Source organism: Moschus berezovskii, chromosome 18, assembly GCF_049115385.1.
Source record: "Moschus berezovskii isolate FMDL1 chromosome 18, NW_MosBer_1.0, whole genome shotgun sequence".
Lineage (NCBI taxonomy): Eukaryota > Metazoa > Chordata > Mammalia > Artiodactyla > Moschidae > Moschus > Moschus berezovskii.
Window position 1 is genome coordinate 14,218,356 of NC_142477.1, and position 134,610 is coordinate 14,352,965.

The 134,610-nt window shown below is 46.8% G+C and overlaps 3 protein-coding genes and 1 pseudogene across 4 annotated transcripts; 1 reads left to right on the forward strand and 3 right to left on the reverse strand.

The window, feature by feature from the left end:
- Nucleotides 1–40,942: 40,942 nt before the first annotated feature.
- ATPSCKMT (ATP synthase c subunit lysine N-methyltransferase) lies at nucleotides 40,943–61,271 on the reverse strand. Its single transcript, XM_055422269.2, has 5 exons — nucleotides 60,991–61,271; nucleotides 53,977–54,266; nucleotides 53,156–53,293; nucleotides 51,136–51,186; nucleotides 40,943–42,949 (listed from the first exon to the last, which is right to left on the reverse strand). The coding sequence occupies exons 1-5, from the start codon at nucleotides 61,049–61,051 to the stop codon at nucleotides 42,779–42,781; spliced, it is 711 nt and encodes a 236-aa protein (XP_055278244.2). The 5' UTR covers nucleotides 61,052–61,271; the 3' UTR covers nucleotides 40,943–42,778.
- LOC129553429 (U2 spliceosomal RNA) lies at nucleotides 48,492–48,611 on the reverse strand (annotated as a pseudogene).
- A 104-nt stretch (nucleotides 61,272–61,375) lies between the features above and the next one.
- On the forward strand, nucleotides 61,376–74,282 carry CCT5 (chaperonin containing TCP1 subunit 5). The gene is made up of 11 exons (XM_055422267.2): nucleotides 61,376–61,545; nucleotides 65,474–65,534; nucleotides 66,356–66,520; nucleotides 67,829–68,027; nucleotides 69,642–69,834; nucleotides 69,915–70,064; nucleotides 70,268–70,387; nucleotides 70,962–71,147; nucleotides 71,762–71,899; nucleotides 72,298–72,478; nucleotides 73,731–74,282. Exons 1-11 carry the CDS (start codon nucleotides 61,441–61,443, stop codon nucleotides 73,856–73,858), a joined length of 1,626 nt encoding a protein of 541 aa, XP_055278242.1. The 5' UTR covers nucleotides 61,376–61,440; the 3' UTR covers nucleotides 73,859–74,282.
- A 5,868-nt stretch (nucleotides 74,283–80,150) lies between these two features.
- CMBL (carboxymethylenebutenolidase homolog) lies at nucleotides 80,151–103,316 on the reverse strand. Of its 2 annotated transcripts, none has more exons than XM_055422265.2 (6): nucleotides 103,126–103,316; nucleotides 91,771–92,004; nucleotides 88,377–88,484; nucleotides 84,619–84,761; nucleotides 81,752–81,843; nucleotides 80,151–80,908 (listed from the first exon to the last, which is right to left on the reverse strand). In XM_055422265.2, the coding sequence occupies exons 2-6, from the start codon at nucleotides 91,983–91,985 to the stop codon at nucleotides 80,729–80,731; spliced, it is 738 nt and encodes a 245-aa protein (XP_055278240.2). In that variant the 5' UTR covers nucleotides 91,986–92,004; nucleotides 103,126–103,316; the 3' UTR covers nucleotides 80,151–80,728. The 2 variants fall into 2 exon arrangements, with proteins under 2 accessions (XP_055278240.2, XP_055278241.2); XM_055422266.2 differs by lacking the exon at nucleotides 103,126–103,316 and adding an exon at nucleotides 99,300–99,484.
- Nucleotides 103,317–134,610: the final 31,294 nt, after the last annotated feature.

The window sequence follows — 134,610 nt, forward strand, 5'->3', positions numbered from 1 at the left end:
AAGGGAACCCTCTTACACTGTTGGTGGGAATGCAAACTAGTACAGCCACTATGGAGAACAGTGTGGAGATTCCTCAAAAAACTGGAAAGAGAACTGCCATATGATCCAGCAATCACACTCCTGGGCATACACACCGAGGAAACCAGAATTGAAAGAGACACAGGTACTCCAATGTTCATTGCAGCACTGTTTATAATAGCCAGGACATGGAAGCAACCTAGATGTCCATCTGCAGACGAATGGATAAGAAAGCTTTGGTACATATACACAATGGAGTATTTTTCAGCCATCAAAAAGAATGCATTTGAATCAATTCTAATGAGGTGGATGAAATTGGAGCCTATTATACAGAGTGAAGTAAGCCAGAAAGAAAAACATCAATACAGTATACTAACGCATATATATGAAATTTAGAAAGATGGTAACTTTAACCCTGTATACGAGACTGCAAAAGAGACATAGGTATATAGAACAGTCTTTGGGACTCTGGGAGAGGGTGAAGGTGGGATGATTGGGGAGAACGACATTGTAGCATGTATATTATCATATGTGAAATGAATCACCAGTCCAGGTTCAATGCATGACACGGGATGCTTGGGGCTGGTGCACGGGGATGACCTGGAGGGAGGATATGGGGAAGAGGGAGGTGGGAGGGGGGTTCAAGAGGGGGAACACATGTACACCCGGGGCGGATTCGTGTCAATGTATGGCAAAACCAACCAATATATCAATGTAAGGTAATTTGCATCCAATAAAATAAATTTAAAAAAAAAAAAAGAAAGTTCAACATTCAGAAAACTAAGATCATGGCATCTGGTCCCATCACTTCATGGTACATAGGTGGGGAAACAATGGAAACGGTGAGAGACTTTGTTTTTTCTTAATTTATTTATTTTAATTGGAGGCTAATTACTTTACAATATTATAGTGGTTTTTGCCATACATTGACATGAACCAGCCATGGGTGTACATGTGTCCCCCATCCTGAACCCACCTCCTACCTCCCTCCCAATCCCATCCCTCAGGGTCATCCCAGTGCACCAGACCTGAGCGCCCTGAGAGACTTTATTTTTGGGGGGGCTCCAAAATCACTGCAGATGGTGACTGCAGGCAAGAAATTAAAAGCACTTGCTCCTTGGAAGAGAAGTTATGGCCAATCTAGACAGCATATTAAAAACCAGAGACATTACTTTACCAACAAAGGTCCATCAAGTCAAAGCTATGGTTTTTCCGTAGTCATGAATGAATGTGAGAGTTGGATTATAAAGAAAACTGAGCGCCAAAGAATTGATGCTTTTGAACTGTGGTGTTGGAAAAGACTCTTGAGTGTCCCTTGGACTGCAAGGAAATCCAACCAGTCCATCCTAAAGGAGAACAACCCTGAATATTCATTGGAAGGACTAATGCTAAAGCTGAAACTCTAATCCTTTGGCCACCTGATGCAAAGAACTGACTCATTTGAAAAGACCCTGATGCTGGGAAAGACTGAGGGCAGGAGGAGAAGGTGACAACAGAGGATGAGATGATTGGATGGCATCACTGACTCGACGGACATGAGTTTGAGCAAGCTCTAGGATTTGGTGATGAACAGGGAAGCCTGGCATGCTTCAGTCTATGGGATTACAAAGAGTTGGACACAACTGAGTGACTGAACTAAACTGACTGATTCAGATTCTGGGATATAATTGCAAAGCAACTGAAACTTATTTAATACCTCATATCTTATTAATATCTCTCATTTTCCCTTTCAAACCGCTAATGGACAAGTTCTTCTACTCCTGGATAAAAACTCAGTCTGCTGAACTTTCTGGCCACTGTTAAAATAAAAGCTTTAAAAAGACCTTAATCACAAAGTAAAAGTTCAGTTCCGCATTGTAAATATCCAATCCCACATAAGCATCAAAATTCAAACCTTGATTCCAAGTTCAGGTTTCTCTTCCTTCTCCAGGTCAGGTTGTTGTAGTCAGGAGGGGAGCTGCCCTTTTTCTTTTTTCAGCTTGTGTGTCTTCTCCTGCTCATAAACCCAGCTCTGAGTCCTCTGCGTCAGGAGAGAAAGAAGAGGCAAGAAGACCAGGAAAGCGCTTCCTGCAAGTATGAGAGGTGAGCTGGCATCAGCACTCTCGGGACCCAGCAGTATCCACATCTGACTCTTTATCTCATGATGCACTATGGGCTGAATGCCGATGGCTCCCTAAAAATTCATATGTCGAAATCCTAACCCCCAAGGGATGGTGTTGGGAGGCGGGGTTCTTTGGTAGATGATTTCCTCTTGAGGGTGGAGCCCTCCTGAATGGGATTAGTGCCCTTATAAGAAGAGACACAAGAGCTTTCTCACTCTACCTGCCATATGAGGATATACTAGAGAGACAGTCATGAGATTGCAGGAAGTAAGATGTAAAATTCCAGTAGTGGGACAAGGACATCCTAGGAAAAGTGGGGGCACCAAAGCAAGATCCACAGACACTGACATTTGGAGGCTCCCCATGAACTGGCTATGTCCCCCACATAGTCACCGTAAAGTCTCCAAGCCCCATCCAAGCACACAGGGTCTCAGGTCCCTTTTCAGTGCTTCATTCTTTGGGGGGTGGGGCAAGAAAATTGCTTTATCTATTTTTTTAAGTTATGAAAGCATGACAACACATTTACAGGAGACTTGGAAAATAAAGAACAAAGTTACACACAGTTCCACTTTATATGACCATTATTTTTAAGTAGATAAATGAAGATTTTTAGCTGGAGTTTCAATATCCAACCTTCAAAAAGTAACAGAATGAATATACAGAAAAGTAAAAGAATATAGGAGACCTGAAAAGCACTATGAACCAATTCGACATAATTAAGATTTATACAACTTTCACACAACAGTAGGATACAAGTTCTATTCAGGTTCCCATAGACTATAAACCAGAAGACACTGGAGCATATTCACAGACATGAAACAAGGTGCACGAACTTCACGGTCTAAAGGTATTAAAATCACACAGAGTATGTTCTCTCATCTTCAGTCCTGCATTCATAAAACTGAGCCACCAGCCAGCGATCTCGAGACACGTGAGGAAAGCCTCTTTATCACTCAGGTATTGCTATAATAATCCCACATGGAAAATAACCGCAAAATCTAGACTGACAATTAGGTAAGAAAAAGAAATAAAATCCATTCCAATCAGCAAGGGAAAAGTAAAATTGTCTCTATTTTCAGATTGCATGATCTTACACAGAGACAAGCCTAAAGACCACCAAAAAGCTGTTAGGATTAATAAATTCAAGTACAGTTGCAGGATACAAAATGAACAAATCAGTAATCAGTTGCAGTTCTATACACTGACAACAAAAATCTGAGAAAGAATAAACAAAACAACAGTATTTATGATAGCATCAAAAACAACAAAACCATCAGGAATAAACTAATACCAAGAAGGTGTACACTGAAAAGTACAAGACTTAATGAAAGAAATTAAAGGAGACAGAAATAAATAGAAATATATCCTGTGTTCATGGATTAGAAGAACACTGTTAAAATAGCCACACTACCCAAAACAATCTATAGATTCAATGCAATCAAAATTCCAATGACATTTTTTACAGAAATAGGAAAAAAATTATATGGAACAACGGAAGACCCTGAATAGTGAGAGAAATCTTGAAAAACTGGAAGTTTCACACTTCTTGGTTTTTCAAACTTCATTACAAAGCCATAGTAATCAAAACTGGACATTGCTGGCACAAAAATACACACACAGACCATGGAACAGAATCAAGAGCCCAGAAACAAACCCATAGGTAAACAGTCAACTAATATCCGACATGGGAGCCAAGAACACTGATGAGGAAAGGATAGTTTCTTCAATAAATGGTGTTGGGAAAACTGGATAATCCCAAGCAGAAGAAAGAAATTGAACCCCTATCTTTTTCCATTTACAAAAATTAACTCAAAATGCATTTTAAAGATTTAAATGTAGAGCTGAAACTGTAAGACTCCTAGAAGAGTGCTGGCAAGGGTGTAGAAATGGAAGCCCTGTGCACTGCTGGGGATGTAAGCTGGCACATTATGTAAAACAGTAGGCAGATTCTTCAAAAATTAAAGCTCAAATTATCATACGATCCAGCGATTCTAATTCTGGGTATAAATACACAGAAAATGGAACCGATATCCTTTTTTGGAAAATAACAGTTTTCAAACTGTATTTTCAAAGCTCACAGTTTTTGGGATCCCAGTTCCCTGACCAGTGAAAGTGCCAAATACTAACCATTGAACCACCAGGAAATTCCCAAAATCTGTATTTTGATGAGATATCTGCACCCCCGTTTTCACAAAAGCATTATTGACAATGGCCAAGATATGGAAACAACCTAAAAGTCCGTCTATGGATGAAAAGATAAAGTCGTGAGAGACACACACACACACAATGGACTGTTAATCACCTATTAAAAAAAGAAAAAATCCTGCCTTTTGCAACAAAATTAATGGATGGATGGATGGATGGAACTTCATGGCATTATGCTAAACGAAATAAGTCAGCCCAAGAAAGACAAATATTGTCTGATCTCACTTACACGTGGAATCTAAAAAAGCAGAACTCACAGAAGCAGAGAGAAGGACGGCGGCTGAGCAGGGCTGGCTGGGGTGGGGGAGATGAGGAGAGGTTGGTCAAAGGCTACAAACTTCCAATTATGAGTGAGTCCTGGGGCCTAATGTACAGTGTGATGACTACAGTCAACTACACTTGACAGTTCCATTCAGTTCAGTCGCTCAGTCGTGTCAGACCCTTTGTGACCCCATGAATCACAGCACGCCAGTATATACATGAAATTTGCTAAGAACGTAGATCTTAAACATTCTTGCCGTTTCTGGGGTGGGAGGTTCAAGAGGGAGGGGACATACACATACCTGTGGCTGATTCATGTTGATGCATGGCAGAAACCAACACAGTATTATAAAGCAATTATCCTCCAATTAAGAATAAATAAAATTCTTAAGTGGCAATTATGTGAGGTGATTGAGGTATTAATGAACCTCTCGTGGGCATCATTTTGCACATGTAAGTGTATCAAATCATCATGTCGTGTCCCTTATACTCACACAATGTGACATGTGAACTGCAACTCAATGAACCGGGGGTAGAAAAACCATAACATCTCGGTGGCTTATCCAAACAAATATCTGAGAAGTTGTCTGAGAGGTTTGACCTTACGGAAAACTGTAATAAAAGCTGGGGGAAAAAAACCGGTTGAGAGTGTGAAAAGATAAGATCAGAGAGAAAGAGAGATGAAGAAACATAGAAAAGAGAGAAGGAGACGATTTCCAGGAGGAGGAGCTGAAAAAATGTACAGGAAATGAAATATCATCACTGAGATATAATGTGTCTCACTTGTAAACAAGACTTACACAGCTAAAATGATGACAACACTGGATCTCTAAACCCACCCATCCCTGAATGTGGAGAAAAAGAGAATTACACGCACACACACACAAAATGTGTTCAGCATTTTAAGGCGAGATATGAGAAAGGGAAGCACGTTCATGTGAGGATTGTATGATCAAGTAACACCGCTAAGTCCTGCATTTTCATAATATAAATTCAACAGTAATAAAACTGTAATCTACGCTGAAAGTGAAGAAACAGCAGTAAAAGCATCCTACTTAGAGTTACGAAGGGAAATACACCAGAAAACAACAAAAAGGGGTGGAAAGCGTTTGCAGACAGAAGCGTGGGGGCTGGGAGGAAGAGAGGGCGGCCTTTTCCAGCATAGCCTGTGATGGTTGGTTTTGTGTGTTCACCTGACCTGGCTAAGGGATACCCACGGAGCCAGGAAAATACTGTTTCTGACGTGTCTGTGAGGGCGTCTCCAGAAAAGAGTCACTTTGGAACCAGTATACGGAGTAAAGAAGATGGTCCTCACCATGGCAAGTGGGCTTCATCTGAGATCCTGAACAAAACAAAAAGGTAAAGGAAAGGTGGATTCTGTCTCTCTCTGCTTGAGCTGAGGCACCCGACTTCTCCGACCCTTGGACAAAGGCTCTCCTGGTGCTCGGGCTCTCAGACTCAGATTGGGCCTGACCTTGTCCCACCATCATCACCCCCGCCCCGGTCTCAGGCCTTGGGACTCAGCCTGAAATACACCATCTGCTTCCCTGGTTTTCGAGTTTGCAGAGACAGTGTGGTTTTTCAGCCGCCGTAACCACGGGGGCCAATTCCTCTGATAAATTTCCGCTTCTATATCAATGTACATCCTATTGGTTCTATTTCTTCGGAGAACCCTGACTGATACAGCAGAGCACAACAGTCTCCCATTTTCTGCTTCCCAATGGGCAAAGCAAGTCACGTGGTCAAGCCCAGCTTCAGAGTGGGAGGAGTCTAAAATGTTAGGGGTGAGGCGGGCTCATTCATTGGTCCATTCATGTGATCAGCGCACCCCACTACCTTACTTTCTGCGGTTGTTACAAGAAGTAAATGAAGAAATATCATGACAAGACTGGAAAAATAGATACTCAAGACCTGAAGAATCTATAGGGGTGTCCAAGCTGAAATATCCTAGTTCAGCAGTCCCCAGACTTTTTGGCACCAGGAACCAGTTCTGTGAAGACAAGTTTTTCCCTGGACCTGGGGAGGGGAGGGTTTCTGGATGATGTAAGCACATCACATTTTATTGTGAACTGAAGGCCTCCCTGGTGGCTCAGAAGGTAAAGCATATGCCCGCAGTGCAGGAGACCTGGGTTTGATTCCTGGGTCGGGAAGATCCCCTGGAGAAGGAAATGGCAACCCACGCCAGTACTCTTGCCTGGAAAATTCCATGGATGGAGGAACCTGGTAGGCTACAGTCCATGGGGTCACAAAGAGTCGGACATGACTGAACAACTTCACTTTTACTTTATTTTTATTATTACATCAGTGTCACCTCAGATCATCAGGCCTTAAATCCCAGAGGTTGGAAAACCCAGTCCTGGGACACCTCTGGCCTCTTCTCTCAAATTCTTTTGTTCGGCTAAACAGTGCCCTTGAACTATTTTAATATTCTGCAGTACCTTTCACTATAGAGAATATTTCAGTCTTCCTGTAATTTTTGTGCTCTGAGGAATGCTTAGGTATCTAAGTAAGCTTAGGTTTTGACACTGGAAGGACCATACATGAATCTAAGCCAGGAACTTATGAGTTTTTCTCCCTAGGATCCTAGAGGTGGGAGGGCAGGTGGGATGCAGCAGTGGAGCCATTTCTGCTTCAACAAGCATGAGTTTGTTTTATGTTTTATCTCCTGAGCTTCTACAAATGATTTAACATGAACCAGATCAAAACCCCACTCACCTAAGTGCTGTCGTTGGTGCCAGGCTATCAGGAGAAACAGGATCCGCCTGGAAATTCTCCCCGTGTTAATGGACAGGTCCCATACATCACAAGATACGAAGAGCCCCAAGGAGACAGGCTCACAGAATCTCGGAGGATAAACAACTGCGAGTTTGGGGCAAAGGTCCTAGTTGCGAGCTTCGTTCTCCCATCTCTCTCAATAACAGCTCTGCTACTTTAATTACAGGTTGTGGATGGTTACAGCAGGGCAGAGAGTAGAAAGGTTTCAGAGTTGCCTGTAGAGAGAGGCGGGCAACAGCCCACATAATACCTTAGCAGACTGGCTCCCTGCACCTGGGAGAATGCAGGACATCACTGGAGGTCAATAAAGTATTCCATCCCAGGTTTCTGCAAGGCCCCCTCACCACGTCATGTCAGGCAGGAACATTTATGTCATTTGCAGGACCCAGTGCAGAAAGAAAATGCAAGGTGGGACTTCCCTGGTGGTCCAGCGGTTAAGAATCTGCCTTTCATTGTAGGGGATACGGGCTTGATCCCGGGTCCGGGAACTAAGATCCCACATGCTGCCAGGGCATCTAAGCCTGAGTGCTCACATCTACTGAGCCAGGGCACCAAAACCAGAGAGAAGCCCGCACACTGCAACGACAGACCTCGCGCCCCACAAGGAAGACGCGGTGCAACCAAAAATAAATAAACATGAGTAAAAGGAAACGCAAGGCTCCTTATGCAAAACCTTTAAGACAGCGACAGTGTTAAACCAAGCCCAGCGTCCTTCTGAGCGGGGGACCCTGTACCACCCCCTAGGGGGGTGGTGCCCCAGTAGCCAGCCCTGGTTTCCAGACCTCGGGAAGCCCGCTGCTGGTGAAAGGGAGGGTCAGAGTTTGCCGAGAAAGGGCTGAGAGACTCCCTTTCACAGAAACGCGGTCAATCCTATAACTTTGGTTTTCTTATCAAATAATTGCACAAAAATAGCGAGTGGATGTGAAAGCTAAACACTGCTTTAAAAGTGTTCACCTTTTCTCCTCCTGTGTTCCAGAAAAAAATAATCAAACCTCTGCTTCGTGTGCCCTGCAGAGGACGTGAAGGGCACAGAAGGACACACAGCCATCTAGCTTTCAGAACAAAACTTATCTCTTACAAAAGCCCTGTCTCCTCTGAAGGAAAGATTGGCATTTGTGAGAAGCTGGGACAAGCAATTCGGAAAGAAGGGGATGACTGCCCCAAAGAAGTTCCTAAAACCTATGGAGGCATTGACTTGCTCAGACTGGAATGTATGTCAGCAATTCCATTCTCATACACCCCAAAATCTAGGTACATTTTTAATTATAATGGAGCACTTCATACATGTCCATGAATCATAACCAAGAGCGGAGAGAAACATTAGCTGACCTTGAGTCACAGACATAACTTCAGAGCAGTTAAGAGCTCAGCTCTGGACTCAGAGACAGGCTTCTCAAGTTCAATCTCTGTGATGTTGAGGGAGTTAAGCCTCAGTTTCCCAACCTGTCTCGATCCCACTCTCACCTTTCCCAGTGGTAGCAGAATTGTATGTGCGTTCGGTTGCTCAGTCGTGTCCGACTCCTTGCAACCTCAAAGACTATATCCCGCCAGGCTCCTCTGTCCATGGGATTCTCCGGGCAGGAATAATGGAGCGGGTTGCCATTTCCTCCTCCAGGGGATCTTCCCGCCCCAGGGATGGAACCCCTGTCTCTTGCATCTCCTGCATTGGCAGGAGGTTTCTTTACCACGGTGCCACCTGGGAAGCCTAGCAGGTGAGGATGCAAGGAGATGGTGAATGGAGAGCCCACCCACACCCTGGCACAGCAGAAACACCACACCAAATACATCAAGTCTCATTATTGAGCCACGGACCCCACAAGGACGCGCGGTCTTATGCGAAGTGCTCAGGGGCTGAGTCAGGAGCAGAAACAGAACCCCAGGTCTGCAGCCTCCCCCACCCCAGGATGCTGCACTCTTGACTCCAGGGATGCACCTGAGAGTCCTGGTTTGAAACGTGCCCCTTGTCTGCAAGCAGCTCCTCTGTCTCAGCCCTGACGAAGAAGCCCCGAGTCGGTGGCTCAGCCTGGCGCGGAGGGCACGTCCACTCAGGCTCCCTTGCTGTGTCATCTGCCCTCCCCTCAATGCTCTACCCGGCCAGACTTCCCAAAACACAGTGACTGCAGCTGTCTGTTCACAGCCCCATTCCTTCACCTGGGGCTGACACTGAGGAGCATCCTTCTGGTGGACCCATCTGCTTCCTTCTCACATTGCCAGCCCCATCCTCGGCCAGTCTCACTCCCAGCTGTGACTGTGAGGAGCTCACTTCTGCCTCCAGCTCTGAACCAACCCCAAAAAAGTCTCTCCCTGTCCTCTGCCTGCACTACCCATCCTGGGGCTGCTCAAGCCGGCTGGTGGGATGTCTGCAATTCACAACTTCTACAAAGAAGACAGCTTAATCTAGAACTCTCTGCTTTCCTTTTTCCATGTGGAAAATATTAAGTTAGATCCCTGTGACACTTGTTGTACCAAAATAAATCACAAGTGGGTCAAACATTTACATTTTTTTTTAAATTCATAAATATTGCTGAAGAAAATTCAGGCAAAGTCCCTTATGTTCTCAGAGTAGGGGAGGACTTTTATGGATGATGCAAAATCCAAAAGCTATAAATAGGAGGGTTTTTTAAATCTGGATAAAGAACATAAAAATTTTATGCACAGCAAAAAAGAAACCAGGACTGGTATATGTTTGTAGCACCATGACAAAAGGCTCCTATAAATCAGTAAGAAAAAGTGCAACAGCATAATTCAAAGATGGGCAAAGGATGCGAATAAACTCGTCGCAGGGGGAAAAAGTGTGTTAGTCGCTCAGTCGTGTCCGACTCTTTGCGACCCCATGGACTGTAGCCCACCAGGCTCCTCTGTCCGTGGAATTCTCCAGGCAAGAATACTGGAGTGGGTTGCCATTTCCTTTCCCAGGGGATCTTCCCAATCCAGGGAAGAAAAAGTGGGTTTTAAAACTATGAAAAATAATCTCATCATTTAAAAATACAAACTAGAAACTACAGTAGAATTTTATTTTCTATTATCAACGTAGCAAAGTTAAAGCCGTTTTTAGAATCTGTTGTGTTGGCAAGAGTGTAAGGAAAGAGGCATTCTTATAAATACTCTTTTTATACTCTGGGCCGGAGATGTAAATGGGTACAGCCTCCCTGAGCAGCAATTAGGCAGTCGTGATTAAAGTTTTTAAGTTTACATACCCATCAACCCAGCACTTCCTTGCACATAGCTTGCCCCGGATGGTCTGTTGTCAACTCTTCATCACCACCTTCTAAAGTCTTTGAATCAGAAAAGAAAAGGGAGGGGCTACATCCCCCAGAAGCCCCTCCCAGGTTCTGAGTCACTCCTCCAATGAGAAACCCTTACGGATAAGCGAAGGGGCGGGGCCAGCACTGCTTTGCATTCAGAGGTGGAGCCAGGCTGGGAGACAGGGGTCCCGAGGCTTGCTCCTGGCGCCTCTTGAGAACCACCATCTTGCACTATAGTGTGAAATCCCTGTTGAGGGTTTCTGGGAGCTTACAGCAGGTTCACAGTGAGCTTGGAAGGACCACCCACTCAGGGGCTTCAACCTGAGATTGCTTTTGGCATCCTCTCTAACCTTAGCTCCCCGGTGGCTCAGAGAGTAAAGAATATGCCTGCAGTGCAGGAGAGCCGGGTTCGATCCTTGGGTCGGGAAGATCCCCTGGAGGAAGGGAATGGCAACCCATTCCAGTATTCTTGCTGGAGAATTCCATAGCCTGGCGGGCTAGCGTCCACGGGGTCTCAAAGAGTAGAATATGACTGAGACTCGTTCGGTTCAGTTCAGTCTCTCAGTCGTGTCCGACTCTTTGCGACCCCATGAACCACAGCACGCCAGGCCTCCCTGTCCATCACCAACTCCCGGAGTTCACTCAAACTCATGTCCATCGAGTCGGTGATGCCATCCAGCCATCTCATTCTCTGTCGTCCCCGTCTCCTCCTACTCCCAATCCCTCCCAGCGTCAGAGTCTTTTCCAGTGAGTCAACTCGTCGCACGAGGTGGCCAAAGTATTGGAGTTTCAGCTTTAGCATCAGTCCTTCCAATGAACACCCACTAACATTTACTTAATCTTCGCTGACCTGAGTGTGCCAAGGATGTGTAAGCCCTCACTCTCTTTACTAAAATCTTTAACACCAGAACTACATGGACTGGCTTCTGTTTTCCTACTGACCCTGGTCTGACAATTTATCTTGAGAATGTATCCTACAGGCATACTCATAAATGTACACACACAAAAAATCATTATTTCTAATAAAAAAAGACCTAAATATATATATATATATATATAAATAGTGGACAATTAAAAATATCATGATGCATCTATATGATAGAGTACCATTTCCACTTTGAGGGGGGAAGCACAGTGCTTCATGGATCCATGTGTGCCAATCTGCAATGAAAAGAATTTCAAATTAGTTTATCTTGTGTGCTACCATTCATGTAGTAAATACAAAGAAGATTGCCAGGTATAGGTTTACATAAGAAGCCAGTCACCAAGTGTCCCATTAAGGAAAAATTAAAGAATCAGGAGTGGGAGATAGAGCTATATTACCCCAAAGACCTTTTCACTCTTGAATATTCTATCATATGCACATATTTTGAAACAGAAACTAATTAATCAGATGATATAATGACCATGAAAGGCCAGTGAGGCATCAACAAACTGGACAGCATACTTTCTTCCCTTTTCCTCTCTTTCTGTTTTGCATTTTTCTTGAAATTTAAAATGAATTGGAGATGAGGACTTTGACCTTCCTGTTAGAGCATTTTAGAATAATGTCCGTTCGCTCTTTTGAGAATAATTTTCTACATCCCTTCTCACTGTCTTAACACTCTCTCCTTATACCCCAGAGATGAGGTAGAAACTACATGGAGACCTACATGCTCCCCGTTCCACTCCAACATGGGATTAGTACTCAAATTTCGAATCCATGCTCTGTATCTTGCTGAGCTGAAGTTCCTACTGTCCTTTGGTTGATAAATTCAAGAGATTGATTTTACTGTTCTCATATCTTACCTCCAATGAAAAAAGAATGAAAAAAAAGGGGTACCTTGACTAGTTGGGAATAGAATCCACATTCTTTAAATTTTGTCACCATTCTCATCCTTGTCTAGAGACTGGACTACTGATGGATGCCCTCCATGGAATGGTGATAATTTGAATTCCAGTAACACTGAAACTGGGTTTCAAATCACGAGCCCTGAAAAATTCCAGCTTCAAGTCACTCTTTACAACCCCAGACCTGTGATAAATATCTAATGCAATTCATCAGACAAATAATAGCTAGTATTTTAACTCTTCATGAAACCTTTTCTATTTCAGCAAAAACCTTTCTTTTTTTTAGACCCTTGTAATATTATGTATAATTGAAGTAATCATTGTCGTGTCATATTTAGTTTAAAAAATGGCCATTCAATAATGTATTCAAATATACATTTTTAAATGATTATTATTGCTATTACTCATTTCTAGACATAATAAGATATTTCCTAGCTCTTTTTGATATTTCCGCATAACAGAGCACTGGCTATGGTTTACTCTGCTTTATACACAGTGTCCCCTGTCTTCCCAGCTGCACGTGTCAGTAATCCCACCTCTCTTTTTCTTTACTTAAGCAGTTTTGAGCCGGGCTTCTCTCTCTTCCGAAGGCAAGAGTCCCAGCTCTAACCCTGTCTGCCCTCCTCTGCAGGGCCAAGAGATAGACAGACTTTGAGTCATTCTGTTGATTCAGCTGATATCTGATCACACATGCCCTCTGGACACAGATGGGGGGTGTTCTATATCTCATGTCAGCGCTTCTTCCCCTACACCTGCTCTGCCTCCAGGCCCCAAAGGTCTGCCTCAGATCCCCCTCCCTGCGAACCCAGGTGACACTGCAAGAGACAGCAATCACCTCCAGGAAGCCTAAGGAAAAAGATGCCTACAAGGTGTTATGGGTTGAATTATGTCTCCCCCGCCCCAACCAGAAGATGTGTTCAAGTCTGAACCCCAGCACCTGTAAATGAACCTTATTTGGAAATAGGGTCTTGGTGGACGTGGATCAAGTCAAGGTGAGGTCATTAGAGTGGCCCTCCTCCGGTATGACTGGTGTCCCTATAAGGAGAGGAGAAGGGACTTCTCTGTGGTCCAGTGGTTAAGATTCTGCCTTCCCCAATGCAGGGGGTGAGGGTTCGGTCCCTGGTTGGGGAGCTGATGTCACACATGTCTCGGGGGCAAAAAAAAAAAACGTAAAACAGAAGCCATATTGTAATAAATTCAATAAAGACTTTAAAAATGGTCCACATCAAAAAAAAATCTTTAAAAATAAATAAATGAGAAGAGACAGTCGGACAGGGAGACAGAAGGCAGCGTGAAGGGACACAGAGAGCATGCACGTAACAGCAAAGGAAGAGACTGGCGAGATGCAGCCCCACGCCAGGGACTGCCAGGGACAGCCGCCCATCCCCTGGAGCCAGGAGAGGGGCCTGAACTGAGTCCCTCCCTTAGATACCTTGAAACGCGCCAACCCTGCCCACACCTTGGCCTTGGGCTTCTGGCCTCCAGAACTCTGAAAGGCTACATTTCTATTATTTTAAACCACTTAGTCTATGGGCTTCCCTCATAGCTCAGTTGGTAAAGAATCCACCTGCAATGCAGGAGACCCCAGTTCAATTCCTGGGTCGGGAAGATCCGCTGGAGAAGGGATAGGCTACCCGCTCCAGTATTCTTGGGCTTCCCTCGTGGCTCAGCTGGTAAAGAATCCGCCTGCAATGCGGTTCAATCCCTGGGTTGGGGAAGATCCCCTGGAGAAGAGAAAGGCTACCCACTACAGTATTCTGGTCTGGAGAATTCCATGGGCTGTATAGTCCATGGGGTCACAAAAAGTCAGACACGACTGAGCAACTTTCACTTTCAGTTTGTGGTCGTTTGTTACAGCAGCCGCAGGAAACTCATACATGAGGACGCTGGGTCGTCCTTGAGTTCATCAAGGACAGGACCAGGGGAAGCCAGCCCCTGGGACCCTCCCTGGCCTCCAGCCCTTCCCCTCTCCAGCTCGCTTTCTTCTTCCTTCTCTCACCACAGGCCTTCCAGAGGGGCAAGACCGCACGGTCAGCTCAACTCCAAGCTTCATCTCTCATGACTTCTGCCTCAAGAGAGACTCTAGGCTCTTTGGGTCAAGATCCCCCTTGGACAGTTAGCTGTGGGCAGAGGCGAGAGGGCCACACTGCACAGAAGGACTGTTGAGAAAAACGTGGCCAAAGACAGCTTCCAGGAGACAAGGACAGTGCTTTGACTGAAGACTACAATTCCACCTTCTAACCTCATCTGCCTGCATCCATGCTTATCACTCAGTCGTGTCCGACTCTTTGTGATTCTATGGACTGTAACCCGCCAGGGTCCCCCGTCCATGGGAATTCCCAGGCAAGAATACTGAAGTGGGTTGCCATTTCCTTCTCCAACTTCATATACAATCTTTCTCCAAAGTTTCCTTCTTCCAGATTCTTCTCTCTGTCTGTCTCTCTCTCACACCACACACACACAACCAGACACACACACACACCCCCTTGAAGTTTTCTGCTTTCTGAAGCATTGTTAGAGAGAAAACAACCTACCATCCAACAGACAACCGTGCATTCTACTCCACAGAATGTGTTCAGCTAGTCTTAACTCCTATTATAACAACCCTCTACATTCTAAGAGTTTTATTGATGACTTATTGGCAATGCACATGGTAAAACTTCCTTGCAAGCTCATTATTGACACAGATATCCACAGGTCACTATACTTTGACCTTGCAAATGTCTGAAATCTGTAGGTGGTCATACCTTGCCCCATGCTCCTGGCTTCTGGTTCATGTTTAAGCTAAACAGGACCTGAGGATTCCCTGGCGACTCTGCCTTGTTGCTGTCAACTGGTGGTGCCTATTTATTGCAGCACAAAATGAATGGAACTGACATGGTGGATTTGAGGCCCCGACTGACTCCGATGACATATAACCCTTGCCTTCCTAGAGGTAGCTGAGTGGAGAAAAGTGAATGGTTATAAGAGAATCCATTACCACTACTGACAAATTAACCTAAAACATGTTCTTTCTATAGTCATTCAGCAGCATCACCTTTGAAGACAGAGGACAGTGATGGATGGGCATCCTCCAACATCAGCTCTACTTCTTTATCTAATGAAGGACAAGCTCTGATATATTGAATTAATCATATGACACAATCAAAGTTTCTATGAGAATTTTGGAGATATTTCCTACCCATATTATTGATTACATCAATCGAGATAGACTAGGTTATGCCACAGTAATAAACACTCCCCGAAATCTCAATGACCGTAAACACCATTTCTCACCCTGCTCGTGACTATTATGGATTGGCTGGGACCCTGCTCCATGTCGTCAGTATTCAGGGACACAGGTTGGCAGACACTCTACCATCTGGAACATCACAGATGCTGTGGCAGAGGGAAAGGGGGTCGGCACTTCACGCATTAGCTTTTAAGGGACTCTGCCTAGACAAACGCCAGGTCACGTCTGCTCACATCTGTTTGGCCAAGGGAGCCACGTGACCATGCCAGTCTTCAAGGGGTCGTGGAAGTACCATCTTAATGGCTGAAGAGTTCTAATGGTAATCTGCCTCTCTGGTAGCAAGTCAGCTCTGTTTTCTTCCTTTAGACAAAATTCGCTGATTCCCTCCCCAAGAAGGACAACATAAAAATCCATCCAGTCACTGATCCAGCACCTCTGGGTAATATACGCTTGTCGCTTCATCCAAAGGTATATTAGGCTCTTCCGGCTGGTGTGACAAAATATCGCCGACTTGGGACTTAAACAATAGAAGTTTATTTCACACAGCTCTGGAGAACTGTGGTATAAGCAGGGTTAGCAGTCCCTGAGACCAATCATATCAACTTAGGACCTCACCTTATAACCTCACTCAACCTTGATTCCCTCTTTTAAAGTTCCTATCTTGGGTGTTAAGGCTGCAACATTTGATTTGGAGGGACACAGTGACAGCAGGTGGTACACAGCAACTAAAGTGGTCCTGGATACGGCTTTTCTCATTCTGGAGACTTACAAAATAAAAAGACGCAGACACCCGATTTACAAAGAGGGAACAAGAAACAGAAAACGCCAACAAACATTTCTCTTTGGAAAGAGGGAGAAAAGGAGATATATAACAGACAGTGGTCTTCACCGGTCCTGAAATCCCCTGGACAATTATTGGGTTGGCCAAAAGTTTTTTTTTGCCAACCCAGAGTTCCACGCTGGGGGTGGGGGACATTAGTCCCTGAATATGCTCCCTGCAAGAAGCCTCATTATCCCTCATTTTCCACAGGCCTTGGCTTCACACTCAGGTCTTTGACCTGTCCAAAGTAAGCATCAGGGGACATGCTCTGCTTGGAGGCTGTGTGGCTTACTCAGCCCACTTCCCAACCTAAACATTTAGGATCCAAGGGTCCTAAACAATTTTTATTTTAATCCAATTTTAATCCGGACTGGTGATTCTTTTAGAAGTATACTTCTTGCAACAACTTCATCAGTCTTTTATCTACTCGATTCCAGAAAACCCCATGTGCCAACAGGTACAACCAGTTATTTTCAAGACCTGTCTTGGGACTTGCCTAGTGCAGGGGGCATGGGTTCGATCCTTGGTCAGGGAACTAAGATCCCATATGGCATGACCAAAATAAATAAATAAAAATACTCTACAAAATGAAATAAACCTTGCAGAGGTTTTAATAACATTGTGATAGCCAAGGAAATATAATCGGTTGAATGGTTTTAAACAGTAGACACAGAGGTCAAGCCCTGGGCTGCAAGACTCAGATTTAATTCCTTTGTATTACTAAGAGGTTTTCTCGATTTTATCTTCTGCTGTTTGGAGTCTAAAATCAGTCAGCTTTTCCAATATCGCAAAGCCTCAGATCTTCCATGAACTCCTGCTTGGAATCCAGCTAATTCTTTTCTGACCTTGTTTCTTATAACCCTTTGTCAAGTGCAGCCAATGGAAACCAACATGTCAGTAATACAGCTGACCCTTGAACAACACACATTTGAACTGCGCAGTTTCGCTTATACTCAGGTATTTTTCAACAGTAAATGCTATAGTACTACACGGTCCATGGTTGTCTAAGAGTCAACTGTATTGTCTTTCTGCATCTTTTTCTAGCTGCAAATTCATTAGGCATATAATCTGCCTTCCAAATAGCTGTGGGCAAGTTTCACCAAAATGTTTGCACCTGCATAACAAGGATTGTCATCTCTCCAGACATTATCGCAATTTCTTCACTGCCTACGACTTGTCCTTCAAGCCAATGACAAATTATAATTTTCCTGCTGTCAGCATCCAACTCCTGGTAGCAATTTCTGTATCAGTCAGAATAAGATAAACTATGCCACAGTAAGTAAAAGACCCACACTTTCTCAGCTAGAAAATATAATTAGTTTTCTCATGTTACCTGTTCAGTATGCATTGGTCAGTAGGGGGCGCAGAGCAGGCACTGCTCCATGTCATTTTTGCTAAGAGATAGGGTCTGACAATGGAGAAGGAAATGGCAACCCACTTCAGTACTCTTGCCTAGAGAATCCCATGGACAGAGGAGCCTGGTGGGCTGCTGTCCATAGGGTTGCACAGAGTCAGACATGACTGAAGCGAATTAGCAGCAGCGGCAGCAGGGTCTGATAAACACAACACCATCTGGAACTGTTATGGAAGAAAGAAATGAAAGTGAAAAAAGTGTTAGTTGCTCAGTCATGTCCGACTCCTTGGGGCCCCATGGGTTCCTCTGTCTGTGGAATTCTCCAGGCAGGAATACTGGAGTGGGTTGTCATTCCCTACTCCAGGAGATCTTCCCAACCCAGGGATTAAACCTGTGTCTCAAGCATTGCAGGCAGATTCTTTATCATCTGAGCCACCAGGGGAGTGTAGTAATTGATGCACTAACTCTTAATGGTTCTGTCCATATTTTATTGACCACATTGAGTCACATGGCCATACCTAATTTCAAGGAGCTGGGGAATTCCAATCCTACTATGTGCCTGGAAAAGTCAAAGTGTTAGTTGCTCAGTTGTGTCCATCTCTTTGAGATTCCCATGAACTATAGCCGGCCGGGCATTTCTGTCTGTGGAATTCTCCAGGCAAGAATAATGGAATGGGTTGTCATTCCCTTCTCCAGGAGATCTTCCCAACCCAGGGACTGAACCTACGTCTCCTGCACAGCAGGCAGGTTCTTTACCATCTGAGCACCAGGGAAGAAGACCGTGAAAATAAAAGTCAATAGTCCGTATGATTATCATACTCATTTTTTTAGATCAAGACACCTGAGAATAAGCTCGAATAAACTTTCCAAAAGACTGCACGCAAAAAGAAGACACCAGGATTTCCCTGATGGCACAGTAGATAAGAATCTGCATGCCAGTGCAGGGGTCCTGGGTTAGATCCTGGTCAACAGAGGATTCCACATGCCACAGGATGACTGAGCCTGTGGGCCATAACTACTGAGCCTGCCAGTTGCAACTACTGAAGCCCTGTGCGCCTAGAGCCTGTGCTGAACGACAAGAAAAACCAGCATAATGAGAAGCCCACTCACCATAAGCAAGAGTAGCCCCCGCTCACCTAGAGAAAGCCCATGCAAAGCAACGGAGACCCAGCACAGCCAACACTTGAATAAATAAATATAAATTATATATAAAAAAAGAAGACACTAGTCTTCATCTGTGGTTCTATATGCAAGAGAATACCTTAGGCCATCTCCCAATCTTTAAAATGCAGTTTCCACTGGATTTTAAAAGACGATACATGAAAAAAAAAGAATTCTGTGTTCCAACAAAGTTGAAAAAAATGGATCGAAAGTTAAAATGGGTTTCTTCACTGCAGAACTTCTCAGGAGCATCTCATGGAATGAGAGGACTTTGAAACCCATTTGGAGAGAAAATGGCTTTCATTTCTAAGAATATAAGGCAGTAAGTGAATTATCTGGGTTGTGTTTAAGTTTTGTTTCTCAGATGAATTTATTCTAGGCTTGGTTATTTTTTGAGGATATGAGGCATGGAATCCAAAAAAAAAAAGAAAAAATTACCTGTAACTCCAGAAGGATATCTCTGTGTTATGGAACCAGCTCTAGCATTTCAGAGCTTCGTAGTCTGTGTTTCCATGATTTTAGGAGGCTCCTGGCAGTTAACATAGAAAAACGTTTTCATATATGTAGATAATTCTTCTAACACAGATTCTGTTCTCTACTTCCACACCTTAATCAGGCAAATGGACGGAGTGGGTCTTCTTCTCTTCTCAAGCTGCCCTTTTTTTGGAGTTCTCTTCCCATAAAGACCATCTTGTCATTCATATCTGTGCCATTTACTCACTTAACAGCAGAAAACAGCTTCATCTAGAGTCCATAAGGTCCATGGACCCGACCCAAACTCACTTGTGCAGCTTCATTGATTCCAACCTGTTCCACACATCTTACCCAACTGTCGCCAGACATGTCTTTGCTTTTGACCACAGTGTAATTTCCAAGCCCTGGTTTTCTGTTTGGAGGACAAGGAGGCTGTGTACCTGTTTACATCATTACCATTGTGTTTACAACTGTTTTTTGGAATAGAGTTGCTTTACGTCGTGTTAGTTTCTGCTGTACAAGGAAATGAATCAGCTATATGTATACATATATACCCTCCCCTTGAGACCTCCCTCCCACTCACTCCCATCCCATGTGGTTACAACTTTAGAAATGCAAGACTGATTATTATCTCCAGACACGAAACTGCATTATGAGCAATTTTATGTGTGATACACTCTCAAGAATGAGTTTGCTCTCTTGCTGTTCTCTTGCCTTATTTACTTCAAGAAGAACACTGGGAGTCTGCTCGAGAAGGATGATGCTCCATGGTTATGTCTTCTCTGGGAGCTGCAAACAAGACACCATCAGCCTGCCAAGCATATGCAGGGGTGTTCCAATGTGAAAGAGAAGCTTCGCTGATCAGTGAACAGAACAAACCACAGCTGCTAGTTTAGCTCTGGCCTGAATCAGAAGATGCAACTTATCCCACCTCCAAGGGCTGGTTAAAGCTCTGATTCATGCATGAACTACCCAGCCCATATGGGATGGGCCACTCAGCTCAAGCTAAAACTTTCTTAGAATTTTATAGAGTTCAGGAAGGCTTCCTTGGTGGCTCAGTGATAAAGAATCCACCTGCAATGCAGGAGATGAGGGTTCAGTCCCTGGGTCAGGAGAGCATGCCAACCCACTCCAGTACTCTTGCCTGGAAAACCCCATGGACTAAGGAGTCTGTTTGGCATCAGTTCACAAAGTTTGGGCCACAAAGAGTGGGACTGGAGTGACTGAGCACTTATGAAGAATTCAGGAAAACTGCTTCTGACAGCAACCCGTTGCTGTTCTCCAATCATTACTTGAATAATGCCATTTAAAGCCATACTCTTTTCATCATCACAGTACAATTTCAGCTCAGTTCAATTGCTGTCATGTCCAACTGTTTGCAACCCCACGGACTGCAGCACGTCCGGTTTCCCTGTTCTTCACCAGCTCCCAGAGTTTGCTCAAACTCATGTCCATTGAGTCAATGATGCCATCCAACCATCTCATCCTGTCGTCCCCTTCTCCTCCTGCCTTCAAGACCCTGATGCTGGGAAAGATGGAAGGCAGGGGAAAGACTGAAGGCAGTGTGACTTGCTCAGAGGTAAAATTTGTAAAGCGCTGCTAAAAGTCATCCTCCCACTCAAACTGCCGGCTCTATCTCATTAAATGAAGTCTTAGTTTCTGGAAGTGCCCCCTTCAGGCATTAAAAAGCCCTCACAAATAACTCATTAAAATGTTTCCCAGACTTCCTCAGTAGGCTACCCCTAATAGAAGATGGAAGGTATCTGGAAGGAAATGCGGGAGGCATTTCTGAAAGGGTGCCAAATTCCTTTGAAGTCCCTGTTTTGTCTTTTAAATGTAAATAATTTCTGTGCTCTTCTCCACAGATATTTATGCTTAATATCATCGTAAATACAGACTGAACTACTTATATCACTCAGAGTCTGATGGGGAAACAAACCATGCCCATTATTTTAACTGAGAATTTAACATAAAAGCTTGATAGCCAAGCACTGGTGTGACCTAAAAAATGCCAATAGGGGACAGTGAGGTTCCCAGTCTAGTCAAAGCTATGGTTTTTCCAGTGGTCATGTATGGATGTGAGAGTTGGACTATAAAGAAAACTGAGTGCCGAAGAATTAATGCTTTTGAACTGTGATGTTGGAGAAGACTCTTGAGAGTCCCTTGGACTGCAAGGAGATCCAACCAGTCCATTCTAAAGGAGATCAATCCTGGGTGTTCACTGGAAGGACTGTTGCTAGAGCTGAAACTCGAATACTTTGGCCACCTCATGGGACAAGTTGACTCACTGGAAAAGATTCTGATGCTGGGAGGGATTGGGGGCAGAAGGAGAAGGGGATGACAGAGAATGAGATGGCTGGATGGCTTCACCGACTCAATGGACATGAGTTTGAGCAAACTCCAGAAGCTGGTGATGGACAGGGAGGCCTGGCATGCTGCAGTCCATGGAGCTGCAGAGTCGGACACGACTGAGCCGAACTGAACTGAGGTTCCCAAAGGTTGTAACGCAGAAAGCAACTAAACACCCCAGAGCTGGGAAACAAAAGGAAGAGGTTGGGATCATTAAACCCTAGAAGCAGAGAAGCGAGTCCCACAGGGGATGAAGGTCTCTGGGGCGGAGACATGAACAGCAGTGTGGGTGTTTCTAAGGGGATCAATGAAATGGGTTGTGTGCACGTGGGAAAACTGCAATCATTATCACTGCAACATGGGATGCTGCGGGGTAAGGAACCCTCAGCAGGCAGTCAGCCACTGGGTGGCCACTAACAGGAAAAAGCAGCGAGGAGGACCCTTCTTCCTCCTCCAGCCTAGCAGCCACCCTCTGGCGCCCCCTTTTGGCAGTGCCTAAAAAGGAGCAGCTCGGAAACAGAACCAAGGTTGCAGACACTCAGCCCAGCACCACACGCTGTCCACAGAAAGGTTGGGGGAGCTGAGAGACAACAGCTTAATCAACATAGTCCTTAATTTTTTCTCCTCCATTATCAGTTCTAGTTGACTTGATGCTCCAAGAAGATGTACCATATGGATTCACCCAATGGCTCTACATTGTTCAGTCTCTCAGTCGTGTCTCTCTGCAACCCCGTGGACTGCAGCGTGCCAATCTTCCCTGTCCTTCACCATCTCCAGAGTTTGTTCAAACTCATATCCATTGAATCGGTGATGTCAACCAACCACCTCGTCCTCTGTCATCCCCTTCTCCTCCTGCCTTCAATCTTTCCCAGCACCAGGGTCTGTTCCAATGAGTTGGCTCTTTGCATCAGGAAGCCAAAGTATTGGAGCTTCAGCTTCAGCATCAGTCCTTCCAACGCATATTCAGGGTTGACTTTCTTTAGGATTGACTGGTTTGATCTCCTTGCAGTTCAAGGGACTCTCAAGAGTCTTCTAATTTCATGGCTCTACACACTTCTGAAAAAAACATCTCCTGAAATAGGTCTGAGAAACACCAGAGGCTTCCCTGGTGGCTCAGATGGTAAAGAATCCACCTGCAATGCGAAGACCTGGGTTTTATCCCTGAGTTGGGAAGATCCCCTGGAGGAGGGCACTGCAACTCACTCCAGTATTCTTGCCTGGAGAATCCCCATGGACAGAGAAGCCTGGTGGGCTGCAGCCCAAGGTCGCTGAGTCAGACACAACTGAACAACTAAGCACATACACTTCTGAAAAAAACATCTTAGAGACTGGACAACACACCAGCATTGCCCTGACCAGCCTGGAGTGAATTAACTCATGCGGCCTTTAGGGAGGTTCAAGGGCCCTGTGTTCCCACTCCAGTCCAGCCGCTTCTCTGTGACCCGGAGCACATTTTCTCAGTTCTCTCTCATCTAATCTGAGGGGGTTTGATTAAATTTTCTTAAAGTCTGTTCCAATTTTATAATTACTGGAGATTGCTATGGAAAAGCTCATAAGCATGGTTTTTGTGAGAGCGGAGTCAAAAACAGTGAGATTTCTGAGATCCTGTGGACAAAGACCATCACCAGCCATTACAGTAAGCAAAGGATGTTGCATTCATCAAGCCCTCAGTCACTGCAGCTGCCTGACAGTGTGCCCTGCGTGGGTTCAGGATGGAAATAAACAGGATACTGACCACAGATAATGAAGGTGCACATCAGAGGAGTAATCTCAATGAGCTGGACTCTTGCATCTTCCCTTACGTAGAAAAGAACTAAAATTGTTAACTTGAGATATCCGGGTTTTGTGATTAGCAGCTATCTTTTGATGTTCTTCGAGGGTTGTTTATTTTTTCCACCAAAACTGTGTATCCTGGCTCCTCCCTTTCCTCTTTGGAGCTGTCGTCAGAGCTACCTGAGCCGCCACAGTCCTGGCCACTGTCCTCAGTAAATTCCCCAGATAAAACCTAACTGACAGCTTTTAGGCTGTGCATTTGTTTTCAGTCAACAGCACCCAGAAGTAACTTCGGGGTCCTGGGAGGAGGAGAACTTTGAAAAAAAGGAGATGAGGGAGAAGGACGTGAAACAGGAATGAGAGTGATGAAGAGAAATCCGTAAGGATGTTAAGGGCAGAGCAGACACTTGCAGCAGGAGTTGTTGTTCAGTCACTAAGTCGTGTTTTAATCTTTGCGACCCCATGGACTGCAGCACGCCAGGCTTCCCTGTCCTTCACTATCTCCCGAAGCTTGCTCAAACTTGAATCAGTGATGCCATCCAACCGTCTCATCCTCTGTCATCCCCTTCTCCTCCTGCCTTCAATCTTTCCCAGCATCAGGGTCTTTTCCAATGAGTCGACTCTCCGCATCAGGTGGCCAGAATATTGGTGCTTCAGCTTCAGCATCAGTCATTCCAACGAATATGCAGGGTTGAATATTGTTGGAGCAGGAGGCACCTGACATCTCTGTGGTTCTGATCACCTGAATTTTGCTCAGGGGCTCCTCACAAGCTTTCCGGGGGTTTTGGAATATAATCATGTGTGCTCTACAATCCTGCGTGGCAACAAGATGAAATGGGCACAAATCTCTGCCAGGGAAGGCAGCCTTTCTTCTGTGGTCGGGGATTGGAGTCCAATGGTGGACGCTTAATCGTCTCCTCCCGTCCACTTTTCCATTGGGGAAGGGAAGAGACCTGTATGTACTGCCATCCGCCACAGTGCGTTTCTTGACATCAAACTCCCTTCATAGAGATGAAATACCTCGTCCTTCTTGGCACGATGGTGTTGTTTCAATGCATCGTATGTATAATTCACTGCCTTGCAGAGGCAAGAACTGCTTCTGTCTGGATCACAGGAAAAGCAGTGAGTACCAAATGCAGACAGTGTTTGTGGCTAGACTTTGTGTGTGGTGTTGATGTCAACATGCTTACAGATCCTCCTATGATTCTCCAGTGAATCTGGTTACAAATCATGTGGTAATTAAATACCCTCTTCAAGATATCATGGCTGATTTAATGAGGGCCAAACCCATCATAACAGATTGTTAATCTGAGCTGGTGAGCTTTTTTTTTTTTTCCTTTGTTTCATTTTCAAAGATCTTTATTACAGTAAGATATTTGGTAATACTCTTTATTAGGCTGATAAGTTTTGAATTGCTTTTCATTTTATTATCACATTAGTTCCTTTTTAATGGTTTTACTAGAACTCAGAAGTCTCCCAAGTTTTAATAACCTCTCCTTTTCAGTACTTATAGTCATGGAATTAATTGCATAAAATCATGATCCTTCACTGAATGTGTCACTGGGCCAAAATAAGAAAATGCACCAGGAAGAATTAGACCTTGCAGAGTGATTGACAATTCATCTCACTACAGATTTTTCACTTTGAGACTTTCATTTGCTTTGCTATATGTCACACGATTTCCTTTTTTTCCACCTCTAAGAATATCCTTCAGACTGAAGAGTGCTTTAGAATTCTCTGAACTGGGGGGTAATACAGTTAAACTTTATGTTGATTTTTTAAACATGGGAAAGGAAACATTTTTATTCACCTAAGAATATTTTCTTTGTAACTGGTTTTCTTTAAAGGAGAGACAATGATAAGATCAATTACAAGAAATCATCAAATTAGCAATTAGCAAATTTTCTTAAGATTATATTTTCATGTTCATCTTCCTTGATTCATGATGGTACCAAATCTCTTAAACACAAATGTTACTTGAAGTCTTAAGGTGAAATCACCCTTGTTAAATCACAATTAATTACTTAAAGAACAAAATGTCAGCTATAAAAGGCTTGGAAACAAGAGAAATTTTAATTGCTCTATCTTGAAGTGAAGTGAAGTGAAAGTAGCTCAGTCATGTCTGACTCTTTGTGACCGCATGGACTATACAATCCTGGAATTCTCCAGGCCAGAATACTGGACTGGGTAGCCTTTCCCTTCTCCAGAGGATCTTCCCAACCCAGGGACTGAACCCAGGTCTCCTGCTTTGTAGGCAGATTCTTTAGTGCTCAACCACCAGAGAAGCCACCACATGCTAAACCTAAATATAGCATGTATGTAAAAATAAAACAGATTTTATTTTCTTCTAAAGCATCAGGTAACCATATGGCTTCACTGGTGAATCTTATCAAATTTTTAAAGAAGAATTAATGTCAGTCCTTCACAAAATCTACAAAAAAACAGAAGAGAAGGGAACATTTTCCAAACTCATTCTATGAGTCTAGCATTTCCCTGGTACCAAAATCAGATACAGACATCATGAGAAAAGAAAACCACAAATCATTCCTTATGGCTATAGGCTTAAAATTTCTCAACAGAATACTAGGAAACTGAAGCCAGGAACCAAAAACAAAGATCAGAAGATCACCTGAATAGATAAAGAAAAACCACGTGACAAAAGCTAACACCTTTCATCATAATACTCATTAACCTAGGAATAGAAGGAAGTTTTCTCATTCTGACAAATGACATCTACCCATAAAGCCCACAGACTAGTATAGTTAATGCTGAAAGACTGAAAGCTTTCCCCCCCTCAGACCAGAAACAACACAAGGACATCCACTCTCACCACTTCTCTTCAACACTGTCCTGAACATCCTAACCAGGGCAATTAGACAAGAAATAGAAATTGAAATATCCACATTAGATGATATGATCTTGTATGCAGAAAATCCAAAGGTATTCACAAGGACACTATCACAGCTAACAGACAAATTTAGAAAGGTTGCAAAGTATAAGATCAACTGCATTTCTACACACTAACAATGAACAATCTGAAAAGGAAATTAAGAAAACAATTCCATTTACAATAGCATAGAAAAGAAATATGGAGGAATACTCTTAAGAAAAAAAGTGCAAGATTTGAACATGAAAAACTATAAAACATTGTTGAAAGAAGTTAAAATCTAAACCACCACTGAGCCCATGGGTTCTAGAGCCGCCTATACCATGACTAGAGAAAAGCCTGGGGGCTGCAAGGAAGAGCCTGCTCACCGCAATCAAAGAGCCCACGAGCTGCAACTAAGAGTCCACACAGCCAAACAAATCGTTTTTTAAAAAGAAGAGACAGTTCTCACATTCCCTCCCTCTCTGTTTGTCCCTCCACACCTGGAAAAAGAAACGGCCATCATGTGAGCACACAACGAGAAGGCGGCTTCCCATAGGAGAAGAGTCCCCCCAAAAAAGACGTGAAATGACAACCCACAGAATGGGAGAAAAGTTACAACTTATACAGCTGATAAGAGTCTAGTGCTTGTTAGTCACTCAGTCGTGTCCGACTCTTTGCAACCCCACAGACTGTAGCCCGCCAGGCTCCTCTGTCCTTGGGATTCTCCAGGCGGAACACTGGAGTGGGTTGCCGTTCACTTCTCCAGGGATTGTCCCAATCCAGGGATTGAACCCAGGTCTCCTGCATTGTGGCCAGATTCTTTACCGTCTGAGCCACCAGGGAATCAGCTATACCCCAATATAAAATAAAAAGGTTTTCTTTAATGTTAAAAAAAGAAATAACCAAAATAAAAAAGATTCTGTACATTAAAAATCCCAAAGAATCTACAAAGGAGCTATAACAACTAATAAGTGGGTTTAGCAAAGTCATGGTCAATATATAAAAATGAATTGTACTTCTATGTACTAGCAATAAAAAAAATTGGAAATTGACATCTTTAAAGCATTATTTACAATAGTACCCCAAAATGTGAAATCAGTTCAGTTCAGTTCAGTCGCTCAGTCGTGTCCGACTCTCCGCGACCCCATGAATCACAGCACGCCAGGCCTCCCTGTCCATCACCAACTCCCAGAGTTCACTCCAACTCATGTCCATCGAGTCAGTGATGCCATCCAGCCATCTCATTCTCTGTCGTCCCCTTCTCCTCCCGCCCCCAATCCTTCCCAGCATCAGAGTCTTTTCCAGTGAGTCAACTCGTCGCATGAGGTGGCCAAAGTATTGCAGTTTCAGCTTTAGCATCAGTCCTTCCAATGAACACCCAGGATTGATCTCCTTTAGAATGGACTGGTTGGATCTCCTTGCAGTCCAAGGGACACTCGAGAGTCTTCTCCAGCACCACAGTTCAAAAGCATCGATTCTTCGGCAATCAGCTTTCTTCACAGCATCAATTCTCCCAAATTAACCTATATATTTAATGAAAATCCCTTCAAAATCCCAGTAGAACTTTTTGCAGAAATCAACAAGCTTATTCTAAAATTTACACAAAAAACCAAAGGAACCACATGACCAAAACAATTTTGACAAAGAACAAAGTTGAACCTCATCATAAAGCTGTAGTCCTCAGGACTATATGAAATTAAAGAAAGGATAGATACATAAATCAGTGGAAGAAAATACACAGTCCAGACGAGACTCACATATATTTTGTCAATTGATTTTCAACACAAATGCAATGAGAATTCAAAAGAGAAAGAACAATTTTTTCAACAAATGCTGCTGGAATAATTGAATGGCCTAATGCAAAGAACGGCTTCCCTGGTGGCTCAGACAGTAAAGAATCTGCCTGCAATCTGGGAGACTTGGGTTCAGTCCCTGGGTCGAGAAGATACCCTGGAGAAGGGAATGGCAACCCACTCCAGCATTCTTACCTGGAGAATTCCATGCTCAGAGAAGCCTGGTAAACTACAGTCCACGGGGTCACAAAGAGTTGGACATGACTGAGCAACTAACACTTCACAATTTCACGTGCAAAGAAATGAGCCTTAATCCATACCTTACTTCACAATATTTAACACAAAATAAATCACAGACCTTAACATAAAACCTCAAACTCTATCTAAAAGTAAACACAGGAGAAAATCTTTGTGACTTCAGGGAAGATTTCTTAGATGTGACATGAAAGTGCAACTCACAAAAGATTAAGTTAGACTTCATCAAAAGTAAAAACTGCTTTGCAAAATATACTGCTAAGTGAAGGGGAAAAAAAAGCCACAGACTAGAAGAAAATATTGGCAAAACACACATCTGATGAAACCCGTCTTATATATATATTTGTATTCTAAATATATAAAGAACTATCAAAACTCAGTAATAAGTAAACAAACCACCCAACTTTAAAAACAGGCAAAAGAGCTGAATACACACTTGGTTAAAGAACTGATGTGTTATGAAAAGATTATGAAAAGATGCTCCCCATCACATCATTAGAAAAAAAAAATGATGCTCTACTAAGAAACCAGGACAAACTCATTTGAACAAGGGGAGAAAACTCAGATAACCAAGTGCTGATGAGGACGGCAAGCTACCAGAACTCTCCAAAGCTGCCGGTGGGAACAGGGACAATATTAATACATGCACAGCTTAGCAGTTTCTTATAACATAACATACATCCAGCAATTCTTTTTCTAGGTATTTACCCAACTTCAACAAACAGTTGTGTTCAAAAAAAAAAAAACACTATGCAAATGTTTACAGTGACTTTATTCATAATCATCAAGAATTGCAAAAAAATTCCAAATGTTTTTCTACTGGTGAATGATAAAATCATGTGTATCCCATACAATAGACCCCTACTCAGCAATCAAGATTAATAAACACACGACACAGATGAATCTCAAATGCATAATGCTAAGTCAAAGTAGCCAGACTGGAAGGTTTACATTCTGTGTTCAGTCGCTCAGTTGTATCCCACTCTTTATGGCCCCATGGACTGTAGCCCACCAGCTCCTCTGTCCATGGGATTCTCCAGGCAAGAAGACTGGAGTGGGTTGCCACTTCCTACTCCAAGGGAGCTTCCCAACCCAGGGATCAAACCCACGTGTTCTGTGTCTCCTGCATTGGCAGGTGGATTCTTTACCACTTGCACCACCTGGGTAGCCCTTACATCCTGTAAGATTCCATCTACAGGATATTCTGGAAAATAGAGGGGCAGGAAATAGATGAGAGGCTGCCAGGGAGCAGGGTTGGGAGAGGGTCTGACCACAGAAGGGCACAGAGGAATTTTGTGGATAATGGGATTACTCTATATCTCATTATGTGGTAAGTACATGACCCACATGTACTTGTCAAAACTAACAGCCCTGTAAACTAAAAAGGGTTTTCTTTTTCTATAAATTATACTGCAATTTTTTATGCATATAGCTTTAATAGTTTACCATTAACACCTTAAAACATTAGGTCAAAACATTCTAAACGGTTCTTTTATATGGTATCATTATTGGCCTACCCTTGGAAGTTATTTCTGTTTCCTTAGGCTAGAATATTGGTTTTTCTGAACAAAGGATTGAAAACTGAAAGGAAAAAAAATAAAACATATCAAACCCGCTTTGAAACTTTCTCCTGCTGTGGGGGAAAAACTGTAAATACCAAATCACCATCCTTCACTATTTCACTCCACATACAAATCAAGCAGTAAGAGCCTCTTCCTTGTCTTAATTCTAGCAATAGTTCATTTCTTCTGGGACAGAAATCATCACAGTCAGTCTGAATTATCTGCACGTTTGCTTAGCAGTTTGTAGGATCTGACCAATAGTCATAGGGATAATTTGAAATATTTGTTTGTTCCTATTGCTCTAAACATAATCCATTGCATTCTGTAGCAAAGTAATTCTTCATGCCTGAAAAAAAAAATCAGAACTTTCTGTTTTAATGGAAACTCTTTTTATATAGGATCAAAATCCATGTCTTAAAAGGCATCAAATGAAAATCTTAACAGACAATCACCAAACTACTGAAAACACAAAACACTGACCCGTGAACCAAACAGTGAAACAGGATAAACTGTGAACCCACCGACACTCATCTCAGAGAACTGCTGAGCACTCAGGCTGTTTCCCTCTCTCCGCCTAACTACTAAGTGGGTGGAAATGTTTTCCTTTCATTTACTGAAATAAAAGTGATGCTGCGTCAGCAGACAGGCTACGAAACAAAACATGAAGAAACTAGATGACACCTAGTTAAATGCGAACAAAACAAAACAACAAGAGAATTCGTTACAGTGTGAATTTCAAGATCAAAAACTGTATTTGGAAACATTAGAATGTGGAAGGAAAAGACCCCTTCAAGAACACAAAGAGGACACAGCAAATGCCAGGTTCCAAGATGCAAGAAACAATAAAAAAAAGTAAGATGAAGGTGAAGGTCCAAGGAAAGAGAGAAAAGAGATCAAAAAAAATTATTACCTGGAATAGCACCACCTGGGAAGTCCACTACCCAGAAAGTGACTTGTAAATTGTAAATATAAGCAGGATCATGTGGTAAATGTGAAATCCATTGTTTTATTTTGGAATCCACCACTCCCCAAATACTTAGATTCCTGCCCTGAGATATTATAAATGAAAAACTGTTCAGAGAGGTAAAGCTTTTCTCAATTAGTGATTACACTAAGAAAAATTTTTTCATTAGAAATTTTAAATTTAGACTCACCTACTCAGGAAGAAACCAGCGTTGTGAGAATTCTACAGTCATTAAACACAAAAAGAAAAAGGTTTAAAACCCAGAATGGATAGCAAAATGTAATCCAACTTGGGCTTTTTTAATATACAGAGAGACAGCCGGGTGAGTTAACAGCTCTTAATGAATCCATGTTAGAATAAAATATTGTCCAGAAATGACTTTATCCTTAGGGATATTGGAGAAATTGTGTACGACAGGAGAGAGATGGCGATCTCCTGGCAGTGTGCAGATATTAGTCCTGAAAAGGGGAAGAAGGTTGATTCTGGAAACTGTAGACTGACAAGGGCTGAACCTCAGAAGAGTTGGGCGGAGGTTTATGCACCCCAGCAAAAAGGAAGCAGAGATCCCTGCCGTGTCCGGAGGACACCATGTCAGCACAGAAAGACAGATACTGCATGATTCCACTTTTGTAAGAAATTTAAAAGAGGCAGACTCCCAGAAGCAGAGAGTAGAGTGGGGGTTGCCAAAGGCTTGGTGGAGAGCTGAAGGGGAGATGTGTTCAATGGGTATAAAGTCTCAGCTGTACAGGACGAGTAAATTTTAGAAGTCTACTGCCCAAAACAGTGCCTAGGGTGAACAATTCAGTACTGTACGCATCACAGTCTGTTAGGAGGGCAGACCTCACGGTAAGTGTCCTTCCCACCAAAACAACAGCTACAGAACACCGGAGACAGCCCTTGGAGGTGACGCATATGCTTATTACCTTGACTGTGGTGGCGGCTCCACAGGTTTGGGCACATGTCCAAACTCATCAAACTGTGTACATCAAATATGTCCTGAGTTTTGTTGTGGGGGAGAGGGTTGAATATCAACTAGACCTTGGTAAACCTGTTCTTTCTTAAAGAAAAATGTGAGATAGCACATAATAAAAAAATGTAAAGAAAACAGGTAGCGCCTACAGGAGACAGTGTGGCTAGCTAGGAATGAGCCCTGGCAGGGTAGTGAGTTTCCATTTTTAACCAGGAAGCCGACACCACTGGGATAACGGAAAACAGAGCACTTCAGTAAGACAGGGGCCAGGGGCCCAGCCTCCCGACACCCTTCATTTGCCCGTTTAGTCAACAAATACGTATGGACCGACCACCGAAGACATGCCCGGACTGCCCTCCCAGCTGGGACACAGCGACAGAGCCCAGGTGGAGGTGACGCAGGTTCCAGGAGGGGAGGCTTCAGGGTTCTGCCTCACTGGGAAGCTGTGCCTGCTCCCTTCACCCAGGGTGGATGCAAACACCGATGGCGTGGCTGTCGCAGCTGCGGGTGGCACAGGGGCAACCAGATGACAGATGCAGAGATGAGGATCCAGTGGTCCCTCCAAATCCCCTGGCAGGTGGGCAAATCGAACTTGATAAAAGATTTCGGAACATATCTAAGGTTATTCATTGGCTTCACAAATGAAAACCCACTTGGGTCACACACACACAAAAAATCCCATACATCAACATAAAAGCCATAGGTGTATACATGTGTCCCCTCCCTCCTGAACCACCCTCCCACCTCCCTCCCCACAGCATCCCTCCAAGTTGTCACAGAGCACCGGCTTTGGGTTCCCTGAGTCATGAAGTAATGTATCCTCTAATTAAAATAAATAAAAAAATTTTTTAACTCCATGAATGTGGTTTGTATAATCAGGGACAGATCATAACTAAGGAGCAAAACTAAGGCCACGTGAATGAGAGTGTCGTGTGTTCAGCTAATTTGAAGATAAGGGAGGAGCCTGTTTTCTGTGCTGATCCAGCCATGCCTGGGGCCACATCTGGGTCCAGCAGCCACACTTTAGAAAGATCACACCGAATCTAGCTTCTTAAGAGAGCAGTAACCAGCCCAGGGAAGTTAATTTTTACCAAGAACTATGAGAATAGACGATAAACTGGGGACAGGAGACAATCCTTCAAATCTTTGAAGCTCCAGCCCATGGAGGAAGCCCTAGATGTGTTCAGGGTGGTCCCCAGGGTGTAAAATTAGACCAGAGTGTGGGACATGCAAAGGAGCCAGGTTTCAGCCAGGTTTACGGAAGGCATTTCTAACAGGGGTGTCCACGGTAAACGGGGCTTCCTGAAGGGCTGGGAGCGAACCTCCAGCCCCGGGGAACATGCCCTCGGGGTTCCCTAGACACAGAGGAAAGGCTTCAGACAAGAGTTATGGTTACTTAGAATCAATAACCTCAACATTCCATTCAGCACTGTTCCTGCATGACACTTGCTAATCTACCCAGGATGTCCTTTTGCAGATGGTACAAAAGAGAAAGCAACAGGGCCAGCTGGGCATGACCTGTTCTAGAAGTTAGCAGCCATCTCCCAGAGGCAGCAGGAGAGGCCGAGGAGGATGGAGGGGGGAGGAGGGGCTGGGCGTGGCCTCCAGGGGCCAGGAGTGGGCGGGGAGGGAGGGGAGGGCTGGTCCATCAAAGGGAGGCTCTGCGCAGGGCTGCCCGCTCTCCTCCTCGCCCACTGAGTCCACCGCCTCGCCCACCTGCCTCCTGTCTCCATCTCTAATTTGGGAGCCCGCTGGCCTAAAATCTCACAAATCGTTATGTTTCTCGCTTTCACTTTACTTTAAAGACATATAACAGGGAGGAAAGAAGGAAAAACCCAAAGATGAAAAAAAAAAAAATCACAAACAGTATATAACCAACACAAACCACTGAAATTGAGTTCGCCATCTTCACAAAAGCTTGACTCTGACAGCCAGTACATTTGCCCTGGAAGGTCCAGTTCTCAGATTTTCTGCTCTTATTTACCAGCGTGGGCTTCCCAGCTGGTTCAGTGGCAAAGAATACGCCTTCCAATGCAGGAGATGAAGGAGACCACAGGTTTGATCCCTGGGTTGAGAACATCCCCTGGAGAAGAAAATGGCAACCCACTCCAGTATTCTTGCCTGGAGAATCCCATGGCGAGAGAGGAGTCTTGCAACAGCCCAGAACACTTCAGTCCCACACTGCTGAGCCTTTCTCTCTCCAATGAGCTCTAAAAAGTGGTGTCTAGTAAGTGAATTGGAGCTAATCTATGTGCATGAACTTGTAAAAATTAACTCTTCATTAAAAAGTTGTATGTATGGTAAAAATGCAAAAAACGTATATATATTTTAAAATATGTAATTAAAGAGTTCTACCTCATACATCAAGTTCCAAACGCCACCCACCCTCCTGAGACACAAAAGCTACTCCCAGTTTCTCATGTATTCATAGATTACTTCAGGTAGGGTACGCATGTGTGTGTCTGTATGTGTGTTGGAGCGAGAAGGAACGTGTGAGCGCGTGAATGCCCCATGATGACATAGAAGCAAACCACGCTGTTCCACCTCTTGTTCATTACACCTGACAACACCCTGCACTGCAGCAATACCTGTTGCTCTAACATCAGTCAGCTGGCAGACCACTGGTGCAGAGAGGAGAGAATCACCTGGAAGTCATGCTGGTTCATATCGGATTTTCCTGCAAAGGGAGCTTAACTTTGAATGATGAGAGTAGAACTGGAAACTTCGGCTGGAAGGGACGTGACTCTCAACGTGAAGTCCCTTCTGTTGTATTTCAAGAAATTGTAACAGCAGCGTCTGCAATGACCCAGGGCTTGCGCTGTCCCAGGCTGGTAGCAAGTGGAAGCCCTCAGGGGCTCATCGTGGCTATACGCTTCCCCCAGAGCAGCATTCCCCTGCTGTTTGTATAAATTACTCTCCCCTGGGCAGTCTCCAGCACCACAGAGCTGCCAGTCTGGGCGGCCCAGGGAGTCTCCCCAGGTACCAGTGATTCTTTTTTTTCTTCTTCTGTGGATGCTCTGGTTTCCAAGTTGCACCAACTGAGCAGTTTAGGTTAGACTGGGGTAAGGACAGATGAAAGCAAGGAATCTGACACTTCTCCATTACAAATTCATTTCTTTCAGCCTTACTAAAATTCAAAATTTATATTAACATTCTCCTTAACAAAATACACGGAGAAGGCAATGGCAAGCCACCCCAGTACTCTTGCCTGGAAAATCCCATGGACGGAGGAGCCTGGTGGGCTGCAGTCCGTGGGGTCGCTAAGGGTCGGACACGACTGAGTGACTTCACTTTCACACATTGGAGAAGGAAATGGCAATCCACTCCAGTGTTCTTGCCTGGAGAAACCCAGGGATGGGGGAGCCTGGTGGGCTGCCGTCTATGGGGTCACACAGAGTCGGACACGACTGAAGTGACTTGGCAGCAGCAGCAGCAGTAACAAAATACAAGAATCTCTGAAAATATAATGCTTAAAAGCAGAGGTGCAAAAAAAGAAAAAAAGGGTTAAGGGATGAGGGGTTCGGATAAGTTAGGAGTTTGGATTAACAGATACACAGTATTGTATATAAAATAAATAAACAACAAGAACCTACTGTGTTGCACAGGGAATTATACCCAATATTTTGCAATAACCTATAAAGGAAAAGAATCTGAAAATATATATATACATGGACAATGGAATCAATTTGCTGTACAATTGAAAGTAAAACACTGTAAACCAACTATACTTCAATTATTTAAAAAAAAAAGAAATTTTAAGTGTGAAGAAATGTGCAAAAAAAGGGGAGAGGGGTAGAGATTTGCCTGGAGGTTCAGGGGTTAAGACTTCGCCATCCAATGGAGAGAGTGTGGATTCGATCCCTGGTCGTCAAGCTAAGATCCCACATACCTCACAGCCAAAATACCAAAATGTAAAACAGAAGCAATATTGTACCAAATTCAATAAAGACTGTAAAGTGGTCCACTTGAAAATAAATAAATATTTTAAATATATTATTTTCTTTTAAAGGGTAAAGGATTCGAGCCCTGGACAAGGTCGGCACGGGGGAGGTAAAGGGAAGACCAGGAGCCATCAGCCTCACTCGCCTCACAACTTTGCTGACTGCCAGCTGCTCGGTATCGGCATTTCGCCTAATGTCCTGTGACTCACAGGCGATGGCACCCCACTCCAGTACCCTTGCCTGGAAAATCCCATGGAGGGAGGAGCCTGGTAGGCTGCAGTCCTTGGGGTCAATAAGAGTCGGACACAACTAAGCGAATTCACTTTCACTTTTCACTTTCCGGCATTGGAGAAGGAAATGGCACCCACTCCAGTGTTCTTGCCTGGAGAATCCCAGGGACGGCGGAGCCTGATGGGCTTCCGTCTATGGGGTCGCACAGAGTCGGACACGACTGAAGTGACTTGGCAGCAGCAGCAGCAGACTGTGACTCACTGTCCCTTCTTCAGCTGTCACGCTCGGCATGGACAACACGACAAAGCTCTATTTATAGCAAACCGTACGAGATTTCACCACGCAAATGCATCCACCAAGTTTGGCATACAGATGGAGCTTTGGGGAAAATCATCTGACATTTGCATTCATTCGTAGGAAAAATAATTTAGCTGCCCAATTGCTCATCCTACAATATTACAGAGAAGAAAAATCACTTGATTCCTCCCTAGCATCCTTGAATTGAAGCTAGTGATTGATGAGCTACTGTTTTATCCATCCTTCTCGGATAACGTTCACACCGTAATATTGAGTTAGAAAAAGACATCTAATCCCCCTCACCTGGAAAAGGCAATGTGATTTTTTTGTTGCTCACATTCAATTTGCATCAGTCCACAGGGTCACAAGTGGGACGATTCCAACACAATCACAACTTGGTGTTTTTTACAGGAACACTCCCCTCTAAAGGGAGATGGAGTCCTGCCCAAGAGGATCCCGGACCACTAAAGTTTTCTACCTGAACTATATTATGTTACCTAGATGGAAATTTTCTTGTTTATACAAATATCCACTTCTTTCATCTAAGTATGTAGTTTGTGGACTTCCCTGGTGGATCAGCGGTGAAGAACTCTCCCGCCAATGCAGAACACAATGGTTCAATCCCTGGGTCGGGAAGATCCCCTGGAGAAGGAAATGGCAACCCACTCCAGTATTCCTGCCTGGCAAATCCTATGGACAGAGGAGCCTGAGGGGCTACAGTCCACGGGGTTGCAAAAGAGTCAGACATGAAGTATCAACTGAATGATGAAAATAATACAACTTGCAGCGTCTTCGGGGAAAGTTATTTCCTTGGGTTTAATATCCACTATGACAAGTGGAATTTTCAATCATCACAAAATAACCCTGTTCCTCAATGAAATTCTTCAAGGAACCGACACTCAGTTGAATCCAATGAGGAGGGAGCTGGGACATCCCAGGGATAGTGACAGCTCCTCCAGCCGCCTGGCGGTCAGTGGTTAAGGGCAGGCATCTGGCAGGAGCCCCCACCCCCCAGCACCATGGCCAGCCCCCTGCACTGAGCCCCTGCCCAGAGAGAAACCTGTCTCTTGTCTCTCACAGCTCTCCAAGGTCCTCTGGCCTCAACTTCCTGACCTGAACTCCCACTTGGCGTCCCCAATCCTCCTGTTCCCGTTAAAATTCTCAACACAAAACTGCACAGCTCAGCCCCTGTCTACCAGCCAGCCATTCCAGATGCCAAGCCTGGTCAGACAAGCTGGGGAAGGGTCGGGGGGGGGGGGGGCGGTTCCTGGTCTTCAGAAGGCTGCTCCCGGGACAAGGTCCCAGGTCAGGCGGTGTCAGAAGGGGGCGAGGTGTCGTTAGTGACCTGTTTCCACCAGAGGCTGCAGAAGCAGTCCCCGGGTTAATCAGGGCCCAGTGAACCGACCACGTTCTCTCCAGCTGAGCCCTTGACGGGCGAGATTCCAGCCTCCTTCTCTGGTCCTGCACGCTTCCCAGCTGGAGACCCTGGTACGTTTCTTTTTACTCGCCTGCACCCCAACACTTCAACTACCTTGTCAGCACATCCCAAGGTAGTTGTGTTTGGGGTGCTGAGTTCGGTGGAGTTGTGCGACTCACCTTCATGGCTGAAGGCTGTCTCAAGGCCTCCCAGACCCCCGGAGGCTGGCAGACAGGATGCAGGCGGTCCCGCCAGGGCTGGGGAACTCCTCATCAGCCCAGGCTGTCTGAGCACTCAGTCTGCTGGAGGACGGATCTCTTCTGCAACATCTCCACCCAGTGGCCGGCCTCGGCTCCAGCATCTCCAGTGACCAGCGACTCACCAGGTCCTGAAAGGACTTCCTCCTGAGCGTGAACCTCACATCTGTCCAGCTCCCACCCGATGACCCAGTTCACACCTCGAAGCCATGGAACAAGTCGAATTGCAGAGAAGTAGCCAACCGTAGTAAGACCCTGAGTTCCCGAGGCGGGTTGTAACTGAGCAAGTTAATGATCACACACATATGCATACACACACACCAGAGCAGTTTGTAACTGAGCAAGTTAACGATCTCACACACACGCACATGCACACACACACTGGAGTGGGTTGTAACTGAGCAAGTTAATGAACACTCACACACACATACATACACACGCACACATACATACACACACACTGGAGCAGTTTGTAACTGAGCAAGTTAATGATTATACACACACACACATACACATACATACATACACACTGGAGCAGTTTGTAACTGAGCAAGTTAATGAACACACACACACACACTGGAGCAGTTTGTAACTGAGCAAGTCAATGAACACACACACATACCCTTGGCACGCACACACACACACACACACACTGGAGCAGTTTGTAACTGAGCAAGTCAATGAACACACACACATACCCTTGGCGCGCGCGCACACACACACACACTGGAGCAGTTTGTAACTGAGCAAGTCAATGAACACACACACAAACCCTTGGCTCAAAAGGAAAAATAAATACAATGCCACCTCCCTGAAGACCAGACCAGGACACTTCCAGTGCATGGAAACCGCTCGGCCTTGTTGTCACTTTCCTTTCTGCTGCTGCTTGGCAACCCTGCAAACTCTGAAGGATCTTTCCTTGGAACCATCTCTCATCCAAGGTAAATACCACAGCCTCATATTTTCTAATACAAATCTACTTAGTTTTTGCTGCACTGGGTTTTCGTCGCTGCGTGTGGGCTCTCTAGTTACGGCCAGCAGGGGCTACCCCAGACGCAGTGCGCAGCCCTCTCACAGAGGCAGTTTCCCCTGTGGCTCACAGGCTCATGGCCTTGGCACATGGACTCTGCAGTTGTGACACACAGGCTCAGCTGCCCCTTGGCATGTGGGATCTTCCCGGACCACGGGTCGAACCCGTGTCTCCTGCACTAGCAGGTGGAGTCTTTATCACCAACCCACCAGGGAAGCCCACGTCACCACCTCTACAACTGCGCCTCTTTGGATGTGTTTTCAAGACCCTTTACCATCCATAATTCACTCTGCTTATCAGAGCAGTTTCTTCTGTTCCTTTTTCTATTTCCAGTTCTATCACCCATGTTAGTCCAGGGACAAACTGTGTTCAAAGCTTCCCCCACGGGCCTCAGGAGGGGAGATCCAGAGGCCGCCTTCACTAAGAGCGTCCACCCACAGCTTCCAACTGACCAGGAGCTTACTCGGCCACGCTCATCAGGGCAGTGGGCTGGTTTCCCGCCCTTCCCAGCGGTTCCCAGGAGAGTCCTCTTGAAGCCAGGCTCCCTCTCACTTCCCTTCTTCGCTGGGGCTAAGAAAATGTTAGCTGGAGCCCACACAGGTCTGGGAAGGGCTGACGTGGCCCTTCTCAGCGCTGGCTGGTCTCAATCAGATCAGGCCGCTCCGACAGTGTTTCAGAAAGGGGCTGAAACACCCAGCGTCTGCCTCTTACTGTCCCAAGGCTGGAGTCCAGGATCAAGGTGCTGGCTGATGGGGTCTGGTGGGGGCCCTCCTCCCGCGGTGACCTTCTGTGGTGGACAGGACAAGGGAGCACTCTGGGGTCTCTTTCATCAGGGCACCAATCCACCGTCATGACCTAAAGCCAAGGCCCCCCTTCCTGATGCCAACACATGGGGAGGTTAGGATTTCAACAAAGGAAACAAACATGCAGCCCATAAAATAGCTCCTCTCCCTGCTGAGAAGGGCAGTCCAGGGTGAGTTCAGCCCTTCCTTTCCCCAAGTCCTTTCCAAGCCTGAGAAATCATCTCTCCCCCAACAGAACTCCCCAGGGGCAAGGATACAGTGGAGGTTCTGCTGCCCAAGTCCCCAAGAACAGGATGTTCTCATGGGATGTCGGCTGTGAAGGCAAGGTCCAAGGTCATAGACCCCGTGACTTGGTACGACTCCTAAACGCCACTCTGGGAGCGGGTGGGAGTTCCTGGGGGCTCGCCATCCCTCTGGGACACTCCAGACACACCTTCCAACCCTGCCAGCAGGCTTCCCCCTCCAGGTACAGCCTCAACCCTCCTGTCTCCATCAGACTGCTGAGGTTGCAAATATCATAGCACCCACATGAAAGCAGCTTAAGAACAACATGGGTTGATCAACAAGGCATCCTGAGGGCTTCGCTGGTGGCTCAGTCGTGAAGAATCCGCCTGCCGATGCCGGAGACGTGGTTTGACCCCTGGGTCAGGAAGATCCCGTGGAGGAGGAATTGGCAACCCACTCTACAGTATTCTTGCCTGGAGAATCCCATGGACAGAGGAGCCTGGCAGGCTAGAGTCAGGCAGGACTTAGCAAAGAGACAGCAACTGAGCAACAAACAACACACTATGACCCCAGTGGGGGACAAGACACACCACACAACCAAGGGATGTGCTTCTGGTCTGTCTGTCCACCTGTCGAGACTCAAGGAGACTCCTGCCGTTATGTTCTGCATGCTCTGCCGCACGCTCTGACAAACGTCCACAACATCCCACCCCTCACCCCAGACACACTCACTCCTCGTTACACCATCACACCGCTTACGTCTTCCGGAGAATTCACACACGGTAACATTCACTCACCTGTTTGTCTCTCTTCCAGAATATAAGCCCTGTAAGATCTGGGGACTTGCACGTCACCCACCATTGAATCAGAAAAGTTTATTACACGGTAGACAATCAATAGCCGGAGAAGGCAATGGCAAGCCACTCCAGTGCTCTTGCCTAGAAAATCCCATGGATGGAGGAGCCTGGTAGGCTGCAGTCTGTGGGGTCGCTAAGGGTTGGATACGACTGAGCGACTTCACTTTCACTTTTCACTTTCACACATTGGAGAAGGAAATGGCAACCCTCTTCAGTGTTCTTGCCTGGAGAATCCCAGGGACAGGGGAGCCTGGTGGGCTTCCGTCTATGGGGTCACACAGAGTCGGACACGACTGAAGTGACTTAGCAGCAGCAGCAGCAGACAATCAATAAGCATTTGTTGAATAAATGAGTTCCCACTTGCTGCTCATGAAAACGAAGATTATCAAACTGATCGCACTTTTATCAGTTTAGTTAAAAATGCAAACCATCTCATTTTATCAAACCTCTCTTAAGATGGTCTGGTGTTCAGGTTTCAGGTGTAATATTACTGGGAGTTTAATTCCTTTCTGTGATACACAGGCATTGTGCGAGCCACCAGTCAATATTCATTTTTCAGATATGTTTTCCTTTACAGTGTCTTTATCTAAATCAGTTAAGTCTCTTCTCACAAATGAGAAATATTAAATAAATGACTGCTTTCATAAAATAAAGAGGTGACTAGCAGAAATAATCTGCAGCTTCTGTGAACAAGCTTTTCTTTAGTGTCTGAAATAATCAACACCACTTACAGGCCTCAGACTCTGTGCTGAGAGTTCTACAGGTCAGTCCCCAGCCCCGTGTTCAGCACACCACCATCCCAACGACAGCGATGCTCAGGAAACCAAGGGCGAGCCACTTGGACAAGGCCCTGCTGCTGCTGAAGCAGGGCTCTGAACCCAGGTCTGCCTTACCAAAGCTCAGGGTGGTTTATTTGACTATCAAATCAATACCAACTATTCCACCACAGCATGTATCTTCTCTGAATAACACAGTTCTTCAAATCTGAGACTCCCAATGGTGGCTGACATACAACCGTGCCATGAAGCGCCACACTGCCAATTAGGTTACAAAACACCATCAACTGGAAGGTACGTCACAATTCAGAAATGTTAAAATGTGTCTGCATGTACACAGATTTGCACACACATATACATCTTAGATTGACAAAATACAGTAATCCAATAGCCTTGGAACAAGTTATTCCAAAAAAAAAGTGTTATAAAATATAACACTTCTCTAAACCTTTAGAAAATTAATCTTGTCCTGAAGTACAGAAAGAAAAAAAAAGTGATAAATCTAAAGTATGAATAAAGTTACAGGAAACAGCAAGCATTTACAATACATTCCCTCTTTAAAAATTATTTCTTGTCATCTGTGGCGTCAAATCATATCCTTCACGATGTGCAGAGCTGCTAACGTCTTTCCCGGCCATCGACGTGAGCACAACTTGCTCGAATCTTCTCACTTCCAAGTGCATGAAGAGTGGTGAGCACAGCTGTCAGCACACACCGTGAAAGGGGCTTTCCATCTACCTGCTGGCCTCAATTGCCACTTATTTTCCCCAAAAGTCAGGGAAAGTAAATGTCATTTCTCATTCCACAGCAGTGAAAAATATAATCTTTGCTGAAGACACAGCCTGAAGTCTCTAGAAGATCAAAGACTCCAGCGCCTCAGGAAACTCTGGTTAGAGCCTGTATGGGAATGACCGATGGGAAGTGCACGATCTTCAAGGCCTCCCGTCTCCTCCCCTGAAAGAGCGCACGTCATAGGCCCACACGGTGTCTATCCCCTCCCCCGTGACCTGCGCCGGGGTCCAGTGCGGGAAGGGGAACCGGCAAGCAATGACCCGCGCGTCGTCCCCAAGTTCACGCTCGAGCTTATTCTCCAGCTGCGCCATCTGTGGACAAGAAAAACCGTCATTTCAGGGAGCCGGGGATCACTGGAAGGGACTCCTCAGTGTCCTTCTGCACTGCGGCCCTGAAAATATCTGTGCCAAATTACTGATTGTAAAACAGAACACTCCTGGGCGACAATCCACCAAAATACAGAAGTCACGTGAACCACCGTTTAAGACTATATTCTATCATCAAATATAAAATTTGCCCTTTTTAGGAAATGTGTATCACAGATTTCCACTTTTCTAACTAAAGAAATATGGTAGAATTAGACCATGAAAAAAATACACATTCTACAAACTTGAAATATGATCAAACATTTTACAATTCTTTTAAAAAGATATCCATAATATACCAATAAGTAATGTCTTTATAATCAACATAACTTATGAAAAGTAAGATTCTCTTATGTATCACTTTTACATAATTTTATAAGTAATCTGTGAAGAAAGAGTTTTACTGTTTACTAGAAGTACTGACACTGTGATTACATTAGCAAATTAACAGCCGCTTAAAATTTTATCTTCAGGTCCTAAAAATATATTACCACCTTCACCTCCTAAATATTTTAATTTATTATTTTCAAATAATTTCAAATTTACAGGAAGGACAGAAGAATAGAGCAAAAAAGCTGTTGTATTCCTTTACCCGGGCTCACCAATTTTCAACAGTTTGTTAGAGTTGCTTTATCTGACTTGATCTACGCCTCCCTCTCTCAGAACATTTTTTCTAAGCCATCTGAGAACAGGCTGCCCACAACATGACCCTTTATTCCCTGGAACCTCAGTGTTTTCTGAGAAAGAGCCTCAGCACAGTTATCAAATTCAAGACACTTAACACTGTATCCCAACAACAACCATCCCGACAGCACCCAATCAAATGCCCCAGGAATGTCCTGCACACTTTCCCCTAGTCCAGGGTCGCACAGTGCACAGCGTTGTAATGGTTCCTTGGTTTCCTTCAATCTGGAACAATCTCTCGCCTTTCTTTGTCTCTCATGACAATTACCTCCTTTAAGAACACAGGCCAGTCAACTGGAAGCAGCTTATATGATCCTGTATATGATCAATGATTGTAACGGTGTCACTCTAAATAAAATTGCCCGGACCAGGACAGATTGTTAAGAGAGCTGGTCCAGAGCCCTCTGGTTACTGCTGACAGACCTAGTCCAGTAAGAGCACACTGGGTGACCCATGTGCAAGATCTTCGTGGGCCCTTGGAATGAGCCTTCCTAGCATCGTTAGATGAAATGGTCACGAAATGCCTCCCAAAGGATAGTCGAATTTATGACCATGAGTAGGCCCTGTCGACTGCAAAATGGCATTTGCCATCTACCTCTACAAGGGTTAAATCACGTGCTGCTGCAGCTGCTGACCGCCAACATCCCCTGAAGGGAGTTCAGGGTGGACAGCAGAAATGAGGCACTCTGTGCTCGGGGAAGAAGTGGCAGGACATGCCTTCAGAGAGACAGGTATCCCTGATTTCATGAGTCCAATTCTTGCATCTCCTCATATCTAAAAAAGCATTAAAATCCTTCATGGTGACGACTGTCTCTCGTGACCAGCAGAAACCTGTAAAAAACACATATGTGCTTGACTGTAAGTATTCCTACTTCACCAAAATCACATAAATACTACCCTATCCCTCTGCCTCTTTGGAGCAATTTCTCAGAGCTATCTGAGGGGCTGTCTCCCAGGCTACAGTCCTCATTTTGCCCCCAAATAAAATTTTAACTCAAAAAAAAAAAAAAAAAAGGACACAGGCGGATCCCTCTGGTGTCTGCTTGTGATAAGCGGCGTGTGCGTCCATGCCAACGACCCAGCAGAGGGGTTGTGAACTTCACACACTCAACAGTCCTGAGCCCGCGGGGTCCTTCTGCTTTGGGGGTGACACACCACTCGGCTAAGGAGGTATCTCAGTGTCTCCAGAGTGTGGTTACTATTCTTTCAAATGAACAGCATACTGTGGGCAGACACCCTGAGAAGATGTAAACGTCTTGTTATTCATCTAACTGTCCCCCACTGAGTGCTGCTTCCTTGATGACTCTGCCTGAGTCAATTTCACTACACAGACTGAAAGCGGCAACTTGCCAAGCCCATCCTTCCTTTCAAATCAACAGTCAGAATCTCAAGGAAGAGCTTTCCCCTCGCTGTCTCCATCAGTACAAGCATGATCTCCTGGATTCATCAATGGGCTACAATCCGCTGTCATCCTCATTTCTTCTAACACTCAAGTCGTCCGGTTTGGTCATCGGGAGCCCCTCAAACTGGCTTCTCTCCTGTGCATGTGCCCCGACCAAACCTTCTGAGCGCTTCCTCACATTCAGACTCAACTAAATGTTCCAGGCTTTCACACCTTCCCTTCCCAGCCCTGAGGATCAGTCACTTCGCAAACGTTCCTGGTTCCTCTGAGTAAGACGCGATGTTTAGAAACCAAGACCTGTGCAAAAGCTACCCTCTTTAAAAGTAATCAAGCAGTACTTCCCTGGTGGCTCAGGTCCAGCAAGGCTTTGGCCCCTCCCCGGGTGATCTTAGCCCCCCTCTGCTTCAGTTCCTGAGTGTTGATGCCCCACAAGTACCCCTACCTCGAGTCCAGACCTCCAGGCATGTGCCGCTGCCCACCTGACATGCCTACATGTGTCAACCCACACGTGTCCCAGACTGTATGTGCCAGATAGGACTCTGCCTGCCCATGCAGGGGATACGGGTTTTGATCCCTGATCCAGGAAGACTCCACAGGCCATGGAGCAACTAAGCCCATGCACCACAGCTACTGAGCCCGTGAGCTTTAACGACTGAAGCCTGCGAGCCTGTGCTCACAAGGGAAGTCACTGCAATGAGAAGCTTGTGCACGCAACTAGAGAAAGCCCGAGCACAGCGACGAAGACCCGGCACAGACAAAAACTAATCAATCTGTTGAATTATGATGAACAAATTCTCTACAGCAGTTTGATTCCTCACCTGTGTCTTTAAAAAGCGGTTTGGAAAAAAACTCCTCTACATGACCTGTGGCTGGAGTGAGCCAAAATTCTGATTCTTTATTACAATCAATACCGAGGTAACAATGAATAAATTCCACTAAGGATGGAATATTTTTATTCTTTTCAGTTCAGTTCAGTTCAGTTCAGTCGCTACAGCTAGCAAAAGATTGTTCTTTTTTTTTAAGAAAAAGAAAAATTTTGTTCCTTGAGGGAAAAATTAAATAAGCAAAGAGTAAGACAATATGTGTTTTTCCAAAATGTCAGGGGTTTCTAATGCTAATTTTGTTCATAAAAAGGACAACTGTAAATTTATTCAGATTACTATTCTTCTTTTCTCTTTTACAGATCTTTTATTTCCAAATGACTGTCATATGCTAAGTCAAGATAAACCTATGAATGAAAGGCTCTGTTTCAATCATAAGAAATTAACAGACTAAGTTACACATAAATATGCAACAAACCTGAGTCTTGATATCTTACACAAAGCGAAGCCGTGATGTGTCATGTCTGCCTAATGAAACTCAAAATTATTCATACAATTATACGTTTCAAAGTGACATGAACTCAACCTATTCTAATTACCTCTTCAAAACTTTAAACGTAAGTTGAAACCAGCTAAAGGCAAAAGACACAACAGCCAGGCCCATCCGCAGCTCTGAGCCACTGGGTCACTCCAGCTCACTTTCCTCCGCCCCAACTCCTCTGCATCCTTTGCTGGGGGCCCCTCATGTGTTCGAGGCCAGGGCTCAGGTCCAACAAGGCTTTGGCCCCTCCCCAGGTGATCTCAGCCCCCCTCGGCTTCAGCTCCCGGGCGCTGATGCCCCACGAGTCCCCTATCTTGAGCCCAGACCTCCGGGCATCGGCCACTGCCCACCTGACATGCCTACAGTGTCACCCCACACGTGTCCCAGACTGCATGCACCATGAGGAGTTCCCGATCCCCGACCCTACCCCTACGCAGTCTGCCTGCAGCTCCGCAGCTGAGCAGACGCCAGCAGCTCAGGCCAGACGCCCCGGGGTGCCGCCCACTGGATCTGCCAGCTCACCTTGTCCTCACCGAGCATCCAGAGTCTGACCACCTGTCACCAGCTTCTCCACCCGGGCACTGGCTTCCCCCACTGATGGCCTGGATGCCCGCAAGAGCTCAGACCCGTCTCCCAGCACCTCCCCCACCCTCTGCTCCCCACAGCAGGCCCTGTTCTTCCCGCCTGGCCCCAAGTCTCTCCCCGCCACCCCTGCTCACCCCTCCCACCACCCCCATCCCCTCGCTGCGCCTGGACCCACAGACACACACCTCTCGGCACCTTTCCTTTCGCAGCGGCTGTTCCTCGACCTGGAACGCTCTTCCAGACACGGCCGCACGGCTCCCCCACGCTTCCAACGTCCCCTCTTCAAGGACAGTCTCCCTCTCACGCTTTGGGGAGCCCACAGCACTGACCCCCCCTTACTGTACCACACAGTCTACACTGCCATCTCACTGCATACCTGCTCTCCCAACACGTAAACACCTTGCGGCGGGGATGTTTTCTTTTTTCTCTTTATTCACTGAAGTACTTGAACAGGGTCTGATGCTTAGTGGACCCTGAGTAAACACTTGTTTAATGAATGATTGAATGTAAGATTCATGGTCATGAATCCTGTTTCTTTATCAGAACACTATGACAGTATTTTCACTCATGGATTCATAACAGAATTCGTAACTAAAATTAAATGAGTCATCCTTTGAAGTTATGAAACTTAATAGCCCACGGGAAGAGTGTACTTAAAGCGCATGTTTATACCATATTCATCCATTCGTTTAACAAACATTTCCTAGGTGATCACTCTGAGCCGGGAGCTGGGAGTCTGGCAGAGAGCTCAACAGGTCTGCCCTGTCCCTGAGCTCACAGTGCAGTGTACACGGCCAGCGCCACCAAAGCCATCATACAAGGAGCAGTGCGGTCACATGTCCACAGGGAAGGGTACAAGCTTTGGAAATCGTGGTGTCAGGGCTCATCGCACAGGGCAATCAAGGACGGCTTCTCGGAGGAAGAGACATCTGACCTGTGAGTGGTCAGCAGACGTTCATTAACCAGGCCCAGAGTTGGGGGGACTGGAGTCTCGGGGAGGACACGGCCCCACACAGTGTGGTCCAGGAGCCAAGAGGAGGGCAGGGCCAGAGTGCAGAGACCTGTGAGTGGCCGAGGGCCAAGCCCAGATGGAAGACTGGGCCTTATCATCGCTGGTTTACAGCAGGACGAAGTCACTGGACAGTTTTCAACAAGGACATGACCCATCTGTCCCACACTCTTGGCGGGTGAGTTCATGGTGAAAGTGAAAGCCATTCAGTCGTATCCGACTCTTTGTGACCCAACAGACTATACAGTCCATGGAATTCTCCAGGCCAGAATACTGGAAAGGGTAGCTGTTCCCTCTCCAGGGGATCTTCCCAACCCAGGGATCAAACCCAGGTCTCCCACATTGCAGGCGGAGTTTTTACCAACTGAGCCACAAGAGAAGCCCAAGAATATTGGAGCAGGTAGCCTATCCCTTCTCCAGAGGATCTTCCTGACCCAGGAATCGAAACAGGGTCTCTTGCATTGCAGGCGGATTCTTTACCAATTGAGCTATAAGGGAAGACCCAGATATTAAACTGATAAGAACAGATACTACACTTGATCTTAGCCAAAAGGCCGAGAAGCACTCTCCCATCCAGGCACTGGTCTGCCAGGTCCAATGGCACTCTCACTCCTGCTACGCTGCACACGCATGCGTGATGCAGGCTCGGGCCACTGTAAGCCGAGCACCGCCGCGCAGAACTGTGAAGAACCACCAGTCCAGCACTGGAACCTGAGCTGTGAGGGACCGCCAGTCCAGCAGCAGAAGGAGAGGGAGGCCCCATAACACCAGGGTCTCGCCCTCTGACGCTCCCAACACCGCCTCCAGCTTCTCACGGCCCACGGGCGCCCCAGCGGCCACAGGAAACCCTTCCTGCCATGCTGGCTCTGTCCAGCCACCAAGCCCCTACCGGGACACCAGCCAGTGGGCGGATAAGGGAAATACATTCTAACAGGAGACGGCATAATGGGCCCTGCTAAGCTGCTGCTAAGTCACTTCAGTCGTGTCCGACTCTGTGCGACCCCATAGACGGCAGCCCACCAGGCTCCCCCGTCCCTGGGATTCTCCAGGCAAGAACACTGGAGTGGGTTGCCATTTCCTTCTCCAATGCATGAAAGTGAAAAGTGAGAGTGAAGTCACTTAGTCGTGTCCAACTCTTAGCGACCCCATGGACCACAACCCACCAGGCTCCTCCGTCCATGGGATTTTCCAGGTAAGAGTACTGGAGTGGCTTCCCATTGCCTTCTCCATAATGGGCCCAGACAGCCTAAAAAAATCTTCCAGGGCCCTAAGGACCCCCAAGGGCCAACCTGGCCCCCCGACTCCCCTGCAGCCCCCTTCCTCCTCTCACTGTCTCCTGGGGAGGGCGGAAAGCAGGGCCTTCCACCCGGGAAACCGAGCCTCCCTGACCCACCGAGGCCATCCAGGCTTCACGCCCTGTTTCGCCCCCCTGCGTGGTGGACTCCAAGTTAGCTGAATCCCTCTTGTGCCAGGAGACGTGGGCACTTTGTGCATTTCACCTGCTTCCTTCTTCCTGGGTATGGTGAAATGCTGCAAGTGCCTTATTTAAGGTTTCTCTGTGTACAGAAGAATGGCCCATAATCACAAAAGTATTTATCAAAACACTCTTCCCTTGGGTGAACAGTTCCCAAAACTGACTACACTTCAAACGTGCTGAGAAACCCAAGGAGCTGGAGCCCGGAGAAGGCCAGCACTGCCCCCTGCTGGGACAGCACCTCGGGCGTCTCAAGACAGCGCGGAACATTTGTCAGCTTTCTGTTTGTATAAAGCATGGATTTTAAATTAAGGTTCTTTGCCTCAAAATGCCAATTATCCCAAAAGAATGCTCAAACTTCACAATAAGTAGGGAAAAAAACCCATCAAATTCCATAGCAATTTGGCATCAGCAATTCTGATACCAAATACGTTTTTAGGGTTTTTTTTTTTTTAACGATCATGCCTTTTTTTTAGAAGATCATTTTTTTTTTTTAATGATCATGCCTTTCTACCTCTTTTCATTTTTATAACAAAAGTATAGACACCCAGGTTTCATCTTCATGTTAGGCTTCCTGAAAATTATGAACATACAGAATCCTATCACTTTCAAGAGTATCTAACAAAAGCACTACTAAATACTTTTTTAAAAAATGCGAGAAAAAAGCATTTCACTGAAAATTCTAATAGTAAGAAAAATTTTTTTCCAGCATTGAGATATCTTAAGTAAAAATTAAGATATGAATAAGAAAGCATAACAACAAAAAAAGTCCTTTTTTTTTTTTTTTTAAATAAAAACTGTATCACTCACTCAGTGGCATTTCGGCAAACAACCAATATCTGCCAGGATTACTATGTGTACAATTATAGAGCTTGAAAAGTGAAGGAGAATTTCTTTCTACAGTCTGTAAACCAACAATTACAATGAAAGCCTCCCATTCTGGTCATTTTTCCAAAGGCTAAATTTAGGACCATTTGCAGTCCAAAGCTGCAGCATTTTCACTTTCGAAAGTACAGTCAGAATTCAATACAAATCAGCCAACTGAGGTCAACGGAAACTAATCCACGCTCGTGCATGCTAAGTCGCTTCAGTTGTGGCCAGCTCTTTGTGACTCCATGGACTATAAATTGCCACACTCCTCTGTCCATGGAATTCCCCAAGCAAGAATAATGGAGTGGGTAGTCATTCTCTTGTCTAGGGGATCTTCCCGACCCAGGGATTGAACCAATGTCTCCTGCATTGCACACACATTCTTTACCACTGAGCCAACAGGGAAGCCCCCTCCCGTTAACGTTCCCAAGTGATTTCAGCTGGATATAAGTAAGCAACTGTGAAAACCCACTCACATTAGACACCAGGAGCTCATAAAGCAGTTTTCAGACTCAAATTGTTAGGGCTTAGGTAGATCACTGAGACCTTCATCTAAAGCAGAAGTTTTAAACTACAAGACTGAATCTTTTATGATTAAACTATTAAGGCCCTAAAGTACTTTGTTAAACCAATGATCTGTCATTCTGCACACGGGGCAGCAGGCCAGAGAGAGATGGTCTGTTCAGGCCAGAAGCCCCCTCCTAACCTAGAAAAAGACACTTGGGTGGCAGGAAGGGCGTACTCACCATCTGGGGCACACCAAAGATAACAACATTTGAGTACTGCGAAAAAGTGACCTGAAGGGAAGGGAGAAAACAAGTCACAGATTAATTGTAGAAAGTCAAACATCAGCTTAAGCTTATTTCGAAATGAGTAGCAATTTCCCATTTCAAAAAACAGTCGGTTTTCGAGAAAGAGATTCACAGACTTAGAAAACGCATTTCTGGTTGCCACCGGGGAGGGATCGTTAGGGAGTTTGGGATGGACATGTACCTAGTGCTATATTTTAAATGGATATCCAACAAGGACCTACTGTATTGCACAAGGAATTCTGCTCAATGTTATGTGGAGCCTGGATGGGAGGGGAGTTCGGAGGGAAATGGATACATGGGTACGTATGACTGAGCCCCTTCACTGTCCACCTGAAACTATCACGGCATCGTTCATCAGCCATTGTCGTTATTCAGTCGCTAAGCTGTCCAACTCTGCGACCCCATGGACTGCAGCACGCCAGGCTTCCCTGTCCTTCACTACCGCCCAGAGCTTGCTCTAACTCATGCCCATCGAGGTGCTGATGCCATCCCACCATCTCATCCTGTGCTGCCCTCTTCTCTTCCAGCCTTCAGTCTTTTCCAGCATATATACCCCAATACAAAATAGAAGGTTCAAAAACATAGTGGGTTTTCAAAAAGAGTGGCCCTTTTTAAGACTTCCTGTGTTAATGCTTTCACCCGTGTTAGCTCATCTGTTACAGTTTTCCAGAAGTTTCCACAGAAGCTATCCCAGCTCATCCTCACAGCCACTCCACACAGGGCCACCCAGATCGATGGTCAGAAAAGCAGGACTCACCAGTGACCACTGGTGGTCACCCTTGTAGACTGGGCCATCTGAACCCCAGCCCACTTTCTACTCTGCTCTACACAAAACAGGCAGGAGGAGACGGGAACAACAGAGAATGAGATGGCTGGATGGCATCACCGACTCGATGGACATGAGTCTGAGTGAACTCCGGGAGTTGGTGATGGACAGGGAGGCCTGGTGTGCTGCGATTCATGGGGTCGCAAACAGTCGGTGACGACTGAGCAACTGAACTGAACTGACTGACACAAAACAAGCTTAGCAAGAACTCAAGGTTCTTCAGAACCACCTGTTTCTCCTGTGGAGTCATCCTTAGAATTCTGGTCCCCCTCCTCGTCTCTAAAACACTAAGTAAAAATGGCAATAAAATAGTCTTTAGCTGGAAAACTGGGGGTAAAAGTGCTTCGCCAGTCAAAATTCTTATTACCCAATAAAAGTTTTATTTACTCAATAGAGAGATCATTTACGTACATGTGGAATAAAAAACAATGCAAACAAAACTCAAGTGAATTTTGATAAGCTACTGATGACACTATTACAAAGGAAAATTCTTATTTAAGTAAAAGCATTTTATGGAGCATTCCTAAAGCAAAATTACCAGGCACTTTTTAGAAAACAAGTAAACTTGGAAATATCTTACACTTTATGAAGACACAGAGGAGCATCACAGCATGGTTGGTTGGTCCTTTCTTTTCTCCTGCACTACTTCTATCTCTCCCTAGGTATATATAGACATATACACATGTACCCACACACACCTCACATTAGCGTGCACACACACATAAACAAACTCAGATACACATACAGCCTCAAACACACTAAGACATATTCATATGTGCATATAAATACACACTCACACACACAAAACTGTTTACCAAGGATGACATTAACAAGTTTATGCCTATGTGACATCGTACAAAACAAATAAGATAAAAAAATCTTATCACTGCATAATAAAGAGAAATGAGAACATTTTAATTTGAATAAATAAAGCCTTAGAAGTCACATGACCTGTAAAGTTATAAACCTTAAGTTTGTACTCTAAAGTAGGGCTGATTTGTAAAATCGATCAATTTAAAAGCTGTTCACATTTCATAATGCCGAAATATACACTTTTAACTATCTTAATTCACAAAAATCATAAAGTTTGGGGGTGGAGTACTCTAGCATGTCCTCTGCCGTACGTACCTTCCACAAGTCTGAGATGTAAAATCTGGCTGATGCCTGCACCCCTTCCCGCCGAGCGCGGTACCTGGAGTACCAGACGAGCCAGGGGTTCAACTCGTAACCCACAGCTGTGAACCCTTCCTTTGCAGCCGCGATCACCTGTGGGGAGAGGCCATGGTCAAGATCAGAAAAAGACATGAAAACTCCCTATGTATGTTGTTACTGTTGTTGAGCCCCTACATCGTGTCCAACTTTTTGTGACCCCATGGACTACAGCCTGCCAGGCTCCTCTGTCCATGGGATTTTTCACGCAAGAATACAAGAATACTGGGTCACCATTTCCTCCTCCAAGGGATCTTCCCAACCCAGGGATTGAACCCACAAGAAGCAGAATTAATTCAATACCAACTAAAGGGTTTTACAGAAAATTATTCAATACTAATGGCAGACTGAAATTTTTTTCCCAAAATACTGATTTTTTTTCCCTAGGAGTCATCCTTGGAAAAAAATGTAAAACAGTCAAACTGCATGACTTAACATGTTTCTGTTGGCGTAAGATTTTTAATGAACAATTTCATAATCATCAATCATTTGTTCCTTTTTACCAGACATCCAGAGCACTTTGCCCTTTAAGAACAATTAAATCTGAGAAAAATAAATTTCAAAGTCCTGCTGAAGGACTGAAGTAGCTCAGCCAAACAAAAACAAAATTAAATGACTACTTTATTATGCTATCAATTTAACAAGGCTTTGCATAAGCCTCATAAGAAATGTGAAACGGAAATTTTAAAACATAAAACCTAAAAAAAACGTGAACCTTCAAACGTCTTCGAGTAACTCACAATACGTCCATCACCACTACCAACGTCCACCAGGGGTCCTCTCCTGCCCTGAAGCATTTTCACAACATTTTCAATCTGTTTCGTAGTTGCAGGTACAAAAGGCAAACAAATTCTTCGGAGGGCTGGTGTTATAAATGGTGTGGCCACAGCATACACAGCCACCAGTGTCCCCCCAACAATGCCAGTAAGCAAGACCCCCCAACTGCTTTTCTTCAAACTGTTGGCTTCAAGACTTGCAGGTGGAACACATTCTGTCGGCCTTCCTTCTTCAAGTGTTGCTGGGCGTGTCCCTGGGTCAAGAGCAGAAACAGACACATGAAACACCAAATCAGAAATCCAAGCTAGTGTTTCCTCCCCCACAGTTATTAACAAATAAACTTCTGCTTTTTAAAGGCTAATTTTGCTCAGTGCAATTGGAATTACAAATGTAGAATTCCACAATGAGTTCTAGAGTCCATCAACTAGAGTGTTTAACAGAAAATTATATAATACTAACGGAAGACTGAAATCTTTTCTTTCCAACATACTGATTTTTCCTCCAGGAGTCATCCCCAGAAAATAATGCGTTCAAATCTATTTATGAATCAGTCTCTGGTATGAATCAGTACCCATGGCATCACCAACTCAATGGACATGAGTTTGAACAAACCCCGGGAGACAGTGATGGACACGGGAGCCTGCCGTTCTGCAGATCATGGGGTCACAAAGACTCAGACACAACTTAGCAACTAAACAACAATCCATTAATACAAATATTAACCATGCACTCTGTATTTCTGTGGTTCAGAACAAAACTCCATAATAAGCATAAAAATGTCTACTCATTATTCTATTTCAAACAGGAGGAAAGTATTATACATCAAAATTGGTCAGGCATCAAAAATCCAGTGGTACAAATTCAATTCTGAAGTAAACAGAGGAGATGAAATTTTATTAAAAATCTTAGTCATGGTAATAAGGTTTTTAAAGCAGATCCATAAAGGACAAAAAATACTCATTTCAGTACTATCACAGTACAGAATAAAATGAACTCTAATCACTGATTACCGAGGGAATAAATGGTATGTTAAACATCCTCCTCTTGAGTTTTATGCTTTATAATGTATTCGTAATAGGACCTCACATTTTTTACACTGAAATTTATTTGAAATCAATTCTGAAATGGATTAATGATGGGCACAGCACAGAGGGTAAGGGCACAGCTGCAAAGCCTGCCGAGATCGGCCCCTGGCTCCACCCCTTACTAACAGCTGTGACCCTTCACCTCTCGGAACCTCAGTCTCCTCATCTGTAAAGTGGGGATCACGGGATCCTTGTGAGGATGAGACAAGGGGATACGGAAGACCATGCACAACATTGCGCAGCACTGGAACCCCACCAGGACAAGCCCACCCTGCCCTGAACCAGCTCTCAATCTAGTTGAGGCGCTAAAACCAAAACCATGGGAATCTGTAGACAGACAGAGTAAGAGGAAGGGGCACAAGAGTCTTATCATTTGAAGACGTTAGTGCTCACAGTTTGGGCATTAGTCAGCTGTTCAAAGGGTCACTGTGTTTAGTCTCCCACTGCTGCGATAAGAAACTGCCATAAGCCAGGCGGGTTAAAAACAATACACACTTATTAAAAGTACCGTTCTGGAGGTCAGATTCTGAAACAGGGTGGGAGTGCTGTGTCCCTTCTGGAAGCCCTGGGGTAGGACGGGCTGCCCGCACTCCTTCGCTAGTGGGCCCACACCAGTCCAGCCACCGGCTCCACAAGACACCTCCTCTGACACCCCGGCTCCCCTTTCCTTCTTAAAAAAGGAATCCTTTCCTTGGGAGCACACTGGCCCACCCAGACAGGCCAGGATGAGCCTCCCATCTTGAAGTCCTTCACTCAACCACATCCGCCGAGTGGCTCAGGCAGTGTCCCCACAGGTGCTGGGGATCAGGACATGGACTGACTTCTGCTTACTGTCCCGGTGTACACACGCTCACTCAGTTGTGTCTGACTCTCTGCGACCCCGCGGACTGCAGTCCACCAGGCTCCTTGATCCATGGAGTTTTCCAGGCAAGAATACTGGAGTAGGTGGCATTTCCTCCTCCAGAGGATCTTCCCGACCCAGGGATCGAACCCCCATCTCCTGCACTGGCAGACGGCTTCTTTACCCGAGCCACCCAGGGAAGCCCATGAGATGTGGTAATTTGTCACAACTGAGGTGAGGCCCAAACGTGGACGCAGGACACACCGGAAGCCCACGGCTGACCAACCTCAGCATCTCCCGCTCAGTGTGGCTTTGTTATTGAAGGCTGAGGTCTCCTAAAGTGAGCTTTAGAACTGGTGTCATGGCAGAAGCCCAACTCAGAGACAGTAACAAAAGTCTACTCATGGTGCCAACGATGGAGGTAAAATAAAAGTAAAGTTTAGGAAAGTGATGGTATTTGAGGGAAAGCAAAGTTTTAAGTACATTCTCATTCATACTTTTCGGCACTGCACGGAGGAACTTAACATGCTAATGGAAGAGCATTTGATTTTTTCCTTTTTTAAAGGCAGGCACATCTGCCTTGCCTCATATGAAGAAGTCCTTCTGCAGATGTTTCAACTGTAGAGGACAGTGATCAGAAATATCTCAGTCGCACAGCTCTGGAGTCTCAGAACTCAGAGTTGTGTAGCACAGATGAGTTGTTGCGGCTTCCCTCGTAGCTCAGTTGGTAAAGAATCTGCCTGCAATGCAGGAGACTGGAGTTCGATCTCTGGTTTGGGAAGATCCCCTGAAGGAAATGGGAACCCACTCCAGTATTCTTGCCTGGAGAATCCCATGGACAGACGAGCCTGGCAGGCTACAGTCCATGGGGTCGCAAGAGTCGGACACGACTTAGCAACTAAAGGGAGAGAGAAAGAGAGATGAGTTGTTGCTAAGGCCGATACCTCGCCTGCAAGATTTTAAAATAATACTATCCTCACCGAGTTACTGAAACGGTTAAATAAACAATGCCCATAAAGCATAGGCGGAAAAAGTGATGACTTTTAGCCACTATTATTATAATGGAGGAGGGGATGGCATAGGATGAGATGGTTCGATGGCATCACGGACTCAAAGGACAAGAATTTGTGCAAACTCCAGGAGATAGTGAAGGACAAGGAGGCCTGGCGTGTTGCAGTTCATGGGATCACAAAGAGTCGGACATGACTTAGTGACCGAGCAATACTATCATCGGGAGGTGTGGAGCGGGTCAATAATTTGTAAAAGCTTTATTGAGACATAATTCATGTATCATACAATTTGCCCATTTAATTCAAAGGCTTTCAGTAGATTCACAGATGGTGTAACCATCACCAGTTAAATTTAGAACTTTTTCATTACTTCCAGAAGGAACCCTTATGCTTCAGCCATTACCCTCATCCTCCCCACCCCCTCTGGCCCTAAGCAAACACAAATCTACTTTCTGTCTCTAAAGAAAGCAGACTTTCCTGCTGTATAAACACAGGGAGCTCGACGCAGTACTCGAGACAACCTAGAAGGATGGGGTGGGGTGGGATGGGGTGTGAAGTTCAAGAGGGAGGGGACATATGTGTCTGATTCACGTTGTTCTGTGGCAGATGCCAACACAATACTGTAAAGCAATTATCCTCCAATTAAAAATTAAAAAGAAAGCCGACTTTCACGAAATCACACAGTTCATGGTTTTTGTGACGGACTCTTCACCTAGTGAGTGATTCGTCCATGTTGGATCACGTCATTGCACCCGTGCTGTATTCCTTCTCGCTGTCAAATAACATTCCACTGTACGGGCAGCCCGCATTTTGTTTACCAACTATCTGCTGATGGATCGTTTCTCTAGTTGGGCTTCCCTGGTAGCTCATATGGTAAAGGGTCCGTTTCTCTAGTTAGCATAAGCCAACAGGCAGTCGAGTCAGAGGACCCGAACAACTCTGTTTCACCTGTGTAGACACGTGCTCTTCAACTTAACCAGAAAAAGGTGTAATAAAGCGCCCCTGGTCTCCAGGGCACCCCTTCAGCCTGTGTGAATGGTGGGTTACACTGAGACAGCTACAAGGCGTAAGAGAGGCTCTAACGTGTACCCAACGCGGAGGGAACGTGAGAGGTGGAGGAAAGGCTGATCCCAACGATGGAACCGGGAAGGTGCGGGTACAAACAATTTCAGCTGGACCGACGGGTGCGGGTGTCCCACGCGGTCCAAAAGCAGTGTCTCCATGAAACCTGTCATAAGGTGCACGCAATAGAGCCAAGCAGCAATTACCTTAGGGCATGCCTTGCTCAGGGATGCACAGAACACCTCGATATAGAGCACAGGTGCTGACTGACAGGGCTCAGCGCTGTGGCGGCTGGATGCTGAGTGTGGGTCCAGGGAAAGAGCCCCTCGACGCACTCTTGCCCCTGGGGGGAATGCTGCCCCAGGTGACAGCTTGCTGCAAAACTCAGAAGGCAACTTCCCTTGTCCCCTTTTATCATGAAAGTGAAAATGCTCTTTGGACTTCAGTTTGGGAAAAACAGGTACTAATGTAGGTTTTTCATAAATGCAAAATGGTGTAAAGTTTAAAAAAGCAGGGGATGCTTCTATTGAAAAAGGGACATTCTCAAAAGAAGGCTGCCTTGGAAATCAAGGTAAGGCAAGCCAAAGAATGTTGGATGAGTACAGGGTGTGAGTCCTTGACCACTGGGCTAAACATGTACTTTATTCATACGCACTGGGATGAGACTTTCTGAGCAAAGGCAATACACGACCTGTTTTTAAGAAAGGCAACAGCAGCAGCAGTGCGTCCCTCGATGGCATCATGCACTTTTCTGCCTCAAGTTTCTACACCTTCAAAAACCTTTCATCGTCACAAACATTTATACGAACTTTTGAAGAAGTTACTCTGTAAATCCAAACTACATATCCAAAACATTGCTATGTCAGTTCAATAAAAAATATACTTTTACCAGTGAAAACCAGTCACTAAAGATTAAAAACTAAAATCCAGACTGCTTCTACATAGTGGAACTACATGTAACCTTGTTCTGTATTTTCCAAGTCTCCTGTAAACGTGTTATCGTACTTTCGTAATTTAAAAGAATTAAAACTAAAAAGAAAAAGCCAAAAAACTAAGCACGCCATGTTTCGAGGCCACTCTCACCTTCTAAGATGACCAACAATCTTGTCTATGGAGTGTTTCTCTCTAAATAAATCCAGTTCTTACCTACTAAAAACAGACGGCTTCTACAAATCTCTAAATCCTTCTGATGCAACGTGTTAGATTCAGTCTACTCACTGTCATATAAATAAATCACACAACATTTCTGTCACATGTGCTCTTTTGAACATTCCTTTAGATGGGAGCTGTGGGGGACCACTGGCTATTTCTGTTGAGGGGTTGGAGGGTCCCTGAAAGTAAAGACCCAAAAAAGTGAACTTCCATTGTCTCCAGGCTTGCTTAAATACTGACTTCTGATAATGTTTGAAGACCTTAATTTTCAGGGACAGGTTTGCATCACCCAGAGCTAGAGGCAGTGACAGAGGCACAAAAAGGTACCGGGTTCTTATTCAAGTCCAAGTCAAAGGAAAACGGCCAGGAAGAAAGGAGAGGTCTTTCTGAGATTATGACCTACCATTTGTGTTTAAAGTGGGCTTTGTATTTGCACGTCACAGTATTTTAGGGCTATCCGCTGTGTATATTCATTTACATACAGGCTTAAAAACTACAGCATATATTTTATGTCCCTTTAACGTGCATTATTTTGTCCACTGAAGAAGTCTCTCCTGTACTGGTCTAATATCTCTTGTATCTTTTTGAAATACAGAATGTACTAATATTGGGGGGGAACCTTTACCCCATGTTTTGACAGAAAATAAAGATAAACTGCATAGCAGACCTCACTAGACATTCCCTACATTGCACGACAATCTAAGGAGCCAAAGGGAATGCAGGATTCACCACTGTGAACGAGAACACTCAACTGGCCAAGCTAAAGTGAACTGAGACCTGACTCCAGAAGTCAAAATGTCCTTGAAGCATCACTGACGTGGGCCAAGCCATCAAAAGAGGTTAAATGATCACCACTGGCTCCGGTGACAAAACCCGTTCCTAACTGTCAAGCCATGGTAAAATGTTATAGCCCCAGGCATTCAACATTTGAGCAAAACAACAAAAGGCTAGGAATAATACAACAGGGTAAGCCCCTGTTCTATGGCAGCCGGAATGGTGGGAGGCTGGAAAGTGAAAGTCGCTCAGTCGTCCAACTCTTTGCGACCCCATGGTCTATACAGTCCATGGAATTTTCCAGGCCAGAATACTGGAGTGGGTAGCCTTTGCCTTCTCCAGGAGATCCTCCCAACCCAGGGATCGAACCCAGGCCTCCCGCATTGCAGGCTAATTCTTTACCAGCTGAGGGTTGAAACCCACAAGTCAATTTAAGCCTACAAATGATTAGGTCGTAATCAGCGCTCTGAAGAAAAAGCAGTTGGAGGGACTCAGAGGCCTGGTACTTCGCTAGGGTTGCCAAGAAAAAACTTTCAGAAGCAGCACAAATCCGGGCTTCAGGGGGTGGAAATTCAGTGTAAGGCCAGGTCAATTTTCTTCTTAGGAGCTGCGTAACTCTGGGCTAGTTACCGAAGTATTTGGGCAAAACAAGTGACCTCTTAAACATAGTTTGCCAAGGGTAGGCACGGTTCTCCCTGAACCCGTAAAGAGAGATGCTAGTGTTATTACTGCCACTGCTGCAGACAGGTCACGTCCCCAAAGACGCAGGTAGAAGAAGCGGAACTGGGACTCCCCAACCGGGACAGCGGGACTCCAGTGCGCACACCTCGGAATATCGCGCCTGAGAACAGCTCCGGGCGGTCAGAAACCAGGGCCAGGGGCGAGCACTCAGCACCGAACGCCAGGCCGCGAGCCCGGGAACCAGCCCCGCGGCTCCCCGCCCCGCGGCGCACAACTCGGACCGGCTGCTCCGCGGACGGACCGCGAGGCCCACGCCGGGCTCGACGCCGCGCCCGCGCCCCAAAAGAGCCCGCCGCGCGCGGCCGGCCTCACCTCCGCCTCCATCCATCGCGAGATTTCCGGCAGTTAGAAAACCGGAAATGGACTCTACCATCTTCCCAGAGCCGGGAGAAGAACGAGGGAGAAAATAATGTTCTAAGTAAATGAGCCCCTCGTTGGGAAACACTATCAAGAAACAGTCAACTTTAAAGCTTTAATGAATATCTAATTTACATCTATTCCTGGCCTTTGGATTCTAAAGTTCCCATCCGTGTCTTCAAACTTCCACCCCCCCCACAACTTCTTGGATGATAGAAGTTTGCGAAGGCCGTGGCTTCCAGAAGGTACTGTCTGGCGTTAAACTAGTCTCAAGTGAGAAATAGGTCTCGGACGGCCTGCACTGCGCCTGCGCGAGTTCTTGCGCCCTCCCGCGAGAGGAAGGCGGGCTCTGGGTTCCGGCCTGGTCTCCGCCAGTTGAGGGAGTGTAACTCTTGCTGCCGCGTCATGGCGTCCGTGGGGACCCTCGCCTTCGATGAATATGGCCGTCCTTTCCTCATCATCAAGGATCAGGACCGCAAGTCTCGTCTGATGGGACTTGAGGCCCTCAAGGTAACGGGCCCGGGACGCACTGGCGGTGGGATGAGGGGAGGCGGCCGAAGCCGGTGGTTCTGCGCCTGCGCAATGTCTAAGGGGTTCTGCCATGTGCTCCCGGGGAAGCTTGAGGGAGCCCCCTCTGGTCTCCAGTCCCTCACCCCGCGCGTGGGAAGAACCGACGTATAAGCCTTTAGTCTTATTTGGGGATTCGGGTGGCCCGCGGGCGCTCTTCACAGTTGGGTGGGGCGGCTTGAATTCTCAGGCGGTGAAGCGCGTCCCCGCTGGTTTCTCCAACCTGCAGGCTTTCCGAACAGTGTTTTCGTCCGTAGGATGCAGAGGGGGTGTTCTCAGGTCACCTGGCCGGTTAGGACGCTGACTCTTAACCTTCAGTCGGTGTCCCTGCAACGGCCTCAAAGGAAATGAGGCTCATTTTCGTCGTGGCATCCTAAAGGTTTAGCCACTGACAGCGTAATTTCATTTTTGAGTCCCTTTATAACATGCGGTGTTCCTGGGTGTGGTCTCGTAAAAGTTAAAAACGTACACTTTTAAGGAAGAAAATACAGCTGCAAGAGTGAAAAGTGGTCACCAGTAACCGTGGTACAGGGCAGTGTGTGACCTGAATCACCAGCTATGGGAGGGCGTGCGTGCTGGTAAAAAGTCAGAGGGGGTTCTTAATACTTTGGGTAGAGGATTGGCTGTTGGTCGGGGATGGAGCAATGTTTTGAATGGGAGAGAGCTAGCTGCTAGGCAGAGGAACAGCAAAAGCAGGAGACCGAGTGGCGCCTTGGAGGAGGAGACAGCAGTCTGGTTTCAGCAGCATAGTCTAAATTCAGGGGTTCACACAGGTGGAAGTTCTTGAGCGCCCTGACATGACCATGTTATCCTCAGGGATGGGAGGGAGCCATTGAAGGGGGTTGGGACAGAATAACAATTTAAGTAGAACTGTACTTGAGGAGGTGGCATTTGGGGTGGAATCCATGAAGTTGGTGTGTATGACCGTGTCATCAGGTCTGAGATGTCCCTTACTATCTTGAGGTTTTACTTAAATTAGGCACTACAGGTCTGTCCCGGGCTGTTTGACTTTGGGCAGGTTACACCTCCTTTCCCAGTGGGAGCAATACACCCCTGTCAAGCGAAGGACAAGAATTAAATGGGGTAACCTAAGAAGTGGTCACCCGGCCTTTGACCAGTGGTAGGTACTCAAGCCACTTGTGTTATGTGTTCAGTTCTGTTTTTCATGGGAAGCAACCAGCAGAGAATGTGACACCCAATATATGCACCCAGAATACCAGGATAACAGAAGCCACAGGTGATTTTGCCTCTGCCACATCTTTGTAATCCTTTCTTTTGAGACAGGTCTTAGAAACATGGCCCCAGAGCTAGTAAAGAACAGGACCAGGGTTCAAATCTGCCTCTGTCTGACTCTGCAGCCAGTGGTCTAAAGCCTGCTCCACAGCCTTGGGGCTGATCCTGCTTTGTTGTGGGGTCTGTCCTGTACAGGATGCTTAGCAGCACCCTGGCCTCCACCCTCTATGGTCCCCTCCCTCACTGTGACAACTCAGGGATGTCTCTCAGTTCAGTTCAGTCGCTCAGTCCTGTCCGACTCTTTGTGACCCTGTGAATCACAGCACGCCAGGCCTCCCTGTCCATCACCAACTCCTGGAGTTCACTCAAACTCATGTCCATCGAGTCGGTGATGCCATCCAGCCATCTCATTCTCTGTCGTTCCCATCTCCTCTCGCCCCCAATCCCTCCCAGCATCAGAGTCTTTTCAAGTGAGTCAACTCGTCGCATGAGGTGGCCAAAGTATTGGAGTTTCAGCTTTAGCATCAGTCCTTCCAATGAACACCCAGGATTGATCTCCTTTAGAATGGACTGGTTGGATCTCCTTGCAGTCCAAGGGACTCTCAAAGAGTCTTCTCCAGCACCACAGTTCAAAAGCATCAATTCTTCGGCGATCAGCTTTCTTCACAGTCCAACTCTCACATCCATACATGACCACTGGAAAAACCATAGCCGTGACTAGACGGACCTTGGTTGGCAAAGTAATGATTCTGCTTTTTAATATGCTCGCTAGGTTGGTCATAACTTTCCTTCCAAGGAGTGTCTTTTAATTTCATGGCTGCAATCACCATCTGCAGTGATTTTGGAGCCCAAAAAAATAAAGTCTGACACTGTTTCCACTGTTTCCCCATCTATTTCCCATGAAGTGATGGGACCAGACATGATCTTTGTTTTCTGAATGTTGAGCTTCAAGCCAACCTTTTCACTCTCTTTCACTTTCTTCAAGAGGCTTTTGAGTTCCTCTTCACTTTCTGCCATAAGGGTGGTGTTATCTGCATATCTGAGGTTATTGATATTTCTCCCAGCAATCTTGATTCCAGCTCGTGCTTCTTCCAGCCCAGCATTCCTCATGATGTACTCTGCATATAAGTTAAATAAGCAGGGTGACAATATACAACCTTGACGCACTCCTTTTCCTAATTGGAACCAGTCTGTTGTTCCATGTCCAGTTCTGACTGTTGCTTCCTGACCTGCATACAGGTTTCTCAAGAAGCAGGTCAGGTGGTCTGGTATTCCCATCTCTTTCAGAATTTTCCACAATTTATTGTGATCCACGCAGTCAAAAGCTTCGGCATAGTCAATGAAGCAGAAATAGATGTTTTTCTGGAACTCTCTTGCTTTCTCCATGATCCAGCGGATGTTGGCAATTTGATCTCTGGTGCCTCTGCCTTTTCTAAAACCTGCTTGAACATCTGGAAGTTCACGGTTCACATATTGCTGAAGCCTGGCTTGGAGAATTTTGAGCATGACTTTACTAGTGTGTGAGATGAGTGCAATTGTGCAGTAGCTCTAGGCATTGCCAAATGTCTCCTGGGGGCACATTTCGCCCCTGGGTAAGAACCACCTGCCTGCGGTCATTATTCTTTATATATTTCATTGTGCAGACCTGTCAGTCAAAGATGTATTTTAAGAATAACCAGTATGTTTACAAACCTAGTAAACTTTATGTCTTGTTAACCTGTGAGATGGGGTGACAAGGGAAGGCCTCACAGAACATTGCATTTGAACTGCTTTGTAAACTGGTCAGGATTTAATGAGCTGAGGTCTTCAGTGCATCAAGGCTTTGGGGGTCAGAGGGCATGTTGGGGAGCAGGCCTTGGCTGCCCGCCCTGGAACAGCGCGAGGTCTCAGCCTTTGAAGAACACCTGGAGCTTACAGACTTGAGAGTTGGAGTGCCGGTGACTTATTTAAGGGCTGGGGACTGAGGAAAACAACACGTTTGGAAAAATGGATGACTTAGCTGGATGGAGGCTGAGTCTGAAGGATCGGTACATGAGAGACCCTAGAAATCTGTGCGGCGTGGTGGATCAGTTAGGTTGGTGACGGCAGGAATAGGAAGAGAGGCAGCGAGGTACTTGGGGGGAATATGAGCATAATTTGTATGGAAAGGAAAAAGGATGCGTTCGGGCTTCTGTTACTCTCAGCATTGACCCCCTTGGTGGGCGATTCTTGGTTGTGGGTTGTGTACTGACTGGACCTTTGGGGAGAGGAGTGTGCAGTAAACCATGGCGTGACAGTTCAGGGTGTTGCGTGTTGACAGCTGAACTCTACGTGGAGTTAGCTTCATACGGTGATCCTGCGCGGCCTCTCAGGTCAGACTGTCCCTTCTTTTGGCTGTAAGATGGGCCCGGAGACCCTGCCTCGTTAGACGTGTTGAGGGTCATAGAGAGAACACAGAGCACTTGGTTCTGTTGTTTTTCACAAGAATTGTCTTCTAACACTGGGACCTGTGCGGTTTTCACAGGTAGATGTGGACCTGTCTCCTGCCTTTTCTAGAGAATAGAAGCTGTGTCATAAGTGAGTTTTACAGCCGTCAGTTATATGTTCTTAACTTAAAATTATGTCTAACTTGAATATTGGCTTTTTCCGTTTCATTTAGTCTCATATAATGGCAGCAAAGGCTGTAGCAAATACAATGAAAACATCACTTGGACCAAATGGTAAGAGACTTAACATTCTGTTTTTCAACGAAAGTTGTGTAACATAAAATAGTCAATTTCTGTGTACAGAAAGTTAGGAGACAGAGGGGGGCATCCTCCCCCTAATATGGTCAGATATTTAGGATGTATCCCAGACCTTCAACACAGTTAAAGTCATAATGCTACATCCAAATTTAGATCCGGCGTTTTTTCCACTTAACATAATTTCATTAGCATTTTCTAAATCATAGCTATTGTCTTTTGCAACGTTATATTTTGATATATTGTGATACTACATTTAGTGGTGCTCCATAATTTTTTTTTTTTGCAATTTCTCTGGTTTTAGCCATCATTAAATTGTTCTAACGGAGAAGGCAATGGCAAGCCACTCCAGTACTATTGCCTAGAAAATCCCATGGATGGAGGAGCCTGGTAGACTGCAGTCCGTGGGGTCGCTAAGGGTCGGACATGACTGAGCGACTTCACTTTCACTTTTCACTTTCACACATTGGAGAAGGAAATGGCAACCCATTCCAGTGTTCTTGCCTGGAGAATCCCAGGGACGGGGGAGCCTGGTGGGCTTCCGTCTGTGGGGTCACACAGAGTCGGATACGACTGAAGTGACTTAGCAGCAGCAGCAGCAAATTGTTCCAATGTTTTGCTTTAGATTAGCCAATCTAAAAAGGTCTTCATGGAAATATTCCTTCATGTATGTTGAATTATTTGTAATGAGCTCCTAGACGGGTTCTGGGTCAAGAAGTCAGGGTAACTGTTTTATAGGTTTAGTGTAGGTTTTTTTTTTTTTTTAACCCTCAGTCATTTTAAACACGGTTGTCTCTTAGGGCTTGATAAGATGATGGTGGATAAAGATGGTGACGTGACCGTGACCAATGACGGCGCCACCATCTTAAGCATGATGGATGTTGACCACCAGATCGCCAAGCTGATGGTTGAACTGTCCAAATCACAGGATGATGAGATCGGAGATGGAACCACAGGAGTGGTTGGTAAGAAAAGGCAAAATGTCCTTTCTCATTTGAGAGGAGTTATTTAGTATTAAGGGCTTTCTTGGTGGCTCAGGCATCAAAGAAACCACCTGCAGTTCAGGAGACCGGGATTTGATCCTTGGATCTGGAAGATCCCCTGAGAAAGGGAATGGCTACCCAATCCAGTATTCGTGCCTGGAGAATTCCATGGGCAGAGGAGCCTGATGGGGTACAGTCTATAGGGTCGCAAAGAATGTTACGGGCCTAACATGCTTGCTGAGTATTCTGAATCACATCATGGGGAGACAGTCTGACAAATCCATGTGGAAGGACACGATACAAGACAAATGGCCCAGGCTCTTCAAAAGTGTCAATGGAAAAGAACAGGAAGGGGCTGGGGAGTTGAATTAGGCAGCTCATCTAGATTCAGGGAGCTCAAGAGAAGTGACAGCAGCTCTAATGTGTAAAACCTGGTTGGGTGCCAGATTTCTTTTTCCCAGCTCTGAAGGGTGTTTGGGACACGTAGGGTCATTTGTGGGTCATGTATTAGTATCTTACTGATGTCAAGATTTCCTGAGTGTGACAGTTTTGTTAACAGTGATGCAGGAGACTGTGCCTGTCATTAGGAGCTGAATGTTAAAATATTCAGGAGTGACATGTCTGATTTTTGCAATTAATTTTCAAATCGTTAAACAGAAAAAGCATGCATATATAAAGAAAACAAATGCACCAAAATACTATTAATAAGTAAACTAGTATTCATTATGTTACTCTTGAAATTTTTTTTCAATGTTTGAAGCTTTTTTAAGTTTGGGAGGACTGATGAGATGAATATCTTCAGTGTTACTTTTTCTGCATTTGAAATTTGAATTAATTTATTCAGCAACTGTTTTATACATTCATTGGGAACCAAACACTGTTCTGGATGTACTTGGAGTCCAGCAGCATTCAAACTTATTTTTGTGATGCTAAAATGAGAGAGGAAGGCAACAGGTTGGGAGAGGGGTAGTAAACAAAATTTATTTAATACTGTATAATGCCAGCATAAATTTCACTGAATAGAAATCCCTGGCCTAGGAAACAGGAAGTTTTTTTCCTTATAAAAATATTTGTGCATTACATTCTTTGCATCCTGTTTCACTGAGAATTGCGCATCCATCTGTGAGGGGTACCTGTTAGAACCAAAACACGAGGCTCCATGTTTAGGGATGACCTCCACCTCTGACACACTTGTAGCTTAAACCTGGAACCTTCGTATTTCCAGGGCAGCATCTGATGTGTTTTGAGTTCTAGCGGTTTCCTGAGCCAGGTGTGCTGTCTCATCCACAGTCCTGGCTGGCGCCCTGTTGGAAGAGGCTGAGCAGCTGCTGGACCGTGGCATTCACCCCATCAGAATCGCCGACGGCTACGAGCAGGCCGCCCGCATCGCTCTCGAGCACCTGGACAAGATCAGCGACAGTGTCCTCGTTGACACAAAGAACACTGAGCCCCTGATCCAGACGGCAAAGACCACGCTGGGCTCCAAAGTGTGCGTGTGCAGTGCGGGGCCGCAGGGCGCCCCAGCAGGCGGTGGGCGTGTGCGGGTCTTAAAGATAGCTCAGAATTGTGCATGGCAGCTTCAGACTGATCTTAATGCGCTGCCTTCTGGTTTTGTTATTTGGGTTTACTTTCTCTTTACTGCAGATATAGACATGGGCATTTTGTGTTTTTGTTGGAGGCTGGATTTCCAGGTTTGGTTAAGTCCTCTTGATAGTTTTGTAAGCTGCATAGTTCTTTATTTCTCAGGATAGGCTAGGGTGAGAAAGGGTCCTACTACTGGGAAGTACTCATTTTTTCTAACACTTTCTACCATTTTTTAATGGAGAGGTTTTGCTCCTTATTCCTTCAACAAGGAATTGAATAATCCAGAATTTTAGTTTAGTATGAAGGGGCTGTCTTGAAATTGTCTTATGTTGGCTGTTGCTAACATTTACATAGTGCTCATTACTTGCCAGACCTAGTGCTAAGTCTTGGGGACGCAAGGCAGCTCTTGCCCCCTGGAGACTCAGCCGCCTCAGCCACGGGACACACTCACCTTGAACAACAGTGGAGACTTAGGGGCTCTTGTTAAAATGTAGTGTAAAAACCTAATGTAAGGTACCTTATTGCACAGTTTGTCTTAATCCACATCAATTCGGGAAGTTTTTAAATTTGTGCCCTAAAGGATGATGTGGGCTCAACTTAGAGGGCAGAGCAGGTGCAGCAGAGATGCCTGCTTCCTTCTGTCCATGGTGCCAGCTGTCCTCTTGTTGCAGGTCTGAGCCGAGACCACTCCTGGGCATGGTGACTGCCCGGGGTGGCCTCTGTTGCAAGTACAGCATTCTGGTTCTCCTGGAAGGAAGGCGTTAACCTTTCTTGAAATGCACACATTCTGTGTTATTGCTTTCTAAGTTGACTCAGCTTTATTTGCAAGTCTTTAGAAAACTCCGGTATGCATAGATGTTTACTATAGAAAACGTTCAAATGGACCAACAGGGGCCAGATAGACTCAACATAAGATGAAACGTTGTATGGCAGTTACTTAGGACACGAAATAGTTTTAGTTTCTGGCTATCTTTTCCAGGTAACTTAGGATTCCAGGCACTGTATTTGGAGGGCTACAGTTGCCTTGCCTTTTCAGAAGCAGATGTGAAATTACCGCGAAGTCTCTTCAGATGTTAAGTGGTGCACTTCACATAGCTAAGATTGGCTTTCCCTTGGTTTTTTCATCTCTTTCCTGTTTTGTTTTGGCTTGAAAGTGTTAGTGGTATTACAAAATAGTGGTCTTGGTAAATTTTTGGTTCTTGGCATATGTTAGTGGTCTCTTAATGTACATTCATAATGGAAGAAAATAGTACATTTCAGGTATTATTAACTATTTTTTTCCCATCCTAGTTTATGATGGCCTTTGGGGTCCCTGGACCCCAGGTAAGCATTCCTTCCCAGACTGTTGAAAGTACAGGTAGTGGTGACATTCTTCCCTGGGGACCCTGAACATGGTTAGTCCTGTAATAAAGCTGAGGGTGACATTATGTCGTGTCGTCCGTGTCTCACAGCACACGTTCTTTCTGGCTGCAGTCACTGTTGAGCGAACGTGAAAGGCCAGTGTTGTGTGTCCCCTCAGGGTTAACAGCTGTCACCGGCAAATGGCCGAGATCGCCGTGAACGCCGTCCTGACCGTGGCCGACATGCAGCGCAGGGACGTGGACTTCGAGCTCATCAAGGTAGAAGGCAAGGTGGGCGGGCGGCTGGAGGACACCAAGCTGATCAAGGGCGTGATCGTGGACAAGGACTTCAGTCACCCGCAGATGCCCAAGGTGAGCCGTGCCTCCATGGCGTCAGGCTTTTCCCTCTTGAGCCCGCCAGGTAGTTCATACATTTCTGTCTCTTCCTGCAGCAAGTGGAAGATGCTAAGATTGCAATCCTCACGTGTCCCTTTGAGCCACCGAAACCAAAGACGAAGCATAAGCTGGATGTGACGTCTGTGGAAGATTTTAAAGCGCTTCAGAAGTACGAAAAGGAGAAGTTTGAAGAGATGATCCGGCAGGTGCGCCTTAAGATGGCTCCTAGTGAGATGTAAACTAACTGGAGCTGACAGCACAGCCACTCGTGTGTTTCTTTCTCTTTTCTGTACTTTAATGCTCCCACCGACACACCCAACTATGTTTCTCGCCTTGGTTTCAGCCTTGTTTCCAATAGAAGAGAACAAAAAATACTTTTGTTAACACGATTGTGGCATTTCTTTCCCAGATTAAAGAAACTGGTGCTAACCTAGCTATTTGCCAGTGGGGCTTTGACGATGAAGCGAATCATTTACTTCTCCAGAATGACCTGCCAGCGGTTCGCTGGGTCGGAGGACCTGAAATTGAGGTAGGAGGCCCCCTGCGAGGAGACTGCATGCAGGGCTTGAGCTCACGGAGCATCTCTGCTCGAAGCCCCTGTGACCTCACCCTGCTGTTCCCACACTGTGCTGAGGCGCCACAGACCAGAGGCTGGGCTGCAAGAGGGGGAAATGCTAGACTCTCTCTCCTGTTTGCATGTGTATTTCGGTGTTCCGTGGCATTTTCAGGCACTTTCCTTTCTCACTGCTGTCTGGTTGGCCCTCTGTGGTGGCAGACTGGTTGTGCACTTCTGTGTCAGCCTCATAAACATTCAGAGCTGCCCAGACATGGCCTGTGGCCCCATAGACATGGCCTAGTTGGTCCTCATGGGGGCAGGAGGGGAAGGGGGAGGGCTGAGAGTGTGTGCAGCGCCCTAGCGGCAGGCCGCCCGCCCCTCAGAACCTTGTTCCCTGAACAGGGCGTTGGGCTGGACCTTGATTCTCGGGCTGGATGGGGCGGTGGTTCCGGGGAGCATGGCGGGAGCGGGTCACGTTCGGCACGTCTGTGGTCTGGTGTTGAGAGTTCCCCGCTCACCACGCTGGTCTTTCCTTTTCGCCCGTCAGTTGATCGCCATCGCCACAGGCGGCCGCATCGTCCCTCGGTTCTCGGAGCTCACAGCCGAGAAGCTGGGCTTTGCGGGTCTTGTGAAAGAGATCTCATTTGGGACCACCAAAGACAAGATGCTGGTCATCGAGCAGTGTAAGAACTCCAGAGCCGTCACCATTTTCATCAGAGGAGGAAATAAGATGGTGAGGACTCGCTTACTTGTCCTGCGTTTTTTTCTGATTCTGGAATGTGATTGGGCTTTTCACGTAATGTATTTAGCTGGGACTCTTTAAGAAAGATAGGGTCATCTTTCTTGGAGAGGCAGGGACACCTCGGGAATTTCCTAGCAGTCCAGTGTTAGGACTCTGCTCCTGCACTGCTGGGGCTTAGACTCGATCCCTAGTCAGGGAACTAAGATCCCTCAGGCCATGCAGTGCGGGCCTGTCCCCTACCCAGGACCACCCCAAAATAAAAATAAGGTCACGTCAAAGTGTAAAACCCTGAAGACCATGTCCCACCGTTGAGCTTACAGAGCCCACTTGCCTTTCCTCAGTCTCAGGAAGAAACGGGGACCTGAGAGAGCGTGGGTGCGTTCCCCACTCTTCAGGGGTGGGTTTCTAGCACATCACAATGAGTAAGACTCGTTGTAAGGGTGTTGCTTTGTTGTTTTTGTTTGACGCCTTCACCACTCGGTCATACATCCTAGAGTGAGTCCTAGGCTGCTGGGTATTTTGGGAGTTTTTTCCCTAAGTACATTATAGGGAGGAAAAGTAGAATGAAGATAGAAACTGTTACTTAGGCAGCGTTGCTTTCTCAGATCATCGAGGAGGCCAAGCGTTCCCTTCACGACGCTCTGTGTGTCATCCGCAACCTCATCCGGGACAACCGCGTGGTGTACGGCGGGGGTGCTGCGGAGATCTCCTGCGCCCTGGCCGTCAGCCAGGAAGCTGACAAGGTGAGGGCCTCTGACTGCGGTGTGTGACCGCGTGTATGTGGCGGGGGCTGGACTCCGGGCCTTTGATCTGAGCCGATCCTTGTGCCTGAGGATGTGGATGCAGGTTACCACAGGCCTGCGTGTCAGCCTTTTTCAGACTGCCGCCTTGACACAGATCTCTGCACACTTAGTGTTACCTGGAATTGAGACCTCCTTAGACGTAACTAAAGGTGCAGCAGGAAGATTGGCTTTCTTGACTTCTGACGTGTACGTTCTGCATCCTGTAGCGGCACTCACGTGACGGCCTGTTCTGAGGACTCGTTCTGAGTTAGCTTGTCGAAGGGTGTCATTCTGTAATGTCCCCAAATAGCTGCTGGGGGTTCTGTCAAGTACGCCAACATAACCCTGTGCCCTTGCAGTGCCCGACCCTGGAGCAGTACGCCATGCGCGCCTTCGCCGACGCACTGGAGGTCATCCCCATGGCGCTCGCCGAGAACAGCGGCATGAACCCCATCCAGACCATGACCGAGGTCCGGGCCAGACAAGTGAAGGAGGTGAACCCCGCCCTCGGGATCGACTGTCTGCACAAGGGGACCAATGGTGAGGCGCTGGGTGCGGTCTGACCTAAACTGGGGAGTTGCTTGCTGCATAATGTGTACCGTGAACTGGTCCTGGGTTTTTAGATTCGTGAACGCGCTTCTGGTACCCAGGTCCTGAATTTTAGTGTTTATATAATTACTTGGGGAATTGTTAGGATGCTGGTCTTAGCAAGCTACAACAAAAAGCTGCAGTGCAATTTTTCCAAAGGTGATTTCCATTGTAGAAAGTCATTCCCATCTCATTTCTTTTACATAAATGTCTGTCAGGGTGGGTTCTGTATGTCATATAAAATAGCTCTGAAATTGACTTTCAGTTTATCGCTGATTCTGTGGGCATGTCCCATAAATCATAGGCTGTTTTATAAACGGAGTACTGTTTATACTGTGTTTGTACTGTGACTTCTGAAGCACTTCCATCATTAATCGCTGAAAAGGTAGCACAGCCCTAGCAGGTACAGATGGTGGTCCTGGTGAATGCCCAGATTCTGTACTAGTTGGGCTGTCTCTGCGGGTCTGTCTCAACCCTGACCACAGACTCGGACAGCTTATTTTTTTTACTCAGAACTGCAGGTGTGTTCTGGATTTTAGGTTAACAACCCGAGGATTTAGTAACAGCAGCGACTTCTTGTCAGACAGTTTACATTTATTTAACTTGAATATCTGTTTTTTGCTGAAGCAACTTTACACGTCAGGCACTGTCTGATCTCACTTACTAACCAGTAGCATAGGGAACTTTGTGGGGTGAGAAGTCACTGAATGATTCCCTCGTTAGCAAGTCACTGAGAAACTCACCATGTCATTGAAGAGGGCTCCCTGTCCTCCACAGTGCTCCAGTAACCAGGCCCACATTCCAGAATGTCCTGGGAAATAATGAAATTGTATTCTTCTGAAAACATAACCGGGGCTAGTGGCTTTCAGAGTTGTATGTCTTTTAAGTTTTACCCTGATTCATAAATAGGAACAAGGTATTAATGATAACAGGCTTCCCTGGTGGCTCAAACAGTAAAGAATCGGCCTGCAATTCAGAAGACCTGGGTTTGATCCCTGGGTTGGGAAGATTCCCTGGAGGAGGGTATGGCTGCCCACTCCAGTAATCTTGCCTGGAGAATCACCAGGGACAGAGGAGCCTGGTGGGTTACCAAAGAGTCGGACACGACTGAGCAACTTTGACTTTCCATTAATGATAGGAGTATGCCATTTTAGAATGATACATTTGGATTCTGTTTTAGAATAATGAAATTTGTGTTTTTCAGATATGAAACATCAACATGTCATAGAAACCTTGATCGGCAAAAAGCAACAGATCTCTCTTGCAACACAAATGGTTAGAATGATTTTGAAGATTGACGACATCCGTAAGCCAGGAGAATCTGAAGAGTAGAGAGGATTAGAGTAAAATGAGGAGTGAGATGCACTGCTGTGACTAAATAAATGGCTGTCTTGTGCTGCATCTACAGCTGTTTATTGTTACGTCCCCCATCAGACACTGTAGTAGATGCTGTGGCAACAGTAGCTGTTTGGGAACCTTAGTTTCACTTGTTCAGAGACATGAAAGTGTAGAGGTGTGATCTCACAAGGTTTTGTGTTATATTAAAGGGAACTCTAAACAGCCTTTATATTCTGCTCTTCAAGTTAAACATTCACTGTCACATTCATCAAATGCCTTAATTGAAGGGGTTTGAGTTGAATTTTTTTTTTTAACGTAGGACATGTTTTTAACAGTTTTAAACGTTCAGTTTGTTCTCAAGATTTACTTTAACATTGAGGAATATGGTCTTGGTCCTATTAAATTTATTTAAGTGCTGCATCTGTCTAAATGGGTGAATCTTTGATTATGGAGACCCTTCAGAGATGAGTATCCAGCACACGACTGGGTGCTGTCTTCTGTGCTGTTAGGTTATACTGAGTGGGGTGGTCCCACAGTGCTGAATAGACCTGCCTTAACCTTGTGATCGTCACACAGTGTCCTGGCGTTATCCTGGCCTGGCTCCACCCAGAGCCCTGGCCAGCGTCGTGCAGAGAAGGCCAGAGTGGGCACAGACTGGCGCCCCCTCAGATGCTTAGAAGGTCATTCAGAAGCCAGCTGGGGTTTTCTCCAAGGAACAAAACAAGTGAAGGTTAGAGTGAAACGTAGAAAAAAAGGATTGAGTGGGAGGAAACACCTTGCAATTACCATGTGTGGGTAGGTTGAATTAGTTCTACTTATTGCGGGTTTGGAGAAGGCAATGGCAAGCCACTCCAGTACTCTTGCCTAGAAAATCCCATGGATGGAGGAGCCTGGTAGGCTGCAGTCCGTGGGGTCGCTAAGGGTCGGACACGACTGAGCGACTTCACTTTCACTTTTCACTTTCCACTTTCACACATTGGAGAAGGAAATGGCAACCCACTCCAGTGTTCCTGCCTGGAGAATCCCAGGGACGGGGGAGCCTGGTGGGCTTCCGTCTATGGGGTCACACAGAGTCGGACACGACTGAAGTGACTTAGCAGCAGCAGCAGCATTGCGGGTTTGATCCCTGGGTCGGGGAGATCCCCTGGAGGAGGAAATGGCAACCCACTCCAGTCTTCTTGCCTGGAGAATCACCATGGACAGGGGAGCCTGGCAGGCCATGGTCCATGGAGTCAAGAAGCAAATCGACGTGACTTGGCAACTAAACAGTACTGGCTCACAGTGGCATGGCCCTTGGCAGAGGCCAGGCTGTGTTCCGAGCACTTCACCTGTTACCACCCTGTGATGGAGAAAGGCTTCTTACTGTTCACATCTTACAAGTGGCCTCATTGGCCAGCGTCTTCCGGCCAGCATTCAGTGGAGTGGGGTCAGACCCTGGCCAACTTCTCTGGGGTCCCCTCTCCCTGTACTGTTCTGCACCCTGCTGGCTTGTGTTTCCTGTTCTAAAAGCATGCTTCTTAGAGGATGTGATGAAGAAGGGCACTCTTGTGCCACCAGGGGAGAGGGTTTGGAGCCATCAGTTTCTCCTGGGAATCTGGATGCTAACCGGTCTTAACTGTTGGGTCGTTGTGTTTGCTCCATGTTAAGGCATTGGTGGTTTTGCTAGAAAACTTAGCAGTGAGCGCTAACATCATTCTTCCTATGTTGTATGAACATACAACCTAGTACGTATCTCATCGTGAAATGGACTCTGAAGTGGCTCGATTAAAATTTGCTACCTATTGGGTGCAGCATCAGAATGCATCGATTTCAAGTTTGGTTTCAGTGCACAGACCCACTCAGGTAACTGTCTTGATCTAGTCATCTGGATGAGTTGATTTACAAGGGCGGATTTCAGCCTGTGAAGAACATCCAACAGCTTGCTTTAACCAGAGTCTCTTACATGAAGTGGTTTGTGGTTGAATGAAGACTAAACCCACCAGAGGAGCCTGGTGGGCTGCCATCTATGGGGTCACACAGAGTCGGACACAACTGAAACGACTTAGCAGCCGCAGCAGCATCTCCTGCCAGTGAAGCCCTTGACCCTGAGGCCACATCTCCAGACAGGACCCAGCACTGTCCTGCTGGTTCCCAGTTCCTGTACTTCCAGCTTTATTCAGTGTTTCAGGGGTTGGAGGCGAGTTCTTTATTGTATCCTGGCCGTGCCACTCAGCTCCTGAGATCTTAGTTCCCTGGCCAGTGATGGAACCTGGGCCCCTGACAGTGAAAGCAGAGTTGTAACCACTGGATCACCAAGGAAGTCCCTTTTGGTGTTTGTTAAATGGCTTGATCTTTAATTACAAGCAGTCACACAGAAATAAAGCTTCCGAGGTGACTCAGTGGTAAAGAAACTGCCTGCCAATGCTGAAGATGTGGTTTTGATCCCTGGGTCGGGAAGATCCCCTGGAGAAGGAAATGGCCACCCACTCCAGTATTCCTGCCTGGAGAATCCCATGGACAGAGGAGCCTGGCGGGCTAAGTCCGTGGGGTCGCAGAGAGCTGGACAGACTGAGGGACTGAGCACGTTAGAAGCAGGTGTGAGGACTTACTGCCTGTTCTCTGTAAAGAGAGACTGAGGTTTGCAAAAGTGGAAAATAATGCTCCTCAGTTTTCATTTTGGAAAACAAAATTTCATTCACACAGTTGGATACCCGTCGGTGTCACTGGTAGCGGGTAGGGCATTTCACAGGTCTTGACGCGTATTCAGGGATCTTGAAAATGTTTAAGAACTGCTCTGTCAGTACTGCTAATCTTCATGATAGTCCTGGTCATCGACAAATCCAAGAGATGCTACATAATTTGCACCAGCCTGAAGTAAACTCAAGTTCATACAGCAGATGTTTTGAGGATAAGTTCTGAAGAACCTTATCAATACTTGCATTATAATCTCAACTGTTTCAAAAACAATTGAAGTTGCCTGTGAACTTCCAGCTTCGGTGCTCCCACCTGGAGTCTCACGCACCCATCCCCCTCCCTGTGGCAGGCAGGATTCTACACCCAGATTCAGCCTGGTGATGTAGTCAGGCAGACGCTAATCCAGGTGTTGCCGTGAAGGGACTTTGCAGGTGGAGTGAAACACTAGCCAGCAGACCTTAGACAGCTGCCGTGGGTGGGCCCCATGCCACCACAGCAGGAGGGGGCAGGTAGGTGTGAAGGACTGGACGCCCGCTTGCTGGCCCTGAGATGCGGGGGCCACTTTCAGGCTCTGAAGGCCTCTAGGTCCTGAGGAAGAAAACGAGAGCTCGGTCCTAAGCTGCAAGGAACAACTGTCCCGGAGACTCGGATGCACAGCTGGCCCTTGAACAGCACAGGTTGGGGCGCTGACCATCTATGCCATTGAAAGTGCAAGAAAAAGGACAGCCAGTCCTCCATGGGCTCGGTTCTCACCTGAGCGTTCAGCCAACACCAAACGTGTAGTACTGTTGTGTTTACTATTGAGACATCTCTGCAAAATCTGCACGAGGACCCATGCAGTTCAAGCCTGTTGTTCAAGAGTCAACTGTATCTGGAAGTGGATCCTTCCCGGAACCTGGGCAGCCAGCACCTGCACTTGGACCTCATGAGACCCAGAGTGGAGAAACCAACTGAGCCAGCCTGGGCTTCCAGTCCACAGAACCCTGGGGTCATACATTTGTCCTTAAGCCACAGAGTTTGTGCTCGTCTGTCACACCAGCACTTCTTGGCATCCAACAGGATCACACCTCTGGATTCTTGTGGTCGGTGGGGCCATGTGAGCAGCTCGGGCCCATGAGCGGAAGGAAGCATTTCCAGGTCAAAGCACTGACTCACCATGCAGGGCCTTCTGGGGCGCTTTCCTCTGGGCTCAGCCAGGGCCTTGCTCCAGGGCAGCCTCCTGCCTGGCCCCTGGAGGTGACAGTGACAGGAGTTCCTGCCAGCAGCCACAGGCACAGCAGGAGTGTGCTAACCCAGGGCCGGGGTCGAACCTCTTCTCTGCATCCACACCCTGCCCTGTTCAGTTCAGTTGCTCAGTCGTGTCCGACTCTTTGCGACCCCATGGCTCACAGCACGCCAGGCCTCCCTGTCCATCACCAACTCCTGGAGTCCACCCAAACCCACGTCCATTGAGTCGGTGATGCCATCCAGCCATCTCATCCTCTGTCGTCCCCTTCTTTCTTCAATCTTCCCCAGCATCAGGGTCTTTTCCATTGAGTCAGCTCTTCACATCAGGTGGCCAAAGTATTGGAGTTTCAGCTTCAGCATCAGTCCTTCCAATGAATATTCAGGACTGATCTTTAGAATGGACTGGTTGGATCTCCTTGCAGTCCAAGGGACTCTCAAGAGTCTTCAACACCACACAGTTCAGAAGCATCAATTCTTTGGCGCTCAGCCTTCTTTATGATCCACCTCTCACATCCGTACGTGACCACTGGACACACCGTAGCTCTGACTGTCTTCAGTCAGTTCAGTTCAGTCGCTCAGTCGTGTCCGACTCTTTCCAACCCCATGAACCACAGCACACTAGGCCTCCCTGTCCATCACCAACTCCTGGAGTTCACTCAAATTCATGTCCATCGAGTCGGTGATGCCATCCAGCCATCTCATTCTCTGTCATCCCCGTCTCCTCCCACCCCCAATCCCTCCCAGCATCAGACTCTTTTCCAGTGAGTCAACTCGTCGCATGAGGTGGCCAAAGTATTGGAGTTTCAGCTTTAGCATCAGTCCTTCCAATGAACACCCAGGATTGATCTCCTTTAGAATGGACTGGTTGGATCTCCTTGCAGTCCAAGGGACTCTCAAGAGTCTTCTCCAGCACCACAGTTCAAAAGCATCAATTCTTTGGCACTCAGCTTTCTTCACAGTCCAACTCTCACATCCATACATGACCATGGGAAAAACCATAGCCTTGACTAAACGAACCAAAGACTGTCATCCGTTCCGTTCCGTCACCCAGTCGTGTCTGACTATGCGACCCTGTGGACTGTAGCCTACCAGGCTTCTCCGTCCATGGGATTCTCCAGGCAAGAATACTGGCGTGGGTTACCGTTTCCTTCTCCAGGGGATCTTCCTGACCCAGGTATCGAACCCGGGTCTCCCGCATTGGAGGCAGACGCTTTAACCTCTGAGCCACCAGGGAAGCCCCAAAGACTGTCTTAGCCACTGTTTATTAGTGGGCCTTTCTGTTATTGCAGCCCAAGAAAACCTGATATTCCAGGCTGGGCCGAAACCAAACTCTGCTCCCCACAGCCCCCTTGTCTGTGGTATCCCTGCTCCTGCATGGTCTCTCAGTGACTTCAGGTGACCCTATGTCCTCCCAGCTCCCTTCCTAATGCTCTAGAGCCCTCCTTCCCCTCCACGCCCCCACGGGGTCAGGCCAGCACCTCTGCTCCCTGGTCCCCTTGCTCTCCAGAGGGGCGGCCCTCCAGCCCTGGCCCCTCGGGTGCCCCTCCAGGAAGAGCTTCAATCAGCCGCCACCCCCTCCCTGGGCCCCTGCAGGCCCAGGAAGAAGAGGGGTTCCCTGGGGCTGAAGGGATCATCCTGCGCCCCGTCTTCTAGAAAAGAAGGGCCCCGATTCCCCCCACCCCAAAACCCCAGCCATGACAAGAAATCGTCCAGTAGCCCATGCACCTTGGGCCGAAAGTCCACCCACAGCTCAGGACCAAGTAAGCCCCCTTCCCCAAGCTGGTGAGGAGCACCCCCTGCAGGGCCCAGGCCCCCGGGGGGACACAAGCAGCCTTCAGTGTCTGCAGACCCCACAGGCAGTGGGAGGGAAGACTGAGGACCAGGCCGGGTGGAGAGTCTCCAGGTTGCAGCCGAGAAGGACGGCTGCAGGTCTCATGACAAGCAGGGTGCGGCCACAGATGCAAAACCTCAGAAGCCGTGGCCACCCGCGACTACTGAGGCTTGACTCGGGGGGCGGCTCTTGAGGAGCCAGGGCCTAGCTTTTTTTTTCTAATGGGAATCATTTTTTAAAGACTATTAAATGTGTTACCATATTGCTTCTGTTTCATGTTCTGGTTTGGGGGCCACAAGGCATGTGGGAATCTCAGCTCTCCAGCCAGGGATTGAACCCACACCCCTCTGCATGGAGAGGTGAATTCTTAACCGCTGGACCACCAGGGAAGTCCCTTAGCTTTGATTTCATTTTAATGAATTTCAATGTAAACACTGAAGCTTCACCCCTGACACCGCCAGCCTCCTGGTTGAACACAGGAGCGGTTTTTGATGCAGCTCCAACCCCAGGGGCCCAAAAACGGCCATGTTTGAAAAACCACAAGACAGCCAGATGGCAACTCTCATCCATCGTTTATTAGATTCTAGAAAAAGCCACAGATTCAAAAACCCAAAAAATCAAGTTTATAAGCTTTATATAATTAGTTCAATGGAACCCTACTTTAATCTCAATATGTATATGATCATGACAAATTCATTCCTATAAAGACAGAGATAAAAGTACAGTGAAGTTGGACTTTTGCTCTGCCTGAGTTTACATTTCATGCTTTTCATGGTTTCGCCAATTTAGTTGGTCTAGAGAGATGTGCTCAATTCAAGGCCAGGAAGGCCATACCCAGGCAGTCACGTGTTCCTTGGGGACCTCTAGGTTTTTTTGCTAATAGTTAGGATATTACTGTATCGCCCAAATTCTTCAGGTATTGACCTGTTGTTAAAAATCTTATTTTGGGCACATGTTAAAAATGAAAGTATTTCATACATTAACTTTTCCTTCTGAATTTGTGTTTCAAATAACACAATGAATTTCAGGATTCCTTGATTTATTTTCTGTAAAGTGAAAGTAAAATGATCTAAGCATTTCAAAGCAAATTTCCGAATGAGAGCTATTTGGAGAAAGTTTGCCCTCGGCTGTGGCTACACGTACTTGTTCAGCCACTCAAGTAAGTTCCTCCTCGCCTCGTCAATATACGGCTTGTCTTCAGGGGAACAGTCTTCTCTCTTGCGATGCACAAAGCCATGCGTCTGCCCGGAAAACGTTTTAATTTGATATTCCACTTTGCAGTGCTCTTTCAGCTTCTGAGTCAGCAAAGAGACCTGGTTGGCAAAAGATGTCATGAAGACAGGATGTCAACCCTCCAGCAATATGTTCCAGCCTCCACTCCTTCCCTGAATGCTCATCAAAGAGCTTTAGCGTCCGTGCTTTAAGCGCCAGAGCTAGAATGAAGTTTTCACTTTTAACTTTATAACTGACACCATCCTAACCTCTGGCAAAGGAGAGAATTCAGAGCAGTATGTTGATAAAAATGATACATCCATTATTTTGACGTTATACATCTACATATTACTCCAAATATACTTAATCTATTTGACCACACAATATTCAGTGGACTCAATCTGTACTTCAGTAGATTCAAATGTAAGTTGTTTGAAATTTGTATTCAACGTTAATGCATTGGTTGTAATATGATGTATTGTATTTGGATGGCATCACCAATTCAATAGATATAACTTGGGCAAAGTCCCAGAGATGGTGAAGGACAGGGGGGCCCAGCATGCTGCAGTCCACAGGGTCCCAAAGAGTCAGACACGACTTGGCGACTGAACAAAGATTGTGAATAACCACAGTAATTCCCAAACAACTGCTCTGAGTCTCAGTTCCCTTCTGCTTTTTCCTATCGACACACTGGATTTAACAAAGCCATGTCTTCTAGGACAGGGAACTTACGGTGACTGGTGGGTTACACACGGGGGACAGGGAGGCAGGGCCTGCTTACCAGGAGCCTCCATACCAGGAGCACTCTAGGGGTTACAATCCCCCTCAAATAAAACCCACTTGTAACATTTTAATGTCGAAATATATCTGGAGCAACACACGAGTCCTTTGGGATGTCTTCCCCAAAATGTCAAGTCGTCCTCTTAAACAAGATGTCAGCTTACCTGCTCGAGAGGAATCACAGCATCGTTTTCAGCAAAGATGAACAGCGTGGGATTCTTCAGACCGTACACGTCTTCAGCGTCTTTGATGATGCCTGGAGAAGGGAGACACGAGGGTGTGAATCCCGTACACGAGCCACAGAAAATGACGCGAGTTTGATTTTCCAAAGCAAAACATGTGCTTTGGGGGTTTCATCTCTCTTCTTTTTTAGCAGCTCCATAGAAGTGGCCTGGCCATATAACTGGGCTCAAAGAAAAGGCTGTTGAGTCAGCCCTCCCTTCTATCCACCTCACTCACCCGGAATCAGGCCATTAAATGATGACTATAGACCCTGCCGGCTGCCTGGCTGGTAAAGATGCGCCTGAGCAGCCTGAAAAATGCTCCCTCCTGGGGTGTGCCTTCATTTATCAAGAACTGATAGCTTTCTAACCTGGACCATCTGACCAGGGCTGTTCTGGAAGTTTCTCGCAGTCTACTCAAGCCCCGAGGTTATGACTTCAGTGTTTGACGGGGTATTTGTGCTCAAACGAGATTAAGTGTATGAAGTCCCCGGGGACAGCACAGGGTCCTAGTGGGTCACTTATAATAATTAGCTTTTATCCTTCTAAAGGTGCCGTCAGAAATTTAGAGATCATTTAGTCAAAATCCTCACGGATTCAGACAACTGTAGGTGTGCTCAGTCCTATAGGAAAATCTATAAAAGTTTTGCCATCCATTGTAATTTTGAAATAAGAGAAGTTCTAAGTGAAAGTCACTCAGTCATGTCCGACTTTGCAACCCCATGAACTATACAGTCCATGGAATTCTCCAGGCCAGAATACTGGAGTGGGTAGCCTTTCTCTTCTTCGGGGGCTCTTCCTGACCCAGGGATCGAACCGGAGTCTCCCACATTGCAGGTGGATTCTTTACCAGCTGAGCTATCAGGAAAGCTCATGAGGAGCTTTAAGGAAAGACTATTCATCTATTAAACGCGATATGGATTATTTTATTCATTGAGAATTTGCAGCAGGGGAGGGAGACCAGATTCAACCACACTGTAAGGACAAGAGGGATTTACTGACAAAAAAGCAGGGGGAGGACTGGTGGACAGAAAGTCACAAAGGGACCAAGCGGAAAAGGGATTCTGGCAGATAGCATTTGACAAAGCCTTCGCTGGAGACAGGGCTTCTCTGGTGGCATAGACAGTAAAGAATCTGCCCGCAGTGCCAGAGACCCGGGTTCGATCCCTGGGGCAGGAAGATCCCCTGGAGAGGGAAAGGCTACCCACTCCGGGAGTCTGGCCTGGAGAATCCCATGGACAGAAGTACAGTCCATGGAGAGTCCTTGGGGTCACAAAGAGTCGGACAGGACTGAACAACTAACACTTTCTCCTTGCTGGAGGCAGGCCAGGGTGACAGGACATCGAGGTTGGGACATGAGTTTGATCACCTATCGAGGGTGGAGGATTCTTGCTAAACTGACCCAGTGGGCCAAGGACAGAGCCCAAGGTCGGGACCTAGGCAGACAGGACTCACAGAGGAGCCTGACTCAAGAGTGGTCATGGGGAATCCTGGTCAGGAGGGAGGAGATAAAATTTCCCCATTTTCTATAGCAAAGCTTCGTAACCCAGAGAGCCTCCCTTTAGCTGCAATTCTTCTCTAGAAAGTCAGGAGCCATGGGAAAGAGGGCCACGCTTTCTGCACTATCCTGTTAAGGCCAGGTTGGGTGGCTGGACCGCCGTTTGAGACCCCAGGGCTCTGAGACCAGCTCGGCTCCGCAGTCGGCACTTCGCAGCAGCAGCCACGAGGGGGCGCCGGCCAGCAGTCCACGCCGGAGCGCCTGGGTGGGCAGCCCCACTGCGCACAGCAGCAACTAGCTACTTACTAACACCTCTGTGTAGGTCAATAGGTAAAGGGATTTTTAAACGCTAAAAGAAAGTGAAAATACCACAGTGAGGAACCATTAAGCTAAATGAGAATCTCTAGCATAACTGTGGAATATACAACTATGAAAGAAAGCCAAACGTTTCACATCCTAACTTTGTAATCGTGTCTATACACAGATCACAACGTTCTTATGTCACTGCTGTGACACCTTTGGTCTATTTGAATGAAATGTTTATGGGTTTTCCCTTTCTTCATGTATGTGTGTTCAGCCGCTCAGTCCTGTCCAGATCTTTGCGACCCCATGGACTATATAGTCCACCAGACTCCTCCGTCCATGGGGATTCTCCAGGCAAGAATACTGGAGCGGGCTGCCATGTCCTCCTCCAGGGGATCTCCCCAAGCCAGGGATCAAACTGCATCTCTGGCGTCTCCAGCATTGGCAGGCGGATTCTTTACCACTAGCGCCACCTGGGAAACGTGTGTGTGTGTGTTTGTACCTCTGTGTGTGTGTGTCTGTGAGTGTGTGTGTGAGTGTGAGTGTGTGAGTGTGTGTGTGTACCTGTGTGTGTGAGTGTGTGTGTGTGTGTGTACCTGTGTGTGTGTGTACCTCTGTGTGTGTGTGTGTGTGCAGGAGGGCACACGTGTGTGAGTAGTTGAGAAGTCATATCTTAGAAAAAAAACCTTTTCAAAGCTGTGGCTAACGATATTGTTTGATATTAACCATTATCATGGAAAGAAACATTATCCCCTTCATAGGTGAAAACACTTGAGCCCTTGGGTTAGGGGGTTTCCCCAAAGGCACACTGTCGGGCCCTTGTTTCCTCTGCTCAGATAGAACATACATCCACCTGTAGCTTCAGATTTTTAAAACCGTTTCCTAAAGATCAGCACAACATCTCTCTGTGTCACACCCGGAACCCTCAGCTGGGGAAGAGGCTTGCGGCCACTGTCATTCAACCCCTCCCCTGGCTTTCACTGTGTCAAAACACACAAGGCAGATTTACCATAGACGGACACCCCTGCCCTGAGTTCGGGGTATTTCATCATCACATGATGAACGGCAATTCCACCCCAGCAGAATCCCACGACGCCGATTCTCTTGGCGTGACACTGTTGTTTCAGATACTTCAAGACTGCATCGAACTCTCTAAGAAACAGAAGGGAAAGTCATTCAAAGGGAATAACCAGGTGGTTCAGTGGTTACAACTCAGCACCTCCACTGCCAGGGCCCGGGTTCAATCCCCGGTCAGGGAACTAAGATCCAGCAAGTTGCACGGCACAGCCCCCCACCCCTCCCCACCAAAAAAAAAAAAAAAAAGGTATCGTGTGGCCCCTTGAAAGCAAGCCGGGCAGCAAGTGCCAAGGGTTACAGGGCTTTGTCAGCAGCTGTTCCAGGAGGCTCTGAGATTCCTACCTTCAGAGCCCTGTCCTCCTGCCCAGCTGATGAGTAACCAGTGCCCTAACCCCTGGGAAGTCTCCCTGCCAAGTCCAGCCACCCGACAGGGTGGCACAAACAGGACGAGTTTGAGCAACAGCCTCCCACAGCCTCGGAATCAAAGCCAAAGACCACAGCTCAGCTTGAGGGCCTGATCCAAGTCCTGCCCCAGAAAGCACCTCCAGCTCCTCTCTCTCCTCCCCAGCAGGGCCCAGCCGCAACCAGGAGGCAGCTCCCCAGCTCTGTCTGACCGGGCACCTTCGAGCTCCCTGCCCAACACTTTAACTCTGCCTCGCCTCTTTTCTCTGGTGCCCAGGAGCCCAGCGGTGTTGGGAAGCCACAAGGACAATGCAAGCCCGAGGGGACCCGGGACAGCGGCCCTCCTCTCGCAAATGGCTCATTTGCAAATTGGTCGTTTGGAACCCATACAGCTTTTTTTCAACTAGACGCAAGATGCCAAAATGGTAGGGCTGCAAGGCCTGCCCAGAAAGTTCTGCTTGTTCTGATAAGAAAGAAATGCTGTCTGTCTGCAATTAAGGATAAAGGGGAGAGAACGGAAGAGAGAAAACAATTCTCTTGCACTTTTTTTTTCTCCTTCAATCGTAAGCTATCTTGAACATATTTAAACATTTGTATCATACCATTCTGGGTGCGAGTAGTTTTCACAATGTCAGAAGAGCAATAACTGAGTAATTCTGCAAAATGCAATGGAATAAGCCATTGTTTGTGTCATTTTGGTTTTCCTCAAATGCTCTGATCTTAAGAATAAGTGCCTTAATTGGAGGGGACAAGAAGGAAGAGGGCATTTCTGTAAAAATTCTTTAACCAACTTGAGTGACCCTATCTTTGCTTTTGTTGCTGCAAATATTCCCCACTTTCCCGGGAATACCAGGATTTGGCTTTAGATGAATCTCTCTTCCCTAAGCTTGGTCCATATACCTTGGGGGCCTTGGTTCCAGCAGTGTAATATGTGACTCAGGCCTGGCCAGTCAGAGCACAAGCAATCTCTAGCCACAATGATTGGTTCAAGGATGGACTTGTGACCTGATTATAACCATCAGGACAAAATGGGAATTTTGCTGGGTTGCTAGGAAAAGAGTCAACAGGAGGCTGGAGCTGCTGCAGCCATCTTGTCATCCAGAGGCAAACGCTGCCCAAGAATGGAGCCAGCATCAGACAAGGGTGTGGAGGTCGAATCCTGGGGATACCTTCTGAGCTACGGATCAATCTCTGCTCAGAGCCAGAAAATACCTCTTTTCGATTCTGTCAGCCAATAAATCCCACGACTGCTTAAGCAGTAAGCATTCAAAGATGGCTTTTCTTTCAAACGAGAATTGACCAGACACGAGGACTTTGGTCTATTTTCCAAATTAGTGCTTGCATTTTATGTCTCATTTTTTATTGAAAAGGTGTGGTTCTCCTTATCTCCTGTGGAGGGTTCCCTCTGGGCTGCTCTGATGCCTGCCAGAAAGGACCACCCAGATCTGAGCTCACAAATAGGAAGCAGCCCCACAGGCTCTTCCTCAAAATGTCCTAACTAGTCTCTCCAGCCCATCCCCACACACAAAGCTGAATTTCACAGTCACATCCCAGGCTCTTGGGTTTTCTTGTGTTTCAACTTCTAATTTACTCTTAACTCTTTGCTTATTTTATTTTTCTTCGGCTTGCAGCCTGAACCCCTGGGAGGGAGGCCTGGAAATGGATAAATGTGTGGGAGCTTGGGTCCCCAGTGATCTCAGGGTCCACCCTGGGAAAGGGAGAAGCAGAATGGAGTCAGAAAGTGGGGTGTGGCACAGTCTCTACAAAAGCCTCAACTGTCTCCTCCGGGAGCTTGGAGCTGGGGTGAACTCTGAGGGTCCCCCAGCTTGGGGGGAAGGAGCTGGGCCTCCGTACCGCTGCCGTGAGATTCCCCAAGATGGGACGCAAGACAAGGTGCTTCACACCCTAGAGGCAATTCCAAAGGGAGCTGCTGGCCCTGGTCTCCCCCGCAGTGAGACCCCGAGGTTGTTACTACTTACTGACACGCTCCAGCAAGAGGGGAACTCCCAGGGCAGCCTGCAGCATCTTCCCAGCCTGACAGACTGTGCAGGGGCCAGAGGGAGACCCTGGCCTGAGCCATAGAGTGGCGCAGCTGCTCTGCACAGGCACCCAGAGAGGGGGTGTCCAGAACCCCGGGGAGCGTGGGGAGTGAGGCGGGGCCGAAGACCTGCAGCGGAGAGCGGATAGGCTGGGGAGGTATCTTCTGACTCTGAGCAAAGGCTGATCCACAGCTCAGAAGGTATCCCCGGGATGCCCATATCCACACCTTTGTCTGATGCCAGCTCCATTCTCGGGCCCCTGGGGGCTGGGGGCAGAGGTCAGCGTGAGGTCCCCCAGGTCGGGGGACAGAGGGGCCCACAGCCCAGGGTCAGCTCTAGAGGAGCGGAGAGTCCGGGAACCAGGCGGCCACGAGCAGGGAGCCTCGTATTTGCACTTGCTCCCGCCTGGGCTTGGGGACAACTTATCAAACACGAGGCTCACGTGCGTGGCAGGAGAAAGTCCAATGATGGGAGACGAGGCCTAGGGGTTGGTGGAGTCATTTGCCCAGGACTCAGGTCTCTAACTCAGGAGGAGCTTGGCCCTGGAGAACATCCCGCCTCTTACCCTGCTCCATCCTTCACCCTCCAGACAGAGAAGGGATCCGAGTGGCAGCCGAGCACTCTGGTCCTTGCTTCTGGACTACCTGGAGCCAATTCAATGAAAGGCTGCAATCTGGGGGATTTTCCGCCCTCCACTTTTCTTCTCACTGTTCCCTGGACCCTAGCAAGACAGCAGCCCTGGTCTGGCGGGTCTGGTCTAAAGACCCGCAGTTTCCCCAGAGAGGTGGAGAAGATCACTGCGGGAGGACAGCACTCGAGGCTTCGTTTCCGATCCGCTGAGCAGAAACGGGCCTGAGGTTTTCTGGATTTTCTTCTTCTCTGCATGTTGCTTCAAGCAGTTCTGCAGCCCGAGGGGGAGGAACGAGTATTGATCTATGGCCCCCAAGAGCCCAAGGGAGAGGGGACCTCAGGGACTTAAAGAAAGCCCCCTCCGCATCCGCGCCATGAAGAATTTCCCAGAAGGCAAAGCAAGTGAGCTTGCTGGCGACAGGGTGCCTGTGGGGTTCTACCCCTCCACTGCATAGACCTTGCCTTCCTGCCTTAGGAAGGACTTTGTGAGCAGGGGCCTCTCAGGTCCTACGTGATGGAGAAGCCAGACCCTCCCCTTCCTCCAGCCTCTTGTTTCCTGGGTTCCTGGGGGGCTCCACCAAGACTGCCACGCCAGCTGGTGACACACTTGTAAACTTACTTATCAATCTTTCTGGCATTTTTTGTCTTCAACCACTCCGGGAAGGTGGACCAGTCCCCCGAGGGGTGCCATGGCTCCTGCCCAACAAAGAAGTCTGGAACGATGGTTCTGTAAAATAGGAGATCCACCCATCTTAGTGTTGGAGCTGTTGGGGCTTGGTCTCTGTTTACTTTCCTTACGAAACCTTTCGTGCTGGCGGTTCTGGACCACAGGAAAAGAAAAAGCAGTGGCCACCGGGCCGACTGTGATCACGGCAAACGGGCCAGCTGGCCCCAGGCCAGAGGATCTCGGATTTCACAACCCAAGGTACACGGCCGCCAGCTGCCTGTTCAGAGCCCAACCCCTCCGAAACGCCTGCCTCAGCACAGTGCCCGCGAGGTGTGACACCTGGGACAAAGGTTCTGGGTGGCACCTACCCCTGGGGAGCCGCACCTCTCAGCAGGCCTTTTGAGTTAGCCTCAGGCCAGCGGGCACACCTCTGAGCGGTCCTGTCACCATGACCAAGCAATTTCTCAGCCTCCACCCAAAAGGCCAGCGGGGCACAATCTCCCGCCTGGAGGGTCCGGTCCTGGGCAGGTCTAAAAGGGCTGAGGAGAAGATAAGATGGCTTGTGGGGTCCGTGTCAGCCTTCCATGGCCATGTCAAGCATGTCAACCTTCCACGAGCACCAGCCCAGGGACTGGGCAACGTGGCTCCAGCCAGAGACCCAGTTCCTAAAGTAAAGGTCATGGCCATGGACAGAGTGGAAAGAGGAACACAGCTCCTCCTCCTGCGGGGGTGGGGGGTGGTGGGAGGAAGAACACTGAAATCAGGTCAGAAGAATCTAAGTTCAGGCGCCAGTACTGCCCCGTTCTGCCCTGAAACTTTATGTTGTCACTAAGTCATGTCCAACTTTTTGCCTTATAGCAATCCCATGGACTGTAGCCTGCCAGGCTTCTCTTACCATGGGCTTCCCAGGCAAGAATACTGGAGTGGGTTGCCATTTCCTCTTCCAGGGGATCTTCCCAACCCAGGGATCGAACCCTCATCTCCTATATCGGCAGGTGGACTCTTTACTACGGAGCCACCAGGGAAGTTCCCCTGGAACCTTAACAAGTCACTTAATCACTTTCAGCCTCTTTTTCTTGATCTGACAGAGATGGCTCCAAGCACCACCCAACCTCAGAAGACTATTCTGAAGGGAAAATAGACAAGTATGAAGAGGCTTTGTAGGTCCCAGTCTTCTTTACTCAATTTTTATGTTCCTTCTCCAGCTAATGGACCCATCTGAACCAGACCATCCTAAAGGAAATCAGTCCTGAATATTCACTGGAAGGACTGATGCTGAAGCTGAAACTCCAATGCTTTGGGCACCTGATCGAAGAACTGACTCACTGGAAAAGACCCTGATGCTGGGGAAGTCTGAAGGCAGGAGGAGAAGGGGATGCAGAGGATGAGATGGTTGGATGGCAACTCGATGGACATGAGTTTGAGTGAACTCTGGAAGTTGGTGATGGACAGGGAGGCCTGGCATGCTGCTGTCCATGGGGTCGCAGAGTCAGACACGACTGAGCAACTGGATTGAACGGAACTGAGACAGTAGAAGCCTCCATCCTATCCAGTTTCCTGGTCAGAGCAGATGGCCAAGGGCACCCAGACCTCTGCCTTCACACCCCAGTTTCCTAACCAGCAAAATGAGAACCGCGACAGCCACGCCACGGCAGAGTTGTTGGGAGGATGAAGGGCAATCACCCAGGACCCACCCTAGCCCACGGTCTGGCCAAGCCAGAAGGCAATCAGGATTGGCTGTTGTTTTTACTACTGGAGTAGCCCCTGGAGAGTTAAGCTGCCTCATCTTCAAGAGGCTTCCCTGGTGGCTCAACTGGTAAGGAATCTGCCAGCAATGCGGGAGATCTGGGTTCAATCCCTGAGTTGGGAAGATTCCCCTGGAGGAGGGCATGGCAACCCACTCCAGTATTCTTGCCTGGACAGAGGAGCATGGTAGGTTACAGTTCATGGGGTCGCCAAGAGTCAGACACAACCGAGTGACTAAGCACACACCTTCAAAAAGAAACCTGAGGGCACGAAGACGGGAAAAGTCAAATGAAGACCCTCTCTCTGGTCAACAGTAAATCCACATCACGCATCAGTGGGCGTGCATCCTTTAAATGGGTTTCTCCTTGTAGGAAAACGAGGCAGGCGCACCCTTTGGTTTGCAGGTCCTCTTTTTGAGAAAACAAAGGGAATCAGAGCACACCACACTCAGAGCTTGCTGGGTGTTACGCTTAGTGAAGCTGGACAGAAGGAAGGGTCCCTCCCATCTCTCCTCCAAGCTTTATTGAAGAGAAAGTGAAAGTCGCTCAGTCGTGTCCAACTCTTTGCAACCTCATGGACTATAAAGTCCATGGAATTCTCCAGGCCAGAATACTGGTGTGGGTAGACTTTCCCTTCTCAGGGGATCTTCGCAGCCCAGGGATCGAACCCAGGTCTCCCGCATTGCAAGTGGATTCTTTACCAGCTGAGCCACCAGGGAAGCCCAAGAATATAGGTAGCCTCTCCCTTCTCCAGTGGATCTTCCCAACCCAGGAACTAAACCGGGGTCTACTGCATTGCAGGCAGGTTCTTTGCCAATTGAGCTATCAGGGAAGCTTTACTGAAGCTACTACCAACACCAGGCCGGTGAGGAGCAAACATGACAGCAGTCACCAAAGGCGGTCGTGACCAAGAGATGGCCTTTGCAAGGTGAGGGAGGTCTTGCCCTGACATGAGAGTTCGTGTTTAGACCAGGATAAGCATGGGCGCCCTGCATGCGAAAGCTGACCCCAGGTAGAGATGCTTCAGGAGCCCAGTAATGGGTCCATCTCAGAGTTGCTGACTCTGCCCCAGGTATCCTGCACTAGTGTCTGTGTGGGGCCCCACATGGGGAAATAACTCTCTCAGCATCCAGCAGGTCTACACGGCCAGCCAACCAAGGAGGCTCTGAAGCCCAGACACTGGGTTGGGAGCAGTTGGCTTCCATTGGATATTGGCGATCATATGACATTCTCCATTTTAAGGGCGTCCCTGGTGGCTCAGACAGTAAAGGATCTGCCTGCAAAGCAGGAGACCTGGGTTCGATCCCTGGGTTGGAAAGATCCCCTTGGAGAAGGAAATGGCAACCCACTCCAGTACTCTTGCCTGGAAAATTCCATGGGCAAAGGAGCCTGGTAGGCTACAGTCCACGGGGTCACAAAGAGTCAGACACGACTGAGTGACTTCACTTCCTTTTTTCTTTTCAGTGAGATAAGAAAATAGATAATGTACATCAGAACACAGTCGGTTTTTTGGTTGTGTTTTCTTTGAAGGGAACAAAATACAGAAGTTTATGTGAATTTAAGCCAAAAAAATAAAAAAACCCACAGAATTTCATACGTACGTGTATCCATTTCCTGCAATCATGTCAGCCATATATCTGGTGTTGGGCAATTGCCAGCCAAATATATCCTGAATGACAACCACAGCTTTGCCAGCGTCCACGGGGGATTTGGTGAGATAAGCCTTGATGTGCTCCACTTGAACTTCGTGCCCCAGCCCTCCATACTCTATTCTATGGCCAATGTCACACGGACAGGGATGAGCTTCGTTAGCCATTGGAGATACTCAGGTCGGGCTACAGAGAGAGAACAGGCATCATACTCTGAGTGGTGCAAAGCCAAAGCTTACAAACAATGAGCAAACTAAAATCAAGAGTACAGGGAAAATTAATTTCAACCATGTTGTTGTTAGTTGCTCAGTTGGGTCCGACACTTTGCCACCCCATGGACTATAGCCTGCCAGGCTCCTCTGTTCATGGCATTCTCGGGCAAGAATACTGGAGTGGGTTGCCATTTCCTTTCCAGGGAACCTTCCTGACCCAGGGGTCGAACCCATATCTCCTGCACTGGCAGGCAGATTCTTTACCACTGAGCCACCAGGGAAGTGTATTCAGGCAAGAAGTCAACGATCATTTCTAGTTCTGGGTAATAAGATTAAGGCTGATCAGAATCCACTCCCATTACAAACACTGGAAGTACAAGATATGTGCATGCATGCTCAGTCATGTACGACTCTGCAACCCGACTCCATGAACTGCAGCTCACCAGGCTCCTCTGTCCATGGGATTTCCCAGGCAAGAATACTGGGGTAGATAGCCAGCCCCTACTCCAAAGGATCTTCCCAATCCAGAGACTGAACCCTCATCTCCAGCACTGGCAGACAGATTCCTTACCGCTGAGCCACTAGGGAAGCCCCTATGACATTCCAGGGAAGGTAAAATAATAGAGAAAGAAATTAAATCACTATTGCCAGAGGCTGGGAGTGGAAGAAGACTGACTGCAAAGAGACACGGAACTTACTGGGGTGATGGACATGTTCTGTATCTCGGTTTTGCTGGTGGCTACCTAGTTCGATACATCAGCATCAATCAAACTGTACGCTTAAAAGGAGTGAATATATCATACTTCAATAAACTTTCCTTTTAAAAAAATGACAGATTAACAGGAGAGACAGCATACATGTTATCAATATTTTTAATGAGTACACAGGGGCTTTGCAGAAAAGAAGTGAAAGCCCAAGAAGGAGACACACGGCTTATATACCATTTTAACAAAGGGAGATAAATTGTGGCGATGTGACCAGGAAAGACATGGGGAACTGATAAAAAGAAAAGGATCTTTGAGCCCAGTTTGTTAATGCAGGCTCGTCTCAGTGACAGCTCTTCATCTCTAAGATGAAGAGTTGATCCTCTCGTTGGGGGGCGGGGGGACGGGGAGTTATGGCTTAATTTTAGGCAGAAAAGCAGAAAGTGGGAGTGAAAAACAACTCTTTTTTCATCTGCTGTTTCTCAACTGCCTTCAGCTCGAAATAATCAATATGCCCAAGTCCCACATTTGAGGATGGAGTTCTCTGATCCTCTTCAAGTGCATGTAACTGACAAGAGGGAAGAACAGAAGTAAGCTAAGAATCCAATTCATGAAGTGAGGGAAGGGACTTCCCTGGTAGTCCAGTGGTTAGGACTCCAAGTTTCCACTGCAGGGGACCTGGGTTCAATCCCTGGTCAGGGAACTAAGGTCCCTTAAAGCTCAGCTTAAGAAAAACTGAGGGGGAAAAAACAGAATAAACCCCAAAGAAGAAAATAATGAGATGAAAATAAACAATGAAGAAAACAGAAAATGATTAAAATCTGAGTTTTTCTGAAGAGTTATAAAATAGGTATATCTCCAGGAAACCGGATCAGTAAAAAGGACAGAATGATAAAGACACATAACAACAACATAACAAGGAATGAAAAAAGTACATATTTTTCCTTTTAAAACTCATAGAGAGTAAGTATGAACAACTTCATGCTATTAAATTTGGAAACAGAAAAAAAACTGACAAATATACAGAATACAAGAGAGGGAAACATTCCTAACTTCAGAAATCAATGGAAAAGAAAAAATAAAGGATGAGGCAGCAGGAGATTAAAAGAGATTAAAGAGAAATAAAACCAAATGCACTGTGTGAATCTTGACTACATCCTGGTTCCAAATTATGAACAGTTATAGAGTTTCCCTGGTAACTCTGGTAAAGAATCCGCCTGCCCATGAAGGAGACATGGGTTCAATCCCCGATCCAGGATGATCCCACATGGCTCAGTGCAACTAAGCCCGTGCGTCACAACAGAGCCTGCTCTCTAGAGCCAGGGAGCCACAACTACTGAGCCCATGCACCTCGACTCCTGAAGCCCGCGTTCCCTAGGCCCGTGCTCCAAGAGAAGCCACTGCAATGAGACGCCTGCACACCGTTACAAAGAGTAGCTGCCACTCTCCACAACTAGAGAAAAGCCTGAGCAGCAACAAAGACCCAGCAAAAGTAAATAAAATAAAGAAATAAAATAATAAGTAAAAAAATAAATGAGATAAATAAAAAATGTAAATAAATGAAATTAAATTATTTTTAAAAGAAGAGCTATAAGAAACATTTGGGAAACAATCGAGGAAATTAATAAGGATGATAGTTGATATTATGAATTAATATTTAATTTCTACAGTGTGATAGTTATGTAGGAGAACATTCTTAGTTTTAGAAGATGTATGTTCAAGTAAGGGATGAAGTATCAACATTCGCAGTTTACCCTCAAATCATTCATCAAACAGACATGCACAGACACACATATAGACACATAAAGCAGTTATGGCAAACTGCAAACATTACTGAATCTAGGTGATCAGTATACAAGTTTGGCTTGCTTTCAGTGTGTGTGTGTGTGTGTGTGTGTTTGGCCGTGCTGGGTCTTCACTGCTGCACGGGCTTTTCTCTACTTGCAGTGTGCGGACTTCTCATTGCATGGCTTTTCTTGTGGACCACAGGCTCTAGGACATATGGACTTCAGGAGCCACCACACGTGGGCTCAGCAGTTGTGGCTTCTGGGCTCTAGAACACAGACCCAATATTTGTGGCACACGGGCTTAGTTGCTCCATTGTATGTGGGGTGTTTCTGGATCAGGGATCGAACCCGTGTCTCCTGCATCGGCAGGCAGATTCTTTACCACTGAGCCATCCGGGACATCCCCTTTCTTTCAATTTTTGAGGGGCAACAAGGAGCACTGTAATTGGAACAGGAAGATCAGGGAAGGCGGTGGGGAATATTCCTCTTCCCAGGATCCTCCAACAGCTCCCATCTCATTGGAGGAAAAGCCAAATTATTGCTGCAAGAGGGGTAATGGAGAAAAGAGTGAGAAAAGTCAGGGGCTGAGTAGATTTTTCAGGTGCAGCCAACTGGTTTTCTTGACAGATGGCAGGGGTAGGGTACTTGACTAAAAAGAGTCAGGGGTGATTAGGTCTTTTGCTCGAGCAACTGGGAAAGGACAGAAGGTCTCAATGAGAAGGGGAGAGGGAGACAGAGCAGGTTTGAGACCAGGACGTCAGTCTGGGGCATGAGAGTTTGAAATGGCTGTCAGACACCCTGAGCGGACAGTTGGATGACAACACACGACTTCAGGGCAGGGGGCCAAGCTGAAGACATGCGTTTGAGAGTGATCAGCACACACAGTCGAACATCATGATCTGCAGATTCTATATTCATGAACTTGCCTACTTGCTACATTTCCTTGGAAGGCCAAAATCAATATTTGCAGGGCTTTTGCGTCATCTGCAGGTCTGTGTAGAGCTGTGAAAATCTGAGCCCCTGAGACGCCGCGTTCCCAGCCAAGGCAGAACAAGGCTGTGTTCTCACTTCCTGTTTCAGCTCTCATGCTGTAAACAAGTGTCCTTCTCATAGTCTATTTAGAGCCACGTCTTTGTAATTCTGTGCTTTTTGATGGTGGTTTCATTCTACTGTTCCAAGTGCAAGAAGGTGCTGATGCAACCAAGTCTAAAAAACACTTATGAGAAAACTGAGGGGACTTCCTTGGTGGTCCAGTGGCTAAGACCCCAAAGTCCCAATGCAGGAGGCCTGGGTTCAATCCCTTGATCCTACATGCTGCAACTAAGAGTTTGCATGCTGCAACTAAGGCCCGGCACAGCCAAATAAGTAAATAAATACTTGAAAAAGATTGGAAAAAATCAACAGACTGGATATTTGATGATACTAAGAATAATTTTAATGGGGGGGGGAGGGAAAGAGGAATCGTATTATATCAGCAATAGTTTCAGTTTTAATGAGTCCTATCTTTTATAGCAACATGCTAACACACACACTTATATAAAATGACCAGAAGTCTGGGGCTCTCCCAGCAGGCCATGAAGGTGGCAGAGTGTCCAAGTTCTGACAGTGCTGGAAGTGAGGGGTTCAGGCGTGTCCATTGTACTAGTCTCTGGACTTTCATACACCCTTTAGATGTTCCACAACAAAAAGCTTTCAAACTCTCATTAAAATTTTAAACCCTGTAAGATCAAAGTTTCCATTAAAAAAAAGTGAGGAAAACAAGATACAGACTAAATGAAGGTACTCTTTTCAAAGCAGAGGTTGTAGTATCCAGATAAAGTACATGAGGACTTGTTAGAAATTAACAAGAAAAAGACAACTCCAATAGAAAATGCTCCAAAGATATGAATAGGCATTTCACAACAGGATATACCTGAATGGCCCATAAACGTATGAAAATATACTCAACTTCAATGGTATTTAGGGAAATTATACAAAGAACAACACAAGATACCATTTTACCTCATGCAGATCAGCAATAAGTTTTTTAGCACCAAGAGATGATGCCCATGTAGGGTGGAGGAAGGAAGTGAAAACTGCTACACACTCAGGGAAGCAGGTCAGCAAAGGCAACAATGAATGCACCCTGCAACCCACTGGGTGTATTCCCTGGAGAATTTCATGCATATGAGTGTATGTGCTCAAATGCACACACCCGCAGAGGATGTGAAAGACTGTTCTTGCCATCAAGATGTAGCAACAATTTCAAGCAACCTATGCAAGCAATCTACGGACCATCAGGAGAAGAATGGGATACACGGTCATTTACTCACTGTCGTGGGTTAAATCACGTCCCCCTCCAAAGATACTGAACCCACAGTAATATACTCTGAACCCACAGAACCTGTGAAAGTGGCCTTATTTGGAAATAAGGTCTTTGCAGAGGTAACCAGGTTAAGAAGAGGAGCTAAAGAACCTCTTGATGAAGGTGAAAGAGGACAGTGGAAAAGCTGACTTAAAACTCAACATTCAAAAAATCAAGATCATGGCATCTGGTCCCATCACTTCATGGCAAATAGATGGGGAAAAATGGAAACAGTGACAGACTTTTTTCTTGGGCTCCAAAATCACTGCAGATGGTGACTGCAACCATGAAATTAAAAGACGCTTGCTCCTTGGAACAAAAGCTATGACAAACCTAGATGGCATATTAAAAAGCAGAGACATTACGTTGCCAACAAAGGTCCATATAGTCAAAGCTATGGTTTTTCCAGTAGTCATATATGGAGGTGAGAGCTAGACTACAAAGAAGGCTGAGCACCAGAGAAGTGATGCTTTCGAATTGTGGTGCTGGAGAAGACTCCTGAGAGTCCCTTGGACAGCAAGGAAGTCAATTCTAAAGGAAATCAACCCTGAATATTCACTGGAAAGACTGATACTGAAGCTGAAGCTCCAATACTTTGGCCACCTCATGGGAAGAGTCAACTCACTGGAAAAGACCCTGATGCTGGAAAAGATTGACAGCAGAAGGGGACAACAGAGGATGAGATGGTTGGATGGCATCATCGACTCGATGGACAGGAGTTTGAGCAAACTCCAGGAGATAGTGAAGGACAGGGAACCTGGCAAGCTGCAGTCCATGGGGTCATAAAATGTCAGACGCGACTGAGGGACCGAACAGCAGCATCCTGGAAGAGAGTGGGTGTTACTATAACTAATGACGGTGTCCTTAGGAGAGAAATAGATGTGGGTACAGATATAGGCACACGGGAGAGACAGTCACGGGACAACACAGGCAGAGGCTGGAGGGAGGCATCTGCACACCAAGGAACACCAAGGACCGCAGCCGCCACCGGAAACCAGCAGAGAGACAAGGAAAAGCCTCCTTTACAGGAAGAGCGTGGCCCTGCCAGCACCTTCATTTCCGATTTCTGGCCGCCGGACAACGAGAGAGCAAGTTTCTGTTGTCTACAGGTGTCAGGAAGAGCGTGGCCCTGCCAGCACCTTCATTTCCGATTTCTGGCCACCGGACAATGAGAGAGCAAGTTTCTGTTGTCTCGAATCACCCGGTTTGTGGTGATTTGTTACAGCAGCTGCAGGAAGCTAATCCATTCTCATAAAGGACATTGCGAGTTCAGTGAACAAAGGCCATACATATGTACCAAAGTGTTCAATCTCGAAATCTAACGCTTTATAAAAAGACAATGGCTTTTTGATGCTAAATAAATACTAAAACCTCCAAATAATAATACTCTATTAAAAAATACACTGTAGGAAAAATATAACACATGGGAATAAAACACACCACATGTGACACTGTGGCTACTGTCAGGAGGTAAGGGATGGAGACTGTTGGTTTGTATTTGCTACATCTTATTTCCTTGAAAAGATTTGACTTGGGGCTTCCCCGGTGGCTCAGCGGTAAACAATCTGCCCAAAAATGCAGGAGACACCGGTTCAATCCCTGATCCAGGAAGATCCCACATGCAGTGGAGCAACTAAGCCCGTGCACCACAACAGCTAAGACTGTGCTGTACAGCCCATGGACTGCAACTACTGAAATCCGAGCACCCTCGAGCCTGTGCTCCGCAACAGGCCATCCCAGTCACAGTGAGAAGCCCTCCCAACGCAACTAGCGAGGAGCCCGCACTCGTGGCACCTAGAGAAAATCCTGTGCAGCAACGAAGACCCAGCACAGCCAAAATCCAATAAATAAATAAAATTGTTTTTCAAGTTTTGGTTTCAAGTACATAGAACAAAATATTCATATCTCAAATCTGGGTCATGTGGTGGCTGTTACATTAGATCCTGTACTTTCTGCCAGATTCTAAATGTTCATAACTAGAAATAAATACATTTTAAGGAAAGAGAAATTAACAGTCATTTGATGACCTCCCTGGTGGCTCGGTAGGAAAGAATCTACCTGCCGGTGCAGGAGACTCAGGTTTAATCCCTGGGTCGAGAAGATCCCCTGGAGAAACGAATGGCAGCCCACGCCAGTATTCTTGCCTGGGAAATCCCATGGACAGAGCTGATGAGTTACAGTCCACAGGGTTGCAAAGAGTCAGACTAAAAACAACAACAAGACTGCATGTTAATCAGAGCTCTGGAAACCAGAAAAAATTCAAACAGAATTAGTCATTGGATCTTAGAAAAATCTGACTATCTTTCACAGCTTTGCTTCAGTAAACGACGTTATAGAACGACGTTAGTAAAAGAAGTCAGAGCAATCAATAGCAGTGAATTTCATGTGCCGCACACAATTTTTTGAAAAACAATTCCTCTGGCTAATTTCTTACCTGGGCTGTCCAATGAGGATGCAAGACAGCAGAAAAGTAGCAACCTTGAATCAGAATCTTTTTCCTTGACTTTCCACCGCTATCCACTTTCCAAAGGGAATGTTTACAGCCAAGAGAGCCGCTCTCTGGGCTGATCCCGAAAGGTCTTTCTCCCACAGAAAGGGCTGGTGGCCAGGGAAGCCTTGGCCGTGCCACACACGGAGGCTGGACTCCTGCCAGAGCCTTCACGTGGCACAGCAGCCCAGCCCAGCCTGTGTGCCCCAGCCCAAGGCCACGGCAGGCAGGGCAGACAGTTTCTCTGTGGGCAAGAGCCTTGGGAAACGTGCCCTTGACGCTCGACTGACTGTACTAGACATAAATTTCCTGCACAGGCACTTGAGGATTTGGGCCCTTCCCTCACCCCACCCCCAACTACACACTTGTTACAACATAATTTTCAGGAAACAAAGGAAAACTATTATGACTCCCGAAGAGTTACCAAAATGACTTCATGTTAAGGCTTGTGTGTTACCTGTGTAATAAGAGGAAATAAAGCAGAAGTTGTAACTGGGCCTAAGGGGAAAAGTACAGATGTCTAGCCAGGAGAGGGATCTTAAGATGAACTGCACGTGGAGAACGAACCGACTTTTCCCCAGTAGGGGAAGAAGCCAATTAATTTATCACCAGACAGGACAGAATTTACAAACCTATCAGCTACCCACAACATTCACAGAGCTGCAGAACAACTCAAATACAGTGAACAAGGCTGGAACCACACAGCCCAGAAGGCTGTACTACCGTCAACGGGTACTTTTCCACTGAAACAGAGTTCCTCCTATGTCATGACAAGGTCATGGTGAATGATAAGGTTTCCTCCTGTAAGGGGGTGGGACTGTGGGCTGACACCTATGGTGGGGGCCTCATAAAATGTACCGAGAAGGGCTTTTTTGGATCATGGCAGGTGGGCTTAGCCACATGTGCCAGCCACGCCGAGATCAGATCTGTGGTCTTCAACGTGGATAACTCCAGAAGTCGGAGTCCTCTGTATGACACCAGGGTCGGCCAGAACAGACCCCAGCAGGGGAGACCCCGAGAGGCACATTTTTTTGGCAAGACCACCCAAAATGCAGCAGTGAGGCCCACGATCCACCCACCACATCCGTGCAAGATCCCACACAACTGTGAATGACAACCAGAGCCACCTTCTGCGGACCGGTTTTCTCATCCCTCGACGAAGACCCTCCTTGATCCGACTCCAGTCAGGACCCCCCGCACTCTTCTCAGCCAGGCTCTGACTTTGGGCTTCGTGCAGTGTCAGTAAGACTCCGGGCTAAGTCGGTTCAGCCCCCACTCGCCGTATCTGACTCGGATCCTCCTCCTCCACCACCCCACAGGGGATGTCTGCTTACCCTGGCTTGTCTTCTGCAAGAATCTTGTTAGGTCAGCTTAAACCGGAATCCCCTTGTTTTTATCCACTGACCCCTACTCTGCTCCCTGGCTAGAAATTCCCACTTTTCCTGACATCTGGAGTTAAAGCCCCTTGCCTCTCTCCTACTGCAAAATCCCACTGGAGTGGTCCCTACAGCTATCACGATGGTCCTGAATAACTCTACCTTACTGTTTTTTAACAAGCATCACAAATGATTAATTTTTTCTTTAATACCCTCCAGTCCTCCTTCACACAGCAAATATCTCTACCAAATTACAAATCTAGACCCACGGAGGGAGAAGGCAATGGCAACCCACTCCAGTACTCTTGCCTGGAAAATCCCATGGGTAGAGGAGCCTGGTTGGCTGCAGCCCATGGGGTTGCTAAGAGTCGGACACAACTGAGCGACTTCACATTCACTTTTCACTTTCATGCACTGGAGAAGGAAATGGCAACCCACTCCAGTGTTCTTGCCTGGAGAATCCCAGTGACGGGGGAGCCTGGTGGGCTGCCATCTATAGGGTCGCACAGAGTCAGACACGACTGACGCGACTTAGCAGCAGCAGCAGACCCACAGAGGTCCCTGGGGTGTGTTCCATCGGCAAAGTCCAAGGGGCTGCTGTGTCCTCCCTCCTCCCCTAAGATGCGCCTTCTGGAGGCATTCTTTTACTCCATACAAATGTATACTTCTTGACTTCTTCTTTTGAAGCCATGATAACACCTGCCTAGTTCCCTCTTTAATGAATAAAACAGAATCTTTAGCACATGCTCATGTTTGTATTAGGGTCATGATTTTGCCTTTTGCAGAAAAGTATCCTTTAACTGTGTAACTGAACACTCTCCTTTTCTCACTGGAGGGCAGAAGGAGAGAGAAATAGGTGGCAAAGCTACTGTGGGTTCCTGCTCTCATACTCCCAAGGATTTAAATAACTTGGGAGTTACACTTCCCAAAGCAATGAAGATTCTCTAACAGAGACAGAGAAGCAGATCTCAGTGAGTGAAGCAGATGGGCATCGAGGGAAATGCAACTAGCAAAGAAGTCAAGGAATAAAGTGCCAGCAGCCTCAGAGGTTTAGAGACGGAAACCCCTGCAAAGGGATCGAAAGCAACACTGAGCAATGTTACAGGACCACGAAGGTGGCTGCCGGGAAAGGCTGGGGGGCTTCCTCTAAGGGTAAACGTTGGAACTTGCAGGGCAATCGATCTGCAGTCTCTACCCTTAGAGATGGTCCTGCGAACATCAACTCCTCGTTATTTTCGTTCTTCAGTAATCATGGCTTTCCCTGGTGGCTCAAACAGTAAAGAATCAGCCTACAATGCAGGAGATCCTAGTTCGATCCCTGGGTCTGGAAGATCCCCTGGAGAAGGGAATGGCAACCCACTCCAGTATTCTTGCCTGGAGAATTCCTTGGACAGAGGAGACCAGTGGGCTACACGGATACCACTGCGCAACTAATGCACACACACAGTCAGGGCTGCATTTTCCAGAGGGTACCCAGTCTTGAGAACATTATTAGAAAACAAGATGGGAGGAAGCTAGATTGGCCTGTGAACCTGGCAACCAGACGCCTGCCTTTGGCCTTTTCTTGGACTGTGGCGAGGCCCAGATGGCATTCCCCCTGATACCCACAAGGTTCACTTCTGACCACCTTACTTTAAATGGGCTTTGAAAACAACAGGTGGCATTCCCATCAGCAAGTGGCCCTAAATCACAGGGTCCAGTGTCAGCAAGGCCTGGGCCTTGTCTCCTGACACACGTGGCCCAGCAGGAACTGTACAGTCTCTGCTGGCAGGACCCAGCCAGAACCCAGGATGCCACGCTCCTAGACCAGCCCCAGTCTCCTTTAATATTGCACTAAGTCTCTTCAGTCATGTCCAACTCTGCGGCCCCATGGACTGTAGCCCGCCAGGCTCCTCTGCCCATGGGATTGCCGAGGCAAGAATACTGGAGTGGGTCGTCATCCCCTTCTCCATCGTGCCTTAATAAATGCTTCAAAGTGTGGAGAACCGACTGGACACGGGTGTGCTCATTTCTCCCCCGCATACTTTTACATTAGTAGGAAGAACTTTACAACCAAAAGGTTCAACAGTAGGAACACAGACAGGAAGAGTATTTAATAGCATGCAGGAGAGGATTGTGACATGGTTACAAATTTATGCAGAGTGTGAGTTCAACTTTGTTTTCAAAATGTATGATGAAAATGTAGTATAGGAAAACACTCCAAAGCAGGATGGCAGGGTGGCGGTCCTGCAAGGGACAATGGCCTGCTTTGTGAAAGCAGGTGTTGAGCGTGAATTGGATAGGTTCATTCCCTGTGCACAGATGCCAAAGACCTCCTTTGCCTCCAGGGCGCAAGCATGCAAGTCAGAGCAGCGCCGACCTGCAGCGCAGTCCTCGGGCCATCAAAGCACACTTACCTCCTCCAGCCGCCTGAAGACCGATGTCCACCCCGCGAGGAGGAGGAGACGGGCCGGAGAAGGCAGCGCCGCAGCCCTGCGGGACCCAGGGGAGCCGGTCGGGGACCAGCCGGGAGGGGAGGCGCCTCCGGCCGAGACGGAAGTGGACGCGCTGACGAAGCGCGGCGGGATCCCGGCGGGCCAGTGGCCTCGCGGATTCCAGCCTCCGGGAAGGCCGGAGTCGGAGGGCGGGGCGGGGAGGCCTGGAGGGAGGAGGAGAGAGGGAGGAGGGACGGCGGAGGGAGGCAGGTCGACCGGGAGGATGAAGACCGCGAGCCCCTGAAATTTACACGTGCGCCTGGTTCCGGAGGCCTGTGACTCCTTTCTTGTTCAGCGGTGAGTCGTATCTGACTCTTCGCGACCCCATGGACTGTGCAGCTCGCCAGATCTCCCTGCCCCTCACTATCCCCCTGCTTCTGCTGCTGCTGCTAAGTCGCTTCAGCCGTGTCCGACTCTGTGCGACCCCATAGACGGCAGCCCACCAGGCTCCTCCGTCCACGGGATCCTCTAAGCGAGAATACTGGAGTGGGTTGCCCGTTTCCTTCTCCACACTATCCCCCTGAGTTTGCCCAAGCTCACCTCCATTGGATCGGTGATGCCCTCCAACCATCTCATCCTCTGTCGTCCCTCTTCGCCTGTGGCTTCTTTACTATAAATCTAAATTAGGATGTTTTAAGAAGTAGGTGACTAGGTAATTATACCTGACCTCCCGCCCTCTGCCTCTACTCCATATTTTGTCAGGTCACCTAAGAGTGTGATAACCAATGCAACTGGCCACAGAGGAAGGTTGAAAAACAAAACAGGAAGGAATGAGAGTTAAGAAAGTAAGTGGCAGAGGGAAAAGGAACAGCAGTTTTTTTGACACCATAAGAATTTCATCCAAAATCTGATGGCCAGAGAGACCAGAGCCTTGCTAATTAAGATGCTTCTAATTGGAAAACTTGTGAATTAAGATTAAGGGTGACCTTTTTCATAAGACATTTTTTCCACAGGGGGCTGATGAGTCAATAATATAAAAAGCCTGCAGCAATAAGGTTTGTGAGCGTTAAAGAGTAATTTCTCAAAAAAGGGAAAACGATGCTGACACAGATATAAAAATGACATGTGTTGAAGATTTTACAATATTCATGAATTAATGAGAACGCCAGGCACATGTTAAAACTAGTTCAAAATAGTTTTGGGGAAGTCCACGCATATGTGGAGTAAAGGAACGTTGAAAGGAAAATGCAGATGAAGGCAAACTGGCGTTTTTCCCACAAGATAGAGGCAGAGGTCAGTTTGCTTATCTGGCATTTCCATACAACTTACAAAATAGCTCCCAGACAGTGAAAGACAAAAATCAGACAGCCTGAAGGGCGACCTCTACACAAGCATATGTGTCCATGGAAACACAAAATTGTTTCTATAAGACTATTTCTAAGCATCTTGTAAGTACCATTTACAAGGAAGGATTTGATGTGACTGATTAGGCATCATTTTTCCTGTATTTGCTAAGTTTTGCTCTCCAAGCATAATTAGTGACTTCTTATTTATTAACACTAATTAACATGATGAATTTCATATTCAAAGCTCTATACATGTCTTGCCAAAACTTACCAACCCAGTGCTAAGTTGACACAGATACTTAAAAGTAGTTTCGTTTTGTTTTTAAGTGTTCTCCAGATCAATGTGCACCTGCATGCTCAGTTAGCCTGCCAGGCTCCTCTATCCATGGGATTTCCCAGGCAAGAATACTGCAGTGGGTTGCCATTTCCTGCTCCAGGGGATCTTCCTGACCCAGAGATCGAACACGTGCCTCCTGCCTTGGCATATTCTTTATCACCTGGAAAACCTCCAGATCAGTCCCAACTAGCAAAGTTGTGTGGCGGATTCAGATTTTACAAGACAGCCTTATAATGTGGAATACACCTCTGCTCCTACCTTAGCTGAAGCTCCAATATTTTCGCCACCTGATGCGAAGAACCGAGTCACTGGAAAAGACCCTGATGCTGGGAAAGATGGAGGGCAAGAGGAGAAGAGGGCAACAGAGGATGAGATGGTTGGCTAACACCACCAACTCAATGGATGTGAGCTTGAGCAAACCGCGGGAGAGAGTGAACGACAGGGAAGCCTGGCATGCTGCAGTTCATGGGATCGGAAAGAGACGGGCACGACTGAACAACTACATTCAGAACAGTTAGTACCTACTGTTTTCCCTCCTGTTTTCCTAAAATAATCTCCAAGATCCAGCCCACAATCTTTCTCTTTGTCTTAACTTGCACCTTCCACTTGAGCCTGGCTGCAATTTTCCTTTCTCTGCCTTTTCCTCCCTGTGGTTTTCCCACTTTGGGGAAAGAGCCGCCTTCTCCTTTTCCATTTGTGCAAATCCTTTCCAGCTTTTAAAATTCTTCCCCATGAAGCTTGCCTTACTGCTACAGCTCTTGATTTTCCCTAATATGCAATCCTAAAAAACAATTCCTTTGGCATCCAGGACTACAAACTGGCTCATTGGATCATATATTATATTCTAGTTGATGACAACTTTGCTTTCACAAGTGTAGTAAGCCGAGGTTTCTCAGGACAAAGGCTGTGAGTGTTCTCTCCTCCAAATCCCTGAGTGCCAGGAGAGGCTGCCTGCTCTGCTCGTCTCCTTGTTGTTGCTGTTCAGTCACAAAGTCGTGTCCAACTCTTTGCAGTTCCATCAACTGCAGCACACCAGGCTTTCCTGGCCACTATTTCCTGGAGTTTGCTCAAACTCATGTCCATTGAGTCGGTGATGCCATCCAACCGTCTCATCCTCTGTCGTCCCCTTCTCCTCCTGCCCTCAATCTTTCCCAGCATCAGGGTCTTTTCAAATGAGTCAGCTCTTTTCATCAGGTGGCCAAAGTACTGGAGCTTCAGCATCAGTCCTTCCAATGAACACTCAGGACTGATTTCCTTTAGGATGGACTGGTTGGATCTCCTTGCAGTCCAAGGGACTCTCAAGAGTCTTCTCCAACACCACAGTTCAAAAGCATCAGTTCTTCAGCACTCAGCCTTCATTATGGTCCAGCTCTCACATCCATACCTGACTACTGGAAAAACCATAGCTTTGACTCTGTGGGCCTTCCTGAGCATACTAATGTCTCTGCTTTTTAAGACATTGTCTAGGTTTGTCATAGCTTTTCTTCCAAGGAGCAAGTGTCTTTTAATTTCATGGCTGCAGTCACCATCTGCAGTGATTTTGAAGCCCAAGAAAATAAAGTTCTGTCACAGTTTCCAAAAAGTGGAAAGAGTGACTCATCTCCTTATATTAAGCCAAAGATGTGTCCCTTCTCTTTAGACTCAGTTTCATTAACTATGAAATGAGGGGTTAAACTCGATTTGGTTCTCAAATTTTATCATGCATCAGAAGGGCCCCCAAACACATAGCCTCTGATTCAGAAGGTCCAAGGCAGGGTGGGGGGTGGTGCAGAAATTTGTGTGTCCAAAACAAGATTCTAGGTGATGATGCTAGTACTCCTGGTCCAAAGACCACACTTTGAAAGTTGCAATGACCAGCAAACCCACTTAGCTGACCATTCTAACCACCTAAGGACTTCATGAAATTCAGATGTCTTAAGCTCAGATTTACTGAACTGGAATCTTCCAGGGTGGTACTAGGGAAACCATATTTCAAAAAATACTTCCCAGATGAGTGTAATGATGGACCACCTTTAGGATCCAATTAAACTAGGTAATCTGTACAGGCCATGTCAAGTGTCAACCTTCCATGATTTTATGTTTGGCAAGGAAAGCCTGGCTGGAGGAAGGCAGGTGCAACTCTCAGGATAAAATATCTCTTATAGCTCAATAGAGATCATTCCCAGGTGGTGCTAGTGGTAAAGAACATGCTTGCCAGTGCACGAGACATAAGAGACATAGGTTCGATCCCTGGGTCAGGAAGATTCCCTTGGAGAAGGGAACAGCAACCCACTCCAGTATTCTTGCCTGGAAAATCCTATGGACAGAGGAGCCTGGTAGGCTACAGTCCATGGGGTCACAAAGAGTCAAACACGACTGCATGATTCAATAGCTCAATCAAACTGGAAACATGCAAGAAAAGGAATCCTGGGAAATATAGTTGAGCTAGCAAACCATCACCCTATGGCTGGTACCCTTCTGGTCCTCCCCACTGCAAAGGTGTCCTGCTAGAGATACACCAGTTTAACATTAAACAGAACCGTTCACATGCCAATCTGAAACATCTGCAACTATATTATTTCACTGCCTCAGGATTTCTCCAAAATAATGTGTAGGTATTTTTTTAAATATCTGAATAAATAAAAGAACTCACCAAAGTATCATCACCCAGAACAAACTGAGGATCAACTCTAAACATGAATGTTTGCTTCTATCTTAAAATGTACAAACTGCTCGCAACACCCCAAAGGGCAGTTTTTCACCTTCACCAATTTCAGTTCCAAACTCCTCTGGAAAATTGATCACAAGTTAATATTTAACTCTAAAAAGAATTCCTTTTATAACTCTATTCTTATAGAAACTCTTACTGAACGCTGAGATTTCACAGAGTTTCTTAATAAGTGAGAGTTGTGACTCACGGTCACAGCTGGTTATCCCTCCAAAGTTGTTTTATTTATTATTATGAAATCAGGACCGAAATTCCAGGAACTGAGTAAACCCAAGCTGAGTTAACAAACAGGGCAAAGGCAAAGTTAAACAAGACCGCTGACTCTGCTAAAGCCCCAGGATCAACACTGACCTTGAAGGCAAGGTCAGGAAAAGTATTCTGTGTAACTGCTCCTCTAAGGAAATTGAGGAGCAAAATCAGAAAAAGTGCGGGTGTGTTTGAGAACATCTCCCAGGAACACCTGGGGGAGCGCGTCTTGTGGTTCATCTGCTCCTATTTCTGGGCTGTGTTGCTGACTCGGCCCCTCCAACCCCTCTTTGTGTGCAGCTGCAGGTAGCCAGCTGGGAAAGCACTGAGTCCTCTGTGCAGGTCAGGCTTTGCTGCTGAATGTCGGAAGCCTGGGGAGAAAGGAAAGCTGGCTTCTAGATGATTCTTGAACCAGTAAGCCAGCTGGTCACCCCCACACAGAAAACCTAAATTGGCTTTTTTTCTCTCTCACTTTTTACTATGAAAATATGCGAATATGCAGAAAAGTAGAAAGAAAAGCTCAGTAAAGTCCCATAGATTTAGATATAATAACAGGAAGTCCCCTGCGGCTTCCCTGGTGGTCCTAGTGGTAAAGAACCCGCCTGCCAATGCAGGAGGTGCGAGAGAGGCAGGTTGGATCCCTGGGTTGGGAAGATCCCCTGGAGGAGGGCATGGCAACCCACTCCAGTATTCTTACCTGGAGAATCCCATGGACAGAGGAGACTGGCGAGCTACAGTCCATAGGGTCTTCGCAAAGCGTCACATACAGTAAGGCCTCTACAAACAAAGGATCTCCATTCTGAGAGCACATTGGTAAGTGAAATCTGTTCACAAGTCCAGAGTGTTAGCCTAGGTGCCTGACTAAGTACCTGTACAGTCCTGTACTATTAACAGGAGCTTCCAGGGGGCGCTAGTGGTAAAGAATCCGCCAGCAGTGCAGGAGATGTAAGAGACTGGGGTTTGATCCCCGGGTTGGGAAGACCCCCTGAAGGAGGGCATGGCAACCCACTTCAGTATTCTTGCCTGGAGAATCCCATGAGCAGAGGCGCCTGGTGGACTACAGTCCGTAGGGCTGCAAAAAGCCAGACATGACTGAAGTGACTGAGCATGCACGAAATAGGTTTATAATACTTTTCACACTAATAATACATAGAAAACAAACACAAAAAATAAAGAAAATGTTTTAAATCTTACCATACTGTATCTTGAAAAGTCCAGTGATGCAGTACAACAGCTGCACTCCGGGGCTGGCATAAAGAGAACAGGCAAGAAGTGGGTACTGATTGGAGGAGGAAGAAGAGGTGGGAGATGGCAGAGCCGAAGAATCACCAGCAGCAGTAGGCGACGGAGGGCCAGCCGCGATTGCACTCACGCCCGATAGCTACAGCGCCACTGCTTTTACGCTTGCTTCTTAACATCCTGGGCCTGAAATAAAGATACTGCACTACTGTACACTATCCAGTACTGTGCAGTAAAGTACACAAAAGCCCAACCACTTGCAGAGGATGCACGCATGTGACATCCCAAAATTCCAGGAGCTGAATGAGCCCAATGTACATCGGACGTGTGAAACAGCTAACGTGATCGGGCATGTGAATGCACGTTCGCATCTTTGAAGTTTGCAAAGGGAAGGTTCATATGAAGGGACTTAACTGTATTGTTACTAAGTTTGATTCTTTTTTTTTTTTTTGCGAAAGTATGTAAGTTACAGACACCATGACATTTCGCCCCTAAATAATTATGTGGCCATCAGCCTCCAAAATGACCCATAATGCTCCGTGCTCCTGGGATTTCACATCCTTTCACATGGTATGGGGTTGGTCTAGAAGAATACAGAAATCATGATGCCGGCCTCGTCTGGAATTAAGTTACAACAGACACGTGGTTACTTCCATCTTGTCTTCACTCCCTCTCACCCCCATCACTTGCTCAGGGGGCAGTCAGATGCCAGGTCACTAGTAGCCCCATGGAGAGGCCCTTGTAACAAAGGAAGCCTCACGGGCATAGATGCTCCAGACCGAGTCAAGTGTCAGATGATCGAAACACCCACCAACATCTGGACAGGAGCCTCCTGGGAGACCCTGCATGGGAACTACCGGCTAAGCCACTCAGATACCTGAGCCTCAGAAACTGCAAGGCAATAATTTCTACTGCTTTAAGCTGCACAGTTCGGGACTAAGTTGGTAGCATAGAGAGTACCCATTTGTAGGCGGGGTCCTACGACGGAAACTCCAAATGTGGGAGTGGCTTTGGCGCCATGGGCTTTGTTGAGCGTATTGGTGAAAGCCTGGAGCAAGTGAAAGTCTCTCAGTTGTGTCCGACTCTTTGCGACCCCATGGACTATACAGTCCATGGAATTCTCCAGGCCAGAATACTGGACTGGCTAACCTTTCTCCTTCTCCAGGGGATCTTCCCAACCCAGGGATCGGACCCATGTCTCCTGCATTGGCAGGCAGATGATTCTTCACCACTGAACCACTAAGGAAGCCCTCTAAATATTTTTTTAAGGCAAGCAATTTTAAAAAGTATATATTTTTTTAAAAAAAGAGCCAAGACCTTTAAAGACTCAGGTGAGAGCTGGCAGGAAAGGGAGGGAAGTGTTGTTGGAAACTGGAGGAAGGAGATGCTGGTGATGCCACTGCCTGCAGTCGTGTGGACGGAGGAAAATGCACCCAGTAGGCTTGTGATCTAGTCAAGGAGATTGGGAGCCAGGGCTGCCTGGTTTCCACTAGTTACTCATAATAAGATATCGGGGGAGAGAGAAATGAACAGAAAGTCCATTAAGCAGAAAGGAGCTCTGCCTGGATGGTTTTCAGCTCGGCCAGAAGACAAGTTATGCTAGAATCAAGGAATGGCTTCCAAGCAAAAGGTCAAATTCAAAGCCCTGCCAAAAAGCCATGGTCCAGTGACAGACCCTAGACTGTGCTTGTAAGTCATTTTTGATGGCTGGATGGCATCACCGACTCGATGGACATGAGTCTGAGTGAACTCCGGGAGTTGGTGATGGACAGGGAGGCCTGGCGTGCTGCAGTCCATAGGGTCACAAAGAGTTGGACATGACTGAGCAACTGAACTGAACTGAGAATACATGCGATCAAGCCTGTTTACTTTTTAGAACGTTTCTATTGGTCTCATGAAGCTTCTGCTAGTCATGAGAAACAGTCATTGCCATGAAGGACTTTAGTGCTTTTCTAGATATGAGGAGATATAAGAACTGGGCTCATAAAGTCAGCTCTTGAGAATATCTGATTAGCTGAAGACCCATTCTGCCAGTTTTCCAGGAACACAGAGTACCTCAATTCTCCTCTCTGCCCTGAACCCCTTCGGGCCAGGGTGGGGGGGGGTTGGAGGTCAGCAACTGCAGTGGTACATGACCTATTCCTTGAGGAGGTAGATGGGAAGCACCATGAAAGTGAAAGTCACCAAGTCGTGTCCGGCTCTTTGTGATCCCATGGACTATAGAGTCCATGGAATTCTCCAGGACAGAATACTGGAGTGGGTAGTCTTTTCCTTCTCCAGGGGATCTTCCCAACCCAGGAATCAAACCAGGGTCTCCTGCACTGCAGGTGGATTCTTTACTGGCTGAGCTATGAGGGAAGTCCAGCAAGCACCATGCCCAGTGCCAATTTGTGGTTGACAAGGTGGAGCCCCCTGAATGGGATTAGCGTTCTTATAAAACAGACCCCACCAAGCTCTCAAGCCCTTTTCACCATGTGAAGGCACAAGGAGATGTCTGCAACCTGGAGGAGGGCCCTCACCAGAACCTAACCAAGCTGGTACCCTGGACTCAACCCTTCCAGCCTCCAGAACTGTGCCAGTAGATATCTGTTGTTCATCAATTACCCAGTCCGTGGCGTTTTGTTACAGCAGCCCCAGTAGTCTGAGACACTCGCAGACCCTTGCAATCAAAGGATGGTGCTCCTTGGGACTTCCCTGGTGGTTAAGATTCTGAGCTTCCGCTGCACGGGGCACAGGTTCAATCCCTGGTCAGGGAACTAAAATCCTACATGTCGAACAGTGCAGCCAAAAAATTACCTAGTGCTCCCAGAAGCTCCAGCTCATTGCCTCTCAGCTGTCTTCAGAAGCCCTGTCTTTGCAGGAAGATCTCATCTCAAAGAGATTTGGGCACGTTGCCTTCGTCTGATAGAGGAGATCCCGTGGAGATGAGCAGAGAATCCATAAAGTTTTTATGAGAATTACATGCACAGAATTATTACCGATTTGGACAGAAAAGGACAGAGGTAGTACAAGATAAGAGGAGGTCTTTGGACCCTCAAAGTCCTACTGACAAGAAGCAGACTGAGAATATTCCCCAGCTGCTAACACATGATACCTTCATGAAAAAGGAAGGATGAGTCACAGGGAAAGACCAAGAGCCCAGAGGGCAGTCAGGAGCCTTGGAGTATGGTTTCCAAGCCCTGAGATATGATTAAGGAACTTATGATATTTGCCTGGGTTGGAATTTGCATGGACCAGCAACTGTTTCATACTCTCGTCTTCTCCCTTTTTTAAAAAAAACCTTTTATTTTATATTGGGGATAGTCTCAGATATGCAGATGACACCACCCTTATGGCAGAAAGTGAAGAGGAACTAAAAAGCCTCTTGATGAAAGTGAAAGAGGAGAGTGAAAATGTTGGCTTGAAGCTCAACATTCAGAAAACAAAGATCATGGCATCTGGTCCCATCACTTCATGGGAAATAGATGGGGAAACAGTGGAAACAGTGTCAGACTATTTTGGGGGGCTCCAAAACCACTGCAAATGGTGATTGCAGCCATGAAATTAAAAGACGCTTACTCCTTGGAAGGAAAGTTATGACCAACCTAGATAGCATATTAAAAAGCAGAGACATTACTTTGCCAACCAAGGTCTGTCTAGTCAAGGCTACGGTTTTTCCTGTGGTCATGTATGGATGTGAGAGTTGGACTGTGAAGAAAGCTGATCACTGAAGAATTGATGCTTTTGAACTGTGATGCTGGAGAAGACTCTTGAGAGTCCCTTGGACTGCAAGGAGATCCAACCAGTCCATTCTAAAGGAGATCAATGCTGGGTGTTCATTGGAAGGACTGATGCTAAAGCTGAAACTCCAATACTTTGGCCACCTCATGCGACGAGTTAACTCACTGGAAAAGACTGATACTGGGAGGGATTGGGGGCGGGAGGAAAAGGGGACGACAGAGAATGAGATGGCTGGACAGCATCACCGACTCAATGGACATGGGTTTGAGTGAACTCCGGGAGTTGGTGATGGACAGGGAGGCCTGGCGTGCTATGATTCATGGGGTCGCAAAGAGTCGGACACGATTGAGTGACTGAACTGAACTGAAGATAGTCTCTGGTGGCTCAGATGGTAAAGAATCTGACTGCAAATGCAGGAGACCCAGGTTCAATCTCTGGATCACAAAGATCCCCTGGAGAAGGGAGTGGCTACCCACTCCAGTATTCTTGCCTGGAGAATTCCATGGACAGAGGAGCCTGGGGGCTACAGTCCAGGGGGTCTGTAAAGAGTCGGACACAACTGAGCAATTAACACACATACATAGCTAATTAGCCAATTAACAATGTTGTGATATTTTCAGATGAACAGCAAAGGGACTCAACTATATGTTTACCAGAGCCTTGTAGTATGGTTCCCAAACCCTGAGACATAAATGAAGGAATTTAACAACAGTTGCTTGGCTTGGAACCTATATGGACCAGCAGCTGCTCCATGCTCTCATCTTCTCCCCTTTTGAGCAGGATCATCTAGAGTGGTTATTCTGTGTCTGTCCCACTGTATGTTCAGTAGGGCAGGGTATACAAACTGAATAGCCGTGGCCCCTTAAAGTTCATTATGAAGCCCTAACTCCCAGTGTGATGGCATTTGGAGGTGCAGATTTTGGAGGTAATTAGATGAGACCACAAGGGTGGGGTTATCGTGATAGGATTGTAAAGAGACCAGAGAACTGGTTCTGTCTCTCTCACTCTCTTCCATGTGAGGATACAGTAAAAAGGCAATTAAAAAAAAAGCCAGCTCCAAGCCAGGAGGAGAGTCCTCACCAGATCTTAATCACACTGGTACCCTGATCTTGGACTTCCAGCTTATAGAAATGTGAGACATAAATGTCTGTTGTTTAAGGCCCCCAATCTGTGGGATTTTGCTAGAGTAGAGTGAGCTGACTAATACACAGGGGGTTGGGGTGGAGCAGATAACTTAGCAAAAAGATCTGGAATGGAGCAATTGGATTTAAGGAACTATGATAACACCTGGACCTGCTGTGCACTGTGAGATTGTGGACACTGAGCAGATGCTATCGCAGGGTTAGATCTCTGGGGACTCCGGGAGGAGCTGACTGTATTCTGCGCATGGGAAGGATACAAATCTTTGGTGGACCGTGGTGGTCTGCAAGTTGGCACACGGAGATCCTGCCTGCCTGGGCTTCGTATCCTGTCCAACCCTTCCCCTCACAATGGTTAGTCTGTCTGACCAATAGCACATGGCAGAAGTGATGGTAGGTCACTTCTGATATTGACTGATTTTTGTGGCTTATCTCTTTCACCGTCAGATCGCTTTCCCTGGGAGAAGCCAGCAGCCCTCTGAAGAGGCCCATGTGGTGAAGAAGCAAGGCTGCTGGCCAAAGTCAGCAAGGAATGGAGGCTTCCTTCCAACAGAGTAAACAAGATGCCTGGGCCATCTTGGACGCAGATCCTCCGGCCCCATCCAGTTTCAGATGACCGCGATCTGGCCAGCATCTGGATGGTAACTTAGAGACCCTAAGCCAGAGCCACCCAACTAAGCCACTCCCAGATTCCTGACTCCCATACTAAAATTTTAAAGTCACTATGTGTATTAACCATGTGTATTAAGATGTTTTGATTTTGGGGGGCTCCAAATCACTGCAGATGGTGACTGCAGCCATGAAATTAAAAGACGTTTGCTCCTTGGGAGAAAAGTTATGACCAACCTAGACAGCGTATGACATTACTTTGCCTACAAAGGTCTGTCTAGTCAAGGCTATGGTTTTTCCAGTAGTCGTGTATGGATGTGAGAGTTGAACTGTAAGGAAAGCTGAGCACCGGAGAATTGATGCTTTTGAACTGTGGTGTTGGAGAAGACTCTTGAGAGTCCCTTGGACTGCAAGGAGATCCAACCAGTCCATTCTAAAGGAGATCAGTCCTGGGTGTTCATTGGAAGGACTGATGCTGAAGCTGAAACTCCAATACTTTGGCCACCTGATGCGAAGAGCATTTGCTTGGGAATACTACTCATAAAAAAGGAACATATTATCTACACATCTTGCAAAGTGTTCCTGGAACCAGTCCCAATGTGTGTGTTCACGTTTGTGTGTGGATGCCTCCCCATATCAACGAGCAATTCTTGGGTACCAGTAGAGTGTCCAAGAATTCAACTCAGTCTACCTGGATATCGAAGCAGATTCCATAGGTAAAGGGCTGTCCCACCAGACCACTCTCCACCTCAGACTCCAATGGAAACCTGTGCTTCTGATCAACGGGTTACAAACTGGAGGTTCCAACAACCTTTTCAATTCAGGATGCCAATTGCAAGTCCACGTTGTATCCTGTACCTCTGAACAACTGACTATAAATCAGAGGTTCCTGTGACCCCTTCCTTGGGTTCCATTAATTTTCTGGAGCAGCTCACGGGACGCAGAGAAACCCACTTACTCCCAAGATTACTGGCATATTAGGAATCAACAGTCAGAAGAAGAGATACACAGGGCAAGGCATGGGGACAGACAATGAACTTCCAAGCTCCAGGCACTCTCTCCAACCCCCACATGTCCACCAACCCCAAATCCTCTGATTCCTGCCCTTTCGGATTTATATAGAGGCTTCATTCCATATGAATGGGTGAAAGAAGCCGGTCTCAAAAAGTTACACAATACATGATCCCACGCTATGCATTCTGGAAAGGCAAGACCATAGGAAGAGAGAACAAGTCAGTGGCTGCCAGAGGCTGGGGCCTGGGAGAGGGTTTGACAATGGAAGGGCACCCAAAGGGATTTTCTGGGGTGTTGGAAATGTTTTCTATCCTGATTGTGGTAGATACACATGTCTACACATATACAATGCATGCAGCTGTGTACCAAAAGCAAATGTGCATTTTACAGTATGTATACTTAAAATAATTTAAAATGTATAAGGAGACAAATATAAAAAATATAGCAGTAATTCCTTACCTGGATATTTTTCTCTAGTGTTTGTTGCCCAGTATTCTGGTGAACAAGGGAATAAATTCTGTTAACATAGTCCTTAATTTCAAGAGAATCCCATGAAAGGCGTATAATCATCATGTGTTTCTTTTTCAGTGAAAGAGCAAAAAGGTCCTTCCTGAAATCCTTAAACTATAACTTGTTTAATAAGTAATATTCTGTACCTGTCTTTGCTGACATAGCTCACTTTTATTGTTCTTATAATCGTGCTTCCCCAAACTCCGTGTCGCTTAGACATTATATCACAAAATTGCTTTAACACTCCCTTTGGATGACAACTCCGACCCATGGTGTCGCTATGGTAATGGGTGCTTCAGTTGTTTTTCAGGAATTGGACAGCTCTCCAAACTTGAATCAGTTAAGAGATTGGGACCACTAATACTCCAATTGAGCCTTTGAGTCAAAAGCATGAACTTTAAGGTCAGAGAGCCAAGACTCCACCCTTAGATCAGGTTAACACTGACATTTCCTGAACATGCCTCCCATAAAGAAGTACGTCGTACTCACATATACATGTACAGTTATGCCTGTGTAGAACACCAATTACGTCACCTTTTTCTTGCCTCCAATCATCACTTTCTACACCTCAGGTCAGCCTCCTTCTTTTTCCCATAAAGTCTCAGCTCTTTGCCTTTGGGGAGGAGCAGATTTAAGGCTTGTTCTCCCCTCTCCTCGCTTGACTGCCTTGTGAACAAACCTTTTCTCTGCTGCAAACCCCTGCATCTCAGCATTTGGCATGTTGTGCGTCTGTCTGGCCAATGAACCGGGTATTGGGAGATGCATTTTAAATTCCTGCAAGTGAGAAAGGTCACAGCGTCAGGGTGAAGGTGCAGCGTCTACCAGCGCGGTGTCAGTGTGGAAAGAGGGCAGAAAGGGGCAGTCCAGTTCTGCTCATTCAGTCAGGTGCCAGGAGGGCAGGTTCCAGATCCTTCGAGTTGGAAGCCAGCAAAACACTGACCAGGCCATCATGGAACCCATGTATCAATTTCCTTTTCTTTCTCCCTAACTGTTCCCTGGTGGCTCAGATGGTAAGAGACTCTACCTGCAATGCAGAAGACCCAGATTTTATCCCTGGCTTGGGAAGAGCCCCTGAAGAAGGAAATGGCAAACTACTCCAATAGTCTTGCCTGGGAAATCCCGTGGACCGAGGATCCTGGCAGGCTACAGTCTGTGGGATCTTAAAGAGTCGGACATGACTGAGCAACTAACACTTTCACTACAACAATTAATAGCTCTTGGTCTGAATAATAAATCTTATTTATTTTTAAGAATAAATAAATAATAAACCTTATTTATTTTTTAAAAATGGATAAATATTATTATATTTTGGCATTCAAACCGGAAGGCACAGACCTTCTTGAACAACTGTGCTTCTAGCTTTCTTTCTTTCTTTCAAAGGTGAAAATGCTACTTTACCTTACAGGAAAACAGGGAAATGTTTTTAGGATTGAGGTCTATTTTTATAGAAAAGGACTGCATTCTGACACCATTTAGAATCCTAGTTGTATTTGTTATCTCTTGTGTGTAACAAACATCCCTAAAATTTAATGGCTTGAAGCAACAAGGTATTGTTTGTCAAGTTTCTGCTGGTCTCCCTGGGGTCAGACTGCTGGTGGAGATGCTGAGGTTGGAGCCAAAGGTGGCCTCAGATCCCAGGACATTGTTTGGGCTGCAGGATGGGCTTCTTTCTCCACATGGTCTCTGGCTGTTCCACAACACTGAACACGAAATTTACAATCCCTCAGAAGGCCTTAGCTCCGACATTGCACAAGGCACTTCTGCTGCATTCTGTCGGCCAGAGTAAACCAGGAGATCCGTCCAGAGTCAAAGGGGTGGAGAAAGAGGTCTCCTCCCCTGATTTAGGGAAGCGCAGCAACATCAAACTGCAGAGGAGGGAGGACTCAGGACCCCATTTGTGGGCCCACAAGTGTCACAGCTTGAAATAAGCGCCACACTGCTGGAAATAACGTTTCAAGCTCGTGTACACACGAATTAAATTAGCTCTCAGCTCTGAAACTGTAACCTGGATGAAATCAGACTAAAGATCTATTTTGGATCAGAAGCTTGCATTCAGTCCAGCTTTGAAGCAGTTAATCCTTATTTAAAAGTATCAGAAACCACTCATAGAAGAGCCAGAGAAATCTGACCCTGAAATTTTTATGGAGCGTTTAACCATCAACTGAGAGAAAAGTAATGCGAATCCATCAGCTATTTTTAAATGTACTATTATTATCTAATTGTATGTCAAGTCCCTTAGGTTTCCTGATGTCTAAACATTTCACAATGTTGTAGAATAATGATGAGATCCCATTCCCAAGAGGATGCGAGCAAAGCTGAACATAAAAGTGAACTGGGACTGTGATGCTGGAAGGTCCCTGGAGCTGAAGGTACAGAGAAGGCTGGGATAATCTTTGTGCCCACCGTTCAGACCTGGCCCTCTCGTCACTGTGGGCTGCCAAATCTTGTCACACTCTGGCACTAAGGAGGAATGCTTGGGTGAGGACCAGGGCTATGCCAACATCTGACCACCTCTACAGTCTGGGTTTCCCAGGTGGCGCTAGTGGTAAAGAATCTGCCGGCCAATGCAGGAGACGCAGGTTCGATCCTTGGGTCGGGAAGATTCCTGGGAGAAGGGAATGCCAACCCACTCCAGCATTCTTGTCTGGAGAATCCCATGGATAGAGGAGCTTGGCAGGCTACAGTCCATGGGGTTGCAAAGAATCAGACACGACTGAAGTGACCTAGCATGAATTAGTGCTTTGGAATTAGTTTGGGTTATTTCCAAAAATTCTCTGGGAAGAAAGCACCATGCAGAAACATCGAAGTTGGGAACTGTCCCCACACCTGCCCCATTACTCACCCTCACCAAGTTCATCATGCTCCCCTTCTCCACTGCAAAGCCTTGGCACCAGCAGTCCTCTCTGACCTCGAAGTTGAGCCCCAAGGGTAGGTAATGAAGCATACCTCGAACCTTAGCAAGAGCTTCAGCATCCTGGGAAGTGCTTTGCCTTGCTCCTCTGTTGCCTCTAGCCCAGATTTTCTGCCTTCATCCATCCTTTTGCTGCTGCTAAGTCACTTCAGTCGTGTCTGACTCTGTGCGACCCCATAGACGGCAGCCCACCAGGCTCCTCCGTCCATGGGATTTTCCAGGCAAGAGCACTGGAGTGGGTTGCCATTGCCTTCTCTGTCATCCATCCTTAGGGAATGTTTTTTTTTCTCTGATCCCTTGAGTCAGGGGTCCTTTCTGCAGCCCCCGACTTGTGCCTGAACCTTAGTGCTGGAGAAGAAATGACAGCACCCTGGGAACAGGTGCTGCAGAGGTACTGGGCAGCTGGACTTCTGAGTGCTTGCAGACGAACAGGGGAGCAGAGAGGAGAGGCGCAGAAAGACGAACACGGAAAGAAGGAAGAAAAAGCGTGCTTCTGGAGACAAGTATTTTCTTTTCACATTTCTGCTGATCCAAAGGTGACCCTTAAATAGTTGTCCAGTAGGAGCCTGGAGGGATTTTGCAAATGTGGGGCTGGGCATGGGTTTGGGGTGTTGTGTGTTCCATAGAAGGGGTGCCCCATGTAATGGGCACTCCCACCCCCTCGACGTGGATGGATAGTGAAGACTTTGTCCCAAACCAGAAGAATCTGAGTTTTCGTCCGAAGCTGTTTTATTATTGTAGCTCAATTGGAAGACACAAACGTGTGCGTGAGCACTCAGTCGTGTCCGACTCCATCCACCCCATGGACTGTACCCCACCCCAGGCTCCTTTGAAGTGGAATTTTCCAGGCAAGAATATAGGAGTGGGTTATCATCTCCTCCTCCAGGGATTCTCCCAAACCAGGGGTCGAACCCGCGTCTCTTGTGTCTCCTGCACTGTCTGGCAGGTTCTTTGCTACTAGCACCACCTGGACTGTATGTGCCCTGGGCACTGCCAGAGTTCAGCCATTCTCTCTCCCTGGGAAATAAACGACTAAACCTTTATGATTTCGGGCGGCTCTCCGTCCCCCGCAACTGTGTCAGTCCCCATCTGCTTCCTCATCCCTTTCCCCACCCTCCCTCTCAGGTCTCTGCCCCGTGTTTTCCTGCCCTCTCTCCTGATGGCAACCCCCCCTGCCCTCTTCTCCTCCCAAGGCTGGGCTCCAGGTCATGGGATGACCACCCTGTCCAGCTCCAAGTCCTGGGGTGGCTCCCGGGACCTGAAGATTCAAGTTCAAACCCCCTAGTGTGGCATCTGAGCCAGGGCTCAGTATGGCCTCCAGGACTGTCTCCCTGTCCCCACCCCCGGCCCGTCTCCCCCACTCCGATCCTCCTTTTCTCACGGCCAAGTGCATCAAGTGCTCTCCCACGGCTGGGCTTTCACCCATGCTGAGCCCCCGCCCTGCTGCAAAGTCTCCTGGAGGTGGAGGCAAATATTATTTCAGCTTTCAGCTTGCTTTCCACATGCCCTCACCAGAACCCCCTTCTCCAACCAGCCACTGTGAGCATTCCTGTGGATTTCTGCTCTCTGTGTGTAAGAGGGTGAGAGCTGAAAGTTGGAGAGTCTGCCTCCCTCCCCAACACCAGGAGGCGGATGCCCACACTGGACAGGGTCCTCCCCGACCTGGGTCTTATTCCTCTCAGTATAGTGAGCTATTCCTCTTATAGGTCCCTGTAGAGTAGGCTTTCTGTATAGGAGGCTCTCTGTTAACACCTGGGAGGTCATTTATTCTGTGCTGTTGCAGGTCTATTCATTTGCTTTTTGACCTTGCCCCACCTCCATCCTCCCCAGATATCTAGAATTAGGTCTTTGATGGTTACTTGAAATGTCAGAGTTATCATCAGTTCAGTTCAGTTCAGTTCAGTTCAGTGGCTCAGTTGTGTCCAACTCTTTGCAACCACAAAGAGCCCAGCAATTACCAAAGAGCCCAGCAATTCCACTCCCAGGAATATAGCCAAGAGAACTCAAAACACATGTCCACACAAAAATGTGTACATAAATGTTTATAACAGCATCATATCTGAAAAGTGGAAACTATCCAAATGGGTATCAACTAATGAGTGGAGAAAAGTAAAAGGTTCTGTATCCGTACAGTGGAATATTCTGTGTGTGTTAGTCGTTTAGTCATGTCCGACTCTTTGCAGCCCTGTGGACTGTAGCCCACCAGGCTCTTCTGTCCATGGGATTCTCCAGGCAAGAATACTGGAGTGGGTTGCCATTCCCTTCTCCAGGGGATCTTCCCGACCAGGAATCGAACACTGGTCTTCTTTACCTTCTGAGTCACCAGGAAAGATTATTTGCTGATAGGAAGGAAGTGCTCTTCCATGCTACAGCCTCGATAGACCTTGATAACATTGTGCTCAGGGACAGAAGGCAGCCACGAAAGAGCACGTGTTATATGATCTCCTTTAAGTAAAAGGTCAGGAGGAGAAGAGGACAACAGAGGGTGAGATGGTTGGATGGCATCACCGACTCCATGGACATGAGTTCGAGCAAATTCCAGGAGATGGTGAAGGACAGGGAAGCCTGGTGTGCAGCAGTCCATGGGGTCGCAGAGAGTCGGGCACGACTGAGAGACTGAACCACAAGTCAAATCTATAGACACAGAAAGCAGACCAGAGGTTGCCAGGGGCTAGCGGGGGAAAGGAGGAATGGGAAGCCACTGCTAATGGGTATGGATTTCTTTTCATGGGAAGGAAAATCCTATAAAATTGATGGTGAGGGCACAACTCTGTGAAGGTATAAACCACTGAAACGGACACTGGGTGGATGAATGGCATGGTTATGTGAGTTATGTCTCAGGAAAGAGGTTAAAGGTAATTGTCCTCTAAGCACTGAGATGGGTATTCTGGTCCTGGGAGGGATGTACATGGTCTAACAGTTCTAAGTGCAAGAAAATCGCCTTAGAAACAGACTCCTGCTGTTGATCACCTTTTCTGCAAGGCTCCCTTTTCCCTTTTCTCTCTCCCCTCCCATGGGCTGGGCTGGGGTGGGGTTGGGGGCAGCAGAGGGTGGGTGAGGAGCCTCTAGCCGCGTCCCCTGGGGGGCAGGATGCCCTGTATAGGGGGGCCCTCTCCCCCTGCCGAGCCCCAAGGGCTGCGGTCGGAGGTCAAGGGGGAAAGCGACACTAACGAAGGCGTTTGACCCCAGGTGCAATCCCAGCCGTCACAAGAGACCCCTGGAACCAGCCGTAACCGGACCCCCAGTCCAGAAAGGGCTTCTCGAGGGCTCAGGTGGCGGCGGCAACCCCTGGATCGGGTCCCCCCGGGGTGGCTGCCGATCTCCGGCTGCAGGAAGAGAAAGGAGACCCGCGGGCGCCTTGGGGCCGAGAGGGGTGCCGCGATGCTCCCCCGAGGGTCGCCCGGGAGTGGGGGAGGGCCGCAGGGAAAGGGACGCAGAGTCAGCGGAACCCTCCCGACTCTCCCAGCCCGACCGGCTCAAATCAAAGGGGTGGCCGAGGGGCGGGAGGTTCACGGAAAGACAATGTTTGTTTGAGGGAGAAAAGCAAACAGCAGCGTCCGGAGCACTACGGATTGGGGGTCGCGGAGAAGGCAGCAGCGAGGCGGACTGGAGCTAGAGTTGGGGGCTGTTGGGGGCCCCGGGATCACGTGGGACCCCAGCCTGGCCGGGTGGACCCGGGAGAGCCAGCCGGGGGGTTGCATAGGGAGACAGCAGTGTAGACGACTGTAGATGCCTCCTGCACGCAGGGCACCGGTACAGGTTAAACTCCACCGCTGAGCGCTGGCAACCCAGCCACTCAAACCGACTCCTGAGTTTGCCTCTAAAATGCTCGCCAGACATGAATCTGAGACAGGAGAAGAGGGAGCCACTGGTGAGCTGGGGGTTGAAAGGAAAGCCTCTCCAGGTCTGGGGTCATTCAGCCCGGCGGTGACCCTGGGGCTTTGCCTCTGAGGCCGGCTCGGGCCCCCTTGTCACAAGTTGTCACAAGTTGCCGTCTCTGTTGCCCTCCAAGTGGCTGGATGCTTCAGGAGCTGGTGGCAGATTCATCAAGACTTGAGGGGGGAGCAAGTGGGCAGCTGTCTCTTTGGTCTTTCTTTCTTATAACTTTTTTATCACCACAATAATTTGTGTTCACTATTTATTAATAACAAGACATAAAATACACGGAATAGAACAATGGGCCTCCAAAGATGTCCAGGGACAACCTGTACATTTGCTAAAGGTCCCGCCAACCCTACTCCACCCCCAACCCCTCCAGCAAACCAAAAAACTAAGAGACTTGGCAGATGTGATTGAGTTAAGGATCTTGAGATGGGTGGTTAGCCTGGACCATCCAGGGGGAGACAGAGCAAGCGCTGTGGTGCTGAGCAGGGGGAGGCAGGAGAGTCAGAGTCAGAGGAATTGAGAGGACAGAGCAGAGGCTGGAGTGACGAAGTGATGCGGTTGCCAGCTCGGAGAATGAGGGACAGAGATGGGGGACAGAGCCATTTGCAAGTGGCTTCCACTGCTGCTGCTGCTGCTACTAAGACGCTTCAGTCATGTCTGACTCTGTGCGACCTCATAGATGGCAGCCCACCAGGCTCCTCCGTCCCTGGGATTCTCCAGGCAAGAACACTGGAGCGGTTTGCCATTTCCTTCTCCAAGGCATGCATGCGTGCTAAGTCGCTTCAGTCGTGTCCAACTCTGTGCAACCCTATGGACAGAATCCCACCAGGCTCCTCTGTCCATAGGGTCCTCTAGGCAAGAATACTGGAGTGGGTTGCCATTTCCTTCTCCAGAAAATGGCTTCTAGAAGGTGGAAAAGGCAAGGAAAGATTCTCCCCTAGGGCTTACAAAGGAAACCTAGGCCTGAAGAAATCCTTGACTGAAGGCCAGGAAACCCACTCATACTTCCGATCTCCACGACTGGAAGATCACAAATGTGTGTCATTTTAAGCCACTGAGTTTGTGGCAATTTGTTACAGCAGCAACGGGACATAAATACAGAAATGTTTCGTCACTTGCTAAGTTGTGTCTGACTCTTTGTGACCCCATGGACAGTTGGCTGACAGGCTCCACTGTCCATGGGATTTTCCAAGCAAGAGTATTGGAGTGGGTTGCCATGTCCTTCTCCAGGGGATCTTCCTGACCCAGGAGTGGAACCCACGTCTCCTGCATTGGCAGGTGGATTCTTTTCCACTGAGCCACCTGGGAAGCCTGAAAACATGAATACATATACCTTAAAAATGAAGAAAATCAGGGACTTCCCCGGCAGTCTGGTGGTTAAGACCTTGCAGTTCCGGTGCAGGGGGCATGGGTTCAATCCTGATCAGGGAAGTGAGATCCCACATGCCCTGTGGCCAAAGGAAAACAGAAAATCAGTCGCCTGTAGTCCACCTCCTAGAACGAACTCATGATTGTTAATATCTGTAGCTCAGCAGTCAACTGACGACCAGAACTGTGAGAAGTCATCTGTAAAACCCAGGAGTCATGCAGCTAATGCTGGCATCTCCCATCCTACCCACTAAGAGGGACTGGATGCTCACCTAGTGCCCAGATCCGGTGGTTCTGAATACTGTGCTCCATTAAAAGGAATCAGAACTCCATAGCGAAATGGCTGGTTTCAAGGTTCAGGCAGGAAAGACACAAGACGTGGCCCCCAAGTATTATTCCTCCAGACAGTGAGGGAGTGCCAAAGAATCTGAGGAACATATTAGAAGGACAAAAGCTTGGACAGCTCCCATTGGAAAATCTGAGATAGTGATATTATTAAGTTATAACTATTCTTCCTTGATTCTATTATAAGCATAACCCAAAGTAAGAATCCACAAGTGCATATGGATATAATTATGTAAATACAAAAAATAAATACATAGGGAGAAGGGAAAGTGCTTCCTTATGGTAGGATGTTGACTAATGAAGGGACAATAGGATTAGACAACACTATTTGGAGCTACCATAGTAACAATCCTGTCAGGAAGAATCATTAATGTATGCTACAACGGGAGGTGAAAATTTAATGAGAAACAGGATTTGTAGATGGTCTCAAGTTCTTTCCCCACAGGATACTACAAAAGGGAAAACCATAACTTCACAGTGGAGAAACCTGGCCACCATCTTAACCAAGTGGTCAAAGTTAATGTGACTAGTAACAAGACAAACTGACCACAGGCGGCTCTGATAGGATTGCAACACAAGGACTCAACACGCCCGAAATGCAGAGCCCGAATTTCATTGCGAGGAAATCAGACGGAGAGACGGTTTACAAAACATCTGGCCTGCACCCTCCAAAAGTATCTACAGCATGAACAGCAAAGAAAGACTAAGCAATGGTTCCTTATTCAAGGGGACTAAAGAGGCGAGACAACTGAACGCAATATGAGTTCTGGATTGAATCCCAGACCAGGAAAACACATATTTTCCTCCTTTCCTTATAAAGGACATTAGTCATGCCACAGCACGGATGAGCCTTGAGGACATTATGCTTAATGAAATAATCCAACCAAAAAATGACAAATATTGTGTGATTTCACTTTAATGAAGTATTTACTTAGAAGAGTCAGATTCATAGAGGCAGCATAGACAGTGGTTACCAGGGGTGGCGGGAGAGTGTGTGTGTGGGGGTGGAGCAGGGATGGGGAGTCATGGATCAATCAGCAGAGAGTTTCAATTTAGGATGACAAGCAAGTACTAGAAATGGATTGGTGGTGTTGTTCTTTCGTGTCTGACTCTTTGCAACCCCATGGACTGCAGCACGTCAGGATTCCCTGTCCATCACCGACTCCCAAAGTTTGCTCAGATTCACATCCATCGAGTCGGTGATGCCATCGAACCATCTCATCCTCTGTTGCCCCCTTCTCCTCCTGCCCTCAATCTTTCCCAGCATCAGAGTCTTTTCTACTGAGTCAGCTCTTCAGATCAGGTGACCACAGTATTGGACACCTGAGAAGTATCTAACGTTGCAGCGTCTCAGTATTGGGTACAGTGAGAAGACGGCAGTCTATGAAACAGAAAGGAGGTTTGCCAGCTCCTTGGTCAGTGACTTCCAGCTTCTAGATCTGTGAGAAGCAGATTTCTGTTTCTAGCCACCTAGCCAGTCTGTGGTATTTTTATTTTTATTGCAGCATTCCAAACAGACTAAGACAGTGGTGATGGTTGCATAACATAAGAAATGTACTTAATGCCACAAACTGTACACTTAATAATAGCTAAAATGGTAAAATGTAATATATTTTTACCATAATAAAAATAATTTTAAAAAATGACAACTTAGTAAAAGGATATCCTTAATGGCGAAATGTATATAAGGTCTGTAGATTATACAACAACGGTGTACCAATGTTAATTTTTTCTGATAAGTGTTCTGTGGTTATGTAGAAAGTGTCCTTTAAAAAAATAGAAAAAGGAAACATATAGTGACGTATTTAGGGGTAAAGAGGCAACATGTCTACAATTTCGGAGAAGGCAATGGCAACCTACTCCAGTACTCTTGCCTGGAAAATCCCATGGACAGAGGAGTCTGGTAGGCTGCAGCCCATGGGGTTGCTAAGAGTCAGACACGACTGAGCGACTTCACCTTCACTTATCACTTTCACGCATTGGAGAAGGAAATGGCAACCCACTCCAGTGTTCTTGCCTGGAGAATCCCAGGGATGGGGGAGCCTGGTGGGCTGCTGTCTATGGCATTGCACAGAGTCGGACACGACTGAAGTGACTTAGCAGCAGCAGCAGCAGTCTACAATCTACTTTCAAATGGTTTATTATACCTATTTAAAAAGTACATATTTAAAGTATACACTTTATACAAAGTATCCATGTCTGGATAGAGAGAATGGCAAAGCCAGCATTAACATTTGGGGAACGTGGGTGTAATGTATATGAGAATTTGTACAATTACTGAGACTTTTCTGTAAAGTATAAAATTATTTCAAAATAAGTTGGCTTTTAAATTAGAAGAGGGAAATAATTGGAAAGAAATGAAACACCGTCTGGGAGAAACACTTCTAACGTCTGCGGTCGAGATGCAGTGAGCTGTCTGGGCCCCCCTGTCCCTGGGATGCCCTAACTCTCAGGCTCAGAAGTGACAGGTGGGGAAAAAATAAGGCAGATGGAGAAAGACAAATACTCATATGTGGAATCTTAAAAAAAAAACCAGCAAAATAAAACAATAACCAGCTCACAGATACAGAAATCAGATTAGCGGTAACCAGAGGGGAAGTGGGTTGGGAGTGAGCGAAATGGGTGAATCGGGTCAACTGTACGGTGACTGATGGTAACTAGTCTTGTAATGGCGATCACCTTGTAGTGCATAGGGCTTCCCTTGAGCCTCAGCTGGTAAAGAATCTGCCTGCAGTGCGGGAGACCTGGGTTCCATCCCTGGGTTGGGAAGATCCCCTGGAGAAGGGAAAGGCTATCCACTCCAGTATTCTGACCCGGAGAATTCCATGGACTGTATAGTCCATGGGGACGCAAAGAATCGGACTGGACTGAGCAATTTTCACTTCACTGTATAGTATAAAAATTATAAAATGTCAAATTGCAATGCTGTACACCTGAAATATATAGTAATAATAATAGGCAGAACAAATGGATGGTGATGGAAATCCCATCCATGTGCGGGGCAGTGGGCATTGATTGGGAAGGCAGGAGTGAATTCTGAGCGGTCCTGGAAATGTTCTGTGTCTTGATCTGGGTGCCCAAGTTACAAGTTTCCAAGACACTGCACTTAAGCTCTGCGCACTTTTTACCCTGTGCGTGTATGCTCCATTTGAAAAGGTTTCGACCGCCCCCATCCCCACCTCGACCACGCGCGCTGACATTGCGTCCACGAAAACAAGGCATTCGCTCAGACTCGATGGAGATTCGATTTACGTTGTTTGTTATTTCGTTGCTAAGCAACACAGTCTAAACGGCACAGCCAAGCGACGCCTACCTTTGACAGCCAACCTGGGGGATGTTGCTAAGCCAAGGATCTTAGAGTGCTCCGCACGAACAATCCCCACCTCCAGCCCCTTTGTGCTCTGTGGTGGGGGTCGGGGGGAGGTGGGGACCTGGGTGGACCAGCTCGGTCGCCCCGGCGGAAGTGGGCTGGCTGCTGCGAGCCGCCCTCCCGCCCTTCTGCTGCATCTATCGCTATGGCAACTGCTCGCCGGGTTCTGGGGCTAAAATGAGCCTCCGTGGGTGTCAGTCCGTGATTGGTGGTCTCACCTGCCTGCGGAATCGTGTGGCCTGAAGAGGCAATTGATGAGTCACTGCAGGAAAATTGATGAGACGCTTCTTAGACTGGGTCACTCGTGCAGAAACGGGACAGATTTAAGGCTAGGAGGACCCAGGCCTCAGAGAGAGTGGTGAAGGTTATCTGAAGGGCAGGGGCCATCAGGGCATCAACAGAAGGAGGTGAGGGCCAGCTAAAACCAAAAAGAGGGGACATAAGCAAAGATCACCCAAACGAGAAAATCAAAGGCTGCCTATTCAGAGCTTGCTGACGGAGCAGTCAGCCACCCTCCTGTGTTTGGCAGAGGCTCAGAGACACGGGGAGGAGTGGCCGAGCACTAAAAAAGAAAATGGGAAGCCTGCAGGTGTGCCCTGACCCGAGGCTGTTGTCATGGGGAAACTGGAGGCTTCCTAAGGGGGTGGGGGTGGGGGGTGTCATCCTGTATGATTGGCTAGGATTGCTTATTTGGCGTTCTCTGATTGGTCCTGCACTGGAAACAGGGCCAAAAATTAGGGATCCTGACCATTCTGGGTTGCTCGCTGCAGTGGTTGTGGTTTGGCTTCCCCGGCTGTTTGCAGCACGTTGTGGTCAGAGTTCTATTGTCATATAGGGCCTGGCTGTTGTCAGTTTGTATATTTAGGGTCTCAGTAAATACCTAGATGGGAGATAATCAAGAGAGGAGTCCTTTCGGTCCTGTTAAGGAGGGAGTGAGGTACTGTGCAGTGTAGGGGGGCAGCTCTGAGGACCACCCCAGGAGAATGGGACTGAAGCATCAGAGGAAGAAAGGGGGGTAGCTGGGTGAGGTTAACGCCCATCTGAACTCGGAGATACAGGGCGTAGGGCAACTCTGAATGGGACTCACAAGTTGTTACCGATACCGGCTCCAATCGCCATGTGAGGCCACTCCTCTGGGTAACACACTAAAACCTGAGTGTTCCCTTCAGACTGTGGAGAATTGAATGAGTTAATGTGGGTCAAGTTCACTGGACTGTGCCTGGCACTCGGCAAGTGATTGGTCAGTGCTAAATACTATTTTTAAAAAAAAAAATTATTTTAGAGTTTCTGAATAATTGGTCAAAAAATGAAATGAAGTATATAGTTAGGATCCATGTCAGCAGAAGTGTCTGACACCTGGCCACAGACTAGGCTGAAGAAGGGTGGTGATGAGTGGATTGAAGGGGCCAGCAATGGAAACACATTGTTTGTGGGCACCAAGAGGGTATATGTTTGGTTCATCCTAGACTGCATGCTCTCCCCAGGGGCAGAGGAGAAAGTGGGGCATAGGCCAGTGGGGAGCCTGGCATGTCCCCTAAAACTCTTTGAGTTTAGAGTGAAGAAGGAGCCGTTCCCTAAAAGAGAGGCAGACCTTGTTGCTAGGAGAAGGGGGGATGAAGAGCTTTACACACACAGATAACACGTCTGTGTGGTCATATGCTTAAAGTCTGTGCAAAAAGAAGACTTCAACCTAAGAAATCTAGAAATTTAGAAACTAAGAAATGTAGAAATTCTAGTTAGACCCCAGAGTTACATCTAAGCAGTCAGAATGCTGAACATGACATGGATTCCCAGAGTGAGGTTGTAAGTTTTTTTACCCCCAGTAATACTGGATGTGTCTGGATGTGTGTGTGTGTGTGTGTGTGTGAACATGCACGCACACTAAGTCACTCAGTTGTGTCCTACTCTTTGCACAGATTGTAGCCCACCAGGGTCCTCTGTCCACGGGATTTTCCAGGCAAGAGTCCTGGAGTGGGTTGCCATTCCCTTCTCCAGGGGATCTTCCCGATTGAGGGATTGAACCCTGGTCTCCTGCTTTGCAGGCAGATTCTTTACTGTCTGAGCCACTGGGGATGCCCTTAAAACTAGATAGTCATCCTAATTCAGTGATAACCTTTGAGCACAGGAATCAGGTCTTAGACATACCATACAGGCTTATCTTTGGGTTAAAAAAAAAAACATATTTCACAAAATAAATGCTCGGTAAATGTTTAATGATAATGAAGGCATACAAGAAGACAACACAGCCGATTCAGCTTAAGAGCATAATGGTGTCCATAAATACAGGAGTAAGGAGTGCCAGACAACCCCTGGAGTTTCCTCTGGGCTCCACACTACCTAAGATAAAAATTTCTGGGAAGAACTTTGCTTTAGGGCAACTACACAATTTCAGATTAGAATCCAAAGTATCAGAGGAAAGTGCGTATTTCAGCAGACTCATCAGTTAAAGAGACCACCGTCCCTTGGGGCCCCGGGAGCTGCCTCGGGAGGCTGTATGTAACCACACGTGGCAGAGGGGTTGACCCTGGAGATTTGGTTGCAGACCCTGGAGATTTGGTTGCAGCCCCTGGAGCCAGCAAGTCAACACTGAGGTTAGGATGGGTGGTGAGGCATGCATATTAGTTTCCTGTGGCTGCTGTAGCAAGCTGCAGCAAACTGGGTGTCTTAAAACAATAGACATTCATCTCTCACAGGTCTGGGGTTGAGAAGTCTGAGATTAAGGTGTTGGGAGGGCAACATTTCTTCCAGAGGCCCTGAGGAGCATTCATTCCTTGTGTCTTTCAGCTGGTGTTCCTTGAGGTGTGGCTGCACCACGCCAATCTCTGCTTTCATCTTCTCGTGGCCTTCTTCTCTGTGTGTTTCAGATCTCCCTCTGCCTCATTCTAATAAGAACACCTGCCTGTGGATTCATGGTCCACCCAGATAATCTAGCTCAGATGGCAAAGAATCTGCCTGCAATGCAGGAGACCTGAGTTCGATCCCTGGGCCAGGAAGATCCTCTAGAGAAAGTAATGGCTACCCACTCCAGTTTTCTTGTGTGGAGAATCCCATGGACAGAAGAGCCTGGTGGTCTATAGTTCATGAGGTTGCAAAGAGTTGGACATGACTGACTAACACTTTCACTAAAACTTGGATAATCCAAGATGATCTCATCCCCAAGTCCTTAATTACATTTGCAAAGGCTTTTTCTAAATAAGGTGACACATACAGGTTCTAAGGATGTGTTTTGGAGGGCCACCCTTTAGCCCATGACACTCATCTTCCCAAGGCGAGAACATTAAGATGTTCAGAGTTCACTCCTGAAAATGCTCGTTGTGTGCCATGGAGCTCCCGGAATGTTCTAGAGCTGAACCACTGAGCTCAAATGGAACAGCCCATCATCCATTCACCCTTGGACATGGCATTCGTTGCCAGCCTGCGGTAATCTGACATAGCTGGGATTTCCAACAGGGTTTCATGAAATTCCTGGGCTAAAGGATCCTCTGGATATGGAAGTTTTCATGGCCAGCATAGGTGCTTTTCTACTCTCAAGGGTGGACTTCTTGGTCCATTTATCCTTGGAGTCCTTGGGGCTTGTACGGTTCAGCATTTTGCAGAGTGCATGCCCAGGCACTCCAGCTGTGTGAGACGGCCTCTGAGAAAAAGAGTTCAGTGATCAAGGGTGTGTGAACAACACTGGTGACCGTATCCCCCTTCTGTGGATCAACACATTTAAATAGATTAAAGGCACTCAGAAATCCTATGGTGGAGAAGCCCAGTATTTACCCCTCAGAAATCATACTTGGCTTTGGAAGGGAGACCTATCGAAGAGGAAATGTATGGGCAGGTGTTTGCACTGTGTCTTCTGTGTTGGCAGAATGAGGGAATGTCAGATTCAGCTTCTTTCCTGGCTTTATTTGCAATCTCAGAACTTGTGCCAACTGCTGACTGCAATGGACTCTGGTCTCTGTTAGCCATCAGCTCGCCTGCTGACACTTTGCTTCATCCCAGGGTTCAGCCGTGTTTGCCCAGGACTTACTGACTTGTTTGAAGTTACAGCAGAGAGTACAGAATCCTTTGTTGTGCCACGTCCTCTGTGGTCCTCCTCACATTCTGCTCTTTCACAGTCATCGAGGGGCATGTGGGTGAGCTCTTGTGGCCATGGTACCAAATAGAGCATCTCCTTTAGCTGCTTCATTGAGTAATAAGGTCAGACGTGGTAACTCAATTTAAATTTGTGGGACTTACACTCAACTTCTCATTTTCTACCATTGATCTCTTCAGAGGGAACTTTCAAGGCCCAGTTACATCACAAGGACAGTCAGGATGCTGTCCCTTGGGAAGACCTGTAGGAGTCAACAGTGGTTTGCCTTTCTTTCTCTCTCTGGCCTTCCTTCCTCTTTCTTTCTCTCTCGTTTCCTTTCTTCATTCTTTCTTCACAAGGATTAGGAGATTGACACAAGCAGAACAAGATTGTCTTTCATTGGGAAAATTACAGGAGAATTTAATAAAGAGCTTAGGAGATTTTGCAAAAATACACTTGTCATTGTGAATATCAACAAGAATATTTTTAATGATAGCATGCACTCTCAAATTAAAGAATAATTTAAAAATTTGGTTGTCCTCGTGAAAAAGATATAAGTGAAGGATGATAGCTTTCATGTTTTACTCCATAGATTTTGTTTTTACTTAAAAAAAATATGTTTTGGGGGGCTTCCCTGGTGGATCAGTGGTAAAGAATTTGCCTGCCAAAATGCAGGAGACACGGGTTCAATCCCTGGTCTGGTAAGACCCACATGCCACAGAGCAACTAAGCCTGTGTGCCACAACTCTCGAGCCTGTGGTCTAGAGCCTCCGCTCTGCAACAAAAGAAGCTACCGCAGAGAAACCCAGACATCAAGCTGAAGAGTACCCCGTGATAGCCGTAAGTAAAGACAAGCCTGACAGCAAGGAAGACCCAGCACAGCCTAAATAATAATAATAAAGATATGCTTTTGGTTGTGCCACAGGCATGTGGGATCTTAGTTCCATGACTGGGGATTGAACCCAAGGCCCCTGCATTGGAAGCACAGTGTCCTAACCACTGGACCAGCAGGGAAGTCCCTCCTCCACTGATTATTAACGAATGGTGAGACTCAGTAACTATTACTTCAACCAACTGATCGACTCAGTAATCATGGTCCAACCTGACATTCTGGCTTCCTGATGTGCTACCATATGAAAAACACATCAGCTTTGAAATATTCTTCTTGACAGTGAAAGTCGCTCAGTCCTGTCTGACTCTTTGCCACCCCATAGACAATACAGTCCATAGAATTATCCAGACCAGAAGCCTTTCTCTTCTCCAGGGGATCTTCCCAACCCAGGGATCGAACCCAGGTCTCCCACATTGCAAGCAGATTCTTTACCAACTGAGCCACAAGGAAAGCCCAAGAATACAGGAGTGGGTAGCCTATCCCTTCTCCAGGGGATCTTCCTGACCCAGGGTCTCCTGCATTGCAGGCGGATTCTTAACTTGAGTTGTATCAAGTCTCTAGACTAACTTCCAGTTTATAGGAAATACAGAGGCTAAGGGAACAGTTAAATGAAACCAGGACAAATCAATCAGACAAATCTAGAATGAAGAATATAGTATAAAACCACTGTCCTGTGATTTTTTCCAACAGGCATTGTCATTGGAAAATGAAAAGTACAAGGACCATTTTAGATTAAGGGAGACTACATAGGCTTAAACCAACAGCAACGCATGAAGGTCAGTTGGATACTTGTTCGAAAAAATCAAACAAAACTATCAAAGACATTCTTGGGACAATTATAGAGACTTTAGGTTCTAGATATGATGGCTTTAAAGGCCATTAATTGTGAGATACATGCTAAAGTGCTTAGGGAAAAAGTTGTTCACACACATTTTTTTTCAAATGACACAGGAAAACGCTATGGTTAAAATACATGGCTTCAACTTCCCTAGTGGTCCAGTGGTTAAGAATCCACCTGCCAATGCAGGGAACATGGATTCAATCCCTGGTCCAGGAAGATTCCACATGCCGTGGGGAAATTAAGCCTGTTAGCCACAATTCCTGAGCCTGTGTAGCCTAGAGCCTGTGCTCTGCAAAAAGAGAAACCGCCACGATAAGAAGCCCACGCACTGCAACTAGAGAGTAGCACTGGCTCGCCTTAGCAAGAGAAAGCCCACAGGCAGTCATGAAGACCCAGTGCAGCCAAAAATAAACAAGCAAACAAATAAAAAATTATTTTAAAAAATCCATATGACTAAAAGTTAATAATTGTTGAATTTAGGCTGAGAGCATATAGGTGTTCATTGCATTATTCCTTCAACTTTTCTGTACATTTGGTTGGTGGTTTAGTCACTAAGCTGTGTCTGACTCTTGCGACCTCGTGAACTGTAGCCTGCCAGGCTCCTCTGTCCATGGGATTCTCCAGACAAGAATACTGGAGTGGGTTGCCATTTCCTTCTCCAAGATCTGAACATTTGAAAATGTTCATAATAAAATGGGCAGGAAAAAAACTGGTCTTGAGGGCCTTCATCTCAGTAAAGTTTTGGCTTAAATTGCAAGTAATTTTTATATGAATGTTGTATCTGAATGTGTTAGGGATAAGAAACACTTGGTACTTTGTTTCGATGATTTGATTTGATTCAATGTACCTCCTTGTTGAGACAGTCTGAAGCATTGAAATTGAATTCATTATTACTGAGAACAGATATAAAGTACAGACACACAAA

What these genes read in the sequence shown, in the direction of transcription:
- ATPSCKMT (XM_055422269.2), bottom strand. Translation starts at nt 61,051, where the DNA reads ATGGTAGAGTCCATTTCCGGTTTTCTAACTGCCGGAAATCTCGCGATG. An exon ending in CGCGATGGATGGAGGCGGAG is followed by an intron (nt 54,267 to 60,990) that starts GTGAGGCCGGCC and finishes CTCTTGACCCAG; the next exon opens with GGACACGCCCAGCAACACTT. An exon ending in ACATCTCAGACTTGTGGAAG is followed by an intron (nt 51,187 to 53,155) that starts GTACGTACGGCA and finishes CCTTCCCTTCAG; the next exon opens with GTCACTTTTTCGCAGTACTC.
- CCT5 (XM_055422267.2), top strand. Translation starts at nt 61,441, where the DNA reads ATGGCGTCCGTGGGGACCCTCGCCTTCGATGAATATGGCCGTCCTTTC. An exon ending in AACATCACTTGGACCAAATG is followed by an intron (nt 65,535 to 66,355) that starts GTAAGAGACTTA and finishes GTTGTCTCTTAG; the next exon opens with GGCTTGATAAGATGATGGTG. An exon ending in TCGGAGGACCTGAAATTGAG is followed by an intron (nt 70,388 to 70,961) that starts GTAGGAGGCCCC and finishes TTCGCCCGTCAG; the next exon opens with TTGATCGCCATCGCCACAGG.
- CMBL (XM_055422265.2), bottom strand. Translation starts at nt 91,985, where the DNA reads ATGGCTAACGAAGCTCATCCCTGTCCGTGTGACATTGGCCATAGAATA. An exon ending in ATTGCAGGAAATGGATACAC is followed by an intron (nt 88,485 to 91,770) that starts GTACGTATGAAA and finishes CCTATTTTACAG; the next exon opens with AACCATCGTTCCAGACTTCT. An exon ending in CTGTGATTCCTCTCGAGCAG is followed by an intron (nt 80,909 to 81,751) that starts GTAAGCTGACAT and finishes TTTGCCAACCAG; the next exon opens with GTCTCTTTGCTGACTCAGAA.